This window comes from Phragmites australis, chromosome 1 (assembly GCF_958298935.1).
Source record: "Phragmites australis chromosome 1, lpPhrAust1.1, whole genome shotgun sequence".
Taxonomy (NCBI): Eukaryota; Viridiplantae; Streptophyta; class Magnoliopsida; order Poales; family Poaceae; genus Phragmites; species Phragmites australis.
Genome location: NC_084921.1, coordinates 51,734,021 through 51,855,233, shown reverse-complemented (window position 1 = coordinate 51,855,233; position 121,213 = coordinate 51,734,021). Strand labels below are relative to the sequence as shown.

Genomic DNA, 121,213 nt, shown 5'->3' with positions numbered 1-121,213 from the left:
AACGCCAAAAATAATTTGAGAGAACTCAAGGGCTGCTTCCGCAAAAGCCCGTAACATCCTCGATCTGGACCGCTCTTGCTCGATCCGACGGTTTTGACCCGGTAAACAAATGTCGCAGTTCGCAACAACGGTTGCTTCGCCACACTCCCCTCGCGGCGCCGCCACTCGCCGAACTCGGCAGACTCCCGGCTACCAACAGTCCACGTCGTCTCCTAGTCTCCTCCTCCATCTGGGCGGACCGCTGCTCCAGCAGTTCAAGTCCAAGTGCGTCCAGGTTCCAGCCCCTGGTTCTCCCGTGCCCTTATGGAGTTCTGGGCGGTACAAAGAACTGATGTATGGGTTGCTGCTCCGTGGTTCATCTCTCGGTAGAACAAGCCACTTATGCAGCCTCCGCTCAGACCTCCCCGACGGGGACGGGTATCGTCTTGACTTCACAGCAACCCATTCAGGTGACTTTACTCTGTTGCGAGCTGTTTGATTGCGAATATGCGGACCAGCCAACAGTAAAATTAGTACAATGTTTATGAACAGTACTCGTGCTCCAGTGTCGTCCCCGACACGTTTTACTGTCCTGACTCCGGATCCGACCGACGGGGGTTCTAACACAGAGGCAAGGATAGGCAAGAACTACTCCGAACACAGCTTACGACTTCGTATTTAAATCCTGGCTGATTTGTTGAGTACTATATTTGTAATACTTGTCCATTAGGACTCAATGTTTTAATGTGTGATCCAAGTATTCTGATGTACTATATTTTGTATTATTTTAACAGTTTAGATAAGTTGAAGTTAATTTATAAGTCTCCATACTATTCAGAGTCAAATATCGTTGTAGGAGTGTATCCATGTCGATCCGTAGAGGGATATAACATGGTGTGGCATCAAAAGGAGATTATATGTATTTATTTATCGTATATACGGTAAGCAGGGTTCGAAAATTCGACGGTTACCGGCTCGGTTTCAGAAACCGAACGGTAACCAAATTTGAATTCAAAAAATTTAAAAAAATCAAAAAAATCTTTAAAAAACTAGACACAATTCTAAGACCTTAGGTGGAAAAAATTTCAAAAATAGTGTCGTTTGCATCATATTCTATAGGGAGGAAGTTTAAAAAAATGAAAAAAATTAAAGCGTGCGGCTCAATTATTAACTCATGTTAAGGAAAAATTTAACATCCAAACACATTTTTTTTAAAACGTATCTTAAGAGGATCTTTAAAATTGATTTCACTTTATTTATAGTTTTATTGATTTTTATAAAGTTCACAAGTATAAAGTGAATATGTTAAGAAATAACATTGTAATTAACTTTTTCATATCTACTATTATTTTTCTTACGTAAATTATAGTATAAATAAACTAATAAAAGTGATTTCACTAATTTTTGAGGTATGATGTGCCAGTTATGAAGTAATCTAGTCGTAACATATTTACACAATTCTGCATGTTACAATAATTAATTCGTGAGTTTATGTATTTTTAAAAGATATAGGATCATGTAAAAAGACTAAAAACGTTAGTTTCATGATTTTTGGATTAGCACAGAGTAAACTATGCATTTAACTTGGTTTAACAAATACATTTTCTCACAGAAAATTTTGAACTTTTTATGAGTATAAATACTTTTATCATTTAGATCATGTTACAAGAAAACCAACAAAATTTGTTTCACTTGATTTGAAACTCAGATGAATTAGTTATTAATTTTACAAGATTAAGATAATTTTTGAGTTTTTTTGTTGAACTTCACTGAAAATCGAGAAAACCGCTCGATAAATCGATAAAACCGAGCGGTTACCGATAATACGAAAAATACGAGAAAACCTCTCGATAAATCGCAAAAACCGCTCGGTAACCGGTCCAATTCAACCAGTTACCGAACGGATAAAATCGCGATTTTTTCTCCAAATTTCAAATTTATTCAAATGAATTTTGTCTATTTTTTTTAAAAAAAATTAGATCGGTAACCACGATAATCACAAATTTTTGTTACCGCCGGAGCTCGGTAACCGTGCTCCGGTCGGTAACGAAAACCCTAGCAGTAAGCTACCGTTCTCCTAAAGAAAAGAGAGTATAATATCTCGGTCTATTAGTATTTCTGGTTTTAGCTTTTATGGTTTAACTGTTTTTATGGCTAAAATGTTTCAATATAGTGTGTTTATTATATTTTGATAGTTTAAATATGTTATGACTAACTTATAAATCTTTATATTTTAAATATTGTATTTTCAATCTTTATGTAAGTAGGAAAAAAAATATAAGAGATATACGTATAGGAACTCGCGCTACAGGTGTTCCACTTCCACCACGCCAACTACCCCTTTTCTTTGGCTGCACACGCGCGCGACGGTCATGGCGACCGAGCTGCTGTCGCCACTCGTTCCGCAGCATCGACGACGACGAGGCCTCGCTGTCGCCACGGCGGCGCCCCTGCTCGTGCTCCTGATCGTTGCCGCCTTCACCCGCCCGCCGGTGGCGGTGAGCTCCAGGGAGGTCGTCCAGCTGACCCTCCTCGCAGGCGCTAGGGAGAAGGGCGCGGGTATTCACCTAACTCTGGCCTCTCTCTCTTTTTTCCCATCGTCGTTATGTCTGGAGCTGGTTCTTGATGGCGTGTGTCATAATATCATATCGCGCGCAGCGTGCTTGGATGGGAGCCCGCCTGGTTACCACCTTCAGAGAGGCTTCGACTCCGGAACCCACAACTGGCTCGTCTATCTTCAGGTACCGATTTTTGAGTTGGAAATTGCTGCGTTTTTATGAACGTAACATGCATCTCAAAGACTCCTTCACGAGTGATCATGACGATGTTCTGAACAATTTAGGCAACTGAAATCTGCAGGCTAGCTAAAAGTTAGCTAAGAATTGAGATAGCAACTCGGGTGCTAATTACGGTTGCAGTTAAATGAGTTCTTTCCTGCATGACGGGAGCTGTCTAGTAGACTAAGGCAGCGTTACTGATTTTCCATTGATAAATCTCAGGGTGGAGGTTGGTGCAACACCACAGAAAGTTGTTCCGAACGCAAAATGACAGACCTTGGTTCATCTAAGTTTATGGGAGCAGTAAAGTTCAGTGGGATACTCAGCAATCAGCACCAAGAAAATCCTGGTATAAAAAGATGCTTCTGTCATGGGTTCCCCATTGCTATTAGTCTTCATTTAGATGCTTCTTTTAGGGAGCACCTACTAGTCTGCTATCGTTTTCCATGTCCCAATAATTCGTTTTGCAGAGCTACGGCTCAGTGATCTAGCTCTTGTTTCGCTTGCATTCTAGTTGCTTGTTTCCTTGTATAATCTACAAAAGCAACTTGTAAATTGTATTTTGGCCTCTTAAGATCGCTGTGTAACACCAACTTTGGTTTCTATCTTCTTAATACAAAGATGCGTAGCTCTCCTGCATATTCGCGAAAAAAAATCGTTTTGGGCTAACGCAGATGCAGTAACGCTGTGTGTTGATCTTTTTTTAGTCATAAATATTTCGAATTGAATTGTGATGCTACTGCCTGCTGAATTTGTCTTTGCACTAATTTCAATCAGTCATCGTTATCAGATTTCTACAACTGGAATATTGTTGTTATAAGATACTGCGATGGGGCATCATTTGCTGGGGATGCGGAGGGCGAAGATAAGGTGAATTTTCTGAATTCTGAATTTGGGCTGCCCATCTAATTCGTCAAGCTGATGATGTATTGGCGTTTATGTAGGATGGAACCAAACTTTTCTTCAGAGGATTGCGCATCTGGGAAGCAGTTGTTGATGAACTCATGGGGAAAGGACTGGCCACTGCTAAACAGGTTTCCATTTAGCACTGGCAATCTAACCACAAGTCCTAAGCAAGAGCCATGTCCAACATCATTTTTTCCCACACTTTCCAGGCCTTACTGACAGGTTGTTCTGCTGGTAGTCTATCTACACTACTACACTGCGATAATTTTAGTGCACGATTTCCTCAGGAGGTTTTGGTTAAATGCCTTTCTGATGCTGGATTTTTTCTTGATGAGTAAGGCTCTGAAAATTAGTGTAGCCCATTAGCGTTGTACTTGTACTAAAATTAAGTATGAGTTTTCTGCCACAGAAAGGATTTATCTGGAGAAAGGTCTATGCGCTTGCTCTGCAATGGAGTAGTTCACCTTCAGGTTAGCTGTGGAAAAGAGTCCTTCACCTTCAGGGATCCTGTTATGGGATGCATCACATGAAAGTATTTCATATGCAGCTTGGTAGTAAATTTTGATTCAGTTTTTCTTAATGTTATTCCAGAATGTTAGAGAAGTTTTGCCCAGGGTCTGCCTCGCAAAGAAGGATCCGACAGAGGTAGCTTTCCATTGTCAAATTCAGTTCTCCATATAAGTACTTCTGCTGACAGTACATGTTGTTTGCTCCAGTGTTTCTTTCCTGCTGAACTTATTAAGAGCATCAGCACCCCCACGTTTATTCTGAACTCCGATTATGATTCTTGGCAGGTGATTTCAATCTTTAAATTTCTTTCCACTTGTCAAATGGTTAAATAAATCCTCACTGATTTAGCTATGCTTTTTCTCTCTAGATACGAAACGTTCTCGCGCCAAATGGATCCTATCCTGGACAGTCATGGTCGAGTTGCAAAGCAGACATCCGAAACTGCAGTTCCAGGCAAATTGATGTACTGCATGGTTAGCCTAGCTTGTCAAATTTCTCTCTTTTTACTAATCTCATTCGGTGGGTGACGCTGTAGATTTTCCTTCGTTGTGTTGCAGGATTCAGGAAAAAAATAATCAGTGAGTTGAAGGTTGCTGAAGATAACAAGGACTGGGGGCTGTTCATCGATTCATGCTTCACCCACTGTCAAACACCATTCAGAATCTCATGGAACTCGCGGCTCTCCCCAAGACTTGGTAATAAGGTGCGGTGATCACTGAACTTTACGCTGCAGAAGCGTAGCTACTATTGGTTTTCTGTGTCTATTACTTGGACTGATATCTCCTGATTTTTTTTTTCATAACAGACTATCGCAGAGGCTGTTGGGGATTGGTATTTTGGTAGAAGGGAAGAAGTAAAACAGTTTGACTGCGAGTATCCATGTAACCCCACATGCAGCAGTCGTCTGCCTACTGCTTAATCCACACGGAACTGCGCCGATTCAGCGTCAAGTGCCTCTGGCCGGTCTTGGTAGACTTTGTCACTGCATCTGGCGGACGCGAAGAACTGCAACGGTCTTCGTAGAAAATGTTGGTAGAATTTTGTAGCACGGTCATTGCCGGCATATGAACGACTCGCGATGATAATGACATGGATCAATCTGGTTCAAAGTGGCCCCTTCCAAAAACACCAAATCGCAGGGAAATGCAACAGTCCGCACACACGGCCTACCAAATTCATCCGTCTACTCTAAACTCGGCGTCAACTCAAACCCTAATTGGCCAACCCAATCCACAAGATTCAGGCCGAGGCGAGTTAGGGGAACTCGCCTTCACGCTGCGCCCAAGTGCTCCATGCCTCCATCTACCTCCTCGCGTTACCATCCCCCTCGCCACCAACGGTGCCCCTCGCCGCCGCAAAGCACTCGCTGAAGTCGGGGGACGAGCGGAGCGAAGCGAAGCTAAGCTGCTGAAGCGTGTCGAGATGGCACGGGGCTTAGGGCTCGCTCGCACCAACGGCCCGACCCGTCCTCTTGGACCCGAGCCGATTCGGCAAGTCGAATACGGAATCTTTTTATTTTTATTTTTCAATATTTACAAAAGTATATACTCAATTTAAAATATTGTATATTTAAACTACCGATGAGTGACATTTTAAAATATTACATATTTAAGCTCCAACGGATGAAATTTAAAATATTGCGCATTTATGCTCCAACGGATGACATTTAAAAAATAAAAAACATTACGTTCTATTGCTCTCAAAATTCAAAACACTATCGAAATAGTAACAAAAAATTCTGAAAAATATATTTTGTAGAAAATATTATAATCTAGCTCTAACAAAAAAATAAGACAAAAGTATGATTTGTACAATGAGAATCAGAAAAGATAAATTTAATTGTACATCATCTTCTCATTGTAAAAGTATTGGTTTGAGTTGATTTTTTTTTAGAAAGATAGATTATAGCATCATTTACAACATATTTTTTAGAATTTTTCATGATTATTTTAATAGCATTTTAAATTTTGAGAGCAATAAATGTATATTTTTATTTTTTAAAAGGCATGTACTTTTGTAAATATTGAAAAATAAAAAATTCATTGAATACGCGTCTCAGTCAGTCCACTTAAGTGGGCCCGAGCTTGCAGAGTCGGACAGTGGTTGACTGGAAACCTTGTGGACGAAATACAATACTGAGGTTTGGTATATTTGGTAAGGCCTATTTCAGTTGACACTTTTAAATCTGGATCGTTTTTCTAGGCCATTGAAATTGTGAGGACTGTATGGTTGGATGATGATCTAATTTTTAGAAGGAAAGATGGTGAACTAATTGACATAATAGATTTATGTTTATGGAAAAATAAACAATCATATTACGTACAGACAAACCCTTGTCATAAATACTAGTACTTCATCTAGTCATAAATATATATCGTATAATACGATCTCTAATATATAGCTTTAACCACTATTTTCTATTGAAACTAGCAAGATGGTTCATGCTAATAGAGTGGCTAGGTTCGTTGCAATATTTTATTATCATAATTTTTTATTAAAAATTAGTCTATTTAGTTTTTTTATGAGGTTGGTATCATTTAGCTACAAAACGTATAAAATTAGAAGAAGAAATAAAAAATATGTTTGTGAAAAAGAAAATTATTTATTTTCTACACTTGTACCAAATCGTATACACATATTGGTTCGATTCGTATATGTTTTGATTAACTGTCAAAATCGTGTATCAGGTGTAGACAACCTAACCAAAATCAGAATAAATTTATCTTAAATACATGTTGTGCCCTGCCGATGCCTACTTGATGTAACGACCTTGAGCTACACGGTGTTTCATAATTTATTATATTAGTAAGAATTTTAATTTTTTATGATTTGTAGCTATTAATTAATTATATTTTACTGGACAACTCTTTATTTAGGTATTTAATTTTTATAATAATTTGATTTTTTATAAGACTATGTTTGATATGGATCCATATTTTTTCTATTATAACCCTAATTTTAATCATTATTATTTTATTTTATTTGGACTCTTTATTTAGATATTTTGATTCTCAAACAGTATGGAAATGCAATCGTATTTGATATAGACTCTTTGGTTTCTGAATTTAGCTATTTATTAATTGTATTAGATATGAGCTCTTGATTTAATCTAAACCGTTAGATGTTCATAATAATTAGTGATCTAGATTTTTTTTTCCGATTAACATGCTAATTCCGTGACCTTGAGAGCAAACATAGTGCTCCTTTTCCCGCTCAAATAATAACATAATAGATATATTTATAAAACATATTAAATTTGTAATATTATGAAAGCATTTTTCAAAACAAATCTACACATATGATTCTAATATTTTCAAAGTAAATATTTTAAAAGTCTTTGTTTTCTATCATGATTTTTAAAACTAGAATCTATAATCCTAATAAAAAACAAACCGGGCCTTAATTCAAATCTGAGATTTTTACGACTGGGTCAATTATATTCTCAGGACTCACTCGTATTTAAATCCTGACCCGTTTGGCGGGTTCCAAATGAACCATCACGCGGCTTAACAAACTACGATTCCACGACGCCAACTACCACGTAATCTTTGGCAACGGCCATGGCGACGACCATGCTGCGGTCCCCTCTCATCGCCGCGGTGGCACCAGTTCTCTTGCTCCTGGCCCTGGCCGCTTTCTGCCGCTCACCGGTGGCAGTGGCGACGGGCTCTCAGGAGCTCGTCGAGCTGACCCTCCTCGCCGGCGCTCGGGAGAAGGGCGCGGGTATTCAACTAACTATATCACCTCCTTCCTTTCATTCGGCGCGTCCGGACATCTGGAGCTTGTTCTTGATGGCTTATATGTGTTGCAGTGTGCTTGGATGGGAGCCCTCCGGCTTATCACTTGCAGAGAGGCTTCGGCTCTGGATCACACAGCTGGCTCGTCTACCTTCAGGTTACCGATCTTTTTTTCTCGCACAGTTGGATATTACTACGCTTTATGAGTTTAAGATGCATATCAAAGACTCATACACAGCGATAGCCCGATGTTCTACACAATTTTGATAACTGAAATACGTAAACTAGCTATAAGAATTGAGGTAGTCGACATAATGGGTTCTTTCATGCATGATTGGATGTTTACTACTGGTTCAAGACAAAGTTACTGATTTTCCATGAATAAAACTCAGGGTGGAGCTTGGTGCAACACCACAGAGAGTTGTTCCAAGCGCAAAATGACCGACCTGGGCTCATCTAACTTCATGAAAGCAGTAGAGTTCAGCGGGATACTAAGCAATAAGCACCCACAAAATCCTGGTACGTAAAGGTTCTCCTTTCATGGATCACCTCCCCTATTAGTCTTCATCGATATGCTTCTCTCAGAGAACACCTATTAGTCCGCTATATCGCTTTCCATGTCCCTATTATTCGTTTGGACTAACGCCGATGCCACAACGCGTTGGGTTGAATTTTGATGCTTCTGCCTGCTCAATGTGTCTTTTCACTAATTTTCAATTGGTGTGTCAATGGTGATCAGATTTCTACGGCTGGAATAAAGTCGTGATAAGGTATTGCGATGGGGCGTCATTTGCCGGGGATGCGGAGGGTGAAGATCAGGTGATTTTTCTGAACTCTGATTTGAGCTGCACGCCTATCTTAATTCCTCAAATTGATGCTATACTGGCGTTGTTGATGTAGGATGGAACCAAACTTTTCTTCAGAGGATTGCGCATCTGGGAAGCAGTTGTTGATGAACTCCTGGCAAAAGGAATGGACACTGCTAAACAGGTTTAAGCCATTGATTTTCGTATGCCGGTGCAAAGCTAGCCTTCTGGTAGTTTAACAACTATTTGTGAGCAGCAGAGTCATGTCCAACTTAATTGTCTACACTTTTCAGGCCTTACTCGCAGGTTGTTCTGCTGGTGGTCTAGCTACCCTGCTGCACTGCGATAATTTCCGTGCAAGGTTTCCTCAGGAGGTTTCAGTTAAATGCCTTCCTGATGCTGGATTCTTTCTTGATATGTAAGGCTCTCAAATTTTGTGTACCCCACTAGCAATTAAGTACTTTTTTTTAAACGGAGTACTTTTACAAAATTAAGTTTTTTTGCCGCAGAAAGGATTTATCTGGAGAAAGATTTATGCGGTCGTTCTGCAATGGGGTTGTCCACCTTCAGGTTAGCTGTGGACCGGAGTTGTTCACCTTCAGCGTTCAGGCCTTTTTCTTTTGGGATGCATGACATGAAACTGCTTTATATATGCAGCTTGGTAGTATGTGGTGATTGAGTTATTTTTTTCTGAATTTTCCTCCAGAATGTTAGAAAAGTTTTGCCCAAGGATTGCCTCGCAAAGAAGGATCCAACAGAGGTAGTCTCCCACTGCCAAATTCAGTTCTCTTTGATATGCTGCCATGCTCATTTGCTGACTTCTTGTTGCATTCAGTGTTTCTTTGCTGCTGAACTTGTCAAGAGCATCAGCACCCCCACATTTATTCTGAACTCCGATTATGATTCTTGGCAGGTGATTACAGTCTTTACTATTTTTTTCTTTCTACTTGTCACATGGGTAAAATCCTAGCTGTTTTTTAGACCGAAAATAACGACTAAATGTGGTGAATTGACATCTTACAAACTTTTTACAAAATAAATGGTATACACCTTGTTCACCCAACGTCCTTAAAAAATGTATAAACGAAAGTATAAACTTTTGAGAGATAAAGGTAGAAATAAAGTACAAATGCAATATGACTCCACGAATGTAATATGAAACATAGACTCTATTCAAAACCATTCAATATATCTTTTGAACATAAAAGTTTAAAACTTGAATGAAGAACAAAGTAGAAAAACAATCACAGAAAAAATAACTCTCCAAGTTGATAGTCTAGAGACAAGAAAATTCAAAACCCTCTCAAATAAATGAGTATATGAACGTTTATGTTTTTAGCAACAAGAAGAATAATTTACTAAGGTTGAAAAATCGCAGCTCAAAAATAAAAACGAAAATCAACAAGAAAATCACAACCGAAAAAAGAAAATTTGTAAACTTGCAAGGGAACTAATAAAGAGACTAGAAGGAGGGGAATTCAAGCATATGCAAAAATATAAATTTTATTACTCAAAGAGCTCAGCCCTATTTTAAACGAATTATAAGAATTTTCTCTCAAAAACTCTTGCCTATTACATAGGCTAAACACTCATATTCCTCTCCTCTAAAATCCTAACACTAGGCTCTTAAATGGGTGACACATAAGGCTAAGTGGCTGGTTCAAACTCTCCCATAGCCCTACCACTCTATTTATATGTTAAAAAACTTGTCCCCTAAGTTTCCTACATTGTTAACAAAATAACCCTCTCTTGTAGTACACTCATACCTAACACCAAGAGCAATTTAATCCATTTCTTGCTCTGTCCATCGAACGACTGTGTCGCCTTCACGACTTAGCTTCGCATCGACACAAGCTTCGTGATGGTACCATATACTCCTACAATCCTCCCACGGTTTTGATACCCAACCGTGAAACCCTCTGTACATCTCAAAGCGTTGACTCGCTACCTGCCTACACCTTAAGCAAGCACTCTGATGTCGACACATGTACTCCGTCTTGCGATCCTGACTGCCAGCAAGTCTCTTCCACTCCTGATTCCTCGGGACACCTTGTCACTAAGGATGGCAGTTGGGCAGGTTCGGGTCGGGTCCCAGTGGGTTTTAGACCCAGCACGGGCGGGGGGGGGGGTTGTTTCTTCCCCCACGGGTCTTCGGGTTCGGGGACCCGAAATGGGGCGGGGGTGGGGCGGGTTTTCAATATTCCCTGCGGGTGTCCACGGGCCCCGAACTTCAGCCCATGAAACCCAATAGCCCATGTAATGAACCCTAGGTATATAAAACAAGGTCCTTGCCTCATTGCCTGCTTGCCTCCCCGGCCTACCCGACCCCAGTCGCAGCCGCGCCCGCACCCCACGCCTCTGGCCTCCCCCAGCAACAGCCACACCCCACAGATAGCCAGTCGCCACACCCTAGCATCCAGCAGACCAGCAAGCTCCATCCCCGGTTGCGTCAGCCGTTCCGCTCTAGGCCTCCAGCTCCATCCGGCCATCCCCTGCATGGGCGGTGGGCGTGCGGCTACAGCGGCTTCACATCCGACGAGTATCCAGCAGTTCGGCTGTCCAGTGCGAGGTGAGCCCCATCTCCAGCGAGAGATGAGCCCCATCTCCGGCGCAAGGCGAACCCCATCCCCGGTGACGGGGGCGAGCAATGAGCCCCAATCCCCCGGCGAGCAACGGCATCCTAAGTCCCATCTCCGGCGTGAGGCGAGCCCCATCCCCGATGAGCGACGAGCCCCATCTCTGGCGCAAGGAGAATCCCATCCCCGGTGACGGCGGCGAGCGATGAGCCCCAATACCCCAGCGGCCGGCGCGCAACGGCATCCTACATCCCCGGATCTTTACTAAGGTGAGCCCGAAGCCCAGAAGCCGAAACCAGAGAAGGTTGCTTTGGAGGGCTCTAAGATTAACATCACCATTGCCAGGAGGGAGCACTACTGCACTAGATGTTAGGCTCGATATGTAGATAAAGTGATAATTTGATAAACTCAAGCACACTTTTACAACAGAAATCATGTGCTCAGTATTCAGTAATGTGCTAAGCCTCTAGTATTTCGACGCAATTCATCGTTTTGGTTGTTTCTCCTTATTATATACTACTAATGTGCTAGCCTCTTATAGAAACAACGATATAGTAATAAGAGCTTTTGGAAAGGAGGAGGTGGCGCGACAATGGATCCGAGGGGATGGGGGTTTGGCTAGGGATCACATGGGGTGACAACACAGGGGAAAGGAGGAGGGGAAGGGGCTAGTCCTCACCTTGTTGCGATGGTCGGGGAGGTGGTCGTCGGGGTGTCGAACGACAGCATCGACAGCAACCACGACGTTGGAGGTCCGGCTCGTGTTCCCATTTCATCGCTGCTGATCCGAGTGATCCCTACTATGGTCGCATAGAAGAGATGATGGGACACACAGTGACATGGGTGGTGTGGCTGGATCTTTGCTGAATCATTTGGAATGCTGATGGATTTTTCGGTTTGCGCCCTAGACGCGAGCAGACGCAGAGCAGTGCAGACGGTGACGTAGATTCCAGCGTCATCTGTCCTCCTCTGGAAAATCTGTCTTGGGACATGGTGGGGAACATCCTGGGACACATCTTGGCAAAATATCAAGGTGTTTAGCTAAATTGATCACCGAGAACGCGGATGCCAACCGGTGACGACATGGCTGTCCATGATGACAAACGGCACCCAGGCAGGACAGCAGCGATGGATAGGATTTGGGGGAATGGGGAAGTGTAGGGGAGACGTGCCGGTACTATTTATAGAGCTAGGGACAGCTAGCCACGGAGTGAGGAGAGGAAACGGTTGGAGTTGGAAGACGAATCGAACGGGTGGAAGATGAAACATACACTCAGGTTTACGGACGATATATTTACTTTATGGACTCCAAATTGGACATTGTTTGACTCTATCTTGTAGTACTCAAAAATATCTATAACTTTGGTATTTATTGAAACTTCTAAAAATATCATTTTGATTTCCAAAAATGCGTCACAAGATAAATTGTTCGAATTCAGCCTTACCTGCGCAGCACTGATCTCGGGGGAAATAACTCCTAGATCCATTATCCAAATGCGGATTTTATATGTGCAAATCGAAGCTCTCGATGAGGCCTACAACTTTAGTATTGTCAAGATTTACATTTGAGGCAATATTGAACTCCGAAATTGCGTGAGAAGATGAGGCTAGGTGACGAGGAATAACTGGCAGCTAGAGTAATGGTCATTAGAGACAATTAAACCGTCGATTATGACCTTGAATTGAGGAAAATAAAGAGAAAATTGATGAGAAGATTGATTGAATGAGGACAACAAAAGGTTCAATATTAGCAAATAAACAGCTCGGGTGCACTTGAATTTATCTGTTTTGGGAGCTCCAATGAGGCCATAGAGTTAGGAAGGTGAATGATGTTGTTCATATCCTTCTCTCAATTTCTCAATTTAGAGATGGACGAAGGGACATGACAACTTGGGACTCTTTAGTGTGGGAAGGAATTAAGGAGAAATAAAGATACGAAATTTTGGAGATTTGGAGAAATGGTGACAACATATAAAATAAAAGAAATTGATATAGGGATTTTGAATAATATTGGAAAAATAAAATAAGCATTTATCCAACCTTGAAATTTCTTAACCTATTCTAATATTTTATAAATACATTTTTCATCACACAATACAAATTCTTTTTAAACTAGAAAATTTTAAAAGCTTTCAAATTTCAGCAAAAAATATTATTTTATTATTTTAAAATGGTCACAACCTAAAATCGGAATTTTAGAGTGTGACATCAGCTTTAGATATGCTTCTTCTTTCTAGGTAGGAAATGTTATCGCGCCAGACGGATCCTATCCTGGAGAATCATGGTCGAGTTGCAAAGCTGATATTCGGAACTGCAGTTCCAAACAAGTTGATGTGCTACATGGTTAGCATAGCTTGTCGATCTCTTTAGTTTTCTACCTTCAGTTGGTGACCATCCTATTTTCTGAGAAGCAAATTATTATTTCCCGTCGCCGTTTTGCAGAATTCAGGAAGAAATTCGTCAGTGAGTTGAAGGTTGCTGAAAATAGAAGGGACTGGGGGCTGTTCATTGATTCATGCTTCACGCACTGTCAAACGCCGTTCAATATCTCATGGCATTCACGAATCTCACCAAGACTTGGTAATAAGGTGAGGCTAAATCACTGAACTGTACACTGCAACACAAAGCACAACCTCTTTTTTTCCCCTTTTGATTTCAAAATTTCTTTTTTCGGATCAGACTATTGCAGAGACTGTTGGTGATTGGTATTTTGGTAGAAGCCAAGCAGTAAAACAGATTGACTGCAAGTATCCATGTAACCCCACATGTAGCAGTCAACTGCCTACATAAAGCTTCAAGGGATTGAGCTTAGGTTTATACCATTTTTTTCTCATTTTTTTACAGCTTGTTTCCTCCATCCTGTATTTGCTTTGTTGATAAACATACGCCTGTAATAAGTGGATTTTTCCACGCCGCTATTGTCGAGTCAAAACAATGCAGAAAAAAACGGGCACTTACAATCTTGAGTGACTGGAAATACGTTTATAACATGAATGCTTCAGGTTTCACGCTGGACAGGCACCTCGGCTTGCGTTGCGTATCTGCTGCGCATGTAAACGAAGAGCTCGTTTGCGTATCTTGCAACGGTCGCTTACAGGTGGGCACACCAGAAGCGCAAACGTTTGGCCCTCCTGTAAGCGAGTGCCAACTTGACTACGGCAGAGTAGTGCTCCACCTCTCACCACCGCGCCGATGCGATGCGCATTGCGATCAAATCCAGCTACAATGTGGCGCCAACTTCGGTGCAAGGGTGGCAACAAGTCAGGTTAGAATTAGATGAAGCAATAACGTATCTGATTCGAAAGTTAAAACTTGAAATCCGATTTGGATCCAAATATTAAATCGGATGTAAATCGATCTATGGCCCGGTCTTAGTGGGAACCCGAGACTCGATAGGGGTTGAGAGGTGTGCGGCTCATGCTTCATGCACTCATCGGTGCATGCATCGCCGCAGGTCGCCAAGCTGTTGTGTGTCATCGAGCAACTCCAGCCTCGAGTCGTGGGAGCTAGTAGTGTTGTAGCAGAGGAACGTAGGCCGACAGCAACTCACTCGTGCAGGATTCGACAACACTGAGTGAATTTGTGCAACAGAGGCTAAGACGACGACTCCAACCTCCCAGCCAGTGATGCGGAGACTAGGACGATTGGCCTACGAGCCGTCAAGCCGATCCTATTCGGGAAAACAATGACATGAGACGTGGAGTAAGGCAAGCCAGTAATGGGCGAAAAAAAGAATGGGCCATGGAATTTCGAAGCCTGTGGGGGCACCTGCAGGTGAAAAATAAATCCAAACTTAACTTGGATTGAGCCCTGACCCGATAATCGTATGGAAAGGTTTTTACACCTGATAAACTCGTAGAACTTCGACCCGACCCGTTACCACCTTACTTCGGCAGTAGCGCCGATGAGGTCATCAACTCATGGTCATGGCAGCTGCGCTACCATTCTCTGCCACGCGGGTCGTGCCGCAGCTCCAGCTGTGCTTGGGCCATCACATCGCTTGAACGATCGCACACACGTCGAACCGGTGCGGGAGGCAGGTCGCCACGACGAACACCCACCACGTCGCGCCGATTCAACTGGACGCCCTGCGCAGCCTGAGCCGTGCTCCCCAGGACGCGCGCGTATCCGTGTCACCGCTTCTTGCACTTCCGGCTCAGAAGTTCGGCAGGGAGGGGAGCCGAGTGGAGCGTCAACGTTTCGGCAGGGACGCGCTTCCTAGGACAACAAGCTCCTTGCTGCCTCTCGACAGCACACGGTGGAGAGACCCACTCTGCGTGAACAGTCTTCGGTCTCTGACTGTTTGTAGATCTGTCACGACAAATATATGGAGACCTCTAGTACCTCTGGAGAAGAGGGCGTGTATACCTACGTACATGCGCTTTAGCACACGTAAATGCCTTTGGCGAGAACTGCTCATGTTATATTTTCTCGTGCGAACTTCGGTGGGCACATGGCTGTTACACTGTGTCACCGGTGTAGCCGCCTCGGCCATCACATAGGTCGGTTCTTTTTTCTGTGAATGGCACGAGTGTAAACACAACCGTATCTTGTACAACAAAATATTGTATCGTATGGATGCCTTTCAAGTTGCGTTCGTATACGTGTAAGCATTTTCGTCAATTACATTATATGTTAGGGAATTGAATAGAGGCACGAATTTACATGAATGATCCTTTGATGTGGAGGTAAAAAGTCACATGAGATAAATCTTTATTACAATAGTATTAGATTACAAAGACAAATAGTAATATACGGTATACACTCATTTAGATGTACTGTAAAAGTTCTCTATATTTATAGACTCTTTATAGGGTTGAATTCAACGGATCCTTCTATAGTTCGAGCCATTATCCCAAAGACTTTTATTTAGTATTTGATCATCTCCGACGTATTAGACGCACACACGGAAGATGTACGGCCGGAGACTCCCACAGAAGACGAACCAGTGCGGGAAGTAGAAGGCCACCACGAACCCCACGACGAACCCCACCGCGGCGCCGATGCTAGACGCGTCGTTGATCTTGCGGAGCTCGAGATGTATCCGAGCGGGCCGCACCCGGAATCGCTTCTTGCACTTGCGGTCCATCGGTGCCCCGCAGAGCCCTCCGTTACCAGCGAAGCTTGCAGCCCCGTACTTCTGGAGAGACTCCGGGATGGGACCTGACAACGAGTTATCTGCAACATTAAGCGAAGTTAACCGAGCAAGATCGCCGATCTGCTCCGGGATCCGGCCGGTGAGCCGGTTGTGCTCAAGGCCGAGGACGTTCAGGTACGTCAGGTTTGCGACGGTGCCCGGGATTTCGCCTGAGAAATGCACACAAGGGCTGCATATCGATCATTTGCATTTTCTCTAGAAAGAAATAGGGTTGATGAAAAACAGATTTGGGTATTACTCCTACCTGAGAAGCTGTTGTACCCGAGGTCCAGATCCGTGAGGTACGGCAGCTGCAGGTGGATGTCCGCAGGGAGGGGCCCTGTGAGGCCGTTGCCTGACAGGTCCAGGGCTGTCATGCTGCTGCAGAGCTCAAGGCCTCGAGGGAACGAGCCTTGAAGCCCCAGGTTGGCGAGGCGCAAGGACAGGACTCTGCTCTCACCCGGCTTCCAGCATTCGACTCCTTTGAATAGGCATATGTACCCTTCCTCTTCTAAGCCGTCGTCGGTGAAATTCCATGTGGAGAGTTCGCCATTGGGATCACCCAGAGATTCTTTCAGGTCCTTCAAGCACTGGACGTCACTGCCGCTGCCAGAACACGAGGATAAGATGCAGCTGCTTAGGAGCAGCAGGCAGAAGACGACCCTCGTGGAATGGCGCATATCAGACGCGAGTCAATGCCAGCAAAACCTGGTCATGATCAAACTACACAGTACAATACTATATATACTACTACTCTAGCATACAACTTGTCGTAAGAAATGAGTCGTTTCTGCAGGGACACCGCACACGCTTCCCCCGACAAGCACACGGCACACGGCACACGGCACAAGGACGGAGTCCGCGCCAAGTGTCTCCGGTCGGTCTTCGTAGACTTTCTTTGTCACGGCAACATGCGGAGGTAGTCACTACATCTGCCCAGCGTGAATAAACTGCAACGGTATCAGCTCTGTGGCCTTGTCATCGGCTAGAAAAAAGGAGACGTGGACATGCGCTTAAGCACACGTCCTCCGAGTTTATGACGTGCCTTAGGGATGACGAAAACGTAGACGGGAAGAACGATGTGTAATTCTTGGTTGATTATTCATTGAACTCTGAATCACTTTACTGCTGTGATGGGGTCGTCGACCTCGCTTTCCTCGAATGAAATTTCTGAAGGAGGCGTTTCTACAAGCCTCAAAATCAATTTCATCCTTATGTTTATTTTTGAATTTCGAGATGTGGTAGGTTTGTTTGATGCCTCAAATCATTTTGGAAACCCCTGGTGGCCATCATCTGAGAGGAGGTTGATTGATGGTGCTCCGCCGGTGCGAAGAACCTTTCTATCCTCTCTCAGCGTCTGAGTAGCTTCGGTTCTCTAGCTCATGCTGCTGCTACATTTCCTAGTTATTAAAACTTCTATATTAGCCCCTAATATTTTTCATCTAAACTTTAACCTGATATTGGTTGCTGTGTAATACTCATTTGATTCTTCTATCTTAATACAAAGATACGCAGCTCTTCTGCGTATTTGAGGAAAAAAAAATCATTTTGGAAACCGAAAGTGTTGAAATAAATGTGCATTATGCACCTCGTTTGCTAATTTTCCATGCACATCAATTCGGTGAAAAAAAATGCTGCTGACAGGAAAAAAAGAACTAAGTTGCAGTCGAATTGCTCATTTGGTGTCAGACAAAGTTTCAGGACAAACGGATCATATCAACAAATGCGGACGATGTAGGGATGGAGCTTCCGGGAGAAGATGAACCAGTGAGGGAAGTAGAAGGCCACCACGAACCCCAAGACGTACCCTACTGCCGCTACAATCATTCCTATACTGGTGTCATCGCTACTTGTGCTCCAGCAACTACCTAGAGATGTATAACACAGCTCTAGATTACCGGCAAAACAGGAAGCCGGATACCTGTCAAAAAGAAATGGCGGAATAGACCCTGATAACAAGTTGTCTGCAACATTGAACGATGTTAACCTAGCAAGAAGACTGAATTGCCCTGGGATTTGACCGCTGAGTTGGTTGTGCTGAAGGTTGAGGATGTTCAGGACAACAATATTTGAGATGCCAGCTGGGATTTGACCTGTAAAGCTATTGTATGAGAGGTCCAGAGACGTCAGAGACGGCAGCTGCTGTGCAATGTCGGAAGGGATGGGTCCTGAAAAATTGTTACTTGACAGGTCCAGGCCGGTCATGCTTGTACAATTCTGAAGACCTTTAGGAAACTGGCCTTCAAGACCGAGGTTGCTGAGATGCAAGGACAATACTCTGTTCTCATCGGGGTGCCAGCACGCAACGCCAGTAAACCCGCATATGGAACCGGCGGTGATGTTGTCAAATGTCCATGTGGATTTCAGTATGCCGTTGGGATCAATCACTGATTGTTGTACAGTCTTTAAGCATTGGACATCAAGTTCAGAACCAAACGACGATGATGAGCTGCTCAATAGCAGCAACCAAAGGAGGAACTTGATATCACCAGCCATCCCAAACATGGCGTAGAAACACAGCTTCTCAGCCAAAAGCTGCGCCTTCTCGACCCCAGTATCACCTGCTTAAAACTTGTAAGGACACTCGATGGCACCACTTGCAAAGAAGAAATATTGTTCCTACAGAGGCAATAAACATGGAGATGCCACAGAGTTGCCTCCAGAGAAAAAAAAAAGGTAAAAATATAGCTTGTTTTCTTTTTGCAAGACTAGATGTTCAACAAAGAAGCCTAAATATAAGTTTTTTTTTCTTCTCATGCAATACTAAGGATAGAGTACAGCGTCCCACTTTCGCGCGCTTTCAAAAATACTATAAATTTTGGACAAGATGAGGAGTTTCAGAAAACTCACCGGTTGATCCACGCGAAGCAGAAGCCACTACCAGCGATAATTGGATGAGCACATCACATGCGCACAGCTCTTTAAAAAGAAGAAGGAACTGCCTGTCGACGGCATACGACAAAGAGACCGAACGCGCCTTCTATGGTCTCCGTTCTCATTCAGTATGAATTCTGAATCGATTTACTACTGTGATGGAGCAGAAAACCACTACCCGCACATGCACACAGCTCTTAAATGGTGTGTAGAGATAATGCCTCAAATCAGAAAAATCCTAGTCCTACTTGGATACAAGTCCAAAAAAGGCGCATATAAATATGAGTTATCTCTATACATGTATTTTGTACTAATCCCGTGGTTTTTCCCTATGCATTGAAGGGTTTTCCACATAGATCTCATGTCTCTTGCGTTCAATTAATCCTAACATGAGGATAATCCTTTCAGTGGAGTATGCCTTTTCTTCTTTTTGCTCCTATAGTCTTGCTGCTTTAAGACTTCCAAGCAGTTGCCATAACTATACACGGCAGAAAGACTGAACAAGGGTCTTCAGCCCGAGTCAAGGGTCTCCAGTCTGAGCAGTCTCCGAAGACCCGAGTCAAGGGTCTCCAGTCTGAGCAGTCTACGAAGACTGACTAAGCTACCGAGAAAAATAGATAGTAAAACTGTGACTAAGCTACATATGACGGGCAGCTAAAACTGTGCGAAGAGTAAAGAGTACAGACGATGTATCTCCTAACTAGTAGGCACTTGGATTCATACAGAACAAAACAATGTCTTCACTCAGTATATTTCAAAGACAACATACCCCCAACAACTGGAGCAACTGAAGCTAGAGGTTAAACAAAATCAGGAAACATCCAACGATTGCCACGCTTAATAAGAGGTGTTTGTTTTTTTCTTTTTATTCGAATCCAACGGCGGTTCTAATGTTAGGAAGCTTTCCAAATATTCACCGGAATTTACACAGGTTTCAATCCTGCGACACGCACACGACTTGCTTGCCAACATTTTTACCACTGAACAGACCGACAAAGGCAGCAGGTCCGTTCTCCAGCCCGACACTCATATCTTCTACATACACAATCTTGCCATCTCTGTAATGCTTGGTAATGTCATCGACAAACTGTACAAACAGGTGGAGGTGATCGCTCTGGATAAATCCCTTCATATGTATCCTCTTGCTCACCAGGCAGAAGAGGTTGTGGATCCCAACAGGAGCAGTTAACCCATGCTGTGAGACCATCCCACATACTGCAATGCGGCCGTGCATCCGCATGTTAAGAAGTACAGCATCAAGCATTGGCCCACCTACGTTTTCGAAGTAGATGTCAATACCTTCAGGAAAGTACCTGCACAGGAAAAGATTTGCACATCAAGATCACAGCATTGTAATATGATCCGAATTCTTTGTTGAGTTTACTTGATCACGTGGCAGGAAAACATTTGCATACATCAACAGTTCCACAGTATAGTGCTTCATATGAATAAGGTATCTTCAGGAATAGTATGTCCTAGGTACGTAAAACTTTTTCTATTGACAGATGATTACATAGGCTCATCAATAGTTCCCAAAGTTCATTCTTTTCAGTATGATCCTAGCTTGGTTCGTCAATTGTTCATGCAAGTTAAATTAAGCGGATATCATTTCCCCTGAAAGAGAAGGCCTGACCTTTTCAAGGCAGCAGTCAAGTCAGGCTCTTCCTTGTAATTGAAAGCTGCATCAAATCCAAACTTTTCCTTCAGGAGCTCAACCTGAAACATTATTGTGGACCCTAGATGATGCAACTATACCGACAATGCATGCAAGCACCGGTACGAACGATTTAGAGAGAGAGAGAGAGAGAGAGAGAGAGAGAGAGGGGGGTCTAGTATGAATGAGTACTTTCTGATTTGTTCCAGCACTTCCAACAACATAGCAGCCATGGAGCTTTGCAAGTTGACCGACAATCTGGCCAACCGCTCCAGATGCAGCAGAAACAAAGACAAATTCCCCTTTCTTTGGTGAACATATCTCATAGAATCCAACATAAGCTGTAAAACCAGGCATGCCTGTGAGGGGAAGACCAGAATACAACGTGTCAGCTTGTTGGATCAAAGAATAACTCACACAGAAAATAAAATAGAAACAACATCTACATTGATCAGTATACACTAATTTCATTGCGATAATGTTAATCTATCTATTATATTATTATTTTGAGTGTCAAAGGAGTCACCATATTCGCTCTTAAGGTCACGAAACTACCACATTAATCGGAAAAAGAAAACGATCTAGACCACTCATTGTTATGAACATCTAACCGTCTAGATTAAATCAAAGAGCCCATATGAAATACGATTAATAAATAGCTAAATTCGAAATTAAAAATTATGAAAAATTAGTAGTTCGATTTCCATATAGTTCGGGAAGCAAAATATCTAAATAAAGAGTCCAAATAAAATAAAATAAATAATAATTGAAATTGAGGTTAGAATAGAAAAAAAGAATGATCCATATCAAATATGGTCTTAGAAAAAAATTATTATAAAAATCAAATACCTAAATAAAGAGTCCATTAAAATACAATGAATCAATAGCTAAAATTCATAACAAAAAAATCAAAATTCTTACTAAGATAATAGATTAAGAAGCACCGTGTCGCTAAAGGTCATCGCATCAAGTAGGCAGCAGGCAAGACACAACATATAAGCAAGACAAACCTATTTTGATTTTGGTTGGGCCGCACGATTTTAGCAGTTGATCAAAATGTATACGAATCAAACCGATACATATATACGATTCAGGTATAAGTTTGGAGCATAAATAATTTTCTCTTCCACTAACATAATTTTTATCTCTTCTTCTAACTTTATATGTTTTGTAACTAAACGACGTTAACCTCATAAAAAAGTTAAAGTGACTAATTTTTAATTAAAGGTTATTGTGACAAAATATTGCAGTGAGACTAACCACGCTATTAGCATGGGCCACCTTGATAGTTGATTACAATAATTAGTCAACCTACAATATATTTTTTTCTTTTTTTTTCAAATAGAAGGGGAACCAAGGCCCCTTCCAGTGCCAGCGCCGGGGCTCGAACCCGGGTCGCCGGTGTGGGAGGGGGCTCTAGGAACCAACTCGGCCTCAACCCCCTCCTCTAGTCAACCTACAATATATGGCTCCATATTTCCCTCAACCACACAATCTTTGCTCATTTGGTGATTCCACATATCTGTCACAGGCTCACAGCATTCGTTCTACCCAACATCTAAATCTACTTTTCCTCTCACAAACATTAAAAAAATTGTTCGGTCACTTTTTTAGGTACTTCACATCATTACATCTTCTGTTCATGACTTCTGATGTCTACTTACAACTGATAATTCAATAAACATGAGTAAGAAACTAACCAAGCAGCCCCAAATGATAAGAGAGTGGTATGTCGCTCTGCTGAATCTTCCTCATCTGCTCAGGCTTGCTGATCAGACTATACTCTTCCCAGCCAGTCATCCCCGAAACAATGTCGCCTGCAGTGAATCCTGGATGAGTGGAGTCCACCACTCTCCCTACGCCCAACCCTTCAATTACCTTTGCAAACCAAGGAATTGACTAATCAGCAAGCAAATCCACTTTGCACAGACGAATGCACGCCTGATTTCTCGGGCAATTAACGACAGAGATCAAGCTCAAAAAAAGGGGAAATGATTTGAAGAAGGGGGCTCACCGATCCTGGCTTGAACGGCGGGATGTAGGAGCCGTGGAAGTCCCGCATCCTGCCGCGCATGTAGGGGTCGCAGGAGAGGTAGAGGTTCTTCACCAGCACCGCGGGGCCGGCGCCCTCGGGGACGCGCAGCGCCACGGAGTCGCCGTCGACGAGCTCCATGTCGTCCTCCCTAGGCGCACGGCTGATGTACCCGCGCAGCAGCACCTTCCTGTTCCTCGCCACCACTGCCGCCGGCCGCTCCTGCTCCATGCCGCCGCCGCTCGGGAGTAGCACGGTTTGGGCGTGTGGCCTCGCTTTCCCCGTCGTTCTCGTCGAGCGCCCGTGTGAAGTTCTCGTCGAGCCGGCGGTGCGGGATGGGGACACTGGAACGGCCTCGCGACCGGCGTGGCGTCGATGAATGATAGGTAGTTTAATCTGATGGTTCTGAGGTTTCCCACGTCGGCAGCCTACGTACGGAGGTGTTCTGCTATGCACCGGATTTTTTATTTCGAAAAATAAAAATTATAAAAATAGATGCCTGTTTGAAAAATATAAAAATAGGTTATTATTGTCTTTTTAACAGGTGATAGATTTAAAAAACATATCACTTTTTAAACCGACTGTAGGTTAAAAAAATAAAAATAAACATTCTAATACTTTTAAAATTCAAAACACTATCGAATCTTTTATGATTTTTTAAAGAAGTATGGTGTAGAAGATGCTATAATCTATCTCCCTATAAAATTTTAACTCAAACAATTATTTTCATAATGAGAAAAAAAGAAAAAAAATATTATACATAGTCTGAATTTTTTTATTTCTTATTGTACCTATCATATTTTTATCTGATTTTTTAAAATTAGATCATAGTGTCATGTAAAAAAAATCATGACTATTTTGATAATATTTTGAATTTTAAAAGCATTAAAACAAAATATTTTTTATTTTTAATGGTGACAGATTTATTTTTAAAACATATACCTATCACCCTCAACTGCCAACGCTGGACGAACAAACACGCACCATCTGCTACGCCGCGCGCAATGGCTCGGTGTATAGGAGCTTTTTGATATATATTTTGAAGATAAAAAATTATAAAAATAGATGTACTTTTAAAGTATTTATGATAAGAGCGAGGTTATTTTACTATAGGAACTGGGCCTGCTCTTGCGGCGTGGGTTGCCTTGTGACCTGCATGATGCTCGTTGGGCGACTATGAACCACGGTTCATAAATGCGTCGGTAACGTCTCAAAAATTACGGTTACCGATCTTCTCGGTCTGATCCGATTTCAAAAATCGAACAGTAACCAAAATTTGAATTCAAAAAATTTAAAAAAATAATAAATTTTTTAAAAAACTAGATATAATTCTAAGACCTTCTGTGAATTTTTTTTTCAAAAATAATATCGTTTGCATCATATTCTATAGGGAGAAAGTTTAAAAAAATAAAAAAATTGAAGCGTGCGGCTCAGTTATTAACTCATGTTAAAGAAAAGTGTAACATGCAAACACATATTTTTCTTTTGTAAAACGTATTTTAAGAGAATCTTTAAAATTGATTTCACTTTATTTAGAGTTTTATTAAATTCTCTATGATTTTTACAAAGTTTACAAGTATAAAGTGAATATGTTAAGAAATAGCATTGTAATTAACTTTTTCATGTCTACTATTATTTTTCCTACGTAAATCATAGTATAAATAAGCTAATGAAAGTGATTTCACTAATTTTTGAGGTGTGATGGGTCAGTTATGAATTAATCTAGTCACAATATATTTACACAATCATGCATATTACAATAACTAATTCATGAGTTTATATATTTTTAAAAGGCATAGGATCATATAAGAAGACTAACAAAATTAGTTTCATAATTTTTGATTAGCAAAGAGTAAACTATGCATTTAACTTGATTTAACAAATACAATTTCTCACAGAAAATTTTGAACTTTTTTATGAGTATAAATACTTTTATCATGTAGATCATGTCACAAGGAAACCAACAAAATTTGTTTCACTTGATTTGAAGCTCAGATGAATTAGTTATTGATTTTAGAAGATTAAGATAATTTTTGGATTTTTTTGTTGAACTTCACTGAAAATCGAGAAAATCGCTCGATAAATCGAGAAAACCGAGCGGTTACCGAGAAAACCGAGCGGTTACCGACAATACGAAAAATTCGAGAAAACCACTCTATAAATCGCAAAAACCGCTCGGTAACCGGTCCAAACCGATCGGTTACCGAACGGCTAAAATCGCGAATTTTTTTCCAAATTTTAAATTTTACCAAATAAATTTTCTTTAATTTTTTTTAAATTTTTGACCAGTAACCATAATTATCGAAAATTTTCAGTTACCGATGGAGGTCGGTAACCAAACTCCGATCGGTAACTTTAACCCTGCTATGAACTCGGCCCGGTTCCGGTACGTCAGCGCCACGTCCTGCAGGCTGATCCCGCTGCACGGGTTGCTCCGGCTGCAATCGAAGTTCACCGCCACCGGCGTCGCCGACGTCCCGCGGATGCCCACGTACTTCACCTCGCTGATCTTGATGCTCGAGCTCTGCAAACAGTTAATGGTGAGCTCTGCAAGATGCTAGCAATCGATCGGTACGCGCGTACGTTACCTTGCTCCGGGCAGCCTGTGCTGTCGGGGCAGTAGTCCTGGTCGATGATGATGGGGTTGTCGACGCCGGACATGGTGGAGTCCATGAAGCCGCGCTTGGAGCCCCCCCACGTCTTGATCCTCCGGCCGTTCGTCGTGCCGGTGAACCACGTCGTCTTCACCGTCACTGCACCGCTTCGACCGCCATGCCTTGCTACTTGCCCAGGCTCCCGAAGCTAATCGAGCAAGTTACAAAAACAAAGTAGGTTTAATTGGTGGATTGGGCACAACCCCAAAAATGGACATCGTGTATACAGAAGCTAAAATCGCTAAAATCGAAATAATAGTGGTACACTGTAATTGAAAATGTTAGCTCTTGATCTCGTTCCTAACGAGAACATGTGTTGCGTCATCCGTGCAGACAAATTGCACGCATCACGGCGGCCTCGCCACGCGCACTGATGTCGTATGACGGTACTGTAGCAGACAAAACATACAGCTAACCACCCTTCAACCGTGCACTGTAGCACATAGCACTATCCATCCGTTCACGATCTAACGGATAAGAGCTGATCAAAGTCACATTACTGTAGCACCCCTGACTTTTCAGGAATAAAGTCGGAGGATACGAATCCAGTGCATGTGGCTCGCAGGCAACGCGCTCGGTCCAGAGGTGTCCTACGGAGACGTAGTCGTCGCCGTTGTGGATTCTAGTGTCTTACACCGACACATGGCTGGACATGTGGACGTGGATCCCACGCGCCGTCACGCCACGACATTGCAGCACAACCACATGGAACAGCTCGTTGTGTACCGCGTGCGGCCCGTGACAGTCGCCGCAAGGGAGTAAAGTGGTATGTGAACAGTTTTTGAGACGATGAACAATGATGTTCAGGTAAATACTGTAGCACAAGAACTGTTTACGTGATGTCATCCTTGTTTTATTGTATTGCAGGTATCGTACCATAGTCTATTGTTGGACCTTATATATCTATTTATAATCCAAGGATTAATAATGAAATAAAGTCACGGTTATTGTTCACCAATGATTTTCTTTCTCATTCTTTATGTTTTTTCTTTCTTTCTTCTTCATGTGCTTTCTTAGTGTTTTTATTTTGATTTTTGTTTCTTTTTCTTTCCCTAGTTCATTTTTAGCATTTTATTTATTTATCAGATTCTTAAATGTTTGGAACTTCTTCAACAAGTTAGGGAATAATTGTCACTAACCTTTGGAACTTATTTGGCCAACAAATGGAATTTTCATCAATTACGTTTAGAACTTATTCAACCAGCTACGGGGCCTTCTTTTCTAACCTTTAGAACATATTCGGCAAATTATTGGTACTTTTGTACAATAACATTTGGAACTCACTCTACCAACTATGGAACTTTCTTCTATAACATTTGAAACTTAATTGACCAATTATTGGAACTTTCCTTCAATTACATTTGGAACTTAATTGAGCCAGCTACAGGAACTTTCTTTTCTATCGTTCAGAACTTATTCGACCAACAATTATCCGATCAACTATTGGAACTGTTGTTCAATAAAGAAAAACCTACTTGAGATGATGTAGCATTGTCTGCGTTCTTCGGGTGCTACTGAATTTATCCGATCTTTTCTTTCTCTTCCCTAGTTTGGGTTCTTTCTCTTCCCTAGTCGGCCCCGTCTACCATGCCCATGTCATGCACTGATGCACAACGCCTCTAAAAAAAAAAAATCGATGCACAACGACTTCTTTCGTACCCTTCATCCATCAGGCTACCAGCATGTAAATTACGTGTATCAACTCCTGAAGAATGACTTACCTCCCCGCCCGCCGGGATAGCTTCAATCTTACTCTGATGTGGTATCTCCTGCAAACTCATGCATCAAGCCACCTGAAGGAAAGAACCAGATACTTCTGTTTGTTATCTGGGTCGATATCTTGTTTGTTCCTGCAATTTTGATTGAATTCTTAAACAAAAATAATCGCAGTTTGGCAGCATTAGCCATCGCTAGATTAAACAATAGCCTTCAAAAATAAAATAAAATAATAACCAACAGCGGGGAAAGGCCAACAAGCTATGACTCGTACTCAAGAGCGCAGTACCGTGACGCTGCGGTGGGCAGTGACAACGGGCGAAAACTTGTGAGCTACCTACCAACCAGTTCTCCATTGTCACACTTTTTGCTAACCACAACCAGCATCGGCACCTCCCCGTTCCTGCCATCTTGCCATTACAAACAAAAACAGACGCAGTCTGCAAAATAGCCAGCAATATAATCAGTGAATCATCCCTCGGCACGTAGCAAGGAATGGCAGAGCGTGCCCGTTTAGACACTTATTTATCACTAAATATATGTAGCGCACTTGCGCAAAATAGTATTACTTTGTCAAACACTGGCCACGGGTCAGTGATGTGTCAGATACTCATATAGTCTATATGGATGTCATATCCGGTTTTTAAAGGGTAAATCAGATATATTTCACATATATATCAGGATCAAATTTTCATATATACAGTGGTTTTATGAGTGATAATATAACTATATCATTAAATAACGATAATATTCCTTACAAAAAGACCTGCAAGTCTAAAAAAAATACTAAGATAACTTTCAGCGGCAGCATGTCTTCTATCCATCTACAGGCATTGTCCAGGGGAGCATCAGCTTAGAGTATGGCCTTCAGGTCGACCTCTTCCTTCACCTAGAACTCGGCTCCATCGTCCGGGAGGTCTTTGAAGTCTTCGCTTTCTGAGCAGCAATAAGGGTTTGGGAGAAGACAAGCGTAAATACATAGAGTACTCAGTAAGTGTGGGAAAAATATGACATGCAGGCTTAAGATAAGGAAAAGCTTGACTCAGGTTAACTGCAACTATGCCAGTCTAAACTAGGACTCAAAAGACATAGCAACATATTTACTAGGTGTGATGACCTCAACAGTAAAAAGGGACAACTCATCGGATTCCATCCGACTACCAGACTCATTAGATATCTCATATCCGGCTACCAACTCATCAGGATTCCACCACTCGACTACCCAAAACTAACCATCCAAGATCCCCACTAATTATGAAGAAGTCCAAGCCCACTCTTAACCATGAGCACGGCTGATCGGTCAATTTTATACTATGCAGAGTTTGCACACTTTATCCACGAGTCGTGATTCCCGTTTTGCTTTACACTTTTGGAGTGTAGAGCCGGGATCTCACTACAAGACCTTTATAAAGCACCCCTAAATCCATACTCACCCACTAAGGTTTCACCGCTAACAGGGATTTCATCCACTGCAGAGGCCCCCTCTTGAGCCACTACATTGACCACTGGTGCGTACAGAACATGAAGGATAACTAATTATTTGACCAGGTCATACCCATATAAGCCTTGTTGTTGTGCTGTTATGCCAGGTAACATGCTTCACAAACCGGTCATAAGAATCCCACACAGGAACAAACACAACCTTGCTATGCAGCTCCTCCTTAAATTAACCATCCAGTTGGGATCCCTATACTATGTTACTGCAAGATTTTCATACCCAAATTCTTGTTACATAAACATTAGTGTAGATTAACCTTTATCCCACCCATAACAACACTAGCATATCTACCCTTCATTTCCCATGACTCATCAACGGTGACAAAGATAATCATACAAAATCTAGTAAACCCTAATTTTAGGATTCCAAATTAGACAAGCATGCAAGAAGGATAAATAATTAATATAAAAGTCCTAAAAGAGGTGCAAGATGCTCAAGGACACTTGCCTTCAATTGCTGGTTGATCAAAATCCTCGAATGACTGGTCCTGCAAGTTCGCACAATGCTCGTCTCCTACAGCCATCGCACACACTGGAAACAAACAACACAAACACAAATATGTAAGAACAGTACACAAAACAGAGGCAAAGCACTATAAAAAGGTTACTAATGGACAGTACACGCTGTTACGATCGCATGAGCGTAAGAATCGTCTAAATCGGAGCTCGTATGTAAAAGTTGTGATAGTTTTAATCTACAGGGACTTTTCTGAAAAATTATAGTGACTAAATTGCAAAAATAGAAAGCTCTAGGGACCTATATGCAAAATTCAGGGACCTATGTGTAATTAACTAAAAGTTCAGGGGCTAAAAGTAAAAATACAGCACTACCAGGGGCATATTTGTGAAAACAAAAAAGTTTAGGGCCTAAATATCAAATTACCTAATTTCAGATAATAAGGGAATTATTTTTTAATTAAAATCCTAATTATTACGTCAGCGGGTTGACTGGGCTCGGGTGGGCTGACATGTCAAGCCACGTCAGCAAGGATGCTGAGGTGGCTGGCTGAGGTGGGCGCTGACTGGGCACTGGTGCTGACTGGGCAACTTCATTAAATCCAGGGCGCACGATTTGATCGGACGGCTATGGTTAAATCGCGAAGGGGTATCGGGCTCTTTTAATCCTGACCGCATGCGCTAAATCGGACAGCCGAAGACTAAAGGGGAAAACGGGCGGGCGACGGTGAGAACACGACAACCGCCACCTCGGACTTCACCGGAAACCACGAAAACCTCATCGCTAGGCACCATCTGCGACGAAGAGTGGACGAGGAGGAAGAGGGGCGAATGACGAACTCATTTTGGCGCATACCTTCGGCGGCGGAGCACGGAAAGGAGGTCGACGATGGTGAGGGCGGTGGAGGTGCTCAGGTTGTCGATGGGAAGTCGCTCCGGTGGTCGGAAGGCGGCAGGAACGGGTCGGCGAGCTTCCTCACAAGCTGGCGATGCTAGAGGTTCGGTCAGCGGGGGCAGAGCGTGGGACCTGAGCGGCGGCGGCACGAGCTCGAGCGGTGGCTAGGGTTGCGGCGCAGATGGGCATTGGAGGAGGGAAACACACGTATATATAGAGGGGACCAGGTAGCTCGCGCTGGAGTCGGATTCGGTAGGATAACGCGGCGATTCAATTCGGATTTGGATTCGGCGACGGCGCACGTGCGAGCTCCAAAACAGAAACGGCTGGCGCAACGAAGAAGGCGACGCTGATTGGTGGGCCCGGCGAGACAGGGTCACAATGGAGCAGTGAAACTACCAAGATTAGCATCAGTGAGCTGATTGCTTGGCCATCCGTACCTGATTTTGGCTCACCAAAGTGCACCAGATCTGTGCAAGCCTTTTCTTCCCTCTTATCTAACCACTCCTTGACGTCAGTTTGTTCAACAAGGTTTCCTATTTATTCTCTTCCCAACACGTGTAGGAAGGGAGAAAAGGTACTTGCCTTGCGCTTGCAGATTACCGCATTGTTCCTTGCGACGTCTCTTTTCCATCATTTCTCACTCGAGAAAAACTAGAGTTTTCTCTGAGGTGAGGCTGGCTCATCGGACATGCCAAGAAAAGATTGTGGAACCTGCCGTGGTTGCGTTTGTCAGAACTCACTACTCATTGATTCTTTTCTTACTCTAGGTATTGCAGTTTTGGTAGAGAAGGATATCAACCCCATCACTTTGCAAAGATGGCACCGGCTCTGAGGCTGCTTCTTGCATTTCTGGCAATTGGATCCTACATCGCCGCTGATAACATCGACTTTTGGCCGATGCCAAAGTCGGTGTCCCACGGAACTCAGAAACTCTATGTCTAAAAGGATATCACAATGTCAATGGTGGGAAGCATATATTCTGACGAGAAAGCAGTCTTGAAGGACGCCTTCCAGAGGATGGTTGATTTGATAACACCGAACCACGTTGTCGACGGTAGAAACCCAAGTTCTTTGGTTCTCACCTGTGTAAATATAGTTGTCCATACAACCGACGATGAGGCAACCTGCTCGTTTGATCTGATGATATGCATGTTCATCTACTGATTGCAACATTTGTTTCTGTTAATAATTTGAATTGTTCATCTTCTGCAGCTCAACTTTGGGGTAGATGAGTCATATAGCTTGACTGTTCCTACAACAGGTGATCCATTATATGCACAGATCGAGATTAGCAAAAGCACATTGTTTTATGTTGTGAACGCTATAATAATGGCATCATCTAAAAAGACACTAGAAGCTTACTCCCAGTTGCAACAAACCCTTCTTCTTGATGATGAATTCAGAGACTCCTCGCACCGTGCATGCCTTCAGCATCTCTTGTTACATGCATAATGCTGTCTCATACCCTCTTGATAGGCCTTTTCTTATGAAGTCTCTGAGATACAAATTAACGTATAATATGCCAGATGGACACTTACAAGCAAATCATAAGTTATCTGTGTGAATAAGTACCATGTAACATCAGCTCCACAATGAAATGTAATATCCCCTCATAAGGTATCTACATGTAAATCTGTATGACATGGGAAATGTTATTAGGTTGCAAAAGAAAGTGAAACGAGTGATTCAGTAACATTTACCGTTTATGAACGATGCAAGTCACTCCAAATAGTTTGATAGAACTAGTAAAATAATCGATGACACCTTGCAATATTTTGTAGGCTCAAACAGTTTTTGGAGCACTTCATGCCTTACAAGTAACTTCTTTGTATGACCTATCCAATAACAAGCAATACATAAGTGTAAGCAAAATTTACACTCCCAATCTTGTAGTCCAACAGTAAACTTTTTCATCAATGCAGACATTCGTTCAACTATGTTACTTTGATTTCACATCAAGGCTTATTGAACTCAACTCAGCTCCTTGGATAATTACTGACACACCAAGATTTCCTTACCGGGGACTTCTTATTGGTTAGATATAATCACCATTTCCACCTTTTACAACCTTCTAAATGACAAATGTTATTAATGGGGACATCCAGCAAGTGACCATAACACCATTGAAAGTATCAATATAACAACACTAACTTAAGCCTATATGCTTGCAGATACAGCAAGGCATTACCTACCTGTTAAGATAATCAAAAGAGTGATTGATGCAATGACCTACAGTAAATTGGTAGGTTTGATTGACATTCAATTTGAATTGCTTGACTGATAAGTTACAATATACTTGGACTGTTATTGTGTAATCTGTTTATGTTCCTCAAAAATAGCTCTTGTTTTATGTTACTCCTTTTATTCTTTCATCATGCAGAATGTTCTCCATTGGCACATCGTAGACGAGCAATCGTTTCCCATTGAAATACCTTCATACCCCAAACTGTGGAACGGTTCATACTCTTATTCAGAGAGATACACAATGTCTGATGCTATCGACATTGTATGGTGCGTTATACTTTCATTATTAAATGTTTGAAAGTTTACAATACTGCAAATTTTTAGGATAGGAACTCTCTAGTGTTTCATTGCTTATGGGTGTACATATACATCACAATGGGCCTCTCTCACACTCTCACATACACAGCCCATCCAATACCAATACTATATTAGCACTGAAAACTGGGAGGTTATTGCCTTCAAAATGAAGGAAACCTCTCTAGTGTTTCATTGTTCCACAATTGGTATTCAAACTAAGCAAAATATGAAATAGAAGAGTTTGCAAGTTTAATGTACTGATGTGGAGCCACATCTTTGGGTATCTCCAATATAGTGCCCTTAACAGGGCCAATGCAGTGACACATTAGCACTAAAGCAGTACCTTCAGAATTTTGTAAGCACACACACATAAGCAAGCTAGTTTGTCAGTCAAAATATGAACATCTGTATTGCATATCCAGTGTGTCAAATTTACCCCTCCCTTTTTTGTTCTCACATCTTATATAGTTAGACGTCTCCCAGATTAAAACTACTTATCCATATCTTTGCAGGTATCCTGAAAAGCGAGGTGTAAATGTGTTGGCTGAGATTGATGTTCCTGGCCATGCCCGTTCATGGTAAGAAACTTAATTATGTTCAAATGTGCAATGATGTATACTACAAATCATAAGCTCCAGAATTACATGAAGTCATTCGAAGGGCGAAACTCGTTCTTTATCCATTAATGTCATTCAAGAAAGTTCACTATTACTAGGGTAGGGGTAGCGCTAATTGAAGAAAAGCTTATCCAGCATCGATTGAGATGGTTTGGACATATCCAACGGAGACTTCCAAAGTCATATGTGCATAGCGGGATACTAAGACATGCTAATAATATAGAAAGAGGCAGGGGTCAATCAAACCTAACATAAGAGGAGTCTGTAAAAACAAATTTGAAGGACTAGAATATCCTCAAAGAACTATCCACAGATAGAAGCGCGTGGATGTTAACAATCTACGTGCCAGAAATATAACTTATGCATCAATCTTCTTGCACCGTTATTACTTTTATTTTTTTTACTATTAATAGTACATTTATTATCATTATTGTTTTTTCATCATCTTTTTAGTTGGATTTTCTGGGTTTCATCTCTAGCCTACCTCAACTTGCTTGGGACAAATGCTGTTGTTGTTGTCATTCAAGAAAGTTCACTAGAGTTCACAAGTGCAATTCAATTGTGAAAATTGTACCTTTTCAGGGGCATTGGCTATCCATCATTGTGGCCACCAGATAGCTGCAGAGAACCACTTGATGTCAGTAACAACTTTACATTTGAAGTCATTGATGGCATTCTTTCAGGTGGTATATCATACAGATTTTGTCGACAAAAATGAAGTTGCTCCCAAGCTTGTTATTTCAAAAGATCATTAGTTTGTGGACATGTCCTGAAAGAGCAAGTTATTCATAAAAAAAAAAAGAGCACGTATAATGGATACATTATCTGCATTCAATCACCATTGGAAGAAAATAGTAAATATCTTAACATCACCCTAACAGAGTTTCTTACTTTTTGTTGTCTTTCAGATTTTAGCAAGATTTTTTAAGTTCAATTTGTCCACTTAGGAGGCGATGAAGTTAACACAAGTAAGCAGAAGCATTTGCATCTACAGTTAATATAGCACAGTGACCTAGTAATTGTATAGAGAACAGTTGATCTATAGAACATACACATTCATTCTTTCTATGAATTTCAGGCTGCTGGACTGCAACACCCCACATTGAAGGATGGTATATTTCTAACTAAGAGAACTCATAATTTGACAAGTTACCTGATGTGTTTTGGTGACTTCCTTTTAAAGTAGAAAAGAAATTGGTCGTGTTCTAGTATCAGTCAATTAACTCAAGATAATCCTTTTACAGGTTGAATAATAACCATATGAACGTATCAGATGCATACAGAGATTTTGTATTAAGATCTCAAAAGATAGCAATATCGCATGGCTACGATATCATTAACTGGTATGCCTATTTGCAGATTTAATATGCTCCAAAAAAAAGGGTCCGAGTTAGCAATTGAGTTGCAATATTTCAAAATATTATTTAAGGGCATGGTTCACAGTAACAGAAGCAAAGTTTACATGCAACCTTGTAGCTCCTGATAGTATGATATGTGAACTTCGCTTGATGGAAAATACTCATCAATATACCAAGGAATGCATGAATGCACTACCATCTGTAAAACAATTTTGACTCACTAATCCTCTTGCATTGCATTGGCTTGAAGAGAGGCTGTGGGCTCCGACTGAGAAGCTTGCAAAAGACCCAAGATCAGTCACATCAAGATTGGCACGCTTCAGGTGTTTGCTGAACCAAAGAGGGGTAGCTGCTGCACCACTAGCTGGTTATGATCGTGCATCACCATCAGAACCTGGTCCCTGTGTAAGGCAATAGAATATCCATAACAAAAAAAAGAAAGGGTTATTCACAGAGTAAAACCAATCATTCCACGATCGAAAAGGACCCCCTTTGGTATGTTCAGAATAGTGCACGTCAGATAGTTCTATGGTTGTGTAGAATGTTTCAAGTTCTGTTTCTTTGGTCCTCTTCAACCCCAACTTTCTGCCACAATAATTTGGATGGCAATGCCATCTATACAGTATGGTAAAACTGAAGGACGCTCTTACTGCCAACGTTTCTAGATGGCTATTGAGATATTGTCCGATATGAGACAAATTTTGGCTTTCTCCTACAGACGAGCCTACTAAAGTTCAACGATGTCCGTACTGCCAACAGAAGAATCCACATCTGATATAGAAATCATCAAATGGATGCAGAATTTTCATAATCAAATGAAAGAACATTTGACCACAAATCAATAAGATGGAAAGAAATTTATCTGTATATCATTCAAACAAATGCTCTGTTTATCTCTCCAGCCGTGAACTGACCCCATTCACAAATTCTATACTAGGACAGGTTGAGACGCGCTGCCAGACATACTGGTACTTGGTGCCCCATCTTGCTGGCTACATTCATCAGATTCTTTACCATATATCTTCTGAAAGTGTTCGATGTATTCCTCCATCACTGTTATATTCTGCTTCATGCTCTCAAGATGCCGAGCGAGATCCAAACTCAACTTCATCCATTTTCTAGCAACTGAAACTTGCCCAAGGCGCACAGCCAAAAATGACTTGTTCCATGCAGTCGTTGCAAGCCACTTCCCTTCCTCATATGGATACTCACCATCTCTCAGTCCAACCACAATCTGGAAAGCTTGTCGAAATACATCATAGGCTGTATCACTCTTGCTACCATTGCAGTCTTGGAACCCAGAAAGGTACACTAGCTTCCTGAGGGCAGCGCTGATTACCCCGTAGTTCGGCGAGTGAGAAGCAAGGGCAGTGGTGATGCTGGCCTTTAGGGCAAATTCAGCAACCAGTAGGTTCGGTTGGGTACCTTGCGAAGCTATTTCCCCAAGCCTGAGAAGATGATCTGGTGTGCATGCTTTAGATGCTGCAAAATTCTTGACTAGTTGGAGCTGCTGAGGCTGTGCGCTAGTGTCCATCCTGTCAAGAAGTTGGTAGAATGTGAAGGTATGGAGGAACGGGAAGTTGTTATCCACCAACTGATCAGAGTTAAATGGAGCAGAAGGCCAAGTCGAGGGTAATAGCTGCAAATCAGTACAAGTACAACTGAATGAAAATAATGTCTGAGAAAATCAAATACTTTCGAACGTACAGATATCAGTAACTCTTGATATTTGGCAAGCTCAATGCCTCAATGTTTACCTTGCCAGCCCTGCTGAGCATCTCAACACCCTTTTTAATATCAGAATCTGACAATGGAAATTTGTTTAGCTCCTCAGCATGGAGCATGCCACTGACACTCATGATCAATGATTTGCAAACCAGAAGACGGTTTGCCTCATCCTCAACATTGCTTGAACCGAAAAATTCAGCTGCAAGCTCAAAGAACTCAGCACAATAATCATACTTCTTCTCATTTGCCACCTTTAAAGCCATATTCCATGTATTGACTGCAAACCAATTTAGTTCACGCATCCCTACAGTTCCCTTGCCAAAAAAAGCTTCCACGCCAAGTTCAGTCATCCGTAGCTTGGCACATCTTGAGTATTTCAGGATCTCAGCCTCAGATCCTGGCTCCCGAAGGAGGAGGGATATAAGGTTGCGGAGGACAGCAGTCTCGGTCATTGGCATTGGCTTCCCAGCAGAGTAGAGGCCCAGAAAGAAGGTTAATGAAGCAACTGCCACACGGACAGACTTGCAGGCAATAGCTTCATGGATTGAGAGTGTCAGGAACTGAGGGTTGAAGTCAACATAACTCACCATGGTCTTCATCTGCTTGATAGCCGCATCCTCCTCCTTCTTCTGCACAAGGATCTTAAACTAAAAAATTCATCTGTATTAGTAAAAGTACTAAAAACAAAAATTAGATCCCGGTAAAACTGACAGCTTGTATAGATCATTACCTTCAGAAAAGCACAGTGGATATTGGGTTCAACCTGCAGATAAACATTTTGAGCCAAACATAAGAAGCATCACCACAAGATCACTTAACAACGCGACAAGGAGAAAGATCAAAACCTTTTCGGCCTCAATGATGAACTCTTGGGCCCGGTCGAGATGCCGAAGCGCCATATGGCAAAGGCAAAGTACTCGGAAGCAGTCTGCGCGGCGGGATCTGCTTTCCTCGTCACGGGAAACATAAAGCATCGACCTCTCAATCAAGTCCGCGCTGGTCTCGTAGTTCTTTGCGTGGAAATGTTCAGTGGCACTGTCCAAAAATTCCAAATGCCAGCTTCAGCAGGCGCACACATTTTCTTACAGACTATAGAAGTTCAGTGGTGTAAGAGAAAGCACACCAGGTCCACAGCAGTGCTTGCATTGTGCCACGCTCATGGGCGTTAGCAGGGCCATCGAACAGCGCCACCAACCTCTCATCCGACACGAGCTCAGCGATCGCTCTTGCGCGCCCAGTCCCCCTGCCAGCACCCTCGACCACCTTTTTCACCACCCTCACTGCTGCCGCTGCGGCTGCACCCCCGGCGCGGCACCGTGCGGCAAGCGCAGCGAGCACCTTCAGTGCAGCCTCCGGCCCCGCGCTGGCAAGGTACAGCTCGGCCGCCGACACGCACACACTGTCCGGCGCTTCGGCATTCGCCATGAGCCTCTCGAGCTCCCTCTCGGCCTCCGTCAAGTTCCCGCTGCCGAGATACGCGCGCAGCGCCATGAACCCGACGCTCGGGTGCTCCTCGCGCAGTCCCAGCGAGGCCCTCAAGACCCCGATGCAGCGCAGGGTGCCCTCGTAGTCGTTCGCTTGGAGACGCTCGACGGCGAGGAAGCGGAGGCATTGATCCTTGATCATTTGGAAATTTGGGGCTGCAGGAGTGGATCTCGGGGTTGTTGGAGTGGCGCAGTAGGGGGAGGCCGCGGCCTTCTCGCAGAGATCAAGCGCTTCGGTAAGGAGGCTGGACGCGTCGAGGGCGGGATTCGAGGGTTTCGTGGTGAGGGCGGCCTTGCCGATGAGGAGGTACTCCACGGCGAGGGCTTTGATCCCCTCGAGAGACGCCGCCGCGAGGGGCTTGGACCGGCTCAGCAGCGCCACGGCGAGGGCATGCTCGCCCGCGCCCAACGCCGTGCGCGCCCGCGCGAGGTTAAGGTCTAGGAGCACGGTCCGATCCTCTTCCGTCTCGGCGGCAGAAACCAGCGGCGTGGCCTTCTCGAAGCAGGCGGAGGCGAGGTCGGAGCGGCCGAGGTCAAGCCAGACCATGCCGGTGCGGTGGAACAAGGAGGCCGCCTTCGCAGCGGCGTTGGGGACGTCAGGGAGACCGGCGAAGAGGAGGAGCTCCGGCGCCGCCTGCCGGATCTCCGCCTCCGCGACCCTGGCGACGGGGCCCCTCGCCAGGGCGGTGGAGTTGGCGCGGTCGACGCACGCGTTCCAGAGACGGAAGCCGAGGTTCCATACCTTAAGCCTGAACGCTGCAGTGAGGGGTGAGGAGGAGGAGGAAGCGGCGGAGGCGAGGCTGGTGAGGAGGCGGCGGAGATCCGCGGCGAGCTTATCCGGGGAGGAGTCGGAGGTGTCAAATGCCTCGACGTCGGCGACGACCCTGTTGAGGTCGGTGAGGAGGCCGGCGTGCGGCGGAGGCTGCCGGTACTCGGGGGAGAGCTCGGAGATCTTCATGGGGTTTAGGTTTCGGCAGCTTCCGATCGAATTGGGATGATTTTGAGCGGGAAGGAAGGCTATGAGAGGCTGTCACACCCGATTTTACAAGCTATAAATGTAAATTTTATGTATATTAAGATTAATTTTATCATATATATATATTGGTGTTATGAATAATAATAACACTATATCAAATAAAAAACAGTTCTATTAAAATAAATATCAAGGTTTTGAACAACAGCGGAAGAACACGAGAACACTTCAACAAAACTTTAGAGCACATCATAAGAAATCGGCTGAGGGTAACGTGACTTAGGATGCTCTGTTTTTATTGTAGTCTTCAGCTTACTTAATTTTTTTAATAGTTTTTTCTAATTGAGCGGCATTTATTATTAAAAATAGCAAGCGTAAGTATATATATCATACTTTGCAAGTGTGGAAAAGTATGATACGGGGTTTAAAAAAAGAAAAGCTTAACTCGGATTTACTGTATTTATGTCATCTTAACTCAAGACTAAAAAGACGTAGCAGTCCTATTTACTATATGTGACAACACTGACTCCATAAGAATAGCTCATTAGACTTCATCCGACTACCAAACTTACCAGGTATTCTATACACAGTTACCAACTCATCGGATTACCACCACGCGACTATCCAAAACCAACAATCCAAGATCCCCTATTAATCATAAAGAAGTCTAAACCCACTTTTAACCGTAAGCACGACTGATATATCAATTTTACACTCTACAGAGGTTGCACACGTTATCCACGAGTCATGATTCCCGTGTTGCTTCACACTTCCAGGGTGTAGAGTCGGGGTCTCACTACAAGGTATTTACAAAGCGACTCCAAATCTGTATGCATCCACTAAAGTTTCACCGCTAATAGAAATTCTATCCATTACAGAGGCCCCCTCTTGTGCCACTCAATAGCCAACTAGTGTGTACAGAATAAGAAGAACATCTAATTAATTGACCAAACTGTACTCATATAAACCTCGTGGTTACGCTATTGTGTCGGGTTACAGGCTTCATGAACCGGTTCTTAGAATCCTAAACAGGTACTACCACCAACTCACAGTGCTTACCCGCACCTGCGCATACCTGTACCATCATCATACCACCTCCTGCTCAGAATCCCTATATTACATGTTGCTACAAAGATTATATAATCCAGTTCATGTTGCATAGACAGGTAATCAGGTTATTAAGTAACCTATCCATATCTAAGACAGCGAAGCTAAACAAGTCTACCATTGACATCCCGACTCCAACACAAGCAACAAGGATAATATAGAAAGTACCAGTAAACCTTAAACATGGGATTCATATTGACAAACATACAATAAAAATAAAAAACACACTTTCTTATAATGGGATTAATATTATCAAGGACACTTGCCTTCTCCAAAGTGATACTTAGTGTTGTCGAAATCTTTATCTTCAATTCCCTCGAACGGTTCCGGAGCATTAACGACTATCGACAAACCATATAAAGAAAACACTAAGAACATCATACTAAACAGTATCAAAGTGCTAAAAAAAAGCCTACTAACAGAAGTTACTTGTTGCTACGATCGCATGAGCGCAAAAATTGTCTAAAATAGAGCTATAATGAAAAAGTTATAAATGTTTGAAGTTATAGGGGGGCTTTCTGTAAAAAAAATAGGGCTATTTGGTAAAATAGAAAAGTCTATAGGTTTATTTGTAAAATTTTAATGATCTATATGTAAATAAATAAACTATGAGGGGCTAAATGTAAAATAAATACTAAGAAGATTTTTTTAGAAAACATAAAAGTCTAGGTGTTAAACTGTAAAAAGATATAATTTCAGATAATAAAATGATTTATTTACTGAAAACTCTATATATTGCGCAGGATAACGTCAACACGCTGACTGAGCTCAGCTTGGCTAATGTGGCTTGCCACGTAGGGAAAAAAACGTCCACATGGCATGCTACATGGATCACTTAATCTGATTGGGATTATGTGCATATGTGGTGACTTCTTATTAGCTAGCAAAGGGGTATGGCTGGATCTAATCTTGGTCGTTCATCTGAGATCGGATGGTGGGGGGACTACCTTGGCTCCAGCTCAAGACGTTGACGATGACGAGGTCGAGATGACGGCGACGACGCTGTGATGATCGTGGAACTCCGACGAGCGGTAGAAGACGATCTTCGACGTCGAGGAATCCGTTTGATAGGCACGTCGGCGTCAGAGGGTGGTGGAGTGGTATGGCGACGGCGAGCTTCACCGGCACGACTTCGGTGGCGGCTAAAGCTCCGTGCAATGGTTGGACTTCAGCGCGAAGCGACGGACGGTGATGAGGCACGATCGACGAACATGGACGTGAGGTCAGACAGCATTGGGGAAGGCTAGAGCAGCCCAGCGACAGTGAGGGAGGCTTAGCAGAGTCTGGTGGTGTCTCGTAATCTCTCGAGTGGGGGAAAATCGACGGGATTTGGGAGCTTGGGAGCAGTGGAGTGAGAGGAAGCTCGCTGGAGGTTTGATTCGGGTTTTATAGCCGCGGAAGGGGTGGGCGGTTGCAGAGATGAGATCTTTGTGGCGGCGGTTTTTGGCACGGCTCGGCGGCATAGGCGTGGAGATCGTGGAGATGGTTGGCGCAGAGAGAACGGGTGTTATAGAGGCGTGGCGTGAGAGTGACGGCAGTGGAGACTGGAGAATGAAGGAGCAAGCGATTTCAGCACGGGAGGTGGAAGGATTCGAATTTTGAATGGTACCGTGCCGGGTCCTCGTTTTTACAGCGAGAGCATTCTGGAAGAGTTGGTTGCATTGCATCGACGTTTCCAGTTTTTGTTTTAGAAAACTACCAAAAAAGTGCAAAAATCGCTCAACTGTGTAGGTTTTTTTTATTCTGATTATGGATGCTAATTCAAAAGTAAAAGTCAGAACCAAACATCGCCACCTTCTGACTAAGGAGATTGATGATTAAATGAAAGGTGCCGCTATCTCCTTTAGACTTTTGCTGGGAACCTCTTCTTCTAATGTTTGCCTGATCTTGGTGGTGAACTTGGTGGATCAGTTTTTTTTCCTGTTATGTCAGCTATGTTTTGGGTCTGTTACTATCCTAAACCATGTTAGTTTCCCTAGTTTCTGGGATGGGAGTTTCTCTCAGCCTTGAGCAGTTGAACTCTCTTATTTATTACCTTTATTATATGTCTCGTCACTTTTTGATATGATTGTAAAAACTATTCTGTTATCAAAAATAATTGAAATGGGTTTTCTATTGTCGAAAAAACAAATAATCATAATCTAAAATTGATTGTCACAATCCACAATATACTATGAAATACCATGATCAAGAAGGATATTCTACGGACCGAACTATCATAATATAAAAGCTAAAATAAACAAGGCTTAGTCATTAGCCCAGATCTTCTGTTTCTTCGCGAACTGGAAATCGTTCTCGTCAAGTACGTGTTGTTGGCCTGGAATCGAAAGCTCAACCATGCGCCGCGCTGATAAAATGTGACAGTGTGTCGAAACCAAGCAAATAGTAGAAACACTGACTGACTTTTTAGTCATAAACATTTCCAATATAGAACGTACATTGTGATTTATAGTCTAGGGAGAGAAAACATTTGTATATTTATTTTTGCAAGAAAAAAGATAAGGACTTCAAAAATTGAATTCCAGTTTCCAAAAACAACATGTCTGAGCCCAGGTTCGAACTGGGGACCTTTAGTGTGTGAGACTAACGTGATAACCAACTACACCACCCAGACTAATTGTTTGGCCGACTAGTCTACATACAATTTAGTAATTTCAGGCCCTTGGTTTGGTCCCCTCTTCCGTCCCCTACCGAGCCTCAGCAGCGCCGGCCCACGAAGACCCACATTGGCAGTTAGCCCAGCAACACAGAAGCGGCACCTCCTGTGACCCGTCGTCGATCGTCGGAGTCTTCCCTCCCTTCCCCGGTCCCACGTCCTGTCATGTGCCGTCCTCCCTCGGCCCTCACCCCGCCCCCCGTCGGCCCACCGCTGTCCGCTACCGTGCAGTATCGGTTCTTCATGGGTTCATTGCCCCATGCGGCCGTCCGCAATTCAGCATCATCGTGTGCCGTGTCTCCACTCTCCGGTAAGGTAAAGTTGGAATCTGAATCAAAGCGCTCGAGTATAGCGTGATAGTGTCTGAATCTGATGTGTTTTCTATGCATTTGGAATTTAGGATTACTGTTATGGGACAAATATAAATCTATGATACATCTTGCAATATTTTGTATTGACTTTTGTATCGCCCTACTATTATATATTGGTTCTCATGTTTTATATGTTTTGTTGTACCGTTAATCGACGAGTTCAAATTTCGCTTTAATGGCGCATTTGTGCTCTACTTTTGTTAAGCCTCGGTGTGGGAAGCTTTGGTATTTAACCGGTTTGTTTCCAGCCCGGGATGTTGTTGATGTAAAGAATAAGATGTATTTTTGACATGCGAGCTTCGGGTCGGTAGATACCAGTTGGCAGTTGATATTTTTAAAATCATATCTCCTGTGCGATTAGACGGGGCTCGCGATATCAATTCTCTGGTCGTAGATGGAAATCCCGCGACCAGTCCTTGTTGGTTGCGGACAGGTACCCACATAACCAATCTAATCGTATTTAATGACATCCACTTATACGTTATCCTTTCCCAGACATCCTTTCGGTGAGCGAAGTCATGGACCAATGCAGAGATAGTGTGACCCGTCACATAGCATTTAATGCTACGGGACGGCCAGGAAGGCGTGCGTGACGACCGGGCAGGTGGGCGTGACGAGAGCGCAACAGGCGTGATGGTAGTTGGCGGATGGGATTAGGCGTGCAGGATAATCAGGGCCGCCCGAGCATGCCCACCGCCCGTAATGATGATCTAGGAGTAGCTGTCTTTGTAAGATGTAGGGCAGTCTCCATATTTTAGCTCAGTCTGCTTTTATGTGCACTTCACCTCCTACTATATAAAGGAGGATGATCGGATCTATAAAGAGGGATAAATTTATCATACAACTCATAAAAAATACACAGGACGTAAACATATTATCCTAAGTAAGGTCGAATATATTATCAAGACTAACCCTTAATAGATGTTTTGAAATCCTAGCTATGGCATTGCAATCCAAGTAGCAGAACTGACATCACATTGGACTTTTTGGGACGTTTCTTGTGCGACGAGTCATCCGGACGAAGGCTTGATTGAGACAGCAGCATCCATCCCATGTCCAGGGTGCCACATGAAGAACCCTCTGATTACATGGAATCCGTTCAAGGGAGTTGGAACCGATTTGAACATTTTAAAAGTAGAAGGGCAAAGGTGATCTGGTGGCCAAAGTAGAACAGATGTGCCAACCTTTGATTCATTTCATGTCCCAACTCAATATAAGGATTGGTTCACCTAGGGGCTTTACACCACTCATCGTAACTGCATTATAAGACCATACTCATCATCTACCACCCCTTCCAGAACTTTGCGTTCTATGAACCTTTACCAAGCACTTCAAGATACCTTGGAACCGTTGGCATTTCAACATCTACCACCCCTTCCAGAATTTTGATAATTTCCCCCATTGTTGGTCTAGAACTTACGTTATCTTGAACACACCAGCATGCAACCTTGCACGCTCTTTCTAGCTCCTCTACACTTACACCATTGATCAATTCCAAGCCCAATGGTGTGTACACTTGTCCTACAAGAAGCTTCCTGCTTGCAACCAACACTGAAAAAAAAAATGTTTCTGTGCTTGCCCCTGTGTGCTCCAGATTCCTCTTTCCTGCTATGATCTCGAAAAGCATCATTCCATGCTGAACATATCTGCCTTTATTGTGATGGCTTCACCACTTATCCATTCTGGTGCAAAATATCCAACGGTGCCCCTCATTGACGTTAGAACTCTGCTAAAATCCCGACCTAGTAACTTTGTCGATCCAAAGTCTGCCACTTTTGGAACAAAGGAAGCATTCAACAGTATATTTTGTGGCTTGATATCACAGTGTATGATGCAATCCCGGCACTCTTCATGCAGATAAGCCAAACCCTTAGCATTTCCTACAACAATTTGGTGTCTTATTTTCCAACTTAAAGTATTAGAACTACTACCAAACAAATGTTTATCAAGTGAACCATTGGGCATATACTAATAGACTAGCAATCTCTTCGCTCCTTTAGAACAAAACCCAGGCGGCCGAATCAAGTTCATGTGATGAATATTTCCTATAGTGTTCACCTCTGCCCTGAATTACTTCTCCCCACTGATGAAATCCCTCTAGCTTTTTGACTACACTGTAGTTGTGTCTGGTAGAACCCCTTTGAACACAGAACCGAAAGACCCTGCACCCAACCTGAGAAGTCTCTTGTTAGAAACTGCAAATCACTTTATTTGAAACTGTTCAAAGACCCGTCACCATATTTTATACTACCAATTGTTCTTCTTTTTTGGAAAAAAAATGTAAACTGGTCACCCCAAAACATAGAACGATAAATCTACTGATGATGATGATGATGCCAATGATCATCAGTAAGCTGTTGTCTGCCTGCTTGGGAGGAACAGGCCACGGACAGAGCCGTATTTGATGCTTAACGCACTCACGCACCAGTTTGGTGTGCATGTGTCGGAGTGCCAGACAATGAAGCACAACCCAGAAGATTTTTTGATCTTTTTTCCCAGCAGGCGTTAGAGGGACATGGTCACCGACAGGCACAATGTGCCATACGGGGGGAGAAAGTTCATCTTCAAGAACTAGGACAAGAGGAGATATGCTGATTACGTGCCACTTGACTTCAGAGTTCACCTAAGCATTGAAGGCATTCCTGCACATGCCTGGTATGAAGAAGTTGTTGCACAAGTAATCGAAAGGTGATGTGCCATTCAGTATGTGGAGTACACAAGGCGTAGGGAGAGTGCATGTACCTAATATCTCTGGGCTTGGACTAACTTTCCAGGCGAGATTGCAAAGGTACTATGGCTCTCCATTGCAGAAGTTGATGCAGAGCAGTCACCGACATTAATCTCGCTCCTCCAAGTGGTGCTGCACCATGAAGAACCCACTGAGATCAAGCATGGGTTGGTGTACAAGATCCTGATTCACATGGAAGAGATCCTTGATTTGACCTTCCTCACTCGCAATATGAGAAACAACACCGACCCCAACATAAGGCCCCACAGAGAGTTCACCTGGCACATGGGGATCCCAGATGGAAAGGGTGAAGCCCAGGAGGCACCACAAACACGAAGCTGCCGCTCAAGCTAGGAGGGACATAGGTGCAAAGATGATGAATTGTGATGATGATAGAGAAAGAAGGGGCCAGAGGCATCGTAGGAGCAGATCCATATGGTCAAACATGACTAGGTGACGGGATGACCGTGACTATGGGGCATGAGAATATGGTTCTAAAGAAAGAAGAGACCACCATTGGTTCAGTTCACATGGCCGTCAGCACCGCCAGGATAGCTCCAGCGTTCGATGAAACACCATATGAAGTCTCACAGTGACTCTCCTTGTCACTGCTGGACCTGATATAGGTCATCTTTGACCCTTGCTTGGGCGTAGGTCCTCTGAAACTTGGTGACAAACTAGTCGAACAGGTCCTCCTAGGAGTGAACCAACCCATGGGGGAGGTTCATCAGCCAGAACCAGGCGGAACCGGTCAAGACGGTAGGGAAGTGGTTGTCCATGACCTTCCCATGGACTCCCGCAGTCTGCATCGTGGTGGTGTAGATTTGCATAAATTCCTTCGGGTTGGTCGAGCCGTCATACTTTTCGATTAGGACCGGTCGAAACTTGTCCGGCCAGCGCACCTCCCGTAACCAGACGGATAGGGCATCACACCCTGTCCCGTAACAAGGAGTCACTTGTTGTTGGGCGGCGGCACACGCTCGAGGGGAGAGATGATGGTCTCGGGGGCCCCCGTGATGGGGTGGAGCCGTTCGATACCTCCCTGCAGGGGGAAGGCATGCGGTAGGTCTGCTTGCCCCCTTCCTGCTCCCATCTAGCCCGATCCTCCTGCTCTTTAGTGGCCACCTGGCTCTGGATCACGCCACGGAGGTCATGTTGGCGCATAGAGTCACGCAGGTCGGAAGGTTGGCTGGCCTGACGTGACGGTGGTCCACGAGTACCCCCTGTGGTTGAGAGAATACGAGACTTATTCCATCGTGGGCCCTGTTGTGACCACCATGACCCTCTCCAGCCTTTGCGATGTGCACGGTGCATGTTGACGCGGTCTAGCGTCGGGCGGTCTCGACCAGGAGGGTGAGATCACGCAACCACGGTGCCACAGGCGAGCCCTCTGGTATAAGTACCGATGGGTGGCTAAGGAGCACTCGCAAGGTTTGTAGATTCTGCGTCGGCGTCATGGTCTCGTAGTCGAGACGCTGGGCGCGGAGCGGTGATAAGTCGAAGGGGGGAGCCCCGACGCTTGGGTGGCGCGATGGCCTAGGCGATGACACCATCGTAGATTGTGCAGGGACTCCTCGGGATGACGCTGGGGATGCAGGGCCTCTCTTGAAGCACCTGCCTATCTGACGTCGAACTGGTTTCCCTCTAGGCGTATAGCCAGGGGTTCGCCACAACGCTTGGGACGTGAGGGCCTCCATCACCCCCTGCTGCATGGTCCGCCATGCAGACCTTGTGTTGGGTCTCGGAGCTCCCAAACTCCGTCTCGGTGTCCCATGCGTGGAGCACACCGAGTTCATCCAAGTGGTACGCCATGACGAATACCTCGTGGTGGCCAGGGTCCTCGAAACGGGACTTAGGGTTGTCGTGGATCCAGCTATGGATAACCTGATCAAACTTTTCAAACTTGATGAAACGATGAAAACACGCTCCCTACCTGGCGCACCAAATGTCAAGGGTTAGTCCCTAATAATGATTTTAGGGTATGTTGGATAGCGGGTGCATGAACAACGTTTCAAGAATTGATGTGTGCGTATACAATGGTCTCAGTGACACAGGGAGTTATACAGGTTCAGGCCTCCTGGAGGATAATGACCTTATGTTATGTGTGTTGTGTTATGAAGGATCTCAATTGATTACAGAGATAACTCTAGCTGGCTGCCAAACTTGATCTCTTTTTTTACAAACGGGGTCATCATCCTTTTATATAGTAGGAAAAAGGAGAACTTACGTGTGGGTCCAAACATAAGATCATGCTCATCCTAATATCTAACTCAAGCCATCATTATTGAGGATTGTCCCCGACGACTTGCTTGATCATCTTGCTGACAACGTCCCGTCCGTTGTGCGGTGCCGCGTCGACCAACAAGAGTCTCACTCCGTAGCATTTAATGCTACGAGACGGGACAAGGCCCCTCTGCACCGTCCATGACTTCGTCCACTAGTTGGCGTCTGGGAAGAAAAATATTTGAGTGGATATCAATAAATGTGATTAGACAGGTTGTGTCAGATCTAGCCCTGCGACCAGTGAGACTGGTCATCTGTTTATGTGATGGTACAGGGAGACTGATCACGTATGCCTTGTACTGGTTGTGAGAACCATACCCTGGTCGCACGACCGATTAGTTTTAATAAATATACGTCCCTGGCCGTTATATCCCTCGTAGGGATCATTTGCTAGGGTACCCATTTATTCAATACACCAGCAATCTCCCATGGATATATGCATGTACGTAACCAACTCAGAATCCGTATCTGACACTAACTTTTGTCTCAAGTCCAACCACCACACGACTCCCTCCTGCCTGCTCTGACTCGAATAAGAACTCGTCTTCACGTCCTGTCACGATCAAATCACCTCTTGCGTCCATCATAAAACCTTGTCTCTATATGCATTGTTCTCTCAGCTCGAACATCCCGCATGACATCCTCGATCACCATGACCTCAATTCCTCCTAAACCTAGTCATGGAACCTCAGTTCCTTCCTGAACCTAGTTCGTCGATCTGTCATCGATCACATTTGCCTTTGAGAAACACTTGCATATGAATCAAACGAGAGTGAGCACAAGTCCTTCCTAACTTAACTCAAGATCAATTCACGTAACACCACGTAAACTGCAAGCAAAACCAACACGCTAACATAACCAAACTCAATGTCTGATAGCACATCAAACCATCTATGCTATCGGAGCATATCTAAGCAGTATCTTAACCACTTATAAATATTATCCTAATATCATTATGCTAAATCACTTTGCTCTGCTAATTTCATTATTCAAACTAATTTTTTATCACATGATCTCACAAACAACAAGATGGAAACCCCTTCGCACCTAGCAAAAGAGTACAACTACACCAGAGAAGTTTGGAACTATATGGCGAGGTGGTTTAGATGGGGGCATTGCCGGATTTAGAACAATGCACAAGCCAAAGGCAGTAATGACAACAAGCACGGAAATTAATAGATAAACCAAATCGAAGGGTTTTTAATGGTGCAATCCATTAAAAACCGAAGAATATTCAAAATAAAGACAAAGGCGGCCATCCAAGTTGCTTTTAATACGAATGGGGACATAGAACAGCACCGACTAGCAGATATAAACAATCACTGATAATCGTCTCTGGCTTTTATTTTTGTTCGCTTTCCCTAGTTGTATGGTTTACCTGCCAGTTTACCGTTCGTTCTGTTCTTAGTAGTTGAGGTGGATTGGCCTCTGTTGTTTCTCAATCAAAGTTCTTTACTCCTTTGGTGGAGCAAAGCCTGATTGAACATCTTTTATCTTTCTTTTCCCTTTTATTCCTTGTAATATATCTCGGCAATTCTTTTGCCATCCTTTTAAAAAAAATGATGCCAATGATCCACCATTTCTTGTTCCTGATTTGGGTTGTTCTGAGGCAGCCAATCTAATAAAGATTATATCAGTTAATCCACCAGTATTGTCTTGCAGATTCATCAAATGATCGTACCAGACCAAACAAGTGTCGTTATGAGAGTAAGCTGTGCAAGAGCACTTGTCCAGGCAACCCAAGATTGTACGCCACTGACCACACGAAGTTGGCTGGCTGGAAAAGCAACCCAAGTGCTCTACTACGTATAGCAATGAAGAGAATTAGAGGAAACGAAGACCACAATTTCATGGCCACCTCTTGCTCACGTTGTGTTGTCTCAGGTATCCGGCCCCGTGATCGCGTCGCGCTCGCTCTCCGCCATTGATGGCTACTTGTGGCTCGGAAACCGACCGGCCGGTGCGCGCGCGCTCGAGGAATCCACTGCTCCCGCTTTACTGCTACTCCGCTGCCTGGCTCCGTCGGTCGCGGGAGCCACCACGCCAGCCGGCCGGCGCTGTGCGGCGATCAACGCGACACCCAAGCCTCGGATAAAGCCGGGGGGGGGGGGGTTGGTGGCGCATCGCCGTTCGCTTGTTAATGCGGGTCTCCTGCGAAGCCAGTGCAGGGGCGCGCCCACCCAGTTGCGATCGATCGGCGAGTACCTATCCATCCATTCAGGCCGTGGTACACTGAACTCCGACGCCGCCGGTGGCTCGAGACGTTAATCCGTGCAGGATAGCTGCTGGCGTCGGCTGCCCAATGAGGTAGGGCGATCAGTTGCTCACGTGGAACGGCCGTGACAATGGGTTCGTGGGTGTTTCGGTCCACTCGAGCTCGGTTTGTACTATAGTGTATCAGATCAATGGTCCAGTCCTACTGTCGTAGCACCCGTACCGTGTGAACCCCATCTGATTTTCCATCGAGCACGTTGCACGTACACTGGTCCACGACCGGATCGATCGTGTTGCACCTGGAATTTTTTTTTGTTGTTGCGAAGACACGTATTACATTAGCTCGAACGCGCCGTGCGACTGATGCGGCGAGGGGGCCGGCCGGGAGGGAGGCGCTCGTCGAAAGCGGCTACTAGCAACACGCCGTACGACACCTTTATGGCCGCATTTAAGCCCCCGGCGCGGTCGCTTGCCGTCGCCCTTTTCCTCACAGCAGCAGCAGCGCTTTCATTTCCTCTTCGGCGTTCTCGTTTGTCGCTTGGAGCGAGCGGGCAATGGCGACTCGCCGTCGAGGACGGGCCCCCTCCCCGGTTCTTTTGCTCCTCCTCAGCTTCCTGTTTCTGCAGGGAGCTCCGTCGCAAGCCGACGACACCGTCGCCGCCGGCCGGCCGCTGTCCGGCCGGCAGAGCCTGGTGTCCAAGCGTGGCAAGTTCAGGCTCGGCTTCTTCCAGCCAGGTACACATGCTCTTCCCTACCTGCGTACTGTGGACTTTTGCTGTCTTTTGGTGTGAAGATCATTTTGGTACTATCCCTGTTTGGATAGTTTTAAAAACGGCATTTTTTTAAAAAAAGCTAAAACTATCTAAATGTTGGCTTTTGCCTTTGTTTTTTCTAGCTGAAAAAGCGACCGTAGTTAAAATAAACTAAAAGTTAGAACAAGTTAAGATGAGTTTTTTTTTATTTTTTATGAGCTAAGAAGCTAATTTTTTTTATAAAAATCAATAGCTAATTGCTGTATTTATTGAAGCTAAATGTGTCAGACATACGATACACTGAACAAACAAAAGCTATCGCCCACCCTTTTTTTCTTTTTCCCTTTTTCCTGCGTACAAATGAAATTGGATAGTCTACCGCTCTAAGATTTACGAGCAGCAGCCGCAGATCCTTCCTCGAGCATTTCTATGGATTTAAGCCATCGAAGCGCAATTAGCGGTAGCAGGGCTAGATGTTTTTCAGGGGGAAATTATATATTTTTTCTTGATAAATAACTACTGTAACATTTAAGTAGAAAAAAAGAAAAGAAAAGAAAAGCATATGTTTGTTGGCATTCTTGTTTTTCTAGAGAGGACATATAGAAAGGCACGTTTCTTCCCTGTTACAATAAGAATAAATATCATCTCACTAGTCACTGCATACTTTTTTGAACCTTTAGTCGCATCCAGAAATCATAGCATACCAGGAAAAAAGAAAAATCAAAGGTTAGCAAAGACTGATCAGATACCGGGAAAAAAGAAAAATCAAAGGTTAGCAAAGACTGATCAGCAGCTAGCGTACAGATTGATTATCTTATTTTCTAGAATCACACGTGGCTGTCTTCATATTTTAATGTCCTTTGGATTTAGTACTTGACTTGTTCAAATACTTTGGCACAAACCTTTGGCACAAAGTGCTCCGCACTCATCGCTCCTATTAAAAATTTCGAATTGGCCTCATAACAGTTTATTATTTCTGAAAGAATGAAATGGACAACTGTGATTATGAATTCAAAATGGATCATTATGTAACGCTTCTCCTGTGTGCAACAGATAATTCCTCGCAACACTGGTACCTGGGCATTTGGTACAACCAAATCTCGTTGCACACCAAGGTGTGGGTTGCAAACAGAGAGACACCGATCCCCGACCCGGAGTCCTCGCAGCTTTCCATCTCAAGTGATGGCAACATGGTCATCCTCGATCATCGCAAGTCTCCAATCTGGTCAACGAACGTGACCGGCATCGCCTCCAATTCCACGGTCGGTGTCATCCTCGACAACGGCAACCTTGTCCTGGCCGACGCGTCCAACACCTCCGTCGTGCTGTGGCAGAGCTTTGACCACTTCGGGAACACGTGGCTCCCCGGCGGGAAGCTCGGCCGGAACAAGCTCACCGGCGAGGTCACGCACCTGATCGCGTGGAAGGGTTACAACGACCCGACCCCGAGCATGTTCTCCCTGGAGCTTGACCCGCGGGGGACGAGCCAGTACCTGCTCAACTGGAACGACAGCAAGCAGTACTGGAGCAGCGGCAACTGGACGGGGCACGCGTTCACCGCCGTGCCGGAGATGATGGCCACCGACGCGTCCCCCTTGTCCGAGTATACCTTCGGCTACGTCGACGGCGAGAACGAGAGCTACTTCATCTACGACGTCAAGGACGAGGCCGTGGTGACGCGGTTCCTCGTCGACGTCACGGGGCAGATCAAATTCCTGACGTGGGTCGAGGCCGCCGCCGAGTGGGTGCTCTTCTGGACCGAGCCCAAGGCGCAGTGCGACGTCTACTCGATCTGCGGGCCGTTCGGCGTCTGCACCGAGAACGCGCTGCCGTCCTGCAGCTGCCCCCGAGGCTTCCGCGAGCGGCGGCTGGACGAGTGGCTGCACGGCGATCGCACCGCAGGATGCGCCCGGAACGCCGGCCTGCACTGCGGCGCTCAAGGCGCGCAGAAGAACAACAAGAACGATAGATTCTACACGATGCCCAACGTGAGGCTGCCGAGCAACGCGCAGAGCGTGGCGACCGCGAGTGCTCATGACTGCGAGCTCGCGTGCCTCGGCAACTGTTCATGCACCGCTTACTCTTACAACGGCAGCTGCTCGCTGTGGTACGGCGATCTCATAAATCTCCAAGACACGAGCATCATTGGCACTGGAGGCGGCAGCATTTCGATCCGCCTGGCTGCGTCCGAGTTCGCTAGCACCAGGAACACTAAGAAACTGATCATTGGGCTCGTCGTCGCGGGGTTAGTCGTTGCCGTTGCTGTCATCGTTCTGATCATCCTGAGAAGCAGAAGGATCAGGTCGTTGAGGAGGGTCGAAGGATCCCTGATGGCATTCACGTACCGTGACCTGCGATTCGTGACCAAGAACTTCTCCGGGAAGCTCGGTGGTGGCGCCTTCGGGTCAGTGTTCGAAGGGTCACTACCTGACGCAACGCTCGTCGCGGTGAAGAAGCTCGAAGGCGTTCGGCAGGGGGAGAAGCAGTTCCGTGCAGAGGTGAGCACGATCGGCACGATCCAGCATGTCAACCTGATCAGACTGCTCGGGTTCTGCTCCGAGAGGACGCGACGGCTACTCGTCTACGAGCACATGCCAAAGGGCTCCTTGGACAGACATCTTTTCGGGACCAGCCAAGGTGTGCTGTGCTGGGACACGAGATACCAAATCGCTCTGGGGATCGCGAGAGGACTGGACTATCTGCACGAGAAATGCAGGGATTGCATCATCCACTGCGACATCAAGCCCGAGAACATCCTTCTGGATGACGCGTTCGTTCCGAAGGTCGCGGACTTTGGGCTCGCCAAGCTCATGGGCCGCGACTTCAGCCGTGTGCTGACCACGATGCGGGGCACGGTGGGGTACCTGGCGCCGGAATGGATCGCCGGCACGGCCATCACCACCAAGGCGGACGTGTTCAGCTACGGCATGATGCTGTTCGAGATCATCTCGGGCCGGAGGAACGTCGGGCAGCGGCCGGACGGCACGGTGGACTTCTTCCCATCGACGGCCGTGAGCCTGCTCTTCGACGGGGACGTGAGGAGCGCGGTGGACAGCCAGCTCGGCGGCAATGCCGACGTCGCCGAGGTGGAGAGGGCGTGCAAGGTGGCGTGCTGGTGCGTGCAGGAAGCCGAGAGCGCGCGACCGAGCATGGGGATGGTGGTGCAGGTTCTGGAGGGGCTGGTCGACATCAACGTCCCGCCGATCCCGAGATCGCTCAAGGTGCTCGCCGATCCGTCGAGGTACATCGAGTTCTTCTCAGGTTTGTCGTCAATCTGAGACTGGATGCTGTAGCATCATGAACTCACAAAACGTGTATGTGCTAATGAGTTTTTTTTTTTTACAAAAATGATGTGGTAATGAGTTAGCGCTGAAGTTGTGATCGTGCCACGAAGCTTGTAGGTTGTAATATCATATTACTACAGATAGCCAAGAAAATTATTGTACGATTAACCATATAGAATATGTTCTGAGATGTATCTAGTGTCATACATGTCCGCGGCATGAAAATTCACCTGCGCAATTTTCTTTTTTCCTTTTTCTCGGTGGCGTTACGTGCATCAATTCAAATCGTTCAGATCTTGCCCGTCGCGATGGACGAACTTTCCGCGGTCCAACTTGTCACTGAAGCACACGGATTGCGTAAAGGCTCAATTGAGATTGTGGGAGCCCAAGTAGACCGAGCATAAAAGTCCGGCCCTAAAAAGCCCAAACCCAGCCCAGCCCGATTTTGGCGCTAGACCGGTCCGTTGGCTATTGTGGACGGGTCTAGACAGCCGTCTAGAAGCTCGAAAAAATAGGCCCATCTCAAGCCCACTCAAAACATTATGAGATTATTGTACTGGGCCGAGGCAGCCATTTTTATCCAAAACAAACTGAGTTTTCTTCGGCCCGGCCCAGGTCTAAGCGCAAGGCGCATACATCTTTCCAGTTTTTTTATTTTTTTATTTTAATTTTTTAAATTTAACGATTTTAAATGGTGATTTAAAAAAATAGTAACTATATGTCTCTATCGTCCACTGAACGGACAACGTATTAAAAAATTAAAAACACAATATTTCATTGTTCTCAAAAATTTAAAACACTGAAAAATTCTTAAAAATTATGATATAGAAGATACTACGATCTAGCTTTTATAGAATTTTCAGCTTAAAAAATTAGAAAAAAAAATCCTACATCTTTCTCTCTTCCTTCTCTCCCAGATTTAACGATTTAGTTTTTTTTTAAAAGCGGATTAATCGGATAGCTAGCTGAAGACCATGAAATCCTGAGCAATCCATCTTGCAGAGCCTGAGCTCTTTTATCCTTGCACAGAGCTCAGGCCTCGTGCAGCCGTGCTCCCATGGCTCTCCGACGACTCCAAGAACGGTGCTCGCCCTTCCAAATCTCCAGCTCTCACCTCCAAAATCCCCTCAATCGCCCAAGAAATCCTCGCAAGAACCGACTTTTACTGCCCAATGCGGCCAAGATTGCCAACTCCTCGGAAATCCGTGTTCCTCGCACCCCCACCGCCGTGCCCAAGGCCGCAATCTTGGCGCTAAAGGCGGCGCCTTGGCGGGTCCCCGTCGCCGTCGCGGTCGCGTCCTGGCCGCTCCCTTCCCTCTCTGCGGAGGGCGACGGGAAGGTGAGCCTCGAGTCCATCGTGGTGGCCATCGACGACTTCAACAACCGCAATCCCTTCTTCGTGGCCGGGGTGGTGCTCGTGTGGCTCGTGGTGATCCCGCTGGTGCAGGACTACTACTTCAAGAAGTACAAGCCCGTTAGCGCCATCGACGCGTTCCGCAAGCTCCGCGACGTGCCGGAGGCACAGCTGCTGGACATCAGACGGGGCAAGAGCGTGCGATTCATGGCTCCGCCGAACCTGAGGCTCGTCGGCAAGAGCGCCGTGCAGATCGATTTCGACGGGGAGGACGAGGATGGGTTCGTCAGGGAGGTGCTGGCAAGGTTCCCGGACCCGGCGAACACCATCATCTGCGTCCTTGACAAGTGAGTGCTAAATGAAATCATTACCGATACCTGGTGAGGTGGTTCTTGCTAATGCTGTGCATCTTGTGCCTGTAGTGCTAGATGCAATCTCTGTAGATTGGAATGTTGGATGGGTTTTGCCTCAAATGCAGTTACTTGCGTCCACTGCTGAATGAGTTGCAATTCACAAAAGATTAATGTACACACTCTCAGGTGTTAACTGTAAGCATTGAAACACCTTAGAATTCAGGAAGGGAAAGCAATTGTACAGATCTAGTAAAACACAATATAGCTATGTAAACCAAATGCCCCATGGTTTGAAGAAAAAATAAAGGGTATTCTATCCATTTTCATTTTCCATTTATTTATTTAGTTTTATTAATAATTATTAACTAACAGAGCAAACACAAATAAAGAAACAACTTTGCTGAACTCTGCAAAGATCCAATTTATTTAAACCCATATTCTATCATATGAATGAAGCATAGTTCGAAAAAGATGAATAAATTAGTTTGCTTACGACTTATTTATTATTGAATTTCCATCAAACTCTGAATTGCATTAAATTCTCGGTAATTGCAATTGATCAGTGTGTACCTTCTCATAAGGATGAGAAATTCATAGCAAGCAGTACTATGTTGTGTTTTGTTACATCGCTGTTTCTGATGCAAGGAACTTCAACAGAGGGAAGGAACTTTGTTATTCTCTTTTCTATCCAAGAAGCTTCTAATTTGCATAATTGTATGGCTAATAAAAAAAAGTATATAGAAAATATTATGCCACATTGTAGTCTATCTTTCAACCTAATAAAAATGGATGCCATGTGAATTTTCACCTCAGAGTTAGTTACTTTAATGATACCTTTTGTCTGAGTTTGCTTTATTTTTACTGCCATCTTGTTACCAACTTAAGTTTATGCTGTGTAAGGTAGCTTTGATGATAATTCTTTGAAAGTTGCTGAGCTACTGTTCAAGAATGGTTTCAAGGAAGCCTACGCAGTTAAAGGAGGCTTGAGAGGCCCCGAAGGGTGGCAGGTAAGCTACCATTCCATTCTGTGGGAACAACCATATCATACTTTTTTGTTTTTCTTTCTAAGTCTTTCTTCTTAGTTAGGCGGTTCAAGAAAGTTATCTTCCCCCGTCTGTACATGTTTTCCCGAAGAAAAAGAAGGGAGAAAAGTTAGCGCACACAGATGTGAGCGCTGATGGAATAGATGGTCAGCAGGAGGGGAACGGGGAACCATTAGCTCCTCCAAACAACTTTGTAGTCAATACAGGTGATGGATCCGATGGTGTTCATGAAAATCCCAATGGAAGTACGACTGCTGTAAAACATGCAACTAGGAGACCATTATCGCCATATCCAAATGTATGTTTCTTGTTGCTTTTGCACCACCACACTCCAAGTGATTCTGCTTGTTCTAGATTTTTTTTTATCCAGCTGATCTGTATTTAGTATCTGATTCAAAATAGCAACAGTATTTGCATGCGTCACACAAAATAGCAACTGCTTTCCTTTATACTGACAGTAAATTTCATCAAAAAGTTCTGTTCTCTCCAGCTCTGCCACACAAATATGTGCATTGCTAGATCTACTAAACAATATTCGACTCACATCCATCTCAAAAGACAAATAATTAGGTCATGGAAATGACAGCACGAGGCATTTCGTGTTGTTTGAAATTTTTAGCAATTCATTGAAGCTATGTTTACCTGAAAATTAGACAATGAAACTTTCAAGTCACATACATGACTTGGTTTAGAATATCAGAAGTCAGGTCTACTGAAATTAGTTACAGGCAAGGACGACAATTTGCAGTCTAAGCGCTCTTTACTGACATTAACTAGAAACAGGACTGAAATAGCTTCCCTTGCTCTGCTTGTAAATATCTGTGCTGTTTTATGTATGCTTGTTTCTTCATTATTTATGATGAAAATTGACCACAGAAATTATGGCTAATGCACAACCAGTTTCATGCATTTGAGTTTATTTTGCAGTACCCTGACCTGAAACCACCTTCATCGCCGACACCATCAAAACCAGAGAGTTAGGAACAAGGCAGGGCAATTACATGTGTGAGACTCAAAGCCACAAGCATTTTTTGAGTACTTCTAACTGTTGATGTCGAGGCGATCGATAGGGATCACAATGAAGAAGACCATTGCTGTTGTTGGAAAATTTTATGCTGCTATTGAGGCCAGGCGAATGGAGCATATGTCCCACAATTTTCCAAATCAAGGAATGAACATTTGAACTTTCAGTGCAGTTCCTGGCTTCCTGGATCACAAAGAGACTGCCATTAAATTGCTGACCTCCTTGCCAAGAGTGCTACGCAGTACTACATTAATCACGAATGTGGCTTTACATATAATAAATGTTCTCCCGCCGGTCATAAAAACGTCAATAATGTACTTCCTCCGGTCATAAAAATATGACGATTTAAACAATCTTTGTTAAAATTTTAAAACTTTAACTAACAATAGCTTTTAAAATATTTAATTTAGAAATATTAAAATCATATATATATTTGTTTTAAAAAATAGTTTCATAATATCATAAATTTGTTGGATTTTACAAACATGTCTTAATAAAAAAATCCTAAAACTTATGCATCAGTTTTCTTATATCATTATTACTTTTATTTTATTGCTATTATTAGTACCTTTATTTTCATATCATCTTTTTAATTAAATCTTGTGAGTTTCATCTCTAGTCTATTCCTAACTTGCTTAGGATAAATACTGCTATTGTTGTTGTATTAAAAAAAAAGAGGTCTCTAGTAAAAAATAGAGGTCTCTAGAGTATAAATCTTGTGAGTTTCATATCTAAGTCTATCTCTAACCAACTGAACTAATGGACCGGATTAACAAAATTTATGTAAAAACATGTTAGCTTTGTAAATGATGCAAAGCAATGTGCCAGACCGTTGGCTCAAACGCACCAAGTAACACTGAAAGGAAAAACTCGATGATTCTTAGATATCCTTCTTTGATTCTTTCTATCTGACGTAACAATAGAAGGTGCAATCGAATTCGTTGACACCCTTCATCCGGCACTCCAAAATCTAACCCCTTTCACACTCTGATGAAGCACTGCGGTAAATTAGCTACGTGCTGTAGCACCATTGTTCAACCCACACCCTGCCTGCCTCCCTGCAGGAGTAACATTTTACATCTGTCTCTCCGTCCTGTGAATACAGCCGGTGCACTGATCACTGCCGGTGATGAGTCCTGTGGAAGTGCAAGTCAAATGACAAGACGAGGAAAGGCACCCAACGACTCCGTTGCCACAGAGACGGCACGATTGATAGCTAGCTGCTCGCAGCCTTCGCCGCCGACATGCCGGCCGGCCAGCCCACCAGAATTATCCCTGCAGGTGGCTAGTATAGAGCAGTATCATGATTAGAACTAGTACACCGTATGATGAGTTATCTGATACCTTCACTTTTCACAATTTCACCATGCGGTTAGTAATTCTCGACTGGATGGAGTAGTTGTAAGGTCACTGTTCCCAATGCAGGGTGCAGTCAATTAATCCTTGTCTGATCTGATCTGATCTGATCATCTCCTGTCCGATCACAGCCACACGTTGGTGAATGCCTGCCTGATGAGACGCAACGTGGGTAGGGCCTTTTGTAGGCGCCCTCGGGCCGGGCGCTGGCCGCTGATCCATGGATTGTTGTGTTGTCCGTCCACGTAAAGCCTAGCCAAGTCGAATCGCCACCTATGTATGCATGCAGCAGAACCGGATCGTCTTCAGAAGTCAGATTTCAGAGCTCCGGCCGGCATTCAGCTTCGCTTTCCGGCGGTTGGTCTTCAATATTTCAGACTTAACAGTAACATTATGAAGATGGAAAAGTTACACCCAATTTGATCCACGCTGATTCCTCTAGGAAACTTGCCACGATGGAAATTGACTGGTCACAGGTTGACGACAGCTGATGTGGGTACCCAGCAACTGTGACGCAGCCGGCGTGTGCGGCCACCGACAAGGACAGATCCAACGGGGGAGAGGAACGAATGTGGAGAGACGGCGGCGAGCAAGACAACGCTAGAAGAGAAGGCGCCGGTGATACGTACGGCACGGTTGTCCAGCAAGTCCACCGGCCCAGAAACTACGCTCGATCGACGGCGGTCCGGCACGAAGTGACGAAGAGAGAAGGGATGCCCGTGGCGGCCGTTGGCGCGCATTAACTCGGCGCGCCGTGCGCTCCATCAGCCCAGGCAGGCTGCAGCCGCGGCCGCGCGAGGAGACGTGTGAGAGCGTGCGCGCGCGCGCAGGCACAGCGGCAGATGCGCGGCCCAGCGGCAGACGCGCGGCCAGACCAGCCTCGTGGCCGACGCCGCGCGTGGCAGGGAGGCGCAGGCGCAGGCTAGGCATTCGCATTTAACGCGCGCCCCGGCACAGGATCTCCTCTCCTCTCCTCGATCTCGCCCCCTCCCTCTCACTGCACCTGCATATGTGCACTGTGCTGCGCTCTGGTCGCTGCCACCGTCGATCGTCATCATTGCAGGCCCCTCCGATCGCCCCCCGGCCGCGCCATCATTGCGACTCTGCATGCCGCCTCGTTCCGGCGCGGCGCCCTCTTTGTTGTTCCATCCATTTCGTCTGCCCGCATCGATCTTATTTGAATGAATGCGAGTAGGAGGGAGGAGGAGGAGGAGGACTGGAGGAGTACTACCCCAACAGTGCGCGCGTCAGTGGCGGTGCACACATCGATCGCCCCTTCTGTGCATGCCTTCTGCCTCTGGGCTCTGGTGTGTATGCCTGCATCATTCTCGTGTGTGCATGTCTCTGTCCGTGCAAAATTTGCAAGCATCTCTATCTTGCGTGTCTTGTTTAGCCTAGCTAGCAGAATCTCTATCGGTATAGAAGTATAGAAATATAAAAATTGTGAAATATTTTTATCTAGTTTTTGCGATGTTAATTCGTTGGTATACACATGGATATGACGATGTTTGGGAGTCAAATAAAATGAGCAATGGAGTGCAGACTCTGTGCTCTGTGCGTGAGTCTGCAAGAGACTAGGGGGCCGGCTAGACAATGCGCCTGTGCTGGGTATGGCAGTATGCTACTGCTATGAATGCAGCTATGTGCATTGAAAAATATCTCCTGCAGGACGACATTTTTGGGCGGCCTGCTGCCCTGCCTTCGCTCATTGATGGCATGACTCTCTCTCTCTCTCTCTCTCTCTCTCTCTCTCTCTCGTGTCCTTTTGCTGAGTCTTGCCACAGTGCCACTATCTGGAAAATGCCTTCTGCCTTCTCAAACAGCTAGCCCCCCTCCCCACCCAAAAAAAAGGGGAGATTCAGCGAGAAAGGGCGATTCCAACTGACCTTGGTCAACCGCTAAGCGGAAGCAGCAGCCTTCAGGAACAGGAACAGAATGCGCGTACAGAGGAGGTATCGCTCAGCTGCCCCCAAAACCACCGGTTCGCCACAGCACCAGCTTTTTCCTAGGGTGAGGCACCGCGCTGCTGCCACAATGCATGTTACATGCCTGCGCCGTGCCATGAAGTAGAGCAAGAGAACAGCAACAGAACGCGAAGGCTTCGCGTGATGTATCATCGCCCTGCACGATGCAACTATTCGTGCATTTATGCATGAAATGGAGTACGATGCGCAGGGCTTCGCATTGCAGTTGGGTTGCAAATGCACTGGGTACTGCAACTAGCGCTGCCCACTAGTACTACTAGATGTGTGGCCGGATTAACAATTGAATGCTGCTATTATCTCTAAACCTACCAGTTACAGCTGAGCGCTGTGATCTTTTTCGGGTTCACCACAAAAAGATCGCAATCTGGAACGACCAGTAGCTCATCAGGATGTGACATTTTGATGGCTCTCGATCGAGGTGCCATTTAACCTAGCTAGCAGCCCACTATCCGGGGGTTGTTTCTGAATCTTGCGATGCCACTGCGCGCATGCCGTCTGGCGCCTACCGCCTAGCCAAGGAAGAAAAGGGAGATACAGAGAGAGGATCAGGGCAGGCTTCAATGGCTTCCTCTCTCTGCCCCTGCCATTTTTGCCTCGCTTGCAAGCAAAACCAGTGCGAGAAAGAGACGCGCATAAATGCTTGCCTAGGTCTAGATCGATGGATCGCTCGATCAACTCCCTCTCCCTGTAGCCCTGCCTGTCGAGTCTTGTAGTGAGGGTCTCCATGCAATGATACAGTATAGTTCCTGCATGCCTGACACAGGATGCAGGCGTGCCTAGTTACTCTAGGCCATTAGCATGCGATGTTCAGTCGATCCTAGCTCACAAGTCAAAGCAAGGATACGTAGTATCGAACAGATTCGTCGATCAGGTCTGAAGCTGCTGCACTTTCTCAAGGTCAACTTCAGTATAGCAAATCTAGCAATACATGGAGTAGCTGGTAAGAAAGGGGGCCGTCCGAGTGATAAAAGTCCGGGACAATGCATGTTTGCTTCCAGTGCATCAACAGCATAGACACATGAAATGTTCGACGATCTTGTGGATGGAAGAGAGAAGCATTAACAAACAAGTAAACAACATAAACACGGACTCATGTAAAATCGACTGAAAATTAACCATCATAACTATGGGCATTTAGGATCCTCCCATGCCATGTAGTCCTCAGCACTTCGCGGATTTTTTTTCTTCAAGTCAGGAACCTGAAAAAAAGGTTAACATTTATCAGTTGTTAAACTGGAAAAAATGATAATATGACCATTAAATGAAAAGTTCTGGAATGAATGTGTACATGATTATTAGACCTGAAAAATGCAAGTACAAAAGGGATCTGTTCACAAACTGTACGTAGTCACTGCTAAATACAGGGTAACATAGACTGCGCATTTTTCCTCTTACGAATAGACAAAAAGCATACTGCTATTTTTAATACCGAGAACTGCTAATACTGACGTGCGACGTACAGCTGAAGCTGACAACACAATGCAATTGTAAGCAGCAAATGGATCACGCTGCTTAGCTGGTTGGTTCCTAACTTCTCAATTTCATTATTTTTTTTTCTTTTCTTTTCTTTTGCAAGCGGACGTGCATTCTTACTTTCTTAGGACATGAAATATCACTGGCTACTTTCCTAGATATACTAAGTAGCTAGCACTGATCGCTAGCTTGGGATACTGAATTACAGATACACTGATATTTCACAGTGAATACCCGTGCATGCATGCTTGATTCCAATCTCTTTTGGCAGAACTTTCTACACTTACACACTGCGTGCAAGCTTATCTATTCTCGAAAGCAATACTGCACGAGGAAACCTTTCAACTTTTCATATGTGAAGCACACCTACAGTACACCAGGCGTGCCATCATATGATTCATGCACGTCCATGAAATGCATAGATTGGCATGCACTTTAGAGCGCTATGCAAAGAGATACAGTAGTCAGTAGTTAAAAATTGTTTAGTTAACAAGTACCAACACTAGCTAAAAACTGTTTCTTCTGCTTCGATTAGTTTAACACAAATTGGGCAACTATATCAGAGTTGTTTAGTTTCATGGATCCTATATATGCACCCCAGGAAAATAGTTACGTCACGATCAACGCGATGCTAAAAGATTTCGTCACCTCGCCGTGTGCTGTAGTACATGGACACTAGCTAACAAGTACACCATGCATACTCAAGAGCTAGCCAAACAGTATGCGATAAATAGATGCTGAATTCTCTAGATCAGAACAGCTCTAGTGCATAAGTACAAATGTGACTAATCATCAACAATGGATCCAAACAGTCTAAAATGTCTGCCAAGAACGCTATAGCTCCAGCCTCCAATTAGCATCATGCACTAAAACTATATTTAGCTATGAAACCCTTGTTATTAACCATGCATGATTGTTCAGCTAGCAAACTAGCGAACTAACCGTGCACTACCAAAGTTGCGAGTTATTCGGAAGGAGAAGAAAAACAAGACTAGAATACTGTGCACGCATGCAAAACGAGCCAACCTGAAAAGATTGATCGATCACACCGGCCGGTCGCCTACTGCCCGGCGCTGGGTTTCTCGTCGCCGCCGGCGGTGCCTGACTTAAAGAACGGGCCCCGCCCATCGTGGTCGAGTACCCGAACTCGTACCCGCCGTTGATCCCCAGCCTCGTGATGGGCTCGCCGTCGTAGCTCCTGGACAGCATCTGCGGGTTGGCGAACTGATCTTGCCCGAAGACGGGGGAGCCCGCGATGGAGCCGAGCGCAGCCGAGTGGCCAATGTTGATGAAGTTGTGCGCGCCGTTGGGCACCGCGTTGCCGATGAACTCTGCCATCGCTTGCGGCCCGTTCGGCCCCGTCGACGCATAAGCCGCCGCCGCCGCCTGCACCAAGAAGCGCAGGAAACCAACAAAAAGTTAATGTAACAAACGCAACACGAATCACGTTCTTCACTTAATGTCTACATGTGTCACTCCTAGAGTAATGATCTGTCGATGATCACCTGATACTTGGAGAGTTCGTACTTGGCGCGGGCGAGATCCTGCTGGAGTTGGCGGAGGTTGTGCTGGAGGATGGAGATCACGCCGACGCAGCCGTAGACGGGGTCGCGGAGGCGCATGTCGGCCTCGTAGGCGAGCGAGTTCACGGCGTCCTCACGCTGGAATGGGTGGAGCTCGTTCAGCAGCTTGGTCACGTTGCTCGCGCCGAAGACGCGGTGCACGTGCACGAACTTCTGAGGGTTGTCCGGCGGGAAGTAGGGCGCGAACACGCAGTCGGGCTGGCACCTGCGGCGCAGGAACTTGCACGCCGCGCACGGGGAGCCCGTGCCGCACACCCCCGCAGCGGCTGCTGACGACGAAGACGACGCCATAGTGATCACAGAGCCCGATGGAGCCGGCACCGACGACGCAGACGACGACGCCATCCGTCTGCTGGCCTGGCGGAAAGATCACGAACTATGTAAGGCTATTTTTCTTGGGTTCTTTAGTGGAGTAAAGTCTTGCATGGGTTTAATTTGCTCCTGGAAAGTTGTGGAAGCTGCTAGACATCAGAAGGGGGAGAATAGAAAGAATCTCACTGGTTTTTTCCCTTGCCAAAAATGAAGAACAGTGCCTCAAATACATCCGGAAATATACAAAAATGTTCCTGCATTAGTGCCCCTCGATCTAAAAGAAGAAAGCACATACATGGACAAAAAATCACATCACGGCTTCTTTCCTAAAAAAGGGACTAAAAGAGCCTACGAAAGGAAAGAAAAAATAAGAACAAAATCGATAGAGTGCCGGATTGTTTGTTATAACTTTCAAAAACTCCATGAATTCTTCTTTCTACAAGCAATAGAGTTTGAAACGCTGCATGGTTTCTTTGTAAAATGCAAGACTTTGCGCGCGTGATCGATGAGATATCTACATATCTGTCTAACTAAACTAATTTCCCAGCATGTGCTTTTCTTGAATCAATGGCCGGTCTCTTAGTTAATTGGAACCAAGAAGAAAAAGAATGTGACTCCGCGTAGGAGAGGAAGGAAGATGGAGTGCGACTCCGTGTAGGCCGGGGGGGGGAGGGGATAAAAGAAAGGAAGATATTATCGGATCCGCCGCCGGCGGTGAATGGCTGGGTACGTACCCTTTTTGGACGATCCCTTCCCGCTATCTCTGCACCGCCGACTCCTCGCCTCCTCTCTTCTCTCCTCGCCGCGCGCGCTCCTCGCCTTCCTCTCCGCCCGGGGCAGCTGCTGCTCCTTTTAAACCAGGTTTTCCTTTTCTTTTTTCTCCCTAGTGACTGCGTTGTTTAAATTTGGGGTGTCTGTTCTAGAGAGAGAAAGAGGAACGAGTGAGAGGACACCAAAAGATGGTGAGGTGTGAGGTATATGTTGCGAGGAAGGGGAAGAAATAGCGGTAGGGAGAGAGGTTGTAGGGAAGGTTAAAGAATGGAATTTGATATTCTTGTTCTTTATTGGATGAGGAGCTATTAAGGGTATTAATGGAGAGAGAGGAGGAGGAGGAAGGAAAAGGATTACGAATTGGTAGCAAGCGCGCACCTCCGATGCATGGATCCTCTACATCAATGTTTTTGGTTAGCGCGTGCGTGTAACTCTGAACTTTTTCTTTTTGAGGTCGTCAACTTACCGTGCGAAAACAAGACATTATAGAAACTATTATTAGTGTCAATTCAAAATTGTTATCGATGCCAATTTTTGAACTAGCATGACTAAGTGATCATGATAGTTTGGGGTTAGCATGCATTAGGAGCGAAAACGGCCGAAATTTTTTCGCCCGTCCAATCGTCCGAACTATTTTAGATGCTAATCGAATTTTATATATCGGATATTCGAAAGAAATATCAGCTAGTTGTATCAGATGTAGGGAGCTAGATATCGGTTGGATATCGGATATCTGATAATACAATCAGATATATCTAAAGATTATCTTATTACTATTCGAGCATATCTTTTGGTGCTTATAACTTTTTCATACGGAGTTGAATAGGGACAATCTTTATATTAAAATTATATCTATCAATGAGATCTACAAGTTTGTAATTGGTAATTTTTCATTTGAAGTTATTATATGTTTAAATAATTAATAGAAGTTCTAGCCAGTATATTGAACACTAGTAACTTCTCCAATTTTGCTCTAACATAACTTTTTCGATGTAAGTATATTGCTGATTTGCTTGTTGGACCTGATACATTGAATGGTTGAACAAACATAGCATATGTGATATATATGGTTGTTGCTTTTACTCAATATCTGAATAAATATTCGTAGTCGACACTATCTGGATCTGACTTATCATATATTCGATCTGTATTCGTGACCAAGATTATCCTCATCTGTATTCATATCCGACATCATCCATGCATGGCTTTGATTCCAATGAAAAAATATGAGATATGATATAGGATCGGCAATATCCGTTCATATCTGATTCGATTACACCTTTAGTTGACATGCATGTCATTATTCACATATCACATATGATTCACATGCAGTTCATCATTCACATATGACTTCATCATTTATTTATATAAAAATTGAGAAATATGTATTAATATGTAAAATTACATATCTTAGTCTTATTTAGGAAGACTCCATCTCCGTCCTCGCAAAATGCGTGCGTGTAAGTGAAATGAGCCCTTTCTAAAAAATATTTTGATGTCTAATCCTATATATGGTAGAGGAAATGTCAACAAAGCATATGGAGAAAGAAAGTGGCATCAAACCTAATACACTTTATTCTCCTCTAGCCCAAATATAATCTGTCATAATATGATCTATCAATGATGGTGGCTGTTACATCAACTTCAAAATATCAGGAGTCAAACCCTGCATCAGATAAAAGCAATATAAGATACAACACCTCATCGGTAATTTTACTAACAACATTGACAACTATTGCCCTCATTGGCTTGCGTAAAAACAGCCTTAGTTCAGAGGCACAATATGTGTGGATTATCACAATTACACACCTTCACATTCCACACCTCATAGAATATGAGAGACATTGAATAAGATGTGGAATATTGTTTATCAAGCTACTGACCCTCAACCATATAAGTGGATAACCATCACAGTCTCTTTTGAGCTATTGTGTACTTTAGTCATAAAAAAATAAGAATGAGCTATTGTGCTAAGAAATGGCAATAAAAAATATTTATTTGTGCCTAAGTTGTCTCCTAAAATTTAAATATGATGTTATGGGTAACAATGTTTAGATAATTTTCACAAACTAAACCCTGGTACCAGACAACATCACATTCAAATTTAATTCGACACAGTATCATCATTGACAAAATGCATCTAGCTATCCAACATGTTATTTTCCAATGTGCGGCCTCATAAAATTGGCATATTTCATTATTGGTAGAATAAACATAGCTTAAATTTAACTAAATTTGTATAAATAAAATTAATGCACTAAATCCTAAAATACATCTAAAATTAATCTATAATTAACCTAAAATCATCTAAATTTACCTAAATAATTTAGATTGCACCTAAAATCATCTAAAATTCAACTAAAACTATATAGCCATTATCCATCCATTCATACCTCATTGTGAAGAAGGAGGCCAGTGTTTGGGTGGAGCAGGTTGCGGCGGCTCATGTTGGAGGAGGTCAGGGCCATGGCGATGGCGTTGGGTTGAAGGATGCCAGGATGGCGCGGCGTCGTCGGTGTCGTGGAGGTTGACAACAGCATAAGGCGTTAATTAGTGTGGAGGAGGCTGTCATCAGGGTGGATGTGGAGGAGGCGGTGTTAGCTCCGAGACGGGGAGGATGTCATGCGGTGGAGGAGACATGGTGCGAGAGCCGAGGCATCGGTGTGGAGGAGGCCGGTGTCAAGGTGGATGAGGAGGTGGAATCAATTTCGAGATATGAAAGAGGTTGCACGGTGGAGGAGGCGCGGGGCAGGAGCTGAGGTGTTGATGTGGATGAGAAGACAACGTCGGCTCTGAGATGCAGAGGAGGTCATGCGATGGAGGAGTCCAGGGAGGGAACAGTATGGTGTGAGAGCCGATGCATCGATATGGTGGCTTGAAAGTAGCTAAGTGTTGAAAAAAGACATAGAAAGATAGTTATATAGGGCAATGATACTATCACTGATAGATCAAGCAACCAGTCGATAATGATATACAATCACTACGAGTTCACAACTATAATCAATAGTGATAATATCACTACATTGGTGTGGGAGCTGAGGATTCAATGATAATCTAGCATTGTCAGTTGATAACTAGAACCGGTAGTGATACAATCAACATAAATTAAAAAAAAAATATGCTTGAGCTGTAGGCCAGGAAAGCCACTCGAACGTTTCCAACCACTGCAAGCGTAACACAAATCTGTTATACAAGTCGGAGTTTAGGATTATAAAGCATGCAAGCCACTCCTTTATAGGCAGTGTGGTACTTAAATGATGCAAATTGCAAATAGCTAGTAGTCAGATTAAATATTAAATACAAACCATAATTGCTTAAGTTTATTATAACTATTACATAACTTAATATTAATTACAATTTACATATAAAACAATTTTTTATCTACACAATCCTCCTGATATTGAAACTTCTTGTAGGATCCTCGGCCTCATCGTACAGGCTGATGTGGATCACATTGGTGAAGACGACAATATCTTCATCAATATTGTATAGATGACAATGTAAACACTCAGCGTCTCGGGTAGAGTATAAAGTGTATATCACTGTCGATTTCAATAGACACATCAATTTTTTTGGTATTTGGTGTTTATGAACCGATAATGATAACTTATCATTATCAATGCTTGCCCAACCAATACTGATAGAAGGTCGTCTATTGGGGTTTCCGTATTAGTGATGTTGTAAATAAATCGAGAAACATAAGTTGCCTTCCATTATATTCTCCCACAATCAACCTTTGGAACAATTAAGCATCGCAAGCAAAATTAGTTCCAAAGGATGGCTAAAATATGTTAAGAGCCACAAGATGTAATACCTTTTGCCTCCATGTCAGCGAGATAGACGCTAGCCGTCCCGTGACAGATTCGACATTGTCCCTCCCTCGCTCGACATATACATAGTAGATTCACGAGCAAGGCGGTGCTCGGCATCACAAGCAGAGGATGCTGTTATGGCGATGAAGGGTGTGTAGGGCGCACATCAACAGATGCAAGTTGATCCAGCACCAGAGGGTTGTGGCAAAACTACATCCCTTATTGTTATGAGTGAGGGACAATGATTAGGGTGCTGCATTGGTGCACGTTAACCATGCGTATTAGCTCAGGGAGTGTGGTGATCAAAGACAATCCGTGTCTGTCAATGCATCGAGAGGGAAACCATAGCAAGATGAATTGTGCGAAATTGATTTATATTTGTAATCTATTAGCTAGGATCTCGCTAAACTTTGTGTTGTAACGCTTTCTGAGACCAAAACATCGATCACGTGAGCAAGCAAGAAGCCGGACAGTGGGGGGGGGGGGGGTGGGGAGGTAGAGAGCGTGCTGGTAGCAACGAGCCAACGACATAGTATAGGGCTGCCACACCTCAGTAATGTGGCGCCAAAGTAGTGGTGATGAGTGACCGTGATGGAAAAAATGAAGGGTGTAGCTAAGGTTTTGAGACACGCTAGGAAAGAAAAGATATACATGGAGAGTGGATAAGAAAATTTGTTAGATCGTGTGAAATTTAATGTGTTAATCTTTTAATTTTATCCAGGAAAAGAGAGCTTTATTAATTAACCATCAGAGTTATTACAAGAGCTCATTGATACAGGAAGGGCGCATGTGAACGACTGCCAAATAGGTAAAGTCGATGTAATTGGGGGGGGGGGGGTAGATCTAGTTTTAAGATGAATTAATTATGGCTTGAATCTACTGTAGATCTCAATAAATTATTTATTTTTCTATCTGACTAGACTAATTTCATATTACTTATTTGGTTTTTAGCTTGTCTTGTCCCCCTCCTAGACGTACCGTGTCCACTGGATGTACCACCTCACATTCTTATATAATCGGGTCAGAAAGACATAATATACTCAGAGTCTCTTAGTGTGTCCCTTCTAGATTGTATTACTTCCGAATATATGGAAGACTCTTTTATAATTTGAGATTATTTTTATATAGAACACGATAAATTATTTGGAATATCAGCACAAGCTTTATTTATCTCATGGTGGTTATGAGACATATTATATCAAACTAAGGACACGATATATATCTGCCTTTAAAATATACCGTATTTCTAATAAAACCTTTAATTATTAATTATCGAATCATCGTCAACGCCACACAACACAATGCCCAACACAATTCTAGTCACTAACTAGGCAAGTTGATGAGCTACCCTACGACACTCTCTGTTAATTAGACTAAACTTAACCTCCGGAAGAAGAGGGACCACCGACTTGGCTTCACGAAGTGCTGGAGTCCACCGTGATCGCTCCTCCCGCTTCGACTGCATGAACATAGTTATTTGGGAGCAATCAAATTATGAACCCATTCAGCCGCAAGGCGAAGACCCTCGTGGCACGCCTTGACTTCGCTTTCCAATGCACCTGCACAGTTCTCGGCAGGCTTGATCCATCCCTCTGCTAGCTAAATTCTGCTAAGCTACAATTCTGCTAAATTACAGATAAACATGCTAAAATCTGCTAGCCACAACAGATGGTGCATATATTTTAGTTGAAACTCGACACATTCTTGAAGACTTGTCTCTTTTTGATGTCTTCTTTTTGTTAAAACGAATATTGTTGAATTCATACAGAGAGTGAACCAAATAAAATATGTCCTGATGATGGCTGCCTGGATACAGAGGCCGGTGTACGAGTAGTCTTTATTCTATTATTAAAAAATGCGTCTTAATCTTGCACTTAACATCTCTTGCTATGTGTATCTATTGATACAGATGCTAGAATAATTGTATTCTATTATTTAAAGAAACTCTTTAAAAGTTCATACACGGCTCAGTAGATACGACCGTACGCTTTGCACAGAAAGGAGCGTGTCCGGAATAAACCCTTAGCCCACGGGTCCCGTTTCATACGAGCGAGTCAGAATGTGGGCCAGCGTCCTCCTGCCCAGCCAATCAGACGAGCCCAGGGCTAAACACATCCAAGTATGGTATTGAATGCATATGCAGCAAGAATGCAATGCATGATTGAGGCAGCACCCTCGGGGTCCCTTTCCAACCCCCTCTCAGGACCCTTCCCATTCAATACCGTGATGGCCACAATTCATGCATCGACAAGCCTCATCATGACAACTTCGCTTGCAGCTCGTACGCATGGTTAGGAGAACTTGATTCATTTAACCTGATCGATCCATGGCAGCCTTTGTCGATTGTAATTTTGGACTTGTGTTGCGTTACTTGAGTTGTCCAATCAACAGGTGGTGCTGACGGCAGGGCTGGACCGCGCGCGGCCACCAATTCTAGCTCGGCCATTAATTCCGGCGGTTTTTCACATGAGGACTAGTCGGTGTGTGGTACCAGCTTTCTCCGATGATCCGATCCATGTTGGGTGATGGATGGTGTAGTATAATCTACTTCTGCGTATCCACTGCCAATCTGAATCTGCCATCCTCGTCGTCGTGCTTGGATTTCAGTTCACACAGTGTGTGTTTCAGGTCAGGTTAGTTTAGTCTGTTGCTAGCAGTGCAGCCCGCCTAATCACGCCTCCTGCGATGGCTCCCCGGAGAGCTGGTCTCGCGCGCGGGCATGGAGGGCGTGGGCTCGTGTCGGGCGGCGGCGGCCGCGCGCGTGGTTCCCTCGGGCGGTGAGGCGGTACGTACGGCGACGCGGAAAGCAAGGGCCGGGAGGGGAGAAAGAGCGTGCGCGAGCGGAAAAGCGGTGAGCGATGCTGAGGCTGAGGGGAAAAGTCGCGTGTCCCGTCCGAGGTGACCCGTCCTTAAACCTCGGCGACCATACGCGTGCGTCTCCCTCCCGTCCCCGCCCGGGTAAATCCGCCGGATGGGATTGGTGAGCGGCGTCACAGCTGACACCTGGAGAGACCGGGCCGGCGCACACGGAGTTTACGTGTGCCTAGAGTGTTGGTTACTGTACGATGCTGGGACTACTCTTTTTTTTTTGCAAACTCTTTTCTACCGTGTACCGTATGGTTGTTTACGATTGGAATATGATAATAAATGTGGGAGTTCGGAACGTGAAATTTCATAGGATTTCTGTAAAATTTATAGAACTGGGGCGGCCGAAATGGGGCCTATAGACACAACTGGTCAACCAACGTCCGGTTCCTGACGAGTCCTTTCCCGTGGAGTACGGACGCATGGCGGTGGTTTTTGAGTTTTGACTCGAAACTGACGCATAGGCCAAGCGACGAGACCTGTGACAACAAGAGAGACCGAGCCCCTCGCCGATACAGGCCTCGGGCTGGACGACTGAGTTGTCAACGTCCAACTCTCAGAGGATCGGAGTTACGCGTGACACTGATCCTCCCATCTGCCTGCCCGGCTGCCCCTGCCTGCAAGCGGCCTCGTCGGGCCATGTCAGCCGGAGGAAATGCGCTTTACTGCTTGAGCGAGCGACTATCCCTTTCCCTTGTCATCCTCGGGATCCGTGCCCTTGATCTGCAGCGCTCTCCACTGTTCACTGCTCTGTGTATCGTGTACCGTCGTAGGTACATCCCCACGCACGGACAACAGCGGCGTGTGCAGCCGCAGACTTATTGAACGGTAGTTAACCACTAGCCCCTGTACATGGTGGTTACCAGGGAGGCCCTTAATATAAAGGTTTTTTCTCGCGTATTCTCGAAAAAAGAGAGGTTCTGATTCTAGTTAGCGAGTCCTATTCCAGGATGTCGGCCGTCACCAACAACCATGAGGTCGCCTGGCGAAAATTCCATTTGCTTGCCATTGTTTCAATGGATTTGGGCTCATAGAGAGGAACCAAGGGTGTGAACGACAAAAGGCACTGAGCAGAGCATTACTAGTGCCATTGCATAGAGACACTTTGGGAGGACGAAACGGTTGTGATCAAGAGTAAGGAATGACAAGGCCGTGCGTTTGAATGTTTGATAGCGAGAGGGAATGAGAAGACAGAAGAGAGAAGGAATGGGCAGCACGCAGAGCCCGTCAGATGGGCGGTGGGGGCGTCCGTGCGTACGGGCCAGGGCAGGGGGACAAAACGGAGGTAAGGCAGGGTGTGGTGTGGGGAGCGAGCGAGAGAATGACGACGAAGTTATTGCTCCCCCGGTGGTTCTGCCTACTACGAGTACTCTGCCTGTCTCGCCTTGGCCTCATGGCCTGCCCGCTCCCTGCACGTACTGTCCGTCCTCGGCTCAGCTCAGCTCAGCTCAGCCCCCTTGGGAGTGGAGATCAGAATGAATGCGCGGCATGTAGAGGCGAGCCGTCCCATCACCCGAGCATGTGGACGCCGGGCCCTACCCCTCCCCTGCACGGCTGCAGCCCCGTACTTTCAGTTCTTGTAGTGCCATTCCCTTCCTTCCCCGGCCACTGCTCAGCCCAAAAGGCTCGATGCCTTTTTTCCCCCAGACCTCTTGCGCTTGTAGTCTTCTACCGTGCCCTCTGCTCACTGCTCGGCACGCACTCGCTCACTCGCTGCTTTTCCTTTCGTTCATTCATCCCTCTCCATGACGAAATCTCGCTGACTCGCACTTCAGAGTTCAGAGTTGAGCTCAGCAGCGTGCGACGGTGCCGGTGCGCGTTGGCAGCATGAGATGAGATCAATGCCAATGTCTCGTGCTGGGCCGATCGACGCATACGTACGCTGCGCCTGCGCGATGGGGCCGGGCAGGTAGGATAGGACGGGCTGATCACATCGACCGGAAGTGACAAGTCCTTAGAATTTGCAGCAGCATGCGAGAATGAATGGATGTGTTGTGCGAGAGCGAGACCGCGCGCGTGCCTGCGCAGCAGCGAGTTGTAGTAAATGTTAGACTTAGGTGTTCATCAATTCACCGACTTTAACATCAAGCATCTGATACTGTTGAAGCGTAAGGTGTATCTGTATTTCGTGGGGCTATCTTGATGATAGGTGAGGAGATATAGTCGGTGTAGACATAGATAAGTTGGTAGAACTCATATGTAGTCGAGGTAGTGATGGTCGGATTGGTGAAGACGATGACGATGCAGAGGAGCTTGGAGTAGTTGTAGAACGTCAGGGAGAAGGCTAGCGGTGGCGTTGGTCTTTTCTCCATTGGTAGCGCCCTAACGCAGAGGAGCTCGGTGTTAGGGTTTTATAATGTCTGGGAGAGGCTAACCTCGCATGAACTGAAAACATGCAGGTGTCAGCTCTCCTCTATTTATTTTTTGCGTTGTATGGAACGGGATTGAAACTAAAGTTGGTTTCCGCTTTCGATCAAGGCGCGTAGGTGGGCCTGGCCCCTTAGGACCCGGTTTGTTAGTTAGCCGAGATCAACCAATATTCTTCCCTTAATCGTAAGGTTGACATCATAAGTCCACTCTGAATGAAATAACACATCAAGGCAAAGCATTACAACAGCTAATTAAATACCACTGAAATCCAAATACCTATAGTGTATTACTCCATCTCAAAATAGAAATTCGTTAAGCCTAATGAAAATTGGTTTGATTCATGGTCTTCTTAATCCAGAATTAAAGGCTTTACAAGAACTCCATGTCGACAATATTATCATGAAAAATATAGGGTGGTAAACCTTTAGTTAGCAGATCTGTAGATATTGACTTAGTACTTATATGCTTGACACTAATTATTTGATCTTGGATTTTATCTTTCACAACATGATACTTAATATCGTTATGTTTGACAGCACCACTCGACTTGTTGTTATTCGTATATAAAATTGTGGGTTTATTATCACAGTATAACGTAAGTGACTTTGAAATATTGTCGACCACTCTTAATCATAGGATAAAGTTTTTTAGCCATACAACCTATCCGGTAGCCTCATAACATGCTACAAACTCAGTTTGTATCGTTTACGATGCCACAAGTGTCTGTTTGGAGCTTTTTCACTATATAACTCCTCTAGCGAGGGTGAAGATATAACTTTACGTGGATTTCTTAGTATCCACACACCCCCATAAAGTCTGCATCCGGTCCTGAATTTAACTGATATCTTCTAAGCATCCCGATCAAAAAAGCAAAGTCAGGATACGTACATACTTGAGCATACATAATGCTTCCAACAACTGAAGCATGAGAGATCGACTTCATTTTATCAACTTCATAATGCGCAGTTGTCTTAAGTGCTTCCTTCCATAATCCAATTGGTAAATTAGAATAGCTGTGCATATTTCGCACTATGTCCATAAGTGTGCGGTTGCGTCTCTCAGCTACCCCGTTCTATTGAGATTTACCAGGTGTAGAATACTAGGCTGCTATACCATTTTTCTGAAAAAATCTGGCAAAGGGAGTAGGGATTTACTCGTAAGGGGCATGTCTCTCGTAATACTCTCCTCCACGATCTAATCTCACTACTTTATTCTTTATGTTGTGCCAATTTTCTACTTCAGCCTTAAATATTTTGAATTTGTCGAGAGACTCAGACCGATCTTTAATTGGGTAGATATAGCCGTAACGAGAGAAGTCATCAGTGAAGGTAATAAATGAATCAAAATTATCCACTGATGTTATAAGAAAAGGACTACAGATATCTGTGTGAATTAATTCTAATGCTCCTATGCTCCGAGTGCCCTCATTTGCTTAACATATTTTTTTTTAAATACAATCTATGCAGTGGTCAGAGTCAAAAAAGTTTAAGGGTTAGAGGATCTCTTCCTTAATCAGACGCACCATTCTCCCCCTCAAAATGTGACATAAATGACAATGTCACAGTTTTGAAGAAGTCGCATCAATTGTACTTCTCTTTCTCTTATGACTCACATCATCGACATTCATAGACACAAAGGATTTATTAAGAGGAAACATATAAAGTTTTTCTTGTCAGGTGGTAAGACCAATAATATCTGAATTAAACTTAAGAATGCACTTATTATCTCTAAAATTACAATAAAAAATATCATCATCTAACATCAAAACTGGAATGAGATTCCTCTTCATGAAAGGAACATAAACTATATTATTCAATCTAAAAGTGAAGCCACTATCAAGAACTAATAGAAGGGATCCGATAGCTTCAACTTCAGCTTCCTTTCTATGTTCTCGCGGTAAGGAATCCTAGTAAAAAGTTGGTAACATGCACAATGGCACATGAGTCAATCCACCAAAAATTAAGAGACAAATTAGCATAAAGAGATTCATCAATGAATATTATTAAATTATTACCTTTCTTTGCGAGCCACTTCACGAAACCAATGCAGTCTTTCTGGTCGTGGTCCTTCTTGTAGCAGAAGTGGTATTCGTCATCCTTAGGTTCTTGAGAGACGGGAGCAGAAGGAGTAGGTGCCTCGGGCACCCTCTCCGCTGCCTTGTTGTGCTTAGCGAAGAAATGTAGCTTCTTAGAGTTGAAATCTTCTTGTAATTTCATTTTGTTCCTAGGACTGCTAACTTGATTAACAGAATATTTCTTTTCACCCCTCAACCTCTCTTGCTTTTGGACACACATCGCGATCAAGTCTCTCATAGTCTATTTCTCCTTCCGAGTATTGTAGTTAATCTTAAAGGGAGAAAATTTAGGAGGAAGAGAGGTTATAATGAAATGAATAAGAAAACCATCAGAGATTTCTATTTCCATGCTCTTGAGTTTGACAGCCATATATGGCATCATCATAATGTGTTCTCTTATGCCGTCAAATCTATAATCTGTACTCAGTATTAAGGAGCTTTTGAATCAATATACTGGTATAAATCTTGAAGGTGCCTTTGAATTGCTCCTTTACGGACGCTAAGTATATCTTAGCTTTTTCCGAGGTTGTGATTACTCCCGTTATAGCTTCTGAAATCGAGTTTCTCATAATCATTAGTTACATGCGGGTGGACTACTCCCACTTCTCAGAAAGTACATCATAAGTTTTCTTTAGTTTATCATAGTTTTCCAAGCCAATAGCGAGAACAGTGGAAGCGTCAACTCTAAATGCATAGTTAAGGTCGAAAACTCCAAGAATAACAGTCACTTTAGTTTTCTAAGCGAAAAAATTATTTCCCATGAGGTGCCCTATGCCGTCAATTGTGATGGCAATTGAGTAAGCGTTAAGAGCTGGAGTGAAAAGTTGTGCCAGATTAAAAATTTATTATGAATAAATTTACACGAAAATAACCCTACGTTGGTATGATTAAAATCATGCAAAAATTAAAATTAAAACTCTAATCTGCATCACATTTGGACAGAAAATAGAAAAGAATTTGAACTAACACATAAAACGACGCATAGTTACAGTTAACTTTAGTAAAAAAGTAATTATGAACCTATATAAATTGATCTTAAAATTCTCTATAAAAATCCTCACGTTGGTTCCAATTCATCTAGAGAATTAATCGTAATTTTATACATTAATCATCATTAATTTTGGGTCATAATCTAGTGCATAAATAGTTAACATTAAAAATTCATTAGATAAATGTTAGAAAATATAAAAGCCCAAAACCTAAATAAAACGGCCCAGCCGACCTATTCGGCCACCCGACGTAGCAATTTGCGCTTGCTTGCGCACAGCCCACAACACAAACGACGGTCTAAAGCTAGCCTAGTCTTCCGGCCCAAACGCCACGTGATCACTAGCTGTCCATCACGATCAACAGTCAGCCGCTGTCTCATTAGAACAAAACCGCGCCGAGTGTCGGTTCGCAAAACCCTAATTTCATTTCTCTCCGCCCACACCCGAGAGGGAACAACAGCTCGTGAGCACTTCGGCGACGGCAAGTTGCCGACCCAAAAGTGAGAGAGCGAGAGGAGAGAGAGCAGAGCCAGTGTAGAGAGAGAATGAGAAGAGGGCGGTGCTACGTGCCTACCCGCCGGAGAGAGAGAATGAGAAAAGGGGAAAGTAATCTATTAGTGTCGGTTGGAGTTACCACCCGACATTGATAGTCATCACCACGAGTAGATAAATCCAACTAGCAGTACAGGGGGCAAACGAATCACTGTTGTATATTACTATCCTTCTTCACCCTTCTTTAGCCCTCCTTGGCCTCCTCCACTCTAAACTCTCGCATTGCCATGGGCCTCCACGAAACTAATGCCATATCGTGTTTCCATGGCTTCCTCCGTTCTGAAGTCCTGTGCAGCCATGGCCCTCCACGACACTGAAGCTACCGCACCTCACTGGCCTCGTCCCTCTCGAAGCCCCCACAATGCCCTGGGCCTCCATGACACCGACACCGACGACACCACCGTGCCTCACTAATCTCTCTCGTGAAACCTCATGCTGTCGCAGGCCTCCACAACATTAACACTGACAGTGACACCGCCGTGCCTCTCTTGCCTCCTACGTCTCGAAGCCCCGCACCGCCATGGCCTCCACGATAACGACGCCACCACACCTCCATGGTCTCCTATATCCCAAAGCCTCACATTATCATGAGCCTCCCCGACGTCCTCCACCACTCCGCTGCCGCCTATCCTGATCTCCACCACCACGTGTCGCCATGGCCTCCTCCACATTGACCCGAGATCAACCAACAGTAAATGCGAGCGCACCTCGGAGTCCACGTTGACACTCCCTCTGGCTACCTCCTGTTGGAGACGAAGGGTTGACCCACCCATGCATAGCCGAATATTCGCTCGTCTTCTTCGGTGTGGCCGGCCTTTGCACGAGTGAGTTCTTCTGTGCTTGTGAATCATGACGGTCAGGTCGAACCGTTGACGTTGCCTAACTGCCTATGAATGGATCGATCCTTCAAGGGAAGACGGAACCGGCTCCTGTGTTTCGTGAGAGGAACACGGCATTGCCGTGAGTGGGCTTCGCAGCCAGCCCGTGTAGATAGGCTATTGTTTGAACCCGAGGAACGAAAGGTCCACGGCAGCTGATTTGGGCCGGCTATATATCCTGGGCTGGTCGAGGTACCTTGCAAGCAGTGTGTGGGCTTGTTCTCTGTTTCCTCCAAAATTGTCTCGCTGTGTGTGTGTCATACTGTGAACGGCCAGGCATGGACATTAATCTGTTGGGCAATTAGGCCTATGAATATAATCCGATGAGCATTAAATTTGAACACGCCACTATTGATTTGTTGGGCCGATGTGGTCGGAAGTGCAAGAGATTTCCCTAAAAAAAAAGAAAGTGCAAGAGACAGAGCGATGTTTCCTCTACACGGCAAATGTGTACGGCTATTGGAAAGACTCGGAAATTCTACAGGCACGTTCACTTGTGTGGCACGACAAAATCCCCTGTCCACGGAACCGAAGTCTCCAGATGAGCTCGGGCGGTATCCGAACCCAACCCAAATTTAATCTGCTCAGGCTATATCTCTACCAGACCAGGTGCCTGCCAGCGTATTGTTGCTCAACTGGCCTGCGATTACCACTGATATCACAACTAAGGCCGGTTTATTTTAATTTTAGACAGTGAGAATTCAGTTTAGTTTATAGAATTTGTGGAAGCTTTGTTTTATTAGTGTGCTTATTATAGAATTTTATAATATAATTTAGCTAGTGGATTATGAGAAGCAGTTTTTATATGATGACTATTTAATTTTGTTTTTGTTTTTGAAGCTAGGATACATGATCAGAATAGAAAACTAATAGGCCTAAATCTACACGGATCCGTTTAAATCGGAGGTGGTAACAGATGGCGATTCACTTGCTCTGGAGTCCGCCCCCCGCTCGACTTGCTTCGCGCGTAATCTCCGACGCGCGCGCGCGCAACCTGGAGTGCCGCCGCGCTATATAAGCCCACTGCCGCTCTCGTGCCGCATCCACACCACAAGCCAAGTCGAGCACAGCAAGACGCCAAGCCGTACTTGTTACTAATCGTCACAACTAAACCCTAGTCGATCTACTCCCAGTACCCCAACCCCAATGGCCTCCTCCTCCCGCCGCCGCCACCGCGATATGGATGACGACCACGAAGAGGGCGAGTACGTCTCCGGCGGCTACGAATCCTCCGACACCGATGATGACCACCGTTATGTGGTTCAGTCTCGTGGCGAGGAGGGACACTCGGAGGATCGGAGAGGCCTACCGTCGCCCACGTCTTCATGCGAATCGGATAGAACCATCGGCGACGACGGCAACCCCAGTCCCTCCTCCGTCGTCGCGGCACCGGTGCGGGCGTTGGACTGTCACATCTGCGGGAAGGAATTCGGCAGCCCGAAGGCCGTGGACGGGCACATGAGAGTCCACGACCCGCAAGGGCGCCATGGCCAACAGCAGGGGAACAAGATGAAGCGCGTTGTGGCGGTCAATGGGGGCTGGGCCTCCACCGGCAAGCGAGGCTGGATAGGGGGCAAAGCTGTCTCTCGGAACGCCGAACCGAACTACTCCATGGCAATTGTGGTTGCAGAGCCCACGCATCCCTTGGAGCCGATGCCCATGGCGTCTGCAAGAATCAATCTTCTTAATTCGGGTGAGAGAAGCAGCGCGCAGCCGATACACAATGATGAGTCAACCGCCATTGTGGTGGCAGGAGTCAATCCTTCCACCGAGGCCGTCGTCCACCAGTCTGCTGCGCCGCCGCCAGCGGCGCAGCAAGTTCAAGTCGTCCACCAGCCCTCTCCGCCGCCTGCAGCTGAGCAACATCAACTAGTTTATCAGCCCGCTGCACCGCGGCGGGAGTACAGTTGCAAAGAGTGCGGGAAGTCGTTCCCGACGCACCAGGGGCTAGGTGGCCACGCCGCCGGCCACATGAACAGGAGGAAGGAAGCCGAAGCTGCGGCCGCGGCCGCGGGAATCCTCCAGGACGGCAGCGTGATCCCCGCTGCTTGCCGCCGCGGCACCGAGTCGGAGAAGCGGCACGAGTGCAAGAAGTGCCACGAAGTGTTCGACAAAGGAGTGGCACTCGGCGGTCACATGAGGAGTCACTATACTGGCCCGCCGATCGGTTACAGGAAGAAGAAGCGTTGTCTCGCGCCGCCTGTGGTAGTTTTAGCGCCACCACCTGCCCCGGTCGCCGAGGGCGTGGCAGACCTTAAACGTGCGCTGTCGATCAAAGAGGGAGAGCCATCGCCTGCACCGGCCGTGACTAGCAGAGTGCGTCTCTTTGGCGTCGACATCGGTCCGCAGGTGCAAGCGCCATCGGAGCAACAAGGCTCGGATACGACAGTGGGCACGCCATCGGAGCAACAAGGCTCGAGCACAACAGTGGGCACGCCATCGGAGCAACAATGCTCGGGCACGGCAGAGGGCTCGTCGTCCGCCGGCGGGCAACAGTAGGCGGCGGTGGTGGACGGATCTCGTATGGGCGATCGTTTGAGGAAAGTTGAAGTTGTTTAGGATAGTTACTCTTAAATTATGCTGCTCTTGATTAGTTTTCGGTAGATTGCATGAGAAGTTGTACTATATATGCATGGCTACGGGAGAGATCCAATTTTGCACCCATGCCAGGCATGAGTGAGATTTTATCAAAGGCATCTTAATCAGTTAAGGTAAAAAGAAAGAAACTGCGTCTTGCATCTCTTTCTCTATGGAACTGAGAAAAATTTCAGCGGGCATCGCAACCATGCAATTCATAGCAGGGTCAGTAATTGTTATACGCGGACAATTAATATTCCAAATATAAATTGATCCAGTCTATACGTGTGAGGACGGGTGATGAATTGGTTCGATTGCTATTTTCCATATGTATATACGCACGTAGCATTGCAACTTCAAATATATACTCGATGTTCAGATTATATACGTAGGCATAGTGTTTACAATTTGTATGCTTCACGGCTATTCACAATTGATAAAGTCGATTACTTAAATATTTATTTAGGTCACTCTCAATGCTTTGTTTCTTAAGTAATGTCTAATAGAAGAGAGAGTAAGAAATTGATGTTAAGAAATAAGCTTTCAATAGATGCACGTATCTTTCTAATTTCTTAAGGTCTCCTAAAATAATTTATTATCTCACAATCACCTAAGATTGCTTAAAGAGTTAGTTTCTCCTGTAACAAACAATTTAATCTCCTTCTTTTTCATCTTTAAATTACTTGCCACGTCTCATCTTTTTACTTAAATGGATACCTAATTAATGTCTAAGAAATTAACATTAGGAGTGGCCTTAAAGTAAGTATACCTGATCATAAATGCATGAAGTTTTATATAGGTTCATGTCTTCTTATCATGATAATAGCCCTGTATCATATTATGTCTTGATTAATATTAGAAAAATACAATTACAATGGGGTGTGTCTAAATTTAGTTCTAAGTGTCTCGGTGAGTTCTCTCCTATTTTGAATCTTGAAACTATTGTTGGATAAATTTGATCGTTGCTCGAATTTAGTGTGTATCTTAATAGGTTATTTCTACTTCTGACCGACTAGACTTGCTTTATATTGCTTGTTCGGTTTCTACTTTTTTCATCCTCCTCTGGAAGTGTCCAAGAGACGTAGTATACTTAGTGTGTATCTCGAGTTTTAACATTTAGATTATAGCAATTCTTTTAAAAAAAATCTAATTATGTAAAACAACATAAAAGCAAGGAAATATATATACACACACATGTATGTGTATATTTGAATATATTATTTTAGCTAAGTATTTCAAAGAGCACCAAATTAATTTCTAAATTAATCCTTGAAATAAATTCATCATATGCATCTTTTGGTTTGTCTGTTTTTATGGTTCTTTGAGTGAAGATTTGAATTTGAATGCCTCTCAAATTCAAATCTATTTCTTAGATTCAATTCAGTTGAAATCCAAATTAATTCAAATATTTCAAATTCTAATCAATCCAAAAGTCAGGGCTTCACATCTAAATCCTAATTCAAACAAACTTCTCTGAATTGATGCAAAACTGAATTCAAATAAATCTATTTGAATTTATCCCAATAAACTCCTTTTCTTTTATTTCTTCTCGTGCCGCCTCCCTTCTCTTTCTCTTCTGTGTAGCCCAGTCACACACTCCAATTGGCTCGATGTCACCCCCATCTCCATGTCGTGCGCCTTGGTCGCAACGCACCTCCCTGGCCCAGCGCCCTGCGCGTCAGCCCCCAGTCATATGCTTGCCCGCTCTCCTCTCCCTCATTGACGAGTGGGACCCACTCTGCCTCGCTCTCTTCTCCCTCCTTTAGTTTGCCGTTACACTATCCTAAAGTCACGCTGTCGTTTCCCATATTCAATGCGCTGGCGACTTCCTTGCCCTCCTCTCTCTCTCTCTCTCTCTCTCTCTCTCTCTCTCTCTCTCTCTCTCTCTCTCTCTCTCTCTCGATCTCACTACTGTCGACGCGCAAAACCTGGGGGAAAGGCCTGACACCGTGACTTGCGGCACACTGTACGCGATAGTCGGTGCTCGTGCTGCCGCCGCCACATGTTTTTTGGTAGGGGCTGCCACTGAGACGATGTATGACATCATCTCACCACTGCCACCTCCTTCTCCCACTCCCTCTATAAATTGGGCTTGTTATCCCCTTTATCCTCTTTTGTCCCCCATCTATAGTATGCATCAGTGCCACCTAATTCACCATCGCCACTGCAACGCCATTGTTGCCTCCTCCCCGTGAATAGCTGAGGAGGACGAGGAGCTCACCGTCGACTTTGTGCCACCCTTCCTCGTTCATAAGACGGGAGGAAGCAAGTAGACGTGAGGCCGAGCAGCCACTGTAGCCGCCTGAAGCTTCTCACTGTCGTCTGTCATCCTTCCCTTCACTCCAGACACCGGTGAGCTTCCCTAGCTAGCCCCTCTTGCCCCCCTAGATAGCCTATCTTCACCCGTGTGACCCACCTTCGCGCGCTTGGCTTTGACGCGGGATTTCTTCCCTGCTGCCATGATGTGGTTGCCGTTGGTGACCGTCACCCCCTCTGTCGAGCAGTCCTTTGTGCCATGATGATGTGTGTGAGCGTAGTCGAAGGCTTGTAGGTGGCCCAGAGAGCACTAGAAGATGGGAGGCACTGCTCAGTTCTTCTGTCGTTGCCCAATTCATCTCTGGCCGCTGTATGGGAGCGCTCCAGCTGCTGCTTACCTGCGATGAGTGCTAAAACGGGTTCCTCGTAGCGAGTAGATGCCCAACATGTATACCTAGGGTCAGCAATTGGACCCGTGGATCTAGGTACCCATGAGTTATGCACCTAATGGGTCTAGCTTTGAGTCTAAATTTTGACCCACTGGTCTGGTAGGTTGGGTACCCAAAATTACTTTGGTCGGGTTTTGGTTTTCAGTTTTATCCGCTGGTGCCCACATGTCACATGAAATCCATTCTAGTCCACAAATTTGCCATGACTAGACCCAACCCAACGCATGGACGTTGTCGCTCAGCCGTTGCTACCCCACCCCATCACTCGGTTGTCGTTGCCTGGCCTCGCCGCCCCTTCGCTGCCTGGCCCTTCCGCCGCCATCGCCTGGTAACCGCCATGCCGCCAATACGCCCATATAGGATAACCCGATGGGCTCCCAACGGGTTCAGGTTCGGATTTGAGATTCTGCCCAATTAGTAAATCAGGTATGGGTCAGGTTTGGGGTTGTCAGGTTTTGGGTCGGGCATGTTTTTACTCCATCCGGACCTGACCCGACCCATTGCCAACCCTATGTATACCTCATCGTGAACCCCTAGCGGGAACTGAATGCTGGTGAGCTCTCCGGTGTGGGACCACCTTGATTTCTCGCTGTTGCCCTCCTTTGCTGCTCTGCTCCGCCCGATAAGCCCATGCGCGCAACTGGGCTCTAGCCACGCTAGCGCGGCCTGGCCGAGCACGCTATTTCTCGGCCTATTAGTGGCTAGCCTTCTAGCACGACCCAGTGGCCGAAGCCACATCCATGTGGGCCGGCCTCCGCCCAGGCCCATGACGTCCTCAAGCTATTTTGCCCTGATAGGCCAGACACTATGCAACCTAGCCCAAGCCTAAGCCCACATCTAGGCCCAAATCTAGCTCAATCATGCATTGTACAGTGGGCCCCACTCGTGGGCCTCATACATTAATAGTACCTTTTCATATTTTCTCAATTTAATTTTAGATTAAATCTTTCGGGAGTCCTAACTTCTCCATTCTGACTCCGATTCCGGCGATTCTTTCGCCTAAATTCATCTAAAATCGAGAGCTATCTTTTTATCATGTTGTGGTATCCATTAGAACTCTTTTGGTGTTATTTGATTCTTCTATGGCATAGGCCATCGTTAATTGTAATCACGTTTGCAGAACCAGAGGAATTCGCAAAGGAGCTGGAGAACCCTGATTTCGACCAAGGACTAAAAGAAGCCTTCGGAGAAGGCAAGTACTATTTCCTTCATCATTTTGAACCTATGTTTTCCATAATCTAATAGATCAACTTAAAACTGAACTTATTATCGTATGTGTTATGTATTGTGAATATTTTAACTTTTTGCAGTAGTTAAATCATATTAAACAATTGCCTTGCCATAAACATTATTATTCTGCATCTATGTCACCCTAGGATTACCTGCCATTATATATATTAATGTCAGATGTCGCCTTAATATCTAGCATGCTTAGGTTTGAATACATCTCTTCGGAGATGGCGCTTATGAAATACATCTCTTCGGAGATGTCGCTTCACTGAATATCAATTAAACTCATATGCCATGAATTTTAGTGACGGGTGGTGTGTAAAATGGGTGCAAACTGATTTGGCGGAGGCAAGTAGAGTAGTCCTCCTATGAGGATGCTCTTGGGGGCTTGAGTTACCTGTATGTATTCATTGCTAGCTTGAAGATGTCTGCCTCGGCCATATGAGTATCGAATCATTGTGTCGTCATGCTAAGCCCTCTCCCCTTAGTGCAACCGTGTGTTCTGTTATGGGTAGGACTTGACTTTTCTATCTCCCGATCAAGTTGGACATTTTACTAAGAGGCCAAGGGATCAACGAGAACACAAGCATCTGGCAAGTGCTCCGCGGGATGTTCATTGAACCATGCTCTTTATGAAGGTCCAGGTGGTACCCTAGTATCCTGTATATAGGCCTAGAGTACTTAAGGTGTCTTGTAGTATAGTCCAGTAGAGGAACATGATTGAAGCGTCTTGGTATGATTCGCTTCTCCGTTTGCAATGGTTGGAGGCTGAGCATATCGTGTAAGTACAATGTACAACCTCTTCAAAGTGTAAATCTATTCGAATAGCCGTGTCTACGGTCATGGATATGAAAAACAATGACTTCACCTGGTTAGATTCGGGGTGTGTGTATCTTTGATGAGTGAGTGTGTGGATTAGATGTCCGTATGATGAGTTTACCGGCTCGATCCGCTATGAGCTGTGTGGTAGTGCAGGTACACTAGACACAATGATAGGGATTACAGAGTGAGGTGCAGCCCCTCATAGGATAAAAAATGTCTAGTTATATCTTGTTGCCTTGTTTAAACTGTTTTAAGTTAAAACTAGAGAATATAATTGGATATTTGCATGAAATAACTTTATGCTTAAAAACTAAACTGTAAAACCTTTTTCTTGAGTCATCCTTTATGCATCTATCAACCTTTTACAATAGTATAGAACTAGTTGAGTACATTCCATACTCATTCTTGCTATCATTCAGAAGAGGAGATGGATGTCGACTTTGCGGGAGACGAAGACAGACGAAGACGTGGATGAGGAGTGGAGTTAGCAGTCATGTTCGCACCCTAGCTGCCTATGGCTTTGGGTTGTTGTTTTGTTGTGCTTTTGTTGGTCGGTTGGCCAGGCCTATAATGTACCATATGATTTAAGATATTTTATATTATTGTAACATTAATCTTTTATATACGATATATGACTATGATGCCACAAATATTGTACTATCTGTGAGACCTCAAACCCGGGATCTCCTATACCTCCTGCATCAATCTCTGAATCAAGTAGCTGATTCGCATAGTATAACAATCGTGGCATCACTATGAAACTTTGTACATAAGGTATTAAGGTTTAGAGTACAAAAGGTTTACAAAAAATACGGTACATTACAAATTTGTCCTAACGGCCAACAAAAGCACAACGAAAAATAACGACCCAAAGCCAGAAGCAGCTAGGATGCGAACGCGACTTCTAAGTCTACTCTTCATCCTCGCCTTCTTCTTTAGCAAAGTCGGCTTCAATTTCCTCATCTGAATGATAGCAAGAGTGAGTACGGAAGGTACTTAGGAAGCACTATACTACAAATGTTTGATAGATGCATAAAGGATAATTTAAGAATAAGGCTTTGCAGCTTAGTTTTAAGCGCAAAGTAGTTTATGTCAGGATTCAGTTGTATTCTGTACTATCAACTTTAAAACTGTTTGAAATAGTTTGAAACTCAATAACAAGTCATATCTAGGGTGTTTTGGTCCTAGGAGGGGCTACACCTCACTCCACAGTCTCTATTATCACATCTGGTGTACCCTCTAGTACCACACAGATCCTGGTAGATTGAGCCAGCAATCTCATCATATGAACATCTAGTCCACACAACCCACTCATCAAGATACGCGCACCCAGAGTCTAATCAAGCGTGACCATGCCTTCGCATGTTCATGACCCTGGACACGACTATTTGAATAGTTTTACACTCTGCAGAGGTTGTACACTGTACCCACGCATTATGCTCAGCCTCCAACCATTGCAAGCGGAGAAGCAAATCATACCGAGACACTTCAATCACTTTTCCTGTCGAGCCTTTCTACGAGACACCCCAAGTACTAGAGGCCTTGTACTAAATACCAAGTTCCACTTTTAAGCACTTGCTGGTCCCTGCACATTCAAATAGAGGGACAGATAGTCAATTGACTCCTCGTTGCTCTCAGCCTCTTAGTATGATGTCCAACCTAGTCCGGTGAAAGAAAAGTCAAGTCCTGCCCATACATGATACATGGTTGCACAAGAGTGGCTAAGCATGACAATGCAAGATTCGGTACTTAAACGGCTTGGGTAGGTATCTTCTGGCAATGAATATCACAATGGTAACTCAAGCCCCTAAGAGCATCCTCGACCAGAGGACTATTCTTCATGCCCTTGCCAAAATAATTTTCACCCATTTTTATACATCTCCCGTCATATCTCACATGACATCAAGGATTTCACAATCATCACGGAATTCACAACCATCAATGATCCATGGTATATGGGTTAATTTGATAAATAGTGAAACGATATCTGCAAATAGATGCATTTCAAGGCGACGTCTCCGAGGAGACGTATTCAATCCTAAGCATGCTAGATATTGAGGCGTCGTCTGACGTTAATATACAGAACGACAAGTAATTCCTAAGGTTATATGTATTCTGGATGATGATATTTTAGGCATGATAATTGTAACTCCCTGAGTTTTAGCATACTAATTTGTAAGAAATTTCACTCAAAATTAAAATCTTTTGTGATTAATTAAACCAACTAATCAAGGAAAAGTACATATTCAAATATATTGAATTTACTTGGTATTCCAAAATGCACTAGAATTATTTCAAAAATAAGCCCTGCATTGAATTGGTGCATATGCACTGGTTTATTGATTTTATGGTTCTTTGAGTGCAGTTTTGAAATTGAATGTCTCTCAATTTCAAAACTATTCTTAGATTCTATTCACTCAAGTCCAAATTGAATTCAAGTCTTTTGATTCAAGTCATCCTCAAAGTTTCAAGATCCAAATCCATATCACAATTCAAATGTCCCTATTTGAATTTGTGCCAAGACCTAACTCAAATCCAAATTCAAAATCTCTCTTTTGAATTCATCCAAAAACCCTTTCTCTTTTTCTTTTTCCTTTTTCCTTTTTCCTTTTCTTCTCACCGGGCGGAATTCCCCTCTCCTTCTCCTTCGTGTGGCCTAGCCAGCCTGGCCTTCTTCCCCCTCTCCTTCTTCCACGCTTGTCCCGCTCACACGCGTTGCTGGTCCAGCCTCCCCACGCGCACTGCTCAGCTCGCATGTGTCACCTTCCTCCCTCTCTAGCGTGACACCGCACGTCACTGTCTCGCACCACTGCGACGACCAGCGTGGGCCACTTGCCCTCTCTCACCCATCTTGTGGCACTCTCCCACTCTTTCTCCCCCTCTCTGCTCTCTCTCTCCTGCAGCCCAAGAGCCAAACACTGCGTGACTTCCGCGTCTGCGCGTGCACGTGGAGGGCACAATACGCCCATGCCACAGAAATTAAGGTGGGAGCCACCTCGCCACCTCACCGTCGCGTTGCTAGCCGACGACCACATGACGACATGAGTCCCGCACAGCCTCAAGTTGAGCCGTAAGGCTATAAATAGGGTAGTTGGCCTCATCCCCCCCTTTTTTTCCCATTTCACCGCCATCGCTCCATTCCTCTCCACCGTAGCTCTGCAGTCACCAAACTATCCCCACATGCTGCTGAGGAGCACTAGGAGTCTGCCGCTTTCCCGGTGCCATCACTCGTCCACTAGGACCCCGATGGGAGGCCACCAGCGCCGAAGCCAAGCTATTCCGCCACAACTACATCGTCGCTCCACCAGCCACCATCCAACTCCTCACCGTTTTTGAGTGTGGTGAGCACCCCAGTCCCCTAGTGCCACCTCCTAGGTAGCATGTCGCCTCCTTAGTGCCTTCCTTTCACGTGGTTGTGTGTAGCCAGTGGGTTTTGCTCCGCCGCCAGGCAAAGGCTCACCGCCAGCGTGCTTGTGCCACTATCTGTGGTCCGACCATAGTGTCATGAAGCCTAGGTGCGCTAGGCCCCCTTTTCCTTGCAGGTTGTCCCCTCCTAGTGCAGGGGAGGCACTGCCCAATTTTCTTGCGCTACCACCATCTTCTCCGACCGTCATATGGTGTTGCCTCGGTCCAAGCCCATCGTCGATGAGCCCCTAGCCGAGTTCCTCATTGTGCCTAGATAACCGGCATTAGCTTCTCTTTGTGGGACTTCAGCGGGAGCACGGCTCCGATGAGCTCACTGGTGCGGCTCCGCTGCACTCCCCTTTGTCGCCCAGCGCATCTGCGCACCCACGCGTGCGTGGACCAAGCGCAGGCTATGGCTCAGCCTGGCCGAGTGGGCCGCTGCTGAGCCCGCGTGCCGTTGGTCTGCCAAGACAGCCTGGCCGCCGCAGGCCTCACCCCAGTTGGCCGGCCTAGCTTCAACAGCCTGCAAACCAATCGGCCCAACCCGAGTGGGCCTAGTACTATGCAATGCAAGCTCGGACCAGGCCCAATCCGAGCCCATTCTACCTAGGTTGTTGTTCTTGTGGGTCCCACTCATGAATAGTATCATTTCATATTTTCCTGATTTTATTTAAGATTAAATCTTACGGGAGTCATAACTTCTTCATTTGGCTCCGATTTTGATGATTCTTTCACCGAAATCCATCTAAATTCGAGATTTACCCATCTATTGCAGTGTGCTATCCATTAGAACTCATTTAGCTTTCCATTTAGTGTTATTGATTCTTCTCTAGTATAGCTCATTTTTATTGTAGTCGCAATTGCAGAACCGTCAGAGTGTTGCAAGCACTGCACATGGAGCATCAGGAGCGAGGGAGATCCTAATTATGACTAAGGTTTAGAAGAGAACTTCGAAGAAGACAAGTCCTATTTTTCTTGATCATATTGAACATATATTTTCAAATAGTATACATGATCAAGTAAAACTGAACTTATTAATTATCGCATGTGCCATGTATTGCGCTTTTACAAACTGATGGTAGTAGTTAATCCTATCAAACACTTACCATGTATTAAATGTATCATCCAGAATATATATCACCTTAGAATTACCTGTTGTTATCTATATTAACGATGGATGACGCCTTGATATCTAGCATGCTTAGGGTGGAATACGTCACCTCGGAGATGTTGCTTTGAAATGCATCTTTTTGGAGATGACGATTTACTGTTGTCAATGTTAACTCATGTATCATGAATCCTTGATGGTTGTGAATTCCATGATGGTTATGAAATCCTTGATGTCATGTGGGATATGGTGGGAAATATGTAAAAATGGGGTGAAAACTGTTTTGGCGAGGGCAGGTGGAGTAGTACTCTAGACGAGGATGCTCCTGGGGGCTTGAGTTATCTCTGAGGTATTCATTTCTAGAAGATATCTGCACTGACCGCTTAAGGATCGAGTCATTTCGCTACCATGCTTAAGCAACCCCCATGCAACCACATATCCTGAATAGGCAGAACTTGACTTTTCTTCACTGTACTAGGTTGGGCATCATACTAGGAGGTTGAGAACAACAAGATGCCAAGTGTCCATCTGCCTCTCTGTATAAATATTTCGAGAGATGGCAAAGCCAATCTGGTATTCAGTCCAATGACTTTGGGACTTGGAGTGTCTCGTAGAAAAGCCCAGCAGGAGAGGTGATTAAAGTGTCTCGGTATGATTTGCTCCTCCGCTTGCAATGATAGGAGGCTGAGCATATCACGTAGGTACAGTGTACAACCTCCATAGAGTGTAAAACTATTTGAATAGCTGTTTCCACGGTCATCGATATGCAAAGGCAAAACCTTTTTGACTAGACTCCGGGTGCGTGTGTCTTGATGAGTTAGTGTGTTGACTAGATGTCCATGTGATGAGGTTACTGGTTCAATCCGTCAGGAGTTGTGTGGTACTAAAGGTACACCAGATATGATGGTATAGACTGCGGAGTGAGGTGTAGCCCCTCCTAGGACAAAAAACCTAGATATAGATTGTTACTTTATTTTGAACTATTTAAACTATTTAAAAGTCAACAGTAGAGAATACAACTGAATACCCACATAAACTGTTTTACGCTTAAAACTAAACCGTAAAGTCTTATCCTTGAATTACCCTTTATGCATCTATCAACACTTTAAAATAGTATAGGGCTTGCTAAATATCTTCTGCACTCACTCTTGCTATCATTCAGATGAAGAGGTCAAAGCCAACTTCGCCGGAGGTGAAGGCGAGGATGAAGAGTAGTCTTAGAAGTCTCATTCGCATCCTAGCTGCTTGTGGCTCTGGTTCGTCGTTTCTGCTATGCTTTTTGGTTGGCCATGCTTCTAGGTCTGTATTATTACAGTATGGTTTATAAGCCTTTTGTACTCTGAAACTTAATATGTATGTATGAAGTTGACTGTGATACTACAACTTTTATACCGTGCGTATTAGCTACTTGATCTAGGGACTGATATAGGAGGCATAAGAGATCCCGTGTTTAGGGGCCTTACAACAATTGTTTGATAGGATTAACTACTGCAAGCAGTTTGGAAAAGCGCAATACAAAGCACATGCGATAATAAATTCAGTTTTAGTTGATCATGTAGATTATTTGAAAATCATAGGTTCAATACGATCAAGGAGATAGGACTTTCCTTCTCTGAAGCTCTCCTCTAAGCCTTGGTCGTAATCAGAATCCTTTGGACTCCTGTCACTTCTCGCAGCACTCACAAAACTCCGCTAGTTCTGCAAATACGACTACGATCAACAACAAACTATACTTGAGAAGAAATAATAACATCAAATGGAAAGTCAAATGAGCTCTAATAGATATCACATTGTGATAGATAGGTGATCTCGAATTTAGATGAATTTCGGTGAAAGAATCGCTGAAATCGGAGCCAGAACAGAAAAGTTATAACTCCCGAAAGATTTAATATAAAATTAAATTGAGAAAATCTGAAATGACATTGCTGAAGGCAGTGAAAACTACCAAGCTAGAGTACGGTATGGACAGATAGAATTTCAGGTGGAGCGGTGAAATACATTGAAATCAGAAAGAACACCAACGATGAAAGCACTCTGTTGGGCCGACACTGACACTAAGAGACAAAATCTAGGGGAGCAAATGGGATTAGAGACTCAGTAGTCCTAGCCGTAAATGATGAATAGTATGAAGAATATACAGAGATGAAAGGAATATCAATGACTCATATAAATTACTTAATGGAAAATGTACCCAAGAAATCCAACGAGAAACTAACAATCCTATTACAGAGAAAAAGTAGCTATCATTATGGACTATTCCCCGTACAAAAACAAGAGATTGAAGGGCCCACGAGTGGGATCTATTGAACAGTAACTGGTGGGACCAACATGCATAGTACCCGGTTGGGACGAATGGGCTCGATTTGGGCTGGGCTTGGGCCTAGGTCGCACCCTGTTGGGCTGCACAGTATCCGGTCCACTCGGGTCGAGCCGGTTGGTTTACGGCTGTGGGAGCTGGGCCACCCCACTGGGGCATGACCTTCTGGTGGCTGGGACGGCCTGGCAGACAGGCTGCTATCAGACCGAGCTACGGCCTGGCCTCATCGGGCCCCGCCAGCAAGGCAAGGTAGCCTCGCGTGCGTGCGCGTGGTGCGCCAGTGGGGTTCGAACAGCGGGAGAGGGGAATGGGCGACGACGAGCAATCGCGGCGGTGCATCGCCAGGGAACTCACCGGAGTCATGTTCTTGCTAGAATTACACAACGAGATGCTAACGCCGGCCACCTACGCGCTACATGGAAATCAACCGGGGGTTCATCGACAGCAGGTTGTGACCAGAGCAGTGCTAGACGACGAATGAAGGAGGCGGCATCGGCGTAGAGAACTCAGACGACACCTCTCTTATTCTATGCATCATCTACCTACAAGGAAAAAGGAGCCTAGAGCTCCTGGGCTACACGACACAATGGCTGGACGACATCTAGAGGGGAAGCACATGTCGACGGTGACCATGGCACAACGGCAGAGGGAAAAACACACTGCTGCACGTGGCGGCGTGAAGAGAGAGAACTAGGATGGTGGTATGATAGCTAGGATGTTACGCGAGGGGATGAGGATGCTCATCCCTCGACATGGGCGTGCTCCTGTCGGGCTCCTGGGCGATGAAGGGCGGCACAGGGACGACGGTGACCTCGTGGTACTCCTCGGCCACTCATGGGGGAGAAACAACCACGACGGAGCTGCGACGATGGTGTTGTGGTGGCAGCGTGGTGGGGAATAGAGAAATAGAGGCCGAACTACTCTATTTATGGAAGGAGAGGGAGCACATTAAGGCGGAAAGGAGCAAGATGTGGCACAGAGACTCCAAGGTGGCGAGAAGGTGCGGCGTGGCTTCTCTGTTGTGATGGCAGGGCTATGCTGGCCTCGCGCGTGCGAGGTCGCTGAAGTCAAGCAATGCCAGGCTCTCAGGCGTCGTGGTGTGAGGGCAGAGGGGGGGGGGGTGAGCGTGAGAGCGTGGAGGGATGGGCGAGAGAGTCACTAGCGCATTGAATGCGTCGGCCATTGCGGTGGTGGGGCGTACGTCGCGGTGGCCTCGCGCTGGCAAGGGAGAAGGCACTGTGATGGGACGTCAGATGGGCGACGTGTGGACAACGTGGCACTTGCGTGGGCGCGAGTGAGCGGGCTAGCACACGCGGGCGAAGCTGGGCCTACGGGGCGTCTACGGCCCAAATATGGGAGAGTGGAGCGGGGAAAGAAGTCGAGTTGGCTGCGTCGCAGGTGGGGCTGCGCAAAGAGAGAGGGAGAAGATTGAGCCCGAGGAAGAAAAGAAAATGAAAAGGGATTTTTTTTTGGGGATAATTCAAAAGAGATATTTGAATTTGGATTTGACTTTGGACTTGACATTAATTAAAATAGGTATATTTGAATTATGACTTGGATATCTGAGAGAGGATTTGAATTCAATTGGATTTGAGCTGAAGGGCAACTAAGAGTAGCTTCAAATTTGAGACACATTCAAATTCAAACCTTCACACAAAGAATCATAACAACAATAAACCAAATGCACATGAACAAAATCAACTCATAGAAAAGTTTAGTAATTAAATTAGTGCATTTTGGAATACTTAGCCAAGTAATACATTTGAATATATATACACATATTAATATATGCATTCAATTGTACATTTCCTCGATTTTATTTAGCTTAATTAATCAACAAAAAAAATTAAATTTGGAGTGAAATTAAATTAATATGCTAAAACTCCAGATATTACACTATCTGTATCAGCTATTTGATCCGAGATTGATACTGGAGGCATAGGAGATCCCAGAAAATGGGTCTTTCATTTTTCTTGTGAAAACTTTTGGTCTAAAATTTTTCTCACAGGTTTTGAGATAATTTTCTCACTCAATTTTTAGGACAAAATTTTTCCCACAAAGTTTGGTATAGTTTTTTCTCTCACAATTTTTCAGTTTGAAAAAGGTAAGAAAAAAGAAAGCGGGAACCGATAATTTAGGTCTTGTTTGTTTCTACTCAAGATTATAATAAGTTGGCATATTTGTCCAAAGTGTAAACAAACAACTAGCTTATTTGTCCAGATTATTATAAGCGGAAGCTCATATTATAACAATCCCATAAGTTGTGAAAAAAAGCTTATTTCAGTGCACCCGAACCCCAGCCCCCTATTGAACTCTAGTCCTAACTCATACCCTCCCATTTGCCCCCCTCTCTCTGTTCTTCTAACCTTAAACCCTTGATTTGTCCCCAAAAATCAGACAAGCCTCAGCGACGGTCCGACCAAGATGGAGCCAATCGACATTGAAGATGCAGAGGAGACCCCCGCCCATGCCCTCACCTACCAGGATTCATTGGCTAGGGACTGGGCGATGGCCACGCATGGTGGCGCCTCCTTACTCGACGTGCATGGACTCTCCGATGCGGGCGACCTCCTTGGCATGTCAAGCCTGGATGCTGCGAGGGCCGTGCTTGGCGCGGCAGCCCCGACGCCCGTAGTCGCACTGAAGACCTCCCTGGCGATGTTGCGGCATGGGAGGCGCGGCGCAGCTAGACCTGCTGGCATGACTATAGGAGGCTCACCCCAGTCGGCACGCTAAGGGAAACGACCCTAGAGGTGTTGGAGAGGCTCTAGGAGAAGGGGTTGGTGAAACACATGCAAGACATGGCTCATTGTAGAGTAATTTAAAGGGTAGAAATTCATTGAAGTGAGGTACAAGTAGTACTGCTACTAGCCCACAAAAGATAGCAAAGAATCCAATAGTTAAGATAATGAAGGGCATTTATGCCACTTTGGAGAACAACTCTGCTATTTACCTTGTTGACTTTGTCTATCCAAACCGATCGGGTTTTCTAGCTCCATACAAAAGGACCAAATACCATTTACTAGAGTTTCAAAATGGCTCGTGTCCTAGTGGCAAGAAGGAGGTATTCAACCACTTGTATTCATTTCTTCGTAATGTGATTGAGCGCTCATTTGGTATTTTGAAGATAAAGTGAAGAATTTTATTCGACTTACTAAGTTATCCTATGCTCAAGCAAACTAAAATAATACATGCATATATGACTCTTTATAACTTAATTTGAGATAGTACTTTAGGTGATGAAGAGTTTGACCGGTGTGATCGAGATGAAAACTATATGTCAATACCTTCATTTTAAAGGAGTGCAAGTCAATTAGGAGATGAAATAATTTCCATGATAATATTGCTAGTGTTTTATTTGTTAAGAAAGAGTAATTTGTTTGTAAGAGCATATTTGTATAAATAAAAGTTCAAGGATGTATGAATAATTTATCTTTTGATATTTATTTCTTTAATTTCGTATTTTACTATTATTCTAAAAGTCCATTGATTGTTAAACATGTTGAAAAAATATATAAGTCACCAAAATAATTAAGAGCATTACAGATTTTTGCCATCTAAAAACAATAATTCAGACTTCAATAATTTAAATTATCAAATAGCTCACAGGATATTTCTTTCTAACTTATTACAATTCAATTTATTGTAATTTATCATCTATAAACTGCTTATTATTATAATTCTAAACTGAAACTTACTAATCCCCGCCTCCCAAACTAACCGCGACCGAGGCTTCGTTGCTGCGGGCTTCACCGACTCACAAGTCCGGGGTACACCCAGCACCAGCAGCCCCTCGGGATCCGATCCCCTCTGCTGCCCACACCAAACTCCAACCATGCACCTACCACGGTAGCTCGACACGTGTCCTATCCAGATATGCTTTGCCGTCTTCCCTGCAGCCACGCCGCATACGATCCTCCCGCTAACCGTCTAGACCTCCTCGGCTGGACCGGCTATTTGGACCATGTCTCACTGGAAGGTGGGCCCGAACCTGCCAGACTACTGTGCCGAGAGCCTTTCCTTTCCTTTCGCTCATATAAACGTCCACGTCCCAAAGGAGGACAGCAGCGAAGCTGGTAGACCCGGAATTGCAGCTTGGGAGTTGGGACTTGGGAGGGACGAGCAGCCATTTCTTTGGAGAGGGAGGGCTCTAGCTCCTCGCTGCTGTCGCAGGTACGTGTGCTTTCGAGCAAGGGTGGTTAGGATTGTGCTTAGAAGCTGCGAATCATGTCCCTTTCTTGCTTTCTTTTGGTTTCTTGGCTGCGCAACCCCGAGACTAAATCGGAATTCATGGGTGTGTGTAGAGTAGGAGATTTAGGTTTCTTGCTCTCGAGGAGCACCTCTGCTAGGGCAAAGAATTTGGTTTCGTTGTGACTCTGGAGGTTCTTGCTTTCTTTTGGTTTCTTGGCTGTGCAACCCCGAGACTAAATCGGAATTCATGGGTGTGTGTAGAGTAGGAGATTTAGGTTTCTTGCTCTCGAGGAGCACCTCTGCTAGGGCAAAGAATTTGGTTTCGTTGTGACTCTGGAGGTTCTTGCTTTCTTGCATACCAGATAGCTAGGTCAATTTCGGACGAACACTGGTTTGGGGGGAGGGAGATTGGCGGTGAAGTGCACAGATCCTTTAAACACCTACATGGACTGCACAACTGTATGACCATAGTTCTTATTGTATAGTCATAAGAAGACTCCTGACGACACAAAGGTTGAAAGAATTTAGCTGGCAGGACTGAGGAGGTACAGAACGCTTAGAATTCCTCAGTAACCCGGTTCACCACTAAAGTGGCTACGTCCGGGACAGACTACTGTAAATTTTAAACCATATCGAAGTCCTAACTGCACAGCTATAACAAGGGGCCCCTGCTGTGAAGTTTATTTTTTTTGGGTTCGGTTAAGACTGCTAGTGAGACAGGAAGGCACAAGGTTTGGTAAAAAAAGATAGTTAATTACTCATCACTTAGCAAGGGCTTATGCTCTTAACTCTTAATTTCTTATGACAGAGAGTAGGCAGAAATGGATGCAGGTGGTAGCTCCAAGAGAAGTCGTCCAGTTCGTCGTGCTACGAAGGTGGCTCTCCAATATTCTTCCTTTTATGGTACAGTGAATTGTCAAGAATAATGTTGTATGCTAACGTATTTCTGTATTCCTTTTTCTTAATCCCTTCACAAGCTGAAATTCAAACCGAAAGTGCCACCACAGAAGCCAAAGAAATTGACCACTGAAAAGTAACTTCTCTTTGTCTTTAGCAGCTAATAGTGTCTCTCAGGTACTTTTACCTAGTGTATTACAGTTAACATTAGTGGAACACATTCTCTGCTGTTTCAGGCCACAACAGGAAGAGCCTAAACCAGTTGATGAAGAACTGATGAAGATACTGAGGGTAATTAGTTATCCAATTGTTCTGTCTTGATGTCAAATAGTATTTTATTGTTTTCTTAGGAGGGGAAAAATTAGCACATCCTTACTATGGCTGAACTTCTATTTTTTTCTTTTCAGACTGGCCAAGTGGCTGCAAAAACTTTGCTAAATACAAAAGGTATTTATCTGCCACACGTGCACCGAGATCTTAGATACTGGTTTCTAAGATTTAGGAGCAGCAAGCCTTTCAGTCAGATCAGAACAATGCATATAATCATGGATTGTACTGTCATAAATTCAGTAATCTCGAAGAGTCTACATTTTATTCGCAGACGAGCGTTCAGCACAGAATCCCCCCTCGACACCACCTTCTGCAGCTGTCGTTAGCTTGTCACCACCACAATCAGGACTGCACAAGCAAAATCAATCGGTGAGTGCGCCAAGGAGGTCAAAATCTCTCAGTTTCAACCTTGCTCTGTTAGAAGACATCCCGTGTCCTTTTCTTGACAAACTTATGACTTGTATTATGTACCTTTTTTATGTCTTGTTGCTATGGCAAAAGAAGGCACTACAAATCCCCATAGCCTTTCCTGTTGTTAATCCAGGTGAATTGTGGCTTTGTAAGTTGCATTGTTCTGAACAGTACATTTCACTAAGAATTTTCACGGGAATATTCAAACCTTGTCAGGAATGTTCTACAACGAAGAAGAAGATGATGATGACAATGACGACGACGATGACGATGACGATAGTGGCAATGTTGAGTTTCAGGAGACGCAACCAAATTCAATTGAATGCGAAGTTTCAACACGTCCAGCAGAGGAGCTTGATTTGCTTGTATGAACTTCTGAGCTCTCCAAGGCTGTATTCATGTTGTCTAACGCTCACGAAATAGTTTGCAATTGAAACAGCAGGAACAAGATGGAAAAGAAAGAATGTTTCTCTTCCAGCTCCCAAAATCTCTTCCTTTGCCAAGAAAATCCAGTGTAGTTGAAAAGAAAGGAAAGGTCACCAGCAAGGAGGTGAAAGAAGGATCCAATCTGCAGCAGTTGCCGCAGGGTTATTTGGGCAAAATGCTGGTATACAAGAGCGGCAAGATCAAAATGAAGTTAGGAGATGTCATGTTTGATGTTAGTGCACAACTTTCTTATCTTTTTTTTCTTCAGAGCTTAGAAAGTTCTTGGATATGTACGATGCTTAAGTTCTTCCTCTGCAGGTGAACCCAGGAGTGGAGAGTAGGATGGCGCAACATGCAGTAGCTCTGAACACTAGAGAGAAACATTGCTGCTTGCTTGGGGAGATTGGGAATCGGCATGTTATTGTGACTCCGGATGTGAATTCTTTGTTGAATGACAATTAGAGGTTAGGTTATGATCTGTAGCAATTTTATCAACTTTGTGACATATGGTGTGTGGGCTTGTATTGTGCAGGGTTGTACATGTGCTTCTTCTACTTGTTGTCGTACTACATTAGCCTTTAAAAGAACTGCTGCTTGCAGTTGATGAATGTTTGTAAGAATTTACATTTGTCATGACTAGAACTGGTAGAAAATAAAAAAAAATCACATCATCTGATCTCTTTTTACCATTGATGCGTGCTAAGGCTTCTGTTCATACATGCTTAAGGACTTCCACAATGATACTCGACATTTTGAAGTGTGGTTCCTAATAAATGGGTAAACTAGAAATATCAAACTAAACTGCTGGATGGAACAGACCAAGAATGGTTACAGGAGGCTAGAGAAGAACTTAGCTAGCCATTCCTTGCGAAGGTGTGGGCTACGCACAAGGAAATTCTTCCCTTCAACCTCGTTCTTCAGAAAATAGTCTAACGCGGTGATTGACATCCTCTCGTTGTAACCGCAAGCTGTAATTGCTTTCCACAAGTCGTCAGAAAAGTCTCTGGGCTTTAAGCTTTTTAGAGCATCTATTAACTCCCCAATCTTCAGAACTAAGTAGCGGATGTCCTCATTAGCTATCTTTTGCTCCATGGGATCTTCAGATATCCTGAGTATTGACAGAATGAGCGTTTTTGTCCTTTTTGCCTGAGTATCAGCTACTGATTTATCATCACTGAACATGAAAGAAAGCTCATCATAATCCTCAATGGGCCTATTCAGCAACCAAGAATTTTTCGGATGATCCTTCATTACAAAGAAACAAAAGAAATCAGTCATGACAGTTAACAATGACAATGTACTGCGAAACAAAAGGGGACTTCCTTACTCCCATTACCATGGCATACTGTTGGTAATCATCTTCTCGCATGCTTATCGTCCTAGTAGCATGATCCCATGACGTAGAACCAATGGCTTTCATCTTCTCTATCCTTCGCCATCTTTCCTTCAGAGTTGTCAGCCTCCTTCGCACATCAGCGACACCGCATTCACGCTGAAACCGTCGGGAAACAGCCTCTGTAACTTCTAGAGCATCCTCCCTGAACAATGCATCTTTCCCCTTAGCACCTGAAGCCTGTTCCATCAGGTAGCTGGTGAGGAACTTGGCCCGCTCTTTGCTCCACGTGAATCGCTAGGAAGAAGTCTGGCTGCCGTTGATCATGACCTCTGTCTCATTTTCAATCACTTTTGGGCCCAATGCCCCTGCTCTCTTGCTGCCTTGCTGAAGGTATGTATATATAGTTCGGTGAGTGAGGCTGACTAGTGTTCTAATTACATCCAGTTCTTAAGAAGAATTATAAAGGCTTCATCAAGATTCCTACTCTGCCTAACTGAAGTTCTCATTGGACATTTTAATAGCTATACCTCACGGTCTATCTTATTTCAAAAGTTAAAAAGAAAAAAAAGAGGAAAAAAAAATAGTCATGCCTAATGGTGCACCGTTAATAACACTAGCGTATATAAGCACGCAGGTGTTTACTTCTTCCAATCAAATTCTATTCATAAATTGAGATTTTGGCATGTCGAGTTATCGGCCAACCAGTTCTACTTAGAAGAAGCACAGTGTACAGTACCCACCAAACAAGCGAAACCCACATTGAAACGCCAAAAAAACAAAATCAGTTAGTGTTACCTTTCTGAAACGCGGCGGGGATGAGGCTGCGGGTGAGGCGCGTCCGGCCGAGAACGCCGTCCGTGCATCGCTGGCGAATCCATGAGCGCCGCGACCGCGACCGCGAGAAACTGTCGGTACAAGCCGGCCGGCCGGCCGGCCGGCCGAGTCAAAATCGCTTTTACGTAAGCAACGAGCAGGGAGGGGAGGAGGGGAAGAAGCGCACCACTGAGTCGCCGATGGGAGGGGAATCCGGCGGGGGCGGGCGAGAAGAGGAGATTGCGGAGGACGGCATGCCCGTGCATCAGGTCGGTGTGCTGAAAGCGCTCGCTGTGGCTGAACAGCTGACGGGAAAAAAAAGTTGCAAGTTGCCGTTGGGTGCAAGAGTGTGCTTGGGAATTTCTTTTCATTTCTTTAACCGGGTGTGCTTGGGAATTTCTTTTTCAAAATGAGGAAGCACAAATGCACAATGCGGATATGCGGATAGGCACCATCCAAACTCCAAAATGCTTGGAGATTCATGCAAATACAGTAGAGTAAATTTCAAAATTCTATAACTAATTTTATATATATGGTAGAAATTTACAACTTATCATGTTTATTTCATAAACCTATAACTATTTTAACACATGCTGTAAAAAAAATTATAACTTTATTATCGTAAAGTCATCTATCATCCTCTGATACCAGATATACCTATGATTAATCTTCCTATTATATATTATAAAGAATGACACATCAACCTACAACGAGAAGTACTTTTTTATAACATATGTCAAAATACTTGTATGTTTTTTAAATTTACTCAATACATTACAATAAATAGAAGATGTTGTGTCGTTTAATTTGAATGTTGGAAGTTTGCATCAAATTCGAGGCACATTTGCTGGAAGTGATAATACATGTCATGAAGAGTTTCTGATATGTAGAATAATATGGTGTTGGAACACATGCACGAGCGAAATGAGCAAAAAGGATTATAAACATGTAAATGTGGATAGGCACTATCCAAACTCCAAAATGCTTGGAGATTCATGCAAATACATTAGAATAAATTTCAAAATTCTATAACTATTTTGATATATATTACAGAAATTTACAACTTATCATGCTTATTTTATAAACCTATAACTATTTTAACACATGTTGCAAAAAAATTATAACTTTATTATCGTAAACCCATCTATCATCATCTGACACCAGGTATACCTACAGTTAATCCTCCTATTATATACTATAGAGAATCACAGGTGAACCTATAGAAAATTGTAATTTTTTATTACATATGTCAAAATACTTGTATGTTTTTTAAATTTACTCAATACATTACAATAAAAAGAAGATGTTGTGTCGTTTAATTTGAATGTTGGAAGTTTGCATCAAATTCGAGGCACATTTGCTGGAAGTGATAATACATGTCATGAAGAGTTTCTGATATGTAGAATAATATGGTGTTGGAACACATGCACGAGCGAAATGAGCAAAAAGGATTATAAACATGTAAAAAACTTAATTCTACCGAGACATCCATTGCGACGCATTTCAATAAAAAATTCAATAGTCTGACTCGCCACAAATATGATTGGGAAGGCGTAGCAAAGCAGCAATCAAATGTGATTTAAACCAAAATTGCAGGTCAAGGTAAATGAGCATATCATTTTGCACTGTCAACTTGTTGTAACTTAAAAATTTATCATCTAAGACCTCGACTTCTTCTTCCTGGATTTGTTGGAAGTCTTTGGTTGATCAGTACTTGCCGCTGGGGTTTTCGATGAACTGGCATTGGCAGCCACTGTCCCGGATGAATCATGCTTCTCTCTAGTCACAGCTCCTTGAGCACCTCTGACCTGAGCCCTCTTATCCTTCCTCTTTGGACGGTAACTGGACCGCTCTCTCTTGGGCAGCCATCTCTCAGGATCTGGTGGTGGCCCTGGATTCGCTGGATCAAAGCCTTTCGGGTATTTAGGCTTCCGCTTCCTCTTCTTTGTCTTTTGCTTCTTCACTTCCTCAGGAACGTCGACCTTCATGGCTTGGGGCCCTTCAACATGCCTTGCACCAGATGTCTTCTCCAAGCTCTCAACATTAATTCCTTCAAGACCTGGCAATGGCTTCAGCTTCTTCTCGTATTGTTCAGCCTTCTCAAGGTTAGTGCGTGCTGAAGTTGTTACTAGCCCAGCCAAAGCTTCGATGCTTCCATGGCTCTTCACAAGTTCCTCGTACAATAGACAGGCTTCTTCATCACGCCCATGATTGAGCTTAAAAGTAGCAGCCTCCCGCATAAACACATCTATTTTTTTATCCTCACTCATGGAATTCTTCCACCACTGGATAGCAGAATCAAGTACAGAAGCTGCGCCATTGGAGTCGCCTAGATGCTCTTTTAGAGCTACTAGTGTAGCAACTGTAGCAGGCATGTGCTGGATGTCAGGTATTTTGGACAGTGAGTCAGCAACAAGCTGAAAATGGTTGGCATTAGCAGCAATCTGAGCAAGTGCAAGTAGGACCCCTTTAGAATTCTCAGGATGCTTCTCAGCATACCGGCTAAGAACTTCTTCAGCTTTCTGAACCTTCTTTTCTCTCACATGAACAGCTGCTTGAAGTAAAACAGGGAATACACTATCTCGAAACATACCAAGCAGCCCACTGACCAGCTCATGCGCCTGAAAAAAAAAAGGCGCCATCAATCCCTGTTAATCTGTCCTACGAAACCAAAAAAAATCAAGTAATAGAACATGACTAGGAAATAAGCAATCACTAAAAGACTATCACCATAGAAAGTGAAAGGGGCTGGTTATATTGATGATCATTTTCCTATGAAAGAATGATCATATATAGTATAGACCATGATCATATTCGTATGCAAGGGCGATCATATTGATGGTGGTCATTTTACTATCAAACAGTTATCATATTGATCATGATCATTTTACATGTTAACTGAATCGACAATACTGTAGTTCCATCATACCAATGAAAGCAAGCAAGGTATGGTCTACGTGCAACTGAAAAATTGTAGGAATATCTTTGCTAACAAGTCAGGCTAGAGGTTCAGGATGTGTATGCAACAAATCCAATTTAGTAACAGACCTTTCCCACCAGTTTGCAGTCCAATGATTATTCCTCATTTGTTAAGTCAAAACTACTACTCCCTCTGGTCATAAAAACATGATGTTTTGGACAAGGTCCGGTCAAACCTTTAAAACTTCGACTAACAATAGTTTTGAAAATATTTTGTTTGGAAACCTTAAAATCGTGTGTAAATTTTCTTGAAAAATGCTTTCATAGTATCACAAATTTATTGGATTTTATAAACATATCTTAATAGAAAATAGTGGTCAAAGCTATGCATTTTAGACCGTGTCTTGTCCAAAATGCCATGTATGTATGACCAGAGGGTGTATTTGGTAATTGGAATGATTCATCACTGCTAAGGGTAAAATTCGTCAGAAATTCTAACTGAAAAAATTTCTAGAAATGTCACAAGCATGAGAAACGAAATTCAGATAGCAGAATGATACCGGATTAGTAATAGACTATAGCTACAAAAATAAAGAACTTAGTACACCCCTCGTTAAAAATAAATCAAACAGGTATCCTCTTCAGAAAAGGGGAGAGAGATGAATCAACTTTGCACAAACAAACCTGATCTGTTTTATTTGCATGGAGGAGTAAAAGAACACAAGCAGAATACAGTGCTTCTTTTTGCCTTGGAGATAACTTGAAGTCAAGGCTTTCAATAAGTTGCAACTGGTTTGGAGCAGTAGATTTTTCAAAAAGCCGATCGAGCTTCCTCAAGCTATCTGCAGCATCTTTCGTACCTTTCAGTGAAATAAGGTTTGTTATTGCCACAGCAAGTGATGATGAATCTGCTGTTTTCCTATTTATCATATTAACATAGGTTTGCATAGCTTCTTGAGACTGTCCTTGTAACTGAAAATACAATGGAGAAGTTAATAGAATAATGATTGGAATTTATGCAAGAGAGCTTCCACAGATTTAGTTACCTGCTGCACATACGCAAGCTGAGCAGAGACAGGAGCTAGTTCATATTCAATCTCGTCTTCTGCATAGTCTTCCACCATAAGCTCTTCTTTCCCAATTCTGCAGAACAAAACAAGAAGAAAATTATAATCCAGCTAACTGTATGCACTTAAAGGCTGGAAAATGATGATATAGATCTTGTATGATTTCACTAGTTCAGAGGCCTCTCCAAAAAAAAATATCTGGGATTGCGAAGGAACGTTTTAACCATTCCTTCATCTCATGTCAAGGCAACTTAACTGAAAGAGATAAGAGCCTAATTTCATTGATGAAGAAAAAGGAATGAGTTAAACTAGTTAACCTATGAAAAAACAGACTTTTCTTAATTATCAAACTAGCAATATTAAAAGGGATGTGGTAATGAATAGTTTAGTTCAGTAAACTGAAGGGACACATTCATTTTAGCTATTTGTTCACCAGCGAAATCACCTTTTAGCCAAGTCCAACTGCTCTTTAGCTTCTGAATACTTCTTGTTTTCTATCAATGAGCAAGCAGAGTTGTATGCAAGCTCAAAGCTACGAGCCTCCCTGAGTGCTCTTGTGGTAAGATCAACCTTTTGTGCCTTCATAGCTGCCTGAACTTCAGAAGCCCTTCCAGCAGCAACCAGAGCAGCAATGATATTTATCTTCAGATCCATTGAGTCAATCTTAAATTTTTGAAGCTTCTCATAGCTATTCATGCAATCATTCATTCTTCCTAGCCGGTAAAAAATCTGGGATTCCAGCTGGAGAACAGCAGAAGTTTCTTCTTGACCTCTTAAAAGCTCCAGAGCTTCTTGCAGTTTGTTTTGCCTGTAGTAGCAGTAGGCCTGAATAGTAATAGTACTTAGTACAATCACACAATTTGTTCTTTTAGTAACCAAAAAATGATGCCCTATCATCAAATTTAGCCAGAAATAGTACACACTTCTCCAACGCGACGTTTTAATTCCAGCTACTGCTTAAAAGAAACAAATAAAACAGAAGTAAAGAACCTGAAAGAAAAGGTAAAGATCAACACTCAACAGAGAACTGAGTACTTCAGTGTTCAATTTATTGCTTAAATCCAACAGGATTCAGACATAAGAATTCCCACAAGTATAATAGACCATAGAGATAATTGCATGGAAATGGGGAATTGAAAGAATCGACATTGTCAGGATTTTTAAGCTAGATGGCATTTCTCAACTAAGGATTCAAAGAGCATGTTTACAACGATAACCTGATATGAATAAAAGCTACACTTGGGAATATTAGAACAGATGAATAAATTCCAAATGTATACTATCTCGTGTTGGACTCGCATGAATATCAAATTCCTCATATTTAAGTTATAGCATTATGACATAAAACGGAAGCTTCTTCTCATACATTTAGCTTATGGAACCATCAGTAGTTCTTGCTAGTATGTCACAGATTACTGCACATATAATTTTGCCTTCCCGCCCCTCAACAAAGTTTTCCCAACATATGAATTACAAGTTTTGGCAGAGCACGGAATTGTAGCATGCGATGTAACAATTACGTGGAATCACATGACCTCAATAGCAAAACTCACTAAGCAAAGTGGCCAGCAAGCAGTTTGCAATATAATCGGGAGAAGCTCTTCAAGTGAAAAGTTCCGTGTCCTAATCACCCAGATCACCAGAATTAACCGCAGGACATGTGCACAATTAGATCTGACCACTCCTACATCGTAACACAGCCCACTGGCCCAAGCAAGGATTACAAGAAGCGAACATCTAGATCCACCAGTGACCAAGAGTAAAAGGGGGCAACTCGAATAACCTTGTAGTAGCCGAGGTCGATGGGGAGGCGCTCGGCGGCGCGGATCGCGGCGAGCGCCTTGTCGGTCTCGTCGGATTTAATGTGCGCCACCACCTTGCATCGCACCGCGTCCTCGTCCCCCGGCGCCGCCTTGAGAACTGCGGAACCAGTCGGGGGTCAGATTCGAACAGGGGTTAGGGCAGGAGACTGGAGATGCGCAGGGGAAGGAGGAGTGCTTGACCTTGGTCGGCGACCTTGACGGCCTGGGCGAAATCGCCAGCCTCGATGTGGCTGTGGAGCGCGGAGAAGAGGTCCTCCACGGAGACAGGCTCCGCGGCGGCGGCCGCCGCCTTCGATTTGGGCGGCATCGGGAGGGGAGGGAGACAGGGCAGCACGAGGTGCGAGAAAACGGGTTCACCGCGCTGCCAATCCGTCGACGTTTTTCTTCTCTTCTTGAGAAAACCGTGCATTTTTTTTCTTTCGATTATTTTCTTTTCACGACATTTTTCCTTTTTTTTTAAACGGAAAACCCATTTTCGTTACCAGTAAGGAACAAAGTACTTAACAATATCTTACAAACTATAAAAAAGATAGGACAAGAGTTCTCCAACACTTACAGGCCATGTCGAACAAAAACTAAATATCCAAATTTGACTATACGAGATAGAAAAGATAAAATACCAATAGAAAGACAACCCACCTGAATAGAAACTAGTCATTCGCTCCATCGTCCTCTGCCGAGTTAGAAGTGACTGCATCAGCATTTACATCAAAAATCACCACATCTGAACTGGGAAGTATCAACAGAGAAGACATCTGATTTTGTTGAGAAGCCAAAATATTCATCACAATACTGAGAAGACATTGTGCACTCTTCGTCAAGACTTTTTTATCCATTCCCTTCAAAAGATCTGCCCAAATTTTCAAAAAAGAGCAAGTGTGAAAATAATTTCACTAAGGTTATAAATAAGTTTTTTCTCAAAGCAAACCTTATTTCTAGCTTTCCAAATAGCCCAGCAAATGGCTACAAGATCAATCACATGGAAAACTCTCTCTTGACATTTTTTTCTTTTGAGGCGCATTGGTGAAAATTTGAGAGATTCAAACTCAAAATACTACGAACACATATGGTTTCATGCATTTCGAAACCACATTTTCATCTTAGGGTCTTTTAGATTTATGTCATTATAAATTTGAAATATGCCACTACAATTTTGTTATATGAAAATATAATATTATAAATATCCTAAAATTAGATACATGGTATTACGAATCTCTAAAATTGGATTATGCAATTACGAATCTTTTAAAATTAGATTCATACCATTACAAATATCCTAAAATTAGATCCATATCATTATGAAACGTGCTTAGCAAGAGCAGAGCCAAGATTGAACGATAAGAGGGCCAAGAAGATACAAATTTAAATTGGTTCTGGAAGGTATTGCATTGATCCTTGTAAAAAATCTCTTAATATTGATTAATGTTTTTGTCGATATCTAACTATATGGTATATATGTATAAGGAATACACCGTATATAGATAAGGTACACCACACACATACTTAACAACTTCGAATATTGTGGAACCGAATATACGGTACTTAATAAACCCAGAAATCTAGAATATGTATATTAGGAATGTCTCAATTGGTTACTAAACTCAAGTACGACTAGTATCTCGGCTGGATCTATCTAATTTGTCTTAACGGATAAGATGAAGGATTCCCTATCGATTCCGTCTAGATATGAGGTGGTACATTAGTCCTATATAAGACGGGGACCTAGACCCCAGAGAGAGGATACACATCTAGACGCGAGTATTAAGATCATAGAAGATATTCAACGACTTCATCTCTAGATATTTTAGATCCTATATAAACTCAAGGCATACCCTGGAGGGAGAGGATCGCAACTCAAGGCATACACATCTAGACGCGAGCATCAAGATCATAGGAGATATTCGGCGACTTCATCTCTAGATAGTTTAGATCCAATCTACTCCTTGTAATAGGTCTAACTCTATACTTGTACTTGAGAGAATACATATACATTAACATCTATATAGAACGTAGGGTGTTACTCCAATCGGAGGTCCGAAGCTATCTACATCGTGTCTCTCATTTCTTACTCGGTCCGTGATCAACGAAGGTAACCCCGTTATTTATGGACACATTGTCGGAAATGAATCTTCGATAGTTTGCATGCCAGGCAGGGACCTTCTTTTGCTCTTCAGGATCGATTATATCTCGAGTGCACGTCTGCACCGGATTCTCTAACGCTGGCTTCTACGACCACTTCAAATCGACGGAAGTCATCTATGCATCGCCTGTAGCCGGATTGGAGATCACATTCGAAACTATGGTTTTCTGCTGGGACGATTAGGGTGGACTGACCAACACCAGTATTAGCCCATTGGACGCATACCGCGAGATAGGATATCTCGAGTGGGATCGCATGAGCCCAACGTTCTACAAGTAATAGACACCGACAGTGACGGTGAAAGTCATGAGAGTGGTAAAAATGGTTCCATCGACAGCCAAAGAAGCCGAATAGATCAATTCGTGTTCATGGCCGGAGGAGTTGCTAGTGCACCCCAGACCTGACCATAGAAGATCTAAATGTCGTGGTAAACAATGGTGCCAGAATTCCTGAGGATCCATCAGCAGTAGTTGCCACCCACGATACTGGCGTTGCCAGAAATATATCACCAGAGACGTGTGCGGTTGGGGCCTTGTGTACCCCTGACATAACCCTTCATCAACAGATTGTAGGAGGTCAGGTGCCTCCTGGCCTTGAACGACAACTCCCGGTGAGCACACCCCCACCAGTAGCGGTCCCAAAATCGAGGAACGAACTCCCTTAGGACAACCATCATGGGGCTTCATCGACTCAACTGTAGCCAAGCCTCGACAATGATGTTTTCAGTACTCTAGAGGCTAATGTCCAGGGAGTTCATCTGATTCTAAGATCCTTTCTGAGTTGAATCTGATAAATCCCTTAACCCCTATGGTAAATCAGGTCAAGACTTTACTCGATGTTGCTCAGATCCATGCTGGCCGAGTAAACAATACTAGTGACTCTAGGCACCACAGCCGGCTAGGTGTTAGTTCAAGGAGCCATACACGTACGCTCTCGGGTGATAGGGTCGCAAGAAGGAAGCTCAGGAGGTTGACCTCGAGTACAGCCTTGCAGGATGAACTGTAACTACCCACTATATGGGCATAAGAATCAGGAAGACTTAAGGAATCGCATTCCTCACGATCGGCATGATCTACGGAGAGTGATAACAACCACCCTGAAGACGTCGTGAGGATGATCAATGTTACAATGAACACAGATCTCCAGAACAGAACGGTTGATGTGACCCTCCCCCCTCCCCATTCGAAGGGACAAGCGTGACAATCCACCCCGTCTCCTCCTGAAGAATTCAACGGAGGTTGTGAAGCTTCCATACATAAGCTTCGATCGATCCGATGGCCCGAGAAGTTCAAAGCGGGCATGATCCGAAAGTACGATGGGAAGCTCAACCCTAATGAGTAGTTATAGATCTATATCACTGTTATTCGAGCAGCCAGCGGTGACAACAGGATGATGGCCAATTAACTATTAACTACTCTGGATTGACCCGCGAGGTCCTGATTGCTTAACCTGCCGCCCAACTCGATACGTTCATGGGCCAAGCTGAAGGCTCAATTCATTGCAAACTTCTAGGGTACGTTTGAGCGCCCGGGGATGGAAGTCGATGTTCACCAACTGACTCAGGATAGGGATGAATCCCTTTAAGACTTCATTTGCAGGTTTGGTGACATGCATAATATGATCCTGAACATCTTGACCAGTCAATCATCACACCTTCAAGCGAGGCATTAAGGATACAGATCTTGTTGGGAAGCTAGCTACCCGGAAGATTCATACGGTTAAGGAGTTTTTGAGTTGACCGATAAGTATGTAAAGCGTGTCGAAGCCCATGTACATGATAAGAATCCTCAATCTGGCAAGGACAAGCCTGAGTCCTCGAAGAATGAGGGTAAGAAGAATAAACCTAGTGACAAGCGCAAAGGTCCAAACACGACTGTAGCTGTGATTGATAGGAGCACAACACCAGGGATAACAAAGGCATGAGCCGAGGTGGTGGAAAGTGATGTCCTGTCCATCGGACCAACCAACATGACTTTGACGAATGCCATATCATTAAAAAGAAAGTAAATGATAAGCTCAAAACCACTGTTGTTAAGTATAACAACAAACAGGTCAAGCCAGACGCTAAAGGTGATGAGCCCGAATTCCACGAGGTCGATCAAAGTTTGGCACACATCTTCGGAGGTCCACCGTGTATGAGTCCAAGAGGCAGTACAAGACAGTTGAATGAGAAGTTGGCTCTAACTGGGCCTACTCGATACCTCAAATGGTCGGAAATTCTGATCACCTTTAATCAAGTCGACCATCCAGTCGTGGTTCCACACCCTGGTCGGTATCCGATTGTGGTCCAACTGACTATCCTCAACATCACAGTTTCTCGAACCTTAGTCGATGGGGGTAGTTCGCTTAACCTTATTTTTTTCAAGACATTAGAAAAAGATGAGGATCAAAAGGTCGGATCTCAAGAAAGGATTTGAACCCTTCCACGACATAACTTACAACTCATCGACCATGCCCCTTGGTTAGATTGAGTTACCGGTCATATTCGGTGCACCTGACAACTTCCGGATGGAGAAACTGACTTTCAACATTGCGGACTTTGAGACAGCATATAATGTAATCCTAGGCTGACCAATGTTGAGCAAGTTCATGGTCGTGGTGTATTATGCATACCAGACGCTCAAAATCCCCAGTCCTAAAGGGGTCATAACAGGTCAAACGAGATCAACGTGCAGCAATCAAATGTGATAAGCGGAGCCTAGATATGTTTGAACACTTCTACCAAGCAACAATCACTTTTAAAGCCACAGAGTCCAAGCGCTAGAAGCATCAAATCGTTGTTAAGGTCAAGAACTCCAAGCTCGTAAGTCTTGCTGACACTTCCAAGTCCGACAAGGTCGCCAAGGGGGATTCCAATGGTAGTGCCAAGGACAAGAAGATTGATGGTGGTGTTAAGAAAATACCCCTTGACCCATCTGAACCAGCCCAGACGGTCAAGATAGGGGTTGACCTTAATCCCAAATAGAAACTCGAGCTCAACATTATTTTCTAGGCAAACCAAGATGTGTTTTTATGGCAACTGTTAGATATGTCAAGAGTCCCTATGGAGATGATTGAGCATCGACTAGCTGTGAAACCCGATGTCAAACACATGGTGCAGAAACAACAAAGATTTGCAGAAGATAGGAAGCAAGATATCCAGGAGGAGATCGACAAACTCCTAAGGGCGGGCTTTATTCAAGATGTTCGTTATCCTACATGGCTCGCGAATCCCGTCCTCGTCAACAAGGCTAATGATAGGTGAAGAATCTGTGTTGACTTTACGAACCTCAACAAAGCATGTCCCAAGTATCGTTTTCTTCCTCCTCGCATCAACCAGATCGTCAAATTTACGGTGAGTTGTGCCTTGCTGTGTTTTCTAGATGCCTATTCGGAGTATAATCAAATTAGAATGGAGGTAGATGATGAGGAGAAAACTGCTTTTGTTACTCCGTTCGGTGTATTTTTTTTATATAAAGATGTCTTTTGGTTTAAAGAATGCTGGTGCTACTTATCAACGGTGTATTCAAAACTACTTACAGCCCCAGATCAGTTGCAATATTGAAGCTTATGTTGATAATATTGTAGTCAAGTCTAGAATCAAAAACACATGATTAACAACCTCAAAGAAACATTTGACAACCTCAGGAAGTATCGTATGATGTTTAACCCTGAAAAGTGCACGTTCAGCGTTCCATCCGGCAAGTTTTTTGGCTTATTGGTGTCAAGTCGAGGCATTAAGATCAACCTACGCAAAATTGAGGCTCTCGACCAAATGCAGTCACTTCGAATACTAAAAGAAGTTCAAAATTAACATGATGCATAGCAACCCTTAGTCGATTATCTCTAGGATGGGCGAGCGAGGGAGGGATGCATTTCTTCAAGCTGTTGAAGAAACATGACCAATTCGAGTGGACAGAAGAAATGGAGAATGCCTTTCGAGATTTAAAAAGCAGCCAAACAAGTTGTAAACACGGTCCTTGTGGTTGACCAAGAATGCCCTAAGAAAAAGGCCAAGGTCCAGAAACATATTTACTATGTGAGCAAAGTTCTACACGACGCTAATCTACGGTACCCACAAGTGCAGAAGTTGTTATATACAGTCTTTATGTCTTTCTGGAAGCTACAACACTATTTTTAAGCGCACAAGGTCACTGTTGTGATGACGTATCTGCTAAAGGATGTCATACGCAACAGGGAGGCTACTGGATGAATCGTGTAATGAGTGGTCAAGCTCAATGAGTTCGATGTACACTATGCACCGTGAACAAGTGTTATGTCAGGAGTACTAGCAAAATTCACTGTAGAATGGACAAACTTTGAAGAAACAAGGCCAAGTGTGATCAAGGACCACTGGACGCTCTTCTTCGATGGATCGCCCACGCTTCAAGGCTCGAGGGATAGCATTGTACTCAAATCTCCAACGAGTGACGAACTCAGGTACATTGTTGAATTAGATTTTAAAGCTCCTAACAATGTTACAGAATACGAGGGACTGGTAAACAGACTCCGTATAACTGCGTCACTTGGAATCAGGTGACTACTCATGAAAGGGGACTCACAATTAGTCGTAAAACAAGTGCAAAAGGAGTACCAGTGCTCAGACTTCAACATGGCGGCTTATCTAGAACATTAAAAGAAGTGACAACTCTGGTGCTGATAAACTTGCTAGCCTCTCTTCTTCCTGAACATCGGTGCCTGTGAGAGTCTTAGTTGAGAAACTCCTCAAACCATCTATCCTGATAATTTGACGTACGGATGTTGCATAACTCGACCACCAGTCTAGTCAGATTAGCGAGGTAGAACCCACAGACACGAATGATGCACTACTCGAACGCGAGTCGACTTGGATGACTCCATTCTGGGCATATCTCGAAGATCGAGAGATACCTGGCGATGATGCGTCTACAGAGAAAATTGCTCGTAAGTCCAAGCTATACGCTCTAGTAGATGGCAAGCTCTTTCAAAAAGGGAGTAGCATAATCTTGATGAAGTGCATCACTCAGGAAGAAGACAATAAAATATCTCTTGATATCCATGGAGGCATGTGTGATAATCATGCGTCATACTGCACCTTGGTTGGAGAAGGTTTTTGTCAAGGATTATATCATTCGACTGCCTCCAGGTTGCTTCCGAGCTAATCAAAAAGTGTGAGACTTGCTAATTTTTCGAAGGCAGATCACTCGACCAGCCTAAGCTCTCCAACACAACTCCTCTTTCTTGGTCTTTCTCCGTCTAGGGCTTGGATATCTTGGGACCGTTCCCAAGGGCTCAAGGCGGTTATAAGTTCCTATTTGTGATATCGACATATTCACTAAGTGGATTGAGGCAGATTCCGTAGGAAGAATCACCGTAGAAGCGGCCAAGAAGTTCATGAGGAACACAATTACTCGATACGATATTTCGCATCATGTAATTACAGATAATGGTAGCCAATTCAAAAGTGAGACCTTCATTGCATTTTGTGAATAATTTGGCATTAAAACATGTTTCGCTTCAGTAGCTCACCCTCAAAGCAACGGTCAGGTGGAACGCGCAAATGATATAGTCTTGACTCGGGTCTTCGACAGGTTGAAAGCCTACTCGAAACGCTGAGCGAAAGAACTTCCCTTGGTACTATGGGCCATCCGCACCTTGACTAACAGGTATACCAATGAAACTCCTTTCTTCTTAGTATATGGAGCAGAAGCAATGCTCCCGATCAAGTTGAAGTATGGATCGCCTTGAGTGGAAAGATACTCAAAAGAAATTACAAGTAGACGATATCAATTTACTTGAGGAGTATCGTGATAGAGCAACCGTTCGAGCGGATAAGTATCAACAGGCGTTGCGTAGATACCACAGTCAGAAAGTCCAGCCCAGGAAACTCGCTGCTGGAGACCTTATTTTACAAAAGGTGCAAAAACAAATCCAACATCATAAGTTATCACCTAAGTAGAAAAGGTCATACATAGTAGTCAAAGTCATTTGACCTGGATCAGTGCGACTATTACGAGATACTCAAGAAGTCATGTCATATAGATCAACTTTGACGGTTTCATTCATAGACAAGGTAACTCGAAGGTAGGTCGATTACATTTGAGTCGATTAACTACTCGATTACATTTTTTTTCTTTTCCTTCTAACCTGAATGGCTAGTACAAAGTTTATAGAAAGGATCTGTCACGTCCCGAAACTGTAATCATGTAATTAAGCATAATCATATTTCTTAAGCATTATATTTAATTTTGTGTATTTTTGTTTTAGAACACTAGAACAATTCGTTTAGAGTCAATCGGTTGAGATAAAGTAATATAGGAGAGAAAGAAGAGAATTCACATATAAAATATCTTCTTTCTCTAGCATGTGGGACCCACTTGTGTTGGCTAACCACCCCATCTCACAAAGGGTAGTAGCCCTTCTCTCTCCCTCCCTCTCCCATGTGCTCTCACTCCCACACTCTCCCTCTTCCATACCAAGCACAGCAGGGGCAACAACCCCATCCCCTCTCTCTCATACTCTCCCTCCCCAACCGAACCAAGAGAGAAAGGAGAGAAGAAGGAGAAGGAGAAGAGGCGAGGAGCAAGGGGAGGCCAAGGAGGAGGTCCTCGGCGAGCTCCTCCACCACAGCCCGCCGAAGGTCGCCCTCCCTGTCGAGCTCAAGCACCTCGGCCACCTTTTCTTCCTCCTCAAGCCGACCACCACCCTCCCTGACATCATCTCGAACTCCGGCGATTCCCTAACTCTTACGACCGAGCTACAAGCTTGCTAGGGCATGGTGAGCATCCCAATCCCCTCCCATTTCATTCCCATGGTCGGATCTACCGACATCAAGCTTAAAAGAGCTCAACAATGGTCGTTGCCACCATTGGAGGAGGTCAAAAGCCGCTCTATGTCCAAAATCCCTACCCCAAAAGACGTTGGAATCGTTGCCGGAGATATCCCCGCCAGAAATCAGCATTTATGATCTCACCCGTAGGTTTCGGATGATCCTAGCCAAACATACCCAAGGACCCCCACCCGGAGGTTCCGAGTTCAACCTGGAAGCTCTGGAGTGTACTATTCATCAAACATTTTTCTTTTTTATTTTCTTTATTAAAACTTGTAAAATTTATAATAAGTTCTTTGTAGCTCCAAAATTGTGAAACCAATTTTTTGGTTTCATAATAATCTTCTCGACCTATTAAAAATATCTCTATCCATGAAATAATTAATTAACTTTCTGAGAGAAATTAATTAGGTTAAGGCTTCATTAATTCACCATTAGTTCTTTACAAGTCCAAAATTGGTGAAACGAATTGTGCTAGTCTTCTTATGACTTGTTCTAACTAAGAAAAAATATTTTCATGCATTATAAAGCATATTTTATGGTATTTCATCATATCCTTATTGTGATACATTCTTTTCTTTAGTGATCGTCAAACTGACGTGTAACGGGTTTTCGTGAAGGGGTTTGACGTTTGATCCTGAATTGAAGAAAAACAGCAAGGCAAGCACCTAAGTATATTACATCATTTGGTTCAAACCGAATGGAGTCTAAATTGATAAATTACTACTTATGTATGGTTGCATGTTCAATGAGTCGATGTCATGCTTATATGGGTAGAACCTATATTGATTGCATCATCTCTACCTTGAGTTGTTGTTTATCCATATTCTTATAGCCTTGATAACATTGTTGATATCTAATTATAAGTTTGTTCGATATGCTTAGCAATGCATAGGTTATCGGTAGAAGTTGAGCAATAGTCCAACAATTATTCACGAGCTTAGGAATTACTTATTGTTTACAAATACAATGATGATATTGAGATGTATAAGATGTGAGAATAAGACGAGATGTGGGTGGCGCTAGGGGTAGTTCGGGAGAGGATCCCGGATGCCGTAGACCGCTTGCATCAGTTAAGCATCATCCATCGGTGCCGTTGGCTTTAGCACTTTTCCATACTTACCACATACCCGGATATGGGATGGGTAAACCAAGTAAGTCATCGCGTTCATTTGACCTATGCATCGAGATGTGAGCGGGAATGTTATATGTTGGAAAGGCATGTGTTCCGATCTACCAGGGTGGTATTCTGATTAATCATTATAGTCATGATTATGTAAATGATCAACTTACATCTATACATGATGTAGGGTGTTACTCCAATCGAAGACCTAAACCTATCTACATCGTGTCTCTTATTTCTTACTCGATCCCTTATCAACGAAGATAACCCTATTATTTACGAACATATTATCAGAAACGAATCATCGATATTTTTATTATTTAGAAGAACAAATATAGGTGTTACGATGAATTCATGTTCCATAATCAACTTAAAAGCTTTTTTCTTACTCATACATAAATTTGCCCACAATAGAAAATTTATGAGCTTTCACACAAAGGATGATGATATTTATTAATTTAACGTCCTGATATTGCCTTTGTTAGTTCGATATAGGGTAGAAGTTGCTAAAATATTTATATAACTAAAAATAACTTGAGCTCAGGTAATAAAAGGTATAGTAAAAATAAGTTTGTATGCCATTCAGCTCTTAAGTTCTTTAGCTTTTGTACACTACTTATTACATGCATGTATAAGAAAATACAGTGAGTTACAACTTAATTTGGTAATATTATTTGGAAAATCTAGAGAGATATATGGAACTGCATCAACCATAGGGGCCAGCCCCTGCCTCCCCCATCCTTTATCTCAGCCCCTGTTGCCCGGAGACTAAGGTAATAATATGGATCTAATTTCAAAAGATTTATAATGATATTTTTCTAAATACCGAAAGTATATTTCAAAATCATGATATTTATAATGATATAAATTAAAAAACATTTGATATTATTTAGGGCATAATTTTGATTCTTTGACAGAATTTAGAGCATGTTTGTTTTAGCTTTAGACTATGAAAATTCAATCCAGTGTGTAGAATATGTGGAAGCTATTTCCTATTATATTGTGGATTGTAGAATTTTATAGTACAATTTGACTTGTGGATTGAGACAAACAGCTTTTATATTGTGACGTTTGTTTTTCTTTTACTTTTGAGCCTAAAATTTATAATCAGAATAAAAAATAATCAAGACCTTAGGCATTTTTCTTTTCGATGAATGGTCTAATTTAGTTAAGAAGCATGGAAGCCCATGGTTGGTTTCCCTGCATTAATGGGCCAGCAGCCTGTCCACGGAATGCTAACGTGTCAGCCACGCGAGTCAACAAGGCCTAGGCCTCCGGGTACAAAGCTGCCTATCGGCCCATTTGAATCATAGTTAGGCACTTCACCGAGCGACAGAAGTCTATATATATATATAAATTTTCAAACGGACACATATATTTGCAGTTTTTTATTTTTTTTAAAACGAAACTTCACTATGCCCTTTTTTTGCCACTATGGTGCAAGACTGCAAGCTGTTGCGAAGTGCGAGACGTGCCAGCCATTGTTGCTAGCCTACTACCACCGGTTCAGATCAGTGCAAGACTTGTCGCATGTTTTCATGTCATAGATGCTTTCTTCCTCTCTTTTTTCTTTCTTCCAGTTTTTGTAATTCTTTTTGTCTTCAGGGCTCTGAACTCAAGGATCAGGTGAGGACGTGAGGTTCATGCTAACATGGAGTACTCCTCCATTAAAAAAAGGCACTTGACATTTTGGATATCGCACTATCTTTGATATGCAACTTTGATAATTATTTTAACTAAAATATATTTATAAAATATAATAAATTTATAATATTAGAAAAAGTATTTTTTAAGAGAGTCTACACGTATAATTTCCATTTTATGATGCTAAATGTTTCAAAATTCACTTATAGTTAAAATTTTAAAAGTTTGCTGTGTCTTTTCCAAAACGTCATATATTTATAATCAGAGGAAGTATTTACCAAAACGTAGGAAAAACTATTACGAATAATAACAATCCATCATGTCGTATTGAACTAGCTAGTGACATGCTAATAATTAGGTTAATCAATTCACCGGATTTGCTCAGTATTTCTTTATCAGCAGCACGGACCGTGTCGAAGATTTTAAGTGGGACGAACTTTACCCCAACCTTAACCAGCGTTGGTGTCAGCCGCTGAACAGTACTCATCCACATGAATTGTTTGTCAGTAGGTAAGGTGACCACATCATCTTGCCTTACGGGAATATTCGCCGCTGTTTATAAGTCTCTTCTCCCTAAATCATTTCCGGCTTGACGAAAGGAAAAGGTGGAGAAACAATTACTGTTTACATCGGCGGCTGAAATCGCTCACCACTGAATTGTTTATTAGTAGATAGGGTGGTCAAGGTTCGTCGCTGTTTACAAATCTTCTTCTCTCTGAACGCTTTCCGGTTCCGGCTTGGGGAAGGGAAACGATCGAGAAGACGAGAAACAACGGCTGCCTGCAAGGCTGCAACCGGACTCCACTGATTCTCTCTCTCTCTCACGCCGGTCAACATCGATCGCCTTTTGCTGACCGCACACCCAATCCAGATACCATCTGCGTCTGAGCATGCTGAAACTCTCATCAGAGAATCTGAACTGCTGCTCCAAAGGGAGGTTTACCAGGACAATAATAATTTGGGAGTGGCTAACATATTATGAAATGCAAGGGTGTTATGCTCGTCTGGATCGAGATTAGACTCTCGGATCACGCTTGAAGTGGTCATTCCAGTTCATTTATCTGATTATCTCGCGTGTTAAACGTGTTTCTAAAGCAAAAAATGGAAGCAAAAGAGAAGATAATTTGCTCAAGTTGAGATAAGTCTAAAAAAAATGTTGACGGCAACAATTTGTGTTAGGTGGCCGGTCTATTGCGCACTGAGTTGCCGCTGTTTGCCATGCTCAGCTCGTCAACAAGGCAACAATAACACCACCTAAAACTTGAGAACAACGTAACATTTTCTTTTCCCGTAGAAGCGTGAATTGGAAATCTTGGTCAACTGAACCAGGGCTGATTACATGATGGATTTGCATCGGCAAACTTCCCACTGAATCCTCGCATGTCTGTTGCGAGCAGCCATCGAGTAGACGACTAGGCGACTTCAACAGCGACCTGCCTTCCATTTATTAAAATTTCTTCTCTGCATTATCTGGAAGCTTAAGGTGGATTTGCACCTCTCTCCCTTCAGAGTTGAGACACTACAATCTAAACTTCTATTGTTCTACGTGCCAATTGATTTTTTTGCCACCATTAAGAAGTATATTCGCTTATTTACAACTCTGACCCACAGTCATTAACTTAGATGGTCTCATATTTCATTGACATGAATGTCTCATAATCAAAAAGGTTAATGCGATGATCCCATCAAGCTACTTGATTATTCCTCACCAAAAAAATTTAATCACGGGGTTAACTTTTTTCATGAGAACAACGGAAACACTGGTGCAAAAAGTACTAAGTGGATAATATACAAAATAGATGATGCATTGGCTAACAAAGTTTTTTTTCTCGAATACGCACAAGAGTTGCACATCTTTGATTTAAGAATACACGGAGTCTTACACGGCAACCTTGAGAAGGTCCAGGTGCAAAAGCAAACTAGCACATGGGCATTACATATGCGCTAATACCAAACAACGCCTCCTGATTACAAAACGAGGCCCCAACGACGCAACCGTACTAAAAGGATAGATAGATTCCTTGCCCCTGCAGCGCACAATCT

General features: G+C 44.0%; 11 protein-coding genes, 1 non-coding gene and 2 pseudogenes across 18 annotated transcripts; 7 read left to right on the top strand and 7 right to left on the bottom strand.

The window, feature by feature from the left end:
- Nucleotides 1-2,301: 2,301 nt before the first annotated feature.
- LOC133926317 (pectin acetylesterase 5-like) lies at nt 2,302-5,281 on the top strand. Its single transcript, XM_062372196.1, has 12 exons — nt 2,302-2,538; nt 2,638-2,720; nt 2,979-3,105; nt 3,547-3,626; nt 3,701-3,790; nt 3,872-3,996; nt 4,072-4,132; nt 4,254-4,307; nt 4,379-4,456; nt 4,540-4,645; nt 4,730-4,875; nt 4,978-5,281. Exons 1-12 carry the CDS (start codon nt 2,352-2,354, stop codon nt 5,089-5,091), a joined length of 1,251 nt encoding a protein of 416 aa, XP_062228180.1. The 5' UTR covers nt 2,302-2,351; the 3' UTR covers nt 5,092-5,281.
- A 2,375-nt stretch (nt 5,282-7,656) lies between these two features.
- Nucleotides 7,657-14,255, top strand: LOC133926308 (pectin acetylesterase 5-like). Of its 2 annotated transcripts, XM_062372174.1 has the most exons (12): nt 7,657-7,895; nt 7,984-8,066; nt 8,302-8,428; nt 8,649-8,728; nt 8,810-8,899; nt 9,009-9,133; nt 9,225-9,285; nt 9,422-9,475; nt 9,551-9,628; nt 13,529-13,634; nt 13,734-13,879; nt 13,971-14,255. In XM_062372174.1, exons 1-12 carry the CDS (start codon nt 7,733-7,735, stop codon nt 14,079-14,081), a joined length of 1,224 nt encoding a protein of 407 aa, XP_062228158.1. In that variant the 5' UTR covers nt 7,657-7,732; the 3' UTR covers nt 14,082-14,255. The 2 variants fall into 2 exon arrangements, with proteins under 2 accessions (XP_062228158.1, XP_062228168.1); XM_062372184.1 differs by lacking the exon at nt 13,971-14,255 and having other exon boundaries at nt 13,510-13,634; nt 13,734-13,878.
- Nucleotides 14,256-16,067: 1,812 nt separating this feature from the next.
- LOC133926301 (2-alkenal reductase (NADP(+)-dependent)-like) lies at nt 16,068-23,400 on the bottom strand. Its single transcript, XM_062372161.1, has 8 exons — nt 22,971-23,400; nt 22,657-22,834; nt 21,149-21,315; nt 20,936-21,018; nt 20,273-20,615; nt 18,932-18,948; nt 16,694-17,064; nt 16,068-16,598 (listed from the first exon to the last, which is right to left on the bottom strand). Exons 1-8 carry the CDS (start codon nt 23,217-23,219, stop codon nt 16,186-16,188), a joined length of 1,821 nt encoding a protein of 606 aa, XP_062228145.1. The 5' UTR covers nt 23,220-23,400; the 3' UTR covers nt 16,068-16,185.
- A 1,899-nt stretch (nt 23,401-25,299) lies between these two features.
- LOC133886060 (polygalacturonase-like) lies at nt 25,300-29,379 on the bottom strand (annotated as a pseudogene).
- A 1,646-nt stretch (nt 29,380-31,025) lies between these two features.
- On the top strand, nt 31,026-35,142 carry LOC133886047 (beta-hexosaminidase 3-like; annotated as a pseudogene).
- LOC133890679 (TPR repeat-containing protein ZIP4-like) lies at nt 34,775-38,938 on the bottom strand. Its single transcript, XM_062331174.1, has 5 exons — nt 37,577-38,938; nt 37,299-37,488; nt 37,184-37,216; nt 36,483-37,100; nt 34,775-36,364 (listed from the first exon to the last, which is right to left on the bottom strand). The coding sequence occupies exons 1-5, from the start codon at nt 38,893-38,895 to the stop codon at nt 35,654-35,656; spliced, it is 2,871 nt and encodes a 956-aa protein (XP_062187158.1). The 5' UTR covers nt 38,896-38,938; the 3' UTR covers nt 34,775-35,653.
- A 3,619-nt stretch (nt 38,939-42,557) lies between these two features.
- TRNAV-CAC (transfer RNA valine (anticodon CAC)) lies at nt 42,558-42,631 on the bottom strand. The gene has a single exon. It is a non-coding gene; the product is annotated as a tRNA-Val (tRNA).
- Nucleotides 42,632-50,641: 8,010 nt separating this feature from the next.
- Nucleotides 50,642-54,499, top strand: LOC133926294 (G-type lectin S-receptor-like serine/threonine-protein kinase At2g19130). Its single transcript, XM_062372149.1, has 2 exons — nt 50,642-51,004; nt 52,075-54,499. The coding sequence occupies exons 1-2, from the start codon at nt 50,824-50,826 to the stop codon at nt 54,297-54,299; spliced, it is 2,406 nt and encodes an 801-aa protein (XP_062228133.1). The 5' UTR covers nt 50,642-50,823; the 3' UTR covers nt 54,300-54,499.
- Nucleotides 54,500-55,240: 741 nt separating this feature from the next.
- LOC133926281 (rhodanese-like domain-containing protein 4A, chloroplastic) lies at nt 55,241-58,250 on the top strand. 2 transcript variants are annotated; one of them, XM_062372129.1, is made up of 4 exons: nt 55,241-56,006; nt 56,917-57,019; nt 57,099-57,353; nt 57,956-58,250. In XM_062372129.1, exons 1-4 carry the CDS (start codon nt 55,363-55,365, stop codon nt 58,034-58,036), a joined length of 1,083 nt encoding a protein of 360 aa, XP_062228113.1. In that variant the 5' UTR covers nt 55,241-55,362; the 3' UTR covers nt 58,037-58,250. The 2 variants fall into 2 exon arrangements, with proteins under 2 accessions (XP_062228113.1, XP_062228122.1); XM_062372138.1 differs by having other exon boundaries at nt 55,244-56,006; nt 57,983-58,250.
- A 4,132-nt stretch (nt 58,251-62,382) lies between these two features.
- Nucleotides 62,383-65,902, bottom strand: LOC133926271 (LOB domain-containing protein 6-like). Its single transcript, XM_062372120.1, has 4 exons — nt 65,523-65,902; nt 64,399-64,833; nt 63,920-64,279; nt 62,383-62,619 (listed from the first exon to the last, which is right to left on the bottom strand). The coding sequence occupies exons 2-4, from the start codon at nt 64,819-64,821 to the stop codon at nt 62,545-62,547; spliced, it is 858 nt and encodes a 285-aa protein (XP_062228104.1). The 5' UTR covers nt 64,822-64,833; nt 65,523-65,902; the 3' UTR covers nt 62,383-62,544.
- A 14,343-nt stretch (nt 65,903-80,245) lies between these two features.
- LOC133886041 (zinc finger protein ZAT9-like) lies at nt 80,246-81,691 on the top strand. Its single transcript, XM_062325775.1, has one exon. The coding sequence runs from the start codon at nt 80,246-80,248 to the stop codon at nt 81,596-81,598; it is 1,353 nt and encodes a 450-aa protein (XP_062181759.1). The 3' UTR covers nt 81,599-81,691.
- A 15,584-nt stretch (nt 81,692-97,275) lies between these two features.
- Nucleotides 97,276-100,207, top strand: LOC133926251 (uncharacterized). Of its 4 annotated transcripts, none has more exons than XM_062372107.1 (10): nt 97,276-97,436; nt 98,263-98,329; nt 98,432-98,487; nt 98,588-98,642; nt 98,759-98,798; nt 98,953-99,050; nt 99,186-99,225; nt 99,309-99,457; nt 99,535-99,750; nt 99,837-100,207. In XM_062372107.1, exons 2-10 carry the CDS (start codon nt 98,276-98,278, stop codon nt 99,978-99,980), a joined length of 852 nt encoding a protein of 283 aa, XP_062228091.1. In that variant the 5' UTR covers nt 97,276-97,436; nt 98,263-98,275; the 3' UTR covers nt 99,981-100,207. The 4 variants fall into 4 exon arrangements, with proteins under 4 accessions (XP_062228091.1, XP_062228073.1, XP_062228083.1 ...); XM_062372089.1 differs by having other exon boundaries at nt 99,532-99,750; XM_062372099.1 differs by having other exon boundaries at nt 99,183-99,225.
- LOC133926238 (uncharacterized) lies at nt 100,201-102,174 on the bottom strand. Of its 2 annotated transcripts, none has more exons than XM_062372062.1 (4): nt 101,855-102,174; nt 101,650-101,759; nt 100,855-101,091; nt 100,201-100,763 (listed from the first exon to the last, which is right to left on the bottom strand). In XM_062372062.1, the coding sequence occupies exons 1-4, from the start codon at nt 102,036-102,038 to the stop codon at nt 100,347-100,349; spliced, it is 948 nt and encodes a 315-aa protein (XP_062228046.1). In that variant the 5' UTR covers nt 102,039-102,174; the 3' UTR covers nt 100,201-100,346. The 2 variants fall into 2 exon arrangements, with proteins under 2 accessions (XP_062228046.1, XP_062228055.1); XM_062372071.1 differs by having other exon boundaries at nt 100,855-101,238; nt 101,855-102,172.
- Nucleotides 102,175-103,118: 944 nt separating this feature from the next.
- On the bottom strand, nt 103,119-107,854 carry LOC133926231 (uncharacterized). The gene is made up of 6 exons (XM_062372049.1): nt 107,657-107,854; nt 107,437-107,573; nt 106,099-106,478; nt 105,633-105,729; nt 105,271-105,558; nt 103,119-104,288 (listed from the first exon to the last, which is right to left on the bottom strand). The coding sequence occupies exons 1-6, from the start codon at nt 107,781-107,783 to the stop codon at nt 103,326-103,328; spliced, it is 1,992 nt and encodes a 663-aa protein (XP_062228033.1). The 5' UTR covers nt 107,784-107,854; the 3' UTR covers nt 103,119-103,325.
- Between the last annotated feature and the right edge of the window lie 13,359 nt (nt 107,855-121,213).

Coding starts and splice junctions, on each gene's coding strand:
- LOC133926317 (XM_062372196.1), top strand. CDS start 2,352: ATGGCGACCGAGCTGCTGTCGCCACTCGTTCCGCAGCATCGACGACGA. Junction 3,106..3,546: donor TCAGCACCAAGAAAATCCTG/GTATAAAAAGAT, acceptor CATCGTTATCAG/ATTTCTACAACTGGAATATT. Junction 4,308..4,378: donor CAAAGAAGGATCCGACAGAG/GTAGCTTTCCAT, acceptor TGTTTGCTCCAG/TGTTTCTTTCCTGCTGAACT.
- LOC133926308 (XM_062372174.1), top strand. CDS start 7,733: ATGGCGACGACCATGCTGCGGTCCCCTCTCATCGCCGCGGTGGCACCA. Junction 8,900..9,008: donor GAATGGACACTGCTAAACAG/GTTTAAGCCATT, acceptor TACACTTTTCAG/GCCTTACTCGCAGGTTGTTC. Junction 9,134..9,224: donor GCTGGATTCTTTCTTGATAT/GTAAGGCTCTCA, acceptor TTTTTGCCGCAG/AAAGGATTTATCTGGAGAAA.
- LOC133926301 (XM_062372161.1), bottom strand. CDS start 23,219: ATGGAGCAGGAGCGGCCGGCGGCAGTGGTGGCGAGGAACAGGAAGGTG. Junction 20,616..20,935: donor TTGACTGCTGCCTTGAAAAG/GTCAGGCCTTCT, acceptor TTTCCTGTGCAG/GTACTTTCCTGAAGGTATTG. Junction 16,599..16,693: donor CGGGTACAACAGCTTCTCAG/GTAGGAGTAATA, acceptor TGCATTTCTCAG/GCGAAATCCCGGGCACCGTC.
- LOC133890679 (XM_062331174.1), bottom strand. CDS start 38,895: ATGAAGATCTCCGAGCTCTCCCCCGAGTACCGGCAGCCTCCGCCGCAC. Junction 37,217..37,298: donor TCATCATTGAGGCCGAAAAG/GTTTTGATCTTT, acceptor GTTTATCTGCAG/GTTGAACCCAATATCCACTG. Junction 37,101..37,183: donor TCCACTGTGCTTTTCTGAAG/GTAATGATCTAT, acceptor TGAATTTTTTAG/TTTAAGATCCTTGTGCAGAA.
- LOC133926294 (XM_062372149.1), top strand. CDS start 50,824: ATGGCGACTCGCCGTCGAGGACGGGCCCCCTCCCCGGTTCTTTTGCTC. Junction 51,005..52,074: donor GCTCGGCTTCTTCCAGCCAG/GTACACATGCTC, acceptor TGTGTGCAACAG/ATAATTCCTCGCAACACTGG.
- LOC133926281 (XM_062372129.1), top strand. CDS start 55,363: ATGGCTCTCCGACGACTCCAAGAACGGTGCTCGCCCTTCCAAATCTCC. Junction 56,007..56,916: donor ATCATCTGCGTCCTTGACAA/GTGAGTGCTAAA, acceptor TGTGTAAGGTAG/CTTTGATGATAATTCTTTGA. Junction 57,354..57,955: donor CATTATCGCCATATCCAAAT/GTATGTTTCTTG, acceptor ATGCACAACCAG/TTTCATGCATTTGAGTTTAT.
- LOC133926271 (XM_062372120.1), bottom strand. CDS start 64,821: ATGGCGTCGTCGTCTGCGTCGTCGGTGCCGGCTCCATCGGGCTCTGTG. Junction 64,280..64,398: donor ACGAACTCTCCAAGTATCAG/GTGATCATCGAC, acceptor TTCTTGGTGCAG/GCGGCGGCGGCGGCTTATGC. Junction 62,620..63,919: donor TGATCGATCAATCTTTTCAG/GTTGGCTCGTTT, acceptor CCTTTTTTTCAG/GTTCCTGACTTGAAGAAAAA.
- LOC133886041 (XM_062325775.1), top strand. CDS start 80,246: ATGGCCTCCTCCTCCCGCCGCCGCCACCGCGATATGGATGACGACCAC.
- LOC133926251 (XM_062372081.1), top strand. CDS start 98,276: ATGGATGCAGGTGGTAGCTCCAAGAGAAGTCGTCCAGTTCGTCGTGCT. Junction 98,643..98,758: donor AACTGATGAAGATACTGAGG/GTAATTAGTTAT, acceptor TTTTCTTTTCAG/ACTGGCCAAGTGGCTGCAAA. Junction 99,226..99,308: donor CTTTCCTGTTGTTAATCCAG/GTGAATTGTGGC, acceptor AAACCTTGTCAG/GAATGTTCTACAACGAAGAA.
- LOC133926238 (XM_062372062.1), bottom strand. CDS start 102,038: ATGAAAAGAAATTCCCAAGCACACTCTTGCACCCAACGGCAACTTGCA. Junction 101,092..101,649: donor CCCCGCCGCGTTTCAGAAAG/GTAACACTAACT, acceptor CTGATGGAACAG/GCTTCAGGTGCTAAGGGGAA. Junction 100,764..100,854: donor ATTACCAACAGTATGCCATG/GTAATGGGAGTA, acceptor TTTGTAATGAAG/GATCATCCGAAAAATTCTTG.
- LOC133926231 (XM_062372049.1), bottom strand. CDS start 107,783: ATGCCGCCCAAATCGAAGGCGGCGGCCGCCGCCGCGGAGCCTGTCTCC. Junction 107,574..107,656: donor CGTCAAGGTCGCCGACCAAG/GTCAAGCACTCC, acceptor CTGGTTCCGCAG/TTCTCAAGGCGGCGCCGGGG. Junction 104,289..105,270: donor ATGCAAATAAAACAGATCAG/GTTTGTTTGTGC, acceptor TTTTTTTTTCAG/GCGCATGAGCTGGTCAGTGG.